The 129,179-nt window shown below is 43.6% G+C and overlaps 2 protein-coding genes across 5 annotated transcripts; both read left to right on the plus strand.

Moving 5' to 3' along the window:
- The first annotated feature begins 56,762 nt into the window (after positions 1-56,762).
- Positions 56,763-59,342, plus strand: NPVF (neuropeptide VF precursor). Its single transcript, XM_069959710.1, has 2 exons — positions 56,763-56,900; positions 58,941-59,342. The coding sequence occupies exons 1-2, from the start codon at positions 56,763-56,765 to the stop codon at positions 59,340-59,342; spliced, it is 540 nt and encodes a 179-aa protein (XP_069815811.1).
- Positions 59,343-69,343: 10,001 nt separating this feature from the next.
- Positions 69,344-120,131, plus strand: SPMIP4 (sperm microtubule inner protein 4). 4 transcript variants are annotated; one of them, XM_069958766.1, is made up of 10 exons: positions 69,382-69,472; positions 84,411-84,570; positions 91,667-91,846; positions 96,582-96,653; positions 101,021-101,050; positions 101,148-101,323; positions 104,442-104,530; positions 114,166-114,340; positions 117,046-117,137; positions 118,937-120,131. In XM_069958766.1, the coding sequence occupies exons 2-10, from the start codon at positions 84,437-84,439 to the stop codon at positions 119,654-119,656; spliced, it is 1,668 nt and encodes a 555-aa protein (XP_069814867.1). In that variant the 5' UTR covers positions 69,382-69,472; positions 84,411-84,436; the 3' UTR covers positions 119,657-120,131. The 4 variants fall into 4 exon arrangements, with proteins under 4 accessions (XP_069814870.1, XP_069814867.1, XP_069814868.1 ...); XM_069958767.1 differs by having other exon boundaries at positions 69,386-69,472; positions 84,414-84,570; XM_069958768.1 differs by lacking the exon at positions 69,382-69,472 and adding an exon at positions 77,928-77,995.
- The last annotated feature ends 9,048 nt before the right edge of the window (positions 120,132-129,179 follow it).

The raw sequence follows: 129,179 nt of genomic DNA on the forward strand, positions 1-129,179 counted from the left end.
CATGTTTCCCATGGTTACTAATGGTTTCAATGACTTATAGACAGGCAAATGCAATTCTTCTACTAATTAGCTGTTTCTGTTTTCTTTTTTTTACATGAACAGAGTATCATAGGGAACAAAGAAGGAATTTGTAGGCTGTAAATGGTTGAATGATCTGGTTGACATTTTTGTTCTTATACATTGTTGTGACTATACAGTTAATTTTGTTTCCTAACCCAGAGGTATACAATATAGCCAATTTTGTTAACCCTTAGGAAACAACGATTTTCCATTTTTGCATTCTAAAATTTAGAACTCTTTCATTTTCCATCCAAAAATTTATGAGGGTCTATTTTTTGCAATACTAAATTTACTTTGTAGTTACATTTTTTATTTTACCGTAAAATGCATGGCAAAATGGGAAAGAAAATATATTTGTGACAGCATTGTAATGTAGAAAGTTCCATAGGACTCCATTATAATTCCATTGACTGCTACTTTGGCAGTGAGACGGAGATGAAGAGGCAGAGTGTACCCTGCTGCATGCACCTGCTCCTTCATTCTAACGATTGGCGGGGGTTTCAGTACCTGGACCCCAACTGATACAATTCTCTGACATGACAATGACATGTCAGAGGTTTCTTTACATTATAGGTACCCTTTAAGTCTTTCTTAACCAGAGTTTCCCTTTAAGTAAAATAACCCATAAATATATCCTTGTATTGTTCTTCTCCCAATTTCTCTGATCACTTTATGGTTTCCTTTATGAATTTTAAACCTTGTTGCAACTTTATAGTGCAGACACTTTCCCATAACCCCCCTTGATTTTATGTGCAATGTAGATCAACCGCCTATAATAATGGGACAGATGAGGACATGGCAGTTGAACTAAGCATGAGTGACCCACCTTCAAGGGGTTTATGTGGGCAGTAAAAATTACTAATAATGCACTGCCTACATAGTATATGAGCACACTCCCTGAGTACATTCTGGCCTCATATCCTGTTGATTCAGAGATTCTTATTCTGCTGTGTTGTAGAGTAGACTGTGGGGGGCAGCAAAAGCATATTCCACATAGAGCCCAGCAGTGTGCCACCTCGGAAGAACCGAGGTTGGCAGTTCTTCCGTGCAGGTGACGGAAGAGACAATTCCATCACCTGGAACATCTGCCAGCAAAAAGTGGGTTGTGGTTTTGGTCAAAACCACGGCACCACTTCCATGCAACAACATATGGCGCACCATACCCATTTGATAAATCTATCACCCACCCCCCACCCCCATTTTTAAATGTAGTTCCCACGTCCAACATAGCCCATATTATCAACACCAGCTTAATGCCTCGCCATAGTCCAATGTGCACCCCATGCCCCAAGATCAGAATTATCCAGACCCATCCCCATGACTATGGTTCACAAAGAGAAGATTTCCTTTATTGTTACACATAGCTGTGGGGCTTCAACCCTGGCACTTATGCCGAGGAATCTTAAAATTTGTGTCTTATTTCTCAAGACACACACATGGTAACTGGACTATTCTTGGGGTTTTTAAGATATCACAATGGTCCTAGAGCTCGCACAATGGTTCCTTATAGGGTATTTGTTATGTGACGTTTTTATGGCGTTTTTATGGCTCTTGTGATTTCTAGGAAGGGTTCCTGATGGTGTAGGTATCACAGAGGATGATGTCCTCTAAACGTGATATAAGAAACTTCTAAGGCTCGAGCGGAGAGTGACGGAAGCGGAAGCGCGTGAGCCATCCCATACAGAATCTGAGGCAGGCGGGATTATAGTGCCCTTATAGTGCATTAATCCGTGAATGGTTGCTTTTTGGTTTCTGTTGCCTAAAACAGCTGTATTTCTGCCACCTTTTAGTACTATGGGGCAAGCAAATAATACACAGGTCAGTGAGTAACTACCTAGTCTACATAGTACTGATGGGCATAAAGATCCTGATGGTTCAAAATGGAGCGAAATGTGAATGCACCGTTAGGGTGAGGTGTTTTGGGAGTGACCAAAGCGAGGGTTGGATGACCACTCCCCTACCCCATCAGGGGTATCCCCCTTCCCTATTCATTTAAGCTGCAGACAGCTTATACACCCAAAGAGATGCATGCATAGGTTGCGTCTTGCACTTTGTCGAATCAATAACCGGGTGTTGATATGTATGCATGTCTTGGGAAAAGCCAGAGTCCCAAATTCAGCAGTTTTTAAACACATTATTTCTACCATCTGAAATAGACTTCAGAGGGAAAATTAAATTTTTTGGAAGTTGGATTGCCCACTCAGCCCAACTGTCGAATTACAGTAATTTTACTTGACATGTTAAAAAAAATAAAATGTAGGTGCTGGGGGTCTAAAAATTCCCACTACAGTTACCAACCTCAACTGTCTGTGCTAGACCCCTCAGGGTCTAAGAGAGTCCAAGTGCTTCTGCTGCCAGATCTGGATATCTGTCCTAGGCCCCTTAGGTCGAAGAGAGTGTTGCCCCTGCCCCGCCACCTCCTGATCCACTGATGTCCATTGCTGTCCTGGGAGAAAAATTATGTTACGCCGCTGCTCTACCGATGTCCTCTCCTGTCCTGGGAGAAAATTGATTTTACGCCGCTGGTTCACTGATGTCCACTGCTGTTCATAGCAGAAATTTAATGATTGACTGGCTGATTTGAATTTTTTTTTTTTATATTGTGATGTTCCAATTTTTGACACTTGTACAAGAACATGCATTAACAAATTTGTCCTTCTGTAATAGTCCCAGTACTGTGGCTACTATAATGAATTTAACCCAAAATGAAGCTTGCAAAACAATTTTCAGCTACTTCACTCATCTCTACTGTTGTCCCTTATTTTCAATATGTAAAGTAGTAAACCATATGCACAAAGTCGAACCACATATAAATGCTAGATAACTATACCTGTAATAATATTCCATTACTGGGGTGGGCATCCATAAAAATTGAGAGATTGAGCTGATATGGCTGCTACATGTTTATTTACACCCATCTTAGACTCCAGATCATGAAATCTGCTCTAGTCATCTATTCTGGACTAGAAAGAAGACACATGTTAAATTATTCATAAAAAAGAATGACGATGAAGAGAGGAGTCCCACAGAGAAACATGTTGGATACAAAATGCTCCCCAGATATGGCTGCTACATGTTTATTTACACCCATCTTAGACTTCAGATCATGAAATCTGTCACATGATCACCAAGACCTATAGTTGCCAAGACTTATAGTTGTAAGGTGACTAGTTACTCTGTAGGATATTTGTATTTGTGGGCTTCCCTGACAAACGGCAGTAGCATTACCAAAATGTCACATAAAAGGATCGATAAAACAAACAAAGCTGCTCTAGTCATCTATTCTGGACTAGAAAGAAGACACATGTTAAATTATTCATAAAAAAGAATGACGATGAAGAGAGGAGTCCCATAGAGAAACATGTTGGATACAAAATGCTCCCCAGAATCATATAAACAGTCATATAAATGGATCCTCTAGTTGGCCATTAGGAAAATCTGTAAGTATAAGTTGCTTACAATGGATCTCAATGGTAAAAAAGGTCATTTGTGGAACGCTACATTAAATAAGTCTGTGTTTTAGCAAATAAGTTTATGAGAACATTAAAATAAAAAAGGCATTTTGGCTTTTTAAATAATTACATCTTGTTAAATCCTTTCCCTTGTTTTACTGCCCAGTTTTTTTCTCTATGATAAATCAGCCCATTGTGACTATAATGATGACCACATTAAGGGAGCTGCTCACCAGAAATGTGCTGCAAATAGTCATCTCTGGACAATAAAGACTGTTAAAAGTCTCGTTCATTAATCCACAGTGACACAAATGATTGGATTTTTATTATACGTAGGCCGGTCGCTCTACACAGATGCAGCTAATGAGCAGGAGGATCTTCCGGCACTGTCTGGCTCATTGCGTTTCACTTGTGAGACGGTTGGTTTGGGGTTTATAGAATTGCCTCTGGCTTTGTTACATGGTTCAGTGGTTGACGGGCATCTAAGGTCTTTAGTGTCACAGTAAATGTTTTCATTTAAATACCACTGAAGGCATAAATGGCATAATGCTCTTGTGCCAGCCATATCTGGCACATGGCACTGACAATTTGTTGTGTTAAGGGCATACCTGAGTAGGTATACTACAGTTGGGATTAGCATGGCATTAAAATGAAAAACATGTCAGATCCAGCTTTTATTTAAAGGACAACTCCGGCCAAAACTATTTTTTAATATGTTATTACTTACGGAAAGTTAGACAAATTTCTAATGTACATTAATTATGGGAAATGCACATATTTGGCTATTTCCCTTAATTTAGTAGATCAGGGAGACTTCAGATTCTCTAAAAAGAGATGACTTCACGAACCAGGGGTGTAATTACAATGGATCGCCTGCAGGGGCGCACTATATATAGAAGTCAATGAGTACCATTGACTTCTATATATAGTGCGCCCCTGCTGGACACTCCATTGAAATTACAATGGATGTGTATGTACATGTAATACAGTATACAGTGTTTTTGATTGAATACATTTATGGAATACTTTGGGAAGCAAGTGTCCTTGCTCCCCAAAGTATTCCATAAATGTAATCAATCAGTACATAACAGTAAGCATGGCGCCACCGCCACCGAACGCCCGGCGCTACCGAACGCCCGCCGAACCGCCGCTCTAGACTATGCTCAACTACTACTCTCATCAGAGAGAGTAGTAGCTGGGTCCTATCGCCGATGCTGCTGCTGATGGGCGCAGGGGGAGCCGCTCATCACTCTGCAGCAGCTATCATCCCCCCTCCGCTCCCCCCCTCCTCCTCCGGCCAAACTTTACTCTATGTGATCGCTGACTCCCCGCCGGCGCCACTCTCCGATCACGCATGCCGGCCGGGGACACCAGGAAGCAAAGAGTAAAGTTTGGCCGGAGGAGGAGGGGGGAGCGTAGGGGGGATGATAGCTGCTGCAGAGTGATGAGCGGCTCCCCCTGCGCCCATCAGCAGCAGCATCGTCGATAGAACCCAGCTACTACTCTCTCTGATGAGAGTAGTAGTTGAGCGTAGTCCAGAGCGGCGGTTCGGCGGGCGTTCGGTAGCGCCGGGCATTTGGTGGCGGCGGCGGCGTGCTTACTGTTATGTACTGATTGATTACACTTGCTCCCCAAAGCATTCCATAAATGTATTCAATCAAAAACACTGTATACTGTATTACATGTGCATACACATCCATTGTAATTTCAATGGAGTGTCCAGCAGGGGCGACCTATATATAGAAGTCAATGGTACTCATTGACTTCTATATATAGTGCGCCCCTGCAGGCGATCCATTGCAATTACACCCCCGGTTCGTGACGTCATCTCTTTTTAGAGAATCTGAAGTCTCCCTGATCTACTAAATTAAGGGAAATAGCCCTATATGTGCATTTCCTATAATTAATGTACATTAAAAATTTGTCTAACTTTCCGTAAGTAATAACATATTAAAAAATTGTTTTGGCCGGACTTCTCCTTTAATGATCAGTGAGGTTCACGTTATTGTAAACGGTATAATACTAGAAAGGTCAATATAATATAGTATAAGCTCCCAAAAGATCACCTCTTTTGGAAGACCACACCTCATTGGTCAAACTGCAAGCATGCTGGGGTTCCTCCAAACTGGAGCTCGCAGCATTTGTTAGCAGTGGCTGCTGAGGTTGGATGCAGCCCTTATGAGTGCTGGAAAATATCGGTTCAGAAGATCCCAAAAGTGCTGGACAAACTCTATTGATCACACATAGTCACAGGCAGGATACATAACTATTAAAGAGGATCTGGCTGTTCTCCACACATGTCTGTTTTAGGAAATATCTCATGAATAACCATTCTGAATAATCTTTTCTTAGATTTTGTGTTAAGCCATTCCTCTGTTACCCTGCTTCTACCTCCATGTAGGTTAGGCCTTATTCATATATTTCTAGGAGAAATAACAGAGGACAACACAACACTGAGGAAATGTTCTATGGGTAATACAATGATATGCTATAACAGGCAGGTTAGGAGAGGTGAATCCATTGACCCGTTAACTTCCCTTTACTTCTTTATCCAGCCCAGACAACTTCTCCTGACTTTTTCTGGCTTTGCTGCTTAGACATATTTGGTCTACTGCTTCCATTCCTAACCTCTTTAGCAATACAAATTCAGACACGTGACCACTAAATTCAGGCCCTGGACCATAAAGAAATTTAGTGTGAACACCGATACTTTTAAAAGAGAAGTTCCAGGAAAAAAGAGTCACAGGCAGCAGAGGTTGCGGGAACATAATAAAGAAAGTATACTTACCCAACCCCATGCCCCCGCAGCACTGCCTTTCCAATTTTTGATAACTAGCGGCCTTCTGTAGCTCCTGCTCCTGCAACATCACGTACCTAGCTAATGGATTGCATGCTCAGCCAATCAGTGACTGGGATGGGACACCGCTGCAGTCACTGACTGGCAGAGTTGGCGATCCATCAGCAGGGTTGTGATGTTGCAGCAGCTGGATTGTGTTGCTCCAAAAATGATATACGGCGGCTGACCGAGATCGGTGAGAGCAGCGCTATGGGGGCACAGGTACAGGTAAGTATACTTTATTATGTATAAGATTTACTTTTGGGGGACCACCCTCTTTCTATTCATGCATTGCACACAATGCCACCCTGATAGTCTGATAGTCTGCTTCACTGAAGAGTATAATATAAATATATTATAAAAGTGTTAAAAGTGTTTTTCACACTTAGGCGGTCATTCACACGTTCCATGCATGGTCCATAAGTATATACAATGTGCTAGAGAATAGAATTCGTAACTCCTGGCATGATCATTCATAATGATGTCTAGCTCTCTGAAATAGTTTACATTTTCGTGCTACTCTACTGACACAGCTGTGCTACCAGGAGTTCCAAATTCTGTTTCATAGCACATGGTCCGCATACACTGACCTTGCATGGAACGTGTGAATGATCCCTTAAACCATACATAATAGATTCTATCTATATCGCCACATAGTCATGGCAGCTGCCCCTGGCGCAAAATTCTTAGGGGCGCAATCTATTATTAGTAGATTTTGTAAATTTTACAGTAGATGTAAACAATGGTCTATCTTCTTTGTTTTTTTCCATTAACCTCAGCTTTCTCTACTTTTCCATCGTGGCCTTATCTTTACCAGTACTTCCTATATTTTTTTTATCACTTCTTCAAATACAACAGACACATAGAAACTGTTTATGGGGAATAGAAGATTCTCTGTATCTGTTTTCATAGATGTAGTACATCTATAGGTGATTATCCTTGGATTTTTACAAAATTAGCAAAAATCTTGGTGCCTAATCGCACTGTGTGTGAATAGTCCTGTACCCGGTCGCCAACCTGGGTCAATATAGCATCAAATTCATAAAAAACCAGGACAAAAAGTTTCTTTAAGAAAGAATTCTTGTTATAAATATTTTTCTTTTTGTAATACAACTTTTCCACAAAAGAATAAACAGAAAATGATATCACCACAGTGCTTAAAAGGTAGGAGACTCAGATGTTCACGCCGTAGCGCTGGTCGACTCCATATCCTTGGATTTTCTCATTTAAAATTTTTTCGCAAAGTCCATTCCAACATTTAATGGAATTTTGTGAAAGTGTTTTTCAATATTTAGATATGGAATTCAGGGGATCTAAGGACACTCAGTTATACAAAATTAAAAAAAATAAATAAATAAATAATGAGAAGAAAACTTAAGATAAACAATACCAGAAATGCGAAACACAAACTCATTTTTATAATATAGATACATCTATGTTCCATCAGGTTACTGCAGTGGTGAGTGCACACCAACCCAATTTAGATTAATGGGATAAGTCAAATAATTGATTTTTCTCCTTCCTACTTCGATTGAAGTAATACACAAAACAACAACAGGATATAGCACTTCTGATTGCTTTCGGAAGTTGCTCACTAAGCACATAGAGTGCTAATTAGTAATTAAATATCTTATAAAGAAAAACTTTTTTTCATGAAACCTTGTAGGAATTTTCTGCAGGGTCCCACAAGACGCTCTATCGATTAACTTTAATTTATGGTATCAGGTATATTATAGTACAAATGCACATAGTGACAAAGAAGAAAAATTAAATTATTATGTGAATATTAGAGAGGAAGCTGTACAACTCAAACAACACTCTAGTACCTTGCTGGGCTGCCTCTAGCCAGAATACAAGATAACATACAGTTGGGCATGGTGGCATACAGATATAACAGTGGAACTGGCGTCAGAGCTGGTCCCATAAATGCTTGATTGTCGATAAATCTGTGTGCTGCATTTACCATTTTTTCACTAGAAAAATATAATTGAGCTGGTTTCACTTTGTGCACACTGAGGTGCTCCGGTGCACCTCTACAAAGAGCCTCAGAGCCTTGGTACTGCAGGGATATTTTTAAGTCCGGTGCAAAAAATACTGGACTTAATAAATGTCCCCCATAGTTTTTATTAACCGCATCAATGCTCACGAGTATGGATGGTCCGAACCTGCCGAGGTTTGGGTTCGTACAAACCTGAACTCTTGGCAATGATTCCCGCTGTCTTCCACCTCCATGGAGAAGGTGGATACAGCTGGAGGACCGCCTGGAAAACTGGGATACAGCCTATGGCTATGGCTGTATCTCAGTTTTCCAGGCGGTCCTCCGGCTGTATCCACCCGCTGCACGGAGGTGGAAGACAGCGGGAATCATTGCCGAGAGTTCAGGTTCGTTTGAACCCAAACCTCGGCAGGTTGGGACCATCCCTACTTACTAGTTTTTCAGAAGGTGGAGTGATTCATAGTAATTGAAATCACATATACAATAATTCAGATGGACAGTTTTCCAATTCAATATGGTTCGATTGAGAGATGTACATATAGAGGAAAAACACATTTTGTTTGAGAAATACTGATTTCTCCGATCTTATATGTCAGTTTCAAGTGGGAATATTATGGCTGCATTTACACGTCCACATTTCAGTCACAAGTTCTGACCATGGGTCTGACGACCTGAACTGAGAGAAATACAGTCAGTCCGGGACTTGCGGCTGTAATTCACACATGTATTCCCACCTATCATGCATCTATGACATATCGCTTATATTGTACAAATGTTGAAGGTGGAAATACACTTTAAATAATAACACCAGGAATTCTTGAGAGCATTGCAGTGTTAATTACCGTTAATGACATATGGAATTGTATGAAGTTTCTTAATGATAACAATTACATCTCCTTTTCCCACATCTATTGTACATTATTCTTTGAGTGGTTGTTTGGACATGTTTATTTTCAAGTGTTGCCAGTAAACTAATTGCCCATAGGTATATAGTATAATGTGCCGTACACTTACAGATCAACATTCATCTTAATGCTGTATCTATCATTCTGGTCCTGGAACATCTTTCCTTACTATTAGACTCTCCTCACTGACACGTTATTGACCACAGTGTCAAGTTACACGTTACGTAACACTGGCAGTGGGTAGAATATAAGAAATAAATCAATAGAAGGAAAAGTGGTAAACATGCTATAGGGCTGGATATGAAAATGTGATATTTTATCTGTTACATACATCGCCCTACTAGACTATATTGTCTACTGAGTCTTTAGCTAATGCCTCCTCACATTACTATAAAGAGCATTGCAGCAACTAAGATTCAGAACTTGTTGGTCTTGACACTTTCTTTATAGATTTAAGGGGTCATCATCAATTTGATGAAATCATATTAAAGCCTAAAGAAGAAAACAAATTTGTTACGAGATGTGAAGACACCAAACTGTGAGTATACGGACTGATTGATTACAAACTTGATGGACACCAGTATTTTGAGTTTCCCCTTACCCCCTCAGGGTCATTATTGATTATTTAATTGTGGAAGACATTGTGGTTACTTAAGCATCTTCATCAACTATACCTTATGGTCGAAATGTTGCTGGTTTTAATGTACACAATAAAAGCTTGAACATTTCTATTTGAACCTTAGATGATGTTCGATCTATCTACCTGCCTATTGAACTTAAATGCACTGTGCTGTTGGACAAAACTTTTGATCTGTGGGGGGGTCTCACTGCATCAGGAGAAATGGTGGGGAGCGGCAGTGCACTGTACTTCCCCATTGTCCATCATCTCTGTCCAGGCAGCCCCATAGACTTAAAATGGAGATTGCTTATTCTTCTGATCAGTGGGGATTTCAGCCCTGACCAATCAAAATCTTTTTATTTTATGACTGTGCCCATTTAAAAAGTGTAACTTGAACTGCAAGTGGTGTCTGAAAATCTTTGTTATGCAGATTTCCTTAACTTTAGGCCGAGTTCACACACTGTAAGACAGTTCACACACTGTGTGTGAAGTTCACCCTGGCCGATACTGCAGTACCGGCCAGATGAACTTCATTTCTCTTGAATTGGAAAGTGAGCACATTCAGGTGTGCCTGCGTTCCAATTAACCATTGCAGACAATGTCAAGTGCATCCAGAGCCGCACTTTACATTGTCTGCACTGTCAATTTAGTGCGGGCGTTATGCAATGAATAGCAGCCACACAAAATTGACATGTCAGTTTTGAGTGTGGCCACATGGAATCCGGGCAGGAGTTTATACACTGTGTATACACTCCTGCCGGATTCCATAGGAAACAATGTCATTTGACATTTTCAATAAATAGCTTCCAGTGTTGCAAACTGCAACAATGGCCGTTATTTATTGAAAAAATATGTTGTTTGAAGGTTATATACAGGAAGATTCAGATAGAAAAAATTGGGGCATATTGTGGCAAACCCTTCCCATTGGCAAATAACAGCCCAACAAACACCACCCATAACAAGTCACACCCCAAAAAATACTCCCTGGTAAAGCCAAAATTTCAATAGAAAAAAATTTCATGTTTGTAACTATGGGAAGAACAGAATTTTCTATAGATATTATTATTACTATTACTATTGGAATGTTGCATGTGTTTTTTTTACTTTTGTACAGTATGCTGATATTCTATTAATAGAGAAGGGAAAAAAACTCAGTAAACAGAAAGCATATTCCCGGAATATGCCCTAGAAATATATTAGAATAGACCCGTCTGGGATTTCATCCATAGATAGCCATTAATATTCAACTCTCAATGTGAACCTGATGCATTAAGAACATCTATTGCTGAAATGTGTAAAATAAGATTTGTACTTACACTGTGGTTGCATCTTGAGTGGTAGTTAAGGTATCATTTCATGCAGTTTATCCCCACACTCAAGGTCATCCTATTGAACCATTGCAATCAATTGTCTCTCCATTTATTTTCGAGTAAACAAAATGATAAACAAAGAGAATTATGAGAAATAAAAAAGAAATCAAAACCCATTTGATTGAATTTTTTTTATTAGTTAAACTCATAAACATTTGTCATTATTTTTCAGTTAGAGGCCTTAATGGGACTGCATTAGCGTCACAATAATTACAATTCCTGTAGATGGTTATGTACATTATACAAGAAAACTAAAGTCCCCTTCAGGAATGAGTTCTGGGAACATTTGATTGGTAAATAGCTATGAGGTCTAGGAATTATGTCAGAGGCCATACCGCACACTCAGCTTCCGGCACTGGGACCGGGTATCGTCTCGCGTCACGGCATCCCTAGCGACCGCCAAGTTTGCTGGTGGCGCAGATGCACTTTCCTATTATGTAGCGGCAGTTGGAGCTTCGCTGCCCCAGATGATTGGCATAAGGTGTTTTATATTTAATGAATTGACTGGCAGCAGGCACCACCAGTCAGAAGTCTATATTTGCCTTGGGGCTGGGACTCCAGGCCATATAAGTGTCCTCCCTCTACCCTTGTTCCTTGCCTGCAATAGAGCCTAGTTTACTAGTGTGTCTTGACCTAGCTTTTCCTGCATTGTTTACTGGTATCCTGCATCAGGGCTACACCTGTCCTTTTGTCATCTTGGTTAAAACATTACCTTACTTGAATGGAAGCAGTACTTACCTAACCTGATCCCACAGCTGCAGTTCCAGTCACCAGGGCTTCTTTCTGGTTCCTGTTACATGTTATCCTTTCAAGACCTGCCCACTCAGCATGTTACTCACTGAGGCTGGACACTACTGCAGCTACTGATTGACTGAGCTGAGCAATTCTTGAGGGGACAATGCATCAGAGGAAACAGGAAGAAGTGGTGACTAGCAGAACAGCAACCAAGTAGGTAAGTATATCTTCAATGTTATTTTTATACTGCCCCAGACATACGCAAATTTATTTTCTAACCTCGGATAATCCCGTCAAAAAAAGTGCAATCGAACAATGTCGAAAATGTTGTGTACTCCTGTTTGCTATCTTGACAACCAAAATATAAGAATAACCTAAAAAAAAGGATTGGGCTGAATACATAATACTTACAGCTGCATATGCCACTCCACTCTAAATACTAGTAAGAATATTTTATAATAATAGTAATATAAATATATTTTTGCCTTGTTGCTGTCTTTTGGGATGTTTTTGCACATTGACTAGATTTATGTTTCTACAGTATTTATAGATTTTTGTTGCATATAACAACCCGTCACCACTAAACCAAAGCAGAAGCTAGTGAAAACTGCTGAAATCCATTTCACAGCTATGCTATTATACAAACAGAAAAGGGAATTTCCTTAAGATGTCAAGGTATTCAGAATACATTCCCCCCAGGGTATCCCATTGTTGTATCCAAGCCACATTTTCTCTTATGACAATCCCCTTTCAGTAAAGAACTAGAGTTACATTAGGACTATTTTCAAAGCCCCTTTGTAGACAGGTTGGAAATATATAAAGTTATATTTGCTTCAACATCAGCTACTTTGTGTATCTAGTGTAATGAAAGAAATGGCGTATCAAGGCTGCATTCCAAGCCTTGAAATTCACAGCCGTGAACAAAAGCAAAAATGCTTCTATCTTGCTTGTTGGGTAGAAGTGACCCTTGTCCGTCTGATGTAAAGAATTAGCACTTTACTGCTTAGTTACTACAGAAATCCCTGAGCTGGCAGCTCCTACAGACACTGTATTGATTTTATTTGTCATTTTCTGCATATTGTCTTAAAATGCAATGCTTCACCATGGAAAATGAAAACTTCATCATGTGTACAAAATAATTAACACCAAATGGAAATCAACAACTCCTTCTTTTATACCAGAAATAGTGACAGTGGTCATTATGATGGTTGTAGCATGGCCATAGACAGGGAAAAGTAATTAAGATTGAATAAAATAGCAAAAAAAAGTATACATTATTAGGCTGTGTTCACATGGCGTAAGAGACCGGCCGTTCCGTGATCCGGACAGGTCACGGAGCGGCCGGTCTCTGCAAAGATCATCCCGGCCGGTACTGCAGTACGGGCCGGATGATCTTTCACGCTGCAGAGTTCTGATGCGGGCACATCCGTGCGCGCACGCATCAGAACTCCCCACAGCACACTATGAAGCTTGCGGCCACAGCCGCTTGCTTCATAGTGTGCACTGACATAGTTTTCTACGGCCGCTATTCACTGAATAGCGGCCGCAGAAAACTGACATGTCAGTTCTTTGCTGTGCCGGACAGAGCTTATACTATGTGTGTACGCTCCGGCCGGGATCCCACAGAAGGCTGGGCAACGTATCTATTCGTAAAAAAGGTACGGCCGTTGTTGCCAATTGCAACAACGGCCGTACTTTTGCAAAAAGATACGTTGTGTGAACATAGCCTTAATGATGATGATAATGATGAATGATGAAGCTTACCTCACTATTAAAAGTTACAGCAAACTTTAGGCTCTATTTTAGTTGATATATCATGCTATTGATTATATCAGTTATATTTAAATAATCCTCGTAAAAATTAAGTGATTTTGTAAATACATCATAGTGCTTATGCTTTACTGATTTACTAAGATACAGCTTGTAATATACTTCAGAGCTGCTTTCTCAATTCTGCTGGTTTAAAACAGACATACCTTCAACAGCTCATATAAGTTAGTTTCTCTTATTTGAGATTATTGTCCAGTGAAATAAAGACTAAGGGGGAGATTTATCAAAGGGTATAAAATGTAGACTGGTGCAAACTGCCCCCAGCAACCAATCACAGCTCAGCTCTCAGCTCTGGTGAAAGGAAAGCTGAGCTGTGATTGGTTGCTGTGGGCAGTTTGCACCAGTCTAAATTTTACACCCTTTGATAAATCTCCCCCTAAATGTAACATACTGTACTTACTGACCACGCTCCAGAGGCGATCACTTCCTCCTCCCTTCTGGGGGACTTTCTTCTCTCTTTACAGGGACCATGGCAACAAGCCTCACTTACCCTATCAGAATCTATAGATCAATAATGTCCTGCCGAGAACCATGTCAGCACAATTGTGTTGATTGGTTCCCTTTAAAAAGTATCTGTCCTTTAAAATAACCTTTCACATGTCATAGAGACATGTCAAAAGTTTTGAATAGTCCGGGTCTGAGTGTTCACACCCATACTGATTGGGAGAACAAGCGGGGAGAGAACCGTGCTGCAGCATGGTCCATTCCCCACTCTGTGTCAATAAAACAGTCAGGCTTCATAGACTTAGGAGCCGACTCATCACAGACACAGGGCTGGAAATGTTTTGATCGGTCTGGGTCTGAGTGTTCAAACCCGTACCGATCGTGAAAATGAGCCAGTAGGGGGCAGCACTAAGTGCGGTCCTCTCCCTGCTCTGTGTCATGCAATGAGTGAAGCTGCTTATGTAAGTCCACAGAGCCCGACTCCTTTACTGACATAGAGCGGAGAGTGTGTCTTCTCTCTGCTTGTTCTCACTATCAGTAAGGGTCTAAAGACTCGGACCAATCAAAACTTTTGACATGTCTCTATACCGGAGTGTTATGTTTCTCCACCTAGCCTCACCTCCCCTGTGCCATGGATTTTTAACCTTTCCTATCTGTAAGTTTAAGTTTATTTTTTTTGCTAAGAAGTAATACGTGGGCCTTCATGGCCAAAGGCCCGTGTGCACATTTTTCTGCCAGCTTTCTGCACTGAGCTACTGTATGCTTAGAAGAGGACAACATAACAAGTTGGTTTATATACCATACAACATATACAAAACATCACATACCTTCCCAATAAAACTGTTTATCCATTCATATATAAATGTTTAAACTTACAAAAGGTGGGAGAAAGGCCAGGGTCCTTTTAAGGGTCTGTGTTAGAACCATTGGGTGAAGACCCACTTTGTCACCTGATTTGACCTTAGGCCACTCCTGAGGACACTGTCTAAAGGCCTTTTATACGGACACAGTGCTGACCTTGATGATCGACACCTGTTTGCTGAGCCATCATAATTGGCAATGAGTTTTCCTAGAAAATCTCTTTTGCCCAATAATCAGCCTATGTAAAAGGGGCTTTAGTGGTCCCTGGTCTTCATTCTTTAACCCCTATGCAGGGATCTGAAACTCAGGAACGCCAGGTTGTTATGTCTAGGAGTGATCCTAGGGGACAGCAGACCATTCAAGCCAATAGAAATCCGGGTACAGGCTAAAGTCAGAATCCACAAATGAAAAAATGTTCCAGCAAAAAAAGTCCTTAAAAACACTTACTTTATTGTAGAAAAAACTTCCATAAAACACAGCATGGGAACAGGTACGTGTAAGCTAGACGTGTTTCGGCTGTTACCAGCCTTTATCACAGCTAAATGAGTAATGGACATACAACTCATATATATACAGATAAAACAACAAAAGAAACACCCTCTCAAGTCTAAAGTCGGGATCAGTGGCCTGAATCTAGGGCTACAGACAGTAAACAGCAGAGATAAGGTCTGGTAACATGCCAAGGGCCAAACACAGGAATGGATAAGCACCTAGGCACCTAAATGCACAGGTGGGGTGTGGCTAGTGAATCTGCCTGATTTACCAGGTGATTAACAGGAAGTGAATGGGGAAGGATTTTAGTAAAAGTACTGGCCCGATAAGATGCAAGAAAGGAGTGCACACGCACCCTATGTGCAGTACCACCAGCAGCAAGGGTGCATGCATGGCAGTGTGAGGGAGCATGCACTGCATGGCATGAAGCAAGTAACCCTGCAGCTGTCCCTACTAGGATGGGTAGTATGCCAGCTGGAGCAGACCATCAGCATTACAGTTTGGTTCAAAATTTAAAAGGGTTATCCAGTGAATATCGATGATGATTTTCTGCCTCCTGGTCCCCCATTTCTGTACCCCGTGCCAGCCATTTGCAGGGTCGGCAAATCTCTTTCCTGGTACTGATGAGTCTTCTGCCATCTCTCCCTGTGCATCTTATGTCCTCTTTGGCCCACCCTGCTTCTGTTTATGTCATCTCCTGATACCTGCCGAACTATTGAAAGTACCATCGTTCACACAAACCCATTTCCTGCCTCATTGGTCTCAAACACTCCCCTTGTAATGATCCGATGGAGGCGCGCATCACCAGATAGCCCCGCATCACAGAAGGGGATGGTCTAAACGCTGTGCCAAGATCTGGCTGATCCCCCTCTGCTGATGTGTGTTAATGACATATTGACACAAGATCGCAGCGGTCCTAGCGAATAGGCAGTCGGCTGTCAAAACAGAAGAAATACAGTGAAAGTGTGTGACTTCACAGGATAAAAAAAAAACTGAATTGTTGCATACCCCTGACTACACTACATTATAAAGTTATATAACTTTTAGTTTGGCAGTATTTCCGAGGTAATTTTAAAACACCAGACTACCCCTTTAACTTCTCATGTCACCTGTCCAAGCACATGATGGGAGCTAAATCCCTATATGTATGTGCCACTGTTTGGAGAATGTGGAGAAGAAGCATATTGCGGAACAAGTCTATTTCTGCTCCTCATCACTAGTCTTGATAAATCTCTTCCAACATACTGCGGTAAATACTGTAAGGGTTGTACTAACAATGCTTAGTGGCATAAGTGTTTAATGGTGAACTATTCATTCACGTGCCGCAACGCTATCAATATCAGTACTGGGAATGTAAGCTTTATCAACGCCAACATAGACTAAAGCCATAATGATCCGAGAAAAAAAAAACAAGTTTATTAACTTTATTTCTTAATTGCAGTTCCTGATGTACCACAGCTCACATCAAGCAGTGATTTAGCCTGAGACTAAATTCTAGGTTTATAGGATATCCCATATGTCAGTTCTATAATATATTTCTACTGGGGATATTATCATAAAACCACAATTTTATACTATAAAAATAACCATTAAAGTCCAGGCATGCACAAACAAGGTAATATGTAATAAATTGTGAAATGGTAAGACACTTCAAATGTAAATGTATTCAACTCCCATTGCGATGCATGTAATTTCCATTGCTTTATTAGAAATCTTGCAGTTGTCGTGCTTCGGCAATGACTTATAAATATAGCTGCAATGAGTCAGCATGCAAATCCCTTCTGTGAAAAACAATTTGAGAGGTTTTATAGCCCAAAGCTGTTCATTATTTTATTTTTGAGATCAGTAATACAAGTTCATGGGCAAAACATGCTGAGAAAAGAATTTTAAAAATCTCTGGATAAAGTGGGAAAAAAAACAATGTGAGGACAAGACAGCAGGAGCAAGTGTGGAAAATAGCAATAATCGACCTAAATTCGCACATCTTAAAATAATAAATATTAATGATTATGTATATGGCACAAGCATATACCGTATCGGTACCTAAGCAATAAGTAGTCTAAATGGTAAAATAATATGAATTTTAATATCCTTTTTTGATTTATTACCAGCTAGAATGAAGTTTATGATCATATATAATATATATGATTCCCATTATTTGGAATATGTACATCATGGTGCATACGAACAGACAGATCTAATGATGCAATAGATTCTTCTTCTTCCTCCTAAACAAATATACTCACAAATCATATTGGTCAATACAGAAAAGAACCCAGGGTTGTTCGATTATAACTGAAAATGTTTCACCCTGCAGTATAATGCCCCGTGTGTCTTTTTTTTTTTTTTTTTGCAGTGTTAAAGGGGAACTCCGGATGAGAAAAACTTGTTTTCTATTAAAAGTACATAAAATTAAATATATGTGTCTATACAATGTATTACCGTATCTGTACGGTTCTGCCACACTGATAGAAATCCAGGAAGTTAAGAAAAATGGCATCTGTGCAAATCCACATTGTCTCCTGCTCCCACTGCTCTCCCACCTTAGGAGACAAATCTTCCATGCTTCTGTCTCACATTGTGTGTGATTGATGAGATCAGGCTGATGATGCAGACAGGGGGCAGGGCGTGATGTCCCAGGAGGCGGGGCTGGATGCCCCAATCCCCTGAGTGATTCACCATCTCTGACCAGCCAGAAGTAGGTGTTGCACTGATTTCTCTAATTGTGCAGAAGTGTGCAGTGAAATTAGGGCAGTGAAATTAGGGCTGTGTTCACACATGTTGGAGTGTCATTGCAGTACTGCAACGTATTCACAAAAATTATGCAGTAACACAAGAAAATGATACTAAACAGCAGAGAGGATAAGAGTCTTATTGTGGGGCTCAACTTTAAAGATAACAGATGCTTGATCAAAATATGTGCATGGAAATGAAAAGAAAAAAAAAATCAAAAAGTACTTTATTCCAATATCAGGGTTACAGGTAGAGAATACAGCGTGCTGTGTGGTGTTACAGGTAGAGAATACAGTGTGCTGTGTGGTGTTATAGGTAGAGAATACAGCGTGCTGTGTGGTGTTACAGGTAGAGAATACAGCGTGCTGTGTGGTGTTACAAGTAGAGAATACAGCATGCTGTGTGGTGTTACAGGTAGAGAAAACAGTGTGCTGTGTGGTGTTATAGGTAGAGAATACAGCGTGCTGTGTGGTGTTACAGGTAGAGAATACAGCGTGTTGTGTGGTGTTACAAGTAGAGAATACAGCGTGCTGTGTGGTGTTACAGGTAGAGAATAGAGCGTGCTGTGTGGTGTTACAGGTAGAGAATAGAGCGTGCTGTGTGGTGTTACAGGTAGAGAATACAGTGTGCTGTGTGGTGTTATAGGTAGAGAATACAGCATGCTGTGTGGTGTTACAGGTAGAGAATACAGTGTGCAGTGTGGTGTTACAGGTAGAGAATAGAGCGTGCTGTGTGGTGTTATAGGTAGAGAATAGAGCGTGCTGTGTTGTGTTACAGGTAGAGAATACAGTGTGCTGTGTGGTGTTACAAGTAGAGAATACAGCATGCTGTGTGGTGTTACAGGTAGAGAATACAGTGTGCTGTGTGGTGTTACAGGTAGAGAATAAAGCGTGGTGTGTGGTGTTACAGGTAGAGAATAAAGCGTGGTGTGTGGTGTTACAGGTAGAGAATACAGCGTGCTGTGTGGTGTTACAGGTAGAGAATACAGCGTGCTGTGTGGTGTTACAGGTAGAGAATACAGCGTGCTGTGTGGTGTTACAGGTAGAGAATACAGTGTGCTGTATGGTGTTACAAGTAGAGAATACAGTGTGCTGTGTGGTGTTATAGGTAGAGAATACAGCGTGTTGTGTGGTGTTACAAGTAGAGAATACAGTGTGCTGTGTGGTGTTACAGGTAGAGAATAGAGCGTGCTGTGTGGTGTTACAGGTAGAGAATACAGTGTGCTGTGTGGTGTTACAGGTAGAGAATACAGCATGCTGTGTGGTGTTACAGGTAGAGAATACAGTGTGCTGTGTGGTGTTATAGGTAGAGAATACAGCGTGCTGTGTGGTGTTACAGGTAGAGAATACAGCGTGTTGTGTGGTGTTACAAGTAGAGAATACAGTGTGCTGTGTGGTGTTACAGGTAGAGAATAGAGCGTGCTGTGTGGTGTTACAGGTAGAGAATACAGTGTGCTGTGTGGTGTTACAGGTGGAGAATAGAGCGTGCTGTGTGGTGTTACAGGTAGAGAATACAGCGTGCTGTGTGGTGTTACAGGTAGAGAATAGAGCGTGTTGTGTGGTGTTACAAGTAGAGAATACAGTGTGCTGTGTGGTGTTACAGGTAGAGAATAGAGCGTGCTGTGTGGTGTTACAGGTGGAGAATACAGTGTGCTGTGTGATGTTACAGGTGGAGAATAGAGCGTGCTGTGTGGTGTTACAGGTAGAGAATAGAGCGTGCTGTGGGGACTGTGATGGAACAGCTGGGGGAAGGAATGCATTCTGGAATCTGTAGTACTGTGTACAACTGATAAACCAGGAAGTGCAGAAACACAAAACAGAACAACCCCCCCTCTCCCCCCCCCCCCCCCCCCCCCCCAAAAAAAGTGGATTTTTGGTAGTTTCAAAAATGAAATAGATAGGTAAGTAATGCTTTATGCTACTGCAGAAGTTTAATTTTTTTGTAACCTCTACCCGGAGTTCCCCTTTAATGAAATAATGCAAAAATGGTGGATGATAAACTCAAGACAGTCTCGCAATTTATACTGATGAAACCTCTTTATGCACCAGTGGAACGAAAACATAGCTCTCCTACTTTTCCCTTAGATAGCTAATGTTATGTAATGTTACCATCATCTAGTTTTGCCACCTTGATGCTATGTTCACATGTTGAAGTTATGTTGTTGCAAAGTCACATTTAGTGCCATGGTGGGGGGGGGGGGGTTAATACATAGTTTATTTTGCGTTAGTTTTTCATCCTTTTTTTTTTTTTTTTTTTTTTTTAGCCAAGGCCACTGGAGTAAAAGGAATGGGAAATAAAGTGGGAGGACGTATACTTCTCTCTCCTACTGGATCCACTTCTGGCTTCAAAAACTGCAATGGTATTTTTTTTTTATTTGCAAACATATTTTATTTTCAAAATTTTCCACAAAACATGTGAGCAGATCATACAATCATACAAAGATGGAATTGCCATTAAAACATAGTGTACTCAAACTTTTTGTCCGGGTGTTTTGTATTAACCCCTTCCCGCATCAGTCAGTACATTTACATCCTGATGTGGGAAGGGGGGTTCAGAGAGGGGTCACGCGGCGACCCCGCTCTGAACGGCTGTAATCCCGGGTGCTGTGTGTAGCCCGGCACCGCGGCTATTAGCGGGCACGGTCTGATCACCGCGCCCACTAATTCTACATTTAAATGCAGCTTTCAAAACTGTGAGCTGCATTTAAATGTATTGTCTCCCACTTTCCCTGGTGTCTAGTAGCGGGATCTCATCCGCGCAATGCGATCGCGGAGGGAAGATCCCTTCTTCTTACCAAGCCAGTACTCAGCGTCGCACTTATGCTGATCCCGGCTCGGCAATCGATGCATCTGGTCTGCTGCAGACCAGAGTAATACAGCAATGATCTGATCGATCTTTGCTGTATTAAGTATACTACAGTCATCTCTATGGGAGATCACTGCACTAATACTGAAAGTGCTCCAGGGGAACTAAAAGTTAATGTATACTGTTAATAATAAAAATATCCTCCCCTAATAATAGTTCAAATTACCCCCCTTTTTCTATTTTATAAATAAAAGTAAATAAACAAACATGTTTGGTCACATCAAATTCAGAAAAATTGTAATAAAGGGATCAAAAAGTCGCATATATGCAACTAAGGTACCAATAGAAAGTACACATCATGGCGCAAAAAATTACACCTCATACAGCCCCATAGACCAAAGGATATAAGCGTTATAAGGCTGGAAATAGAGCAATTTTAAACACACTTAGTTTTTTTTAAAGGTTTTAATTTTTTAAAAGCTGTCCGATAAAAGAAAAGTCACATAAATTAAATATCATTGTAATCATAGCGACTTGAGAAACATATACAACATGTCAGTTTTACCATAGGGCAAATGGCGTAAACATGAAACCACCCAAAATGAAAACAAATTCCTTTTTTTTTTTTTTTTTACAGCACATATAATTTTTTCTGGTTTCACAGCATATTTTATGGAAAAATTAAGTTTGTCATTGTAAAGTGCAATTAGTGGCGCAAAAAATAAGGGCTCATGGGGGTCTGTAGGTGACAAAATGCAAGAGCTATGGACTTTTAAACAGGAAAGTATAGAGTGTATACACATAGGGGGACATGTATTAAGCAGTGTGTGATGTGCACAGACCTTCATCAGATTTACTAAACAGTATAGCTCGGTGCATGTGTGAATACGACAGCTTATACTTGTTTTTTTCCTTCTTGACTTATGTGGGCGTGGTTAGTCTTAAGAATTTTCTTAGCTGTGATTTATCATGTGTGCACTTTGGAATATTCGCATATTTATTCGCATCTGTACTCCAGTCTCAGGGTAGTGGAAGTTTACTAACTAAGGTCAATTTATGAATATCTGCAGTAAAATGTGCAGCGCCAGGGAAGCTATGGCAGGTGATTTATGAACCAACATGCAAATATTCATAAATACTTGACTAGGCTGCAAACATATAAGCCAGTGCACAGTGATAAAAATATTCGCAAAAAAAGGTGCAAATGATAAATGTCCCCCATAGTATACACTCTAGCCAGGATCCCTAGTGGTTTTGAGCGACCGCTATTCACACAAGCCTGACTGGTCACACAATGGAGAGTCTGGCTCCGGCCGCACTCTCCATTGTCGGCTATGATAAATCAAGTGCAACAGCAACAAAAAGGGCCCCACAACAGGCTAAAAAATGCTGTGTGAACATTAATGTTTTTTGGTTTTGTTTTTCTTTTTTTGTTGGGGGGAGGGGAGTACAAATAATATTACAATACTACATGAAAGTTGATTGTGAAATACTAAACCCACCACAAAGTACAATGGTGCCTTGGATTACGAGCATAATTTGTTCCGGGTCCGTGCTTGTAATCCAAATCCACTCTTAAACCAAAGCAAATTTCCCCATAAGAAAGCATAGAAATCCAGACAATTGGTTCCACACACCAAAATAATGATTTATTATTTTAAACAACAAGTAAAACAAATGAAACAAACATTCAGAAACAGCTGAATATGTGATATAATAAGTTACTGTACAGTAATGGAGAGGAAGGAAAACACAAGGGTGGACAGAGACTGCAGGGAACATGAAGGAATGAGCAGGGTCGATGTGGGCACATACATGCAGCACTCTCTGTCCGGTGAGAGAGGGGTTACAGCTATGAAGAGATTATCCATAGTCCTGTCCCCTGATGTAAGCCCCAGCCTGAAGTGGATCTGCTATGATTTGAAAGGTGAGGGAGACTTCCTGGGTCAGAGTACAGGGCTGTAGACCCCGCTATGCAGACCATGCCCCTCCTCCACTCGCGCTCCCACCCAGTACAGGGAGCTTTTAAACCAAAGCAATGCTCTTAAACCAAGTCACAATTTTGAAAAACTTTGAGCTCTTAAACCAAAACGCTCTAAAACCAAGTTACTCTTAAACCAAGGTACCATTGTATTGGTTTTTTCTGTTGTTATTTTTTGATCTAGCATTGTGGTGTTTTTCAGGTCAATGACATTTTTTTTATAAAGTAATTTTTCCATAGGCTTTTCCATGGAACTTGCAAATGTGTGAAAAAAATATCTCCAAATCATGTAAAAATTAATTTTCATGGCTTCTGTGGAGATTGTTATGTGTTCTCCTAACACAGCTTACTTATTCTTTAGCAGCAGTTTGCAGTGTTACCTAGCATGTGATCTCATAGTATCTGCTAGTCAAGTAATCTCTGGTGTCATTGTCTATGATACTTTGCATGTGATCTCTGGTGATCAATCATCTTCTATGATATTAAGCATGTGATCCCTGGTGATCGATCATCTTCTATGATAGTTTGCATGTATTCCCTGGTGGCCAGTGTATCATGAAGCATCTAGTCCTTGGTGATCACTTCTACATTTAGCATCTTGTACCCTTTGTTCAGTGAACAATTACATTTGTTATCTGGAGATTAATGGTATGTATAGAAATCTCTGTCTCGTGGTAAGTGGAATATTTGTCTTTCAGGGTTTCTTCAGGGGTTAAAAGGGTTGTACAGGATTAGAAAACCTTGACTGCTTGCTTCTAAAATCAGCACTCTACCGATGGGTCAGTTGTGTCTGGTTTTGCAGTTCAGCTTCATTGGAATGAGTAGTGCTGAGCTGCAATACCAGATGTGACCTGTGGACAGGTGTGGCATTGTTTCTAGAAAACATAGTTTTCTGAAAATACACAACTCCTTTAAGTGGCAACTTTCCTCACCTTCACCACTAATAAAGTTCATACCAACTCTACATTCACTCATTTTGTTTTGTTTCTCTGATTTCTCTTTTATTTAATCTCTTAGGCTATGTTTACACTACGTATATTTGAAACATAGAAACATAGAAGATTGTCGGCAGAAAAAGACCACTGGGTCCATCTAGTCCGCCCTTTTAGTATTTGAGGCTGTATAGCAACCAAAACAAGGAGTGGATTGAAAACACAGAAAGGATCTGTTCACATAATGTTGTAATTGAGTGGATGGCCGTCATTTAATGGCAAATATTTGCTGTTATTTTAAAACAACGGCTGTTGTATTGAAATAATGGAAGTTATTTATCGTTATATGACGGCCATCCACTCAATTTCAACATTGTGTGGACAGAGCCTTTCTGTGTTTTCAATCCACTCCTGGTTTTGGTTGCTATGAGGACCTGACATGAGGACCAAATACAGCCTCAAATATACATAGGGAGGCATTTATTAAGTCCGGCGTTTTTTACGCCGGACTTCAAAATGCCCCCGCAGCTCCGGCGGTACGGGGATTTATGTAGAGGCGGACTGCCTGTAAATAAATCCTGTGCGCGCCGGTGCGCACCGCCAAAAACCTACGCCAGCTGAGGACTGGAGTAGGTTTTCGGCGTACATCCGCGCCCTCCGTTCCGCCCACTTCCCGCCTACTTTCCGCCCCCTTTCCGCCCCCTGGCGTACTTGGCGGAAAGTGCCGATTTGCGAATATTTTATTTGCAAATCGGCCATTTGCGTATAAAATAATACGCAAATCGGCACTTTCCGCCAAAAATCATCCGTTCGCCGGATGATACATGTGGCCCATAGTGTGAACCCAGCCTTAAAGGGGAACTCCACATAAGGAAAACTTGTTTTCTATTAAAAGTACATTAAAAGTTATATAAATGTGTCTTTATAATGTATTACCATATCTGTACGATTCTGCCACACTGGTAGCTGATTGAAATCCAGGAAGTGAAGAAAAATGGCCTCTGTGCCAATCCACATTGTCTCCTGCTCCCACTGCTCTCCCATCTTAAGAGACAAATATTCCATGCCTCTGTCTCCCATTGTGTGTGTTTGCTGAGCACAGGCTGATGATGCAGACAGGGGGCAGGGAGTCATGTCACAGGAGGCTTGGCTGGATCCCCCAATCCCCTGAGTGATTCACTTTCTTTGATCATCCAGAAGCAGGTGCCGCAACTTCGCTGTTTGTGCAAAACTCTGCAGTGAAATTAGGGCTATGTTCACACGTGTTGGAGTTTCATTGCAGTACTGCAGTGTCTTCACAAAAATGACAGAGAGGATCAGAGCCGGCACTACCAATCCCACCTGCACAAAAACGAGGCATAAACAGCATGTAAGATAATATGGGATAAAGTCCTTATTGTAGGGCTCAACCTCAAAGATAAAAGATACACATAATATGGGCGTGGAAATGAAAAGAAAAAGAAAATTAAAATTAACTTTAAAAAGTTCTTTACTTTATTCCAATATCTGCGTTACAGGTAGAGAATACAGTGTGCTGTGGGGGTGGGACCACGATGAAATGATAAAGTACTGCAAGTAATTCAGTAACACAATGAAACTGCAATGTGTGAACACAGCCTAGATGTTCTGCAATAGATTTGGGCGGGGAATATGCAGGGTGGAGGACTGTGATGAACAGCTGAGGGAAGCATTGCATACTGGACCCTGTAGTACTGTGTAGAACTGCTCAACCAGTAAATACAGAAACAGAATACAAATGGATTTTTGGTAGTTTTAAAACTGGTATAGCTAGGTAAGTAATGCCATATGCTTCTCCAGACGTTTCATTTTTTGCGGATTGTGGAATTGTGGAAGGGAGGGTTTGCTTTACAGGCTATCTGTATTCTGTGGGTCGATACGATTACAATAACTTTTGCTTTATTTTTCTACTTTTAAAATTATAATTTTTTCTTCAAAATTAATTTGATTAAAATTGTTTTATTCTTTTTTGCGTAGTGCTCTGTAGTTTTTGTCGGTACCACGTATGCAAAGATGTGACTTTTTGATCAGTCAGATTTACAGTCCGAAAATAGAAACAGATTAGAATAAAAGAACAAGGGGGAGAGTTATCAAACTGGTGTAAAGCAGAATTGTCTTAGTTGGCAAGAGCCCGGACATTATGGAGGGCTCTACATGGGATTTGGGGACATCTTTAATGCTGGGGCTGAGGGCGGGAAAACCTGTGTGGTAAATTACAGCTGTGGTGTTTGTACACAGCTGTGTGTTGACGGGTTCTCATAGGTCAGTTTCTGGCCTATGGGAAGTCGTCGTTGGGGTGTCAGAACAAGTCAGAGCCCCAGTGACAGGAGGATCATTGGTCAATCCTGTCCCATGATCCTCCTGGCCTAAAGTTATTTAACATCTGGATTCCAGATGTGAGGTGCTTTCTTACCTCAGCATCTGGAGCTCACATACCTGTGCTGTAGGGCAGTTGCTTCTCTTCTGAACTTGACTCTTCTCCTTGGGACTTTGCCATGTCTTCTGCTGCAATGGAGGGGCTGGTGGCTGAGCTGAGACGTCGTGCTGCTCCTGGTTCTGCCTCTGGCTGGCTTGAGACTGCCTGCGGGACCTGGGCATGGCTGCCATGGATGCTGATGAGACTGCTCTGGATGCTGCTTCTGGTCGGGAGCCAGCCGAAGATTTGGTGGACTTTCCGGATGCCCCCCCCCCCCCCCTTGATGATCCCCCGGCACAGCCTGTGGTCCGGTCTGAGAGACGGGCGTCGGAGCGGAACCGGCGTTCCCGGCAGCGCTACAGCCCGTCATCTGACTCCGCCCCTTCCGGCCGCCGCGATGGCGTCACTTCCGGCGCCCAGGCTGGAACTTCCGGGTGCAGCAGGCCTTCACTTCCAGACGCGTCTGTGGCTGCGTTGGACGCTCCGGGACCGGAGAGGAGGACTCGTCGCCGGTCAAGGTCTGCGGCCGGCCTTCCGCCTCCTAGGCGATCTGCGCCTCCTCGTCACCCCCAGCCTGGCTCGGATCTTTGCGGGGTTCCGGTCGTGGGCTTTCCTCCTGCTGGGCCTTCTGGAGCGCGGGCATCTCGGCCATTGGGGGCCGCTCGGGACCAGATTTCTTCCTCTGCCGGCAGTTCTGGAGAGAATCCTTTACAGGGTGAGTCGGTCTCCCGTCTGGCACCTGTATTGTCATCCCTGTCCGCTGTTCTTTCCTCCTTGCAGTCTGTTTTGCCCCCCCCCCCCCCTGCCTCTTCCCCACTGCCTCCCCCCCGGCCCCCTCCCTCCTGAGGCTGTTGCTGCTGCATGGAATTTTCAACCTGATGATTTTAGTGATGTTGATGATGTTGCTGTGCAGCATGTGCCTGAGAGGGTGAGTGGGGTGCCTGAGGTCTGTATGAGAGAATCCCTCCCTTGTGAGGTTTCACCCTTAGGTTTTCACTTGGCGCCTGCCGTTAAAGAAAAAATTTGGCGCAATGAGTTCGTTGACCGGTTGAGTCTGCTTCCTACTGCAAAAGAGTTTCTCAAGTCCAAGAAACGGGATGACAAACCCGAGGAACTTTCTCGTACTTTTAACAACTGGGTTCAAGCCTTCTGTATTTACAGTAGTGTGATGGGTGAACGTTATCCACAGAAGTGCTCGGGTCTTTTCCAGCACGTGGATATCGTTCTGGAAGCTTATAAAAATTTTGGAGGTATTGGTTGGTTTTTGTATGATGAGAATTTTAGACAAAAGATGTCCGTTTTTCCTTCTTTGCGTTGGGGCAGTAAGGATGTGGGCTTATGGTTGAATCTTTTGCTGCCGCAGCGCCCCCCTTTACATAATTCTGCTTCTGCGCAGTCTCGCCCTCAGTCTCCTTTGGCCCCGATGTTAAAGAAGGGAACTTGCTTTGCTTTTAATGAGTCACAATGCAAGTGGCCAGCGTCTTGTAAATATCGTCATGAATGTTCATTGTGTTCTGGTTCTCATCCTTTGTCACGGTGTTTTAAAAGGGCTAACCTGCCTGGCCAGCTGTCTTCGACTGACTTTCTTTCAAAAAGCGTGGACGCCAGTAAATCTGGAAGCAATGCTGCCCTGGCTAGGCAGGTTCCCCAATCAGTGCCTAGCGGATCTCCTCACTAGTGGTTTCAGGGATGGTTTTCCTCTGCCTGTGTTCAAAGGTTCTGGGTGTGTAATGGTTAAGAATCTGGTTTCCGTTTCACAGTTTTCCGATGTTGTGTTTGACAAGTTGGTTAAAGAATTGTCTTTAGGTCGTATCTCTGGGCCTTTCCTTTCCCCTCCTTTTCCAGATTTTCGATTGTCCCCCTTGGGTGTGGTTCCCAAGAAGGAGCCTAACTCCTATGGTTTGATTCATCACCTGTCTTATCCGGTTGGTTCCTCGTTGAATGATGAGATTGATAGGTTACTGTGTTCGGTTTCTTATTCTTCTTTCGATGATGCCGTGTGTCTGGTTCGTCGTTTTGGTTACGGTTGTCTTATGTCTAAAGCTGATGTTCAGTCTGCCTTTCGTCTCTTGCCTATCCACCCCTCTGCTTTTTCTTCCCTTGGTTTTCACTTTGACGGTTCTTTTTTCTTTGATCGCTGTCTCCCTATGGGTTGTTCGCTCTCCTGTTTTTATTTTGAAGCCTTTTCATCCTTTTTGCATTGGGTTGTAGAATCTAATTGTATGCGTGGCGGAGTCATCCACTACCTTGATGATTTTACGTTTGTCGGTCCAGCTGGTTCTTCTGTGTGCAGTGATCTGTTTGATATGTTTATGTCTGTCTGTGCTGCGTTTGGGGTGCCTGTTGCGGCCGAGAAGTCAGTCCTCCCTACGTTTTGTCTGGAATTTTTAGGTGTCGTGATAGACACTGTGGTTGGTGAGTGTCGGCTTTCGCAAGAAAAGGTTTTGGCTCTGGATGCTTGTATTGTTGCTGTTTTGAATCAGCGTAAAGTTACCGTTAAAGAGATTCAATCTCTGTTGGGAAAGTTGGCGTTTGCCTCGCGCATTTTGCCTATGGGCAGGGTGTTTTGCCGCCAGCTCTCTCAGAGGATAGCGGGCTTACGTAATCCTGCTTTGCATGTTCGTTTGGGTAAAGATGTTAAGGAAGACTTATTGATGTGGTCCACCTTCTTGCGGGAATTTAATGCTCGGGCTATTTGGCAGGCGGACTTTGTTGATCTGGATAGCTTGTGTTTGTTCACTGATGCGGCGGGTTAGTCCGGCTTTGGGGCGTATTTTGATGGCCATTGGTGTGCAGAGCGGTGGCATGACTCTTGGCTAGCTGGCAAGGTCACTTCCAATATTGTGCTTCTGGAACTCTTTCCTGTAGTGGTTTCCTTGGCTTTGTGAGGTCAGCAGTTTGCGAATGGACGTTTGTTACTGCGTTCAGATAACTTAGGTGTGATCTATGCGGTGAACTGCTTGTCATCAAAAAATGTGTTGGTTGTCCGCCTCTTGCGTCATCTGGTGCTGTTGTGTTTGAGGTTAAATATTTGGATTAAAGCTAAACATATTGCGGGGGTGTCGAATGGCATCGCTGACTCCTTGTCCCGTTTTCATTTTCAGCGGTTTCGGGACCTAGCGCCTGGTGCGGATCCGGTGGGATTGGATTGTCCTCCTCATCTCTGGCAAGTGATTTGGACTTAGGTCTGCAATTGGTCCAGCGGTCTGTCGCTGTTTCTACCTAGTCGGGTTATGTGTCCTCATGGTCTCGCTGGTATTCCTTTGCTAGGGCACGGGGTTGGTCTCCTTTCACTAGTGAGGAGTTTCATGCTGTGGCTTTTTGTACGTCCTTGTTCTCTGAGCGCCTGGCGTACGCCTCTGTGTTGAGGATTCTCGCAGGTGTTTCTTTCTTTTTTAAATTGTTACATTCCCCTCCCTTTTCTTCTTTTTTCTTTATTAGGCAAATGCTGAAGGGTTACAAGAGGGGTAAACATTTACCTGATGGGCGGTGCCCTATCTCCCCTGCTCTGTTATGTTTGTTGTGTGAGGCTGCTCGGTCAGTATGTATGTCGGGTTATGAAGCGCTATTGTTCTCCACAGCCTTCAGCTGTATGTTTTTTGGTGCCTTTCGTATTGGCGAGGTTTTCCCGAGGAGTAGAAATTTGTGTGCTGGTATGTCCTTGTCTCATGTGCGTCTATGTGAGTTTTTTGTCTTGTTTTATGTTCCTTTCTCATAGACTGATCAGGCGGGGGTGGGGGCCTGGGTTAGAGTAGGCCGGGTCACAGGTTCTCCTGCCTGTCCCGTAGCTCTGATGTCGTCTTATCTGTCTGTGCGTCCTGTTTGTGGTGGTTTATTGTTTGTTCATGCTAATCTTGTCCCTGTGTCTCAGTTTCAATTCAGAGCTGTTTTTTATCGTTGTCTGAGGCACTTGGGCTTGCAAGGTGAGTGTTTCTCCCCCCATTCCTTTCGGATTGGGGCCGCCACCACGGCGGTTCAGTGTGGGTTGCCTTCCTCGGTGGTGCAGCGGGTGGGTCGGTGGTCTTCCAACTGTTTTGAGTTATATGTTCGTCCTGAGCTGTTGTTTATTTAAGTTTTTGGTTTGTATTACTCAGTTTTTGCAGGTTTCACGGTCTGGATAGTGGGCCATTCCTTCATTCACTGGGCTCAGCAGCGTGCCAGCGGGAGGTGTTATGGACTGAATCTTTCCCTGCCTGAGGAATCGGTTCGAGTCTACTGGAATGGAGTTCGGGGCCTCCGCTGGTCGGATCTGCTGGATGTGCTTCTCGACATGGGTGACCGCTATCCGGATCCGGATGTGATCGTGCTCCACTGTGGGGGTAATGATGTGGGTAAGCTGGGCACGATTGAGCTCATTTTTAGCATGAAAAAGACTGTGGTGCGGCTTCGCCGTCTGTTTCCGGACTCTCGTCTGTTTTTTTCGGAAATGGTCCCTCGTTTGCTTTGACTGTCTTCTCGCCATCTCAAATTTATGGACCAGATCCGTATTCGGGTCAACAGGGTTTTGGCTAAGTTTTTGCCTCAGGTGGGGGGTTTTTCTTTTCGGTACCATGACTTGGAGGGGGGGCTGCCTGGCCTTTATTTTTCTGATTGGGTTCATTTATCTGAAGTGGGTTTGGATATTTTCAATCTTAATCTCCAAGCAATGGTAGAGCTAGCTCTGGGTGGGGTGGGGCCCATGCCGCTTGTTTAGTGGCATGTGCCGTGTGGGGTAATGTTGCTCGCCTCTGGCGGGTGAATAATTCTGATTTATGGTTTAAAGGTTCAGTTTATCTACCCAGGTCTTTATAGTATTTGGTAAGTGTTGGTTTTGATGGTTAAAATTGAATTAAGTACAAAGTTTATTTATTTAATATTATCTTTAATAAATGGCCGCGGCCTCATTTTTCTCCAATAAGTATGGTGTCGATACTCTTATTTTTAGAAGGTAACCTAGTATGTCCGTAAAATCCCATGGCAAGAGCCCGGACATTATGGAGGGCTCTACATGGGATTTGGGGACATCTTTAATGCTGGGGCTGAGGGCGGGAAAACCTGTGTGGTAAATTACAGCTGTGTTGTTTGTACACAGCTGTGTGTTGACGGGTTCTCATAGGTCAGTTTCTGGCCTATGGGAAGTCGTCGTTGGGGTGTCAGAACAAGTCAGAGCCCCAGTGACAGGAGGATCATTGGTCAATCCTGTCCCATGATCCTCCTGGCCTAAAGTTATTTAACATCTGGATTCCAGATGTGAGGTGCTTTCTTACCTCAGCATCTGGAGCTCACATACCTGTGCTGTAGGGCAGTTGCCCGCCCGCCCTCCCCTATTTTTGTCTTATTTGCTTTATCTGTTTTCATTTCTTGTCGCGGTCATTTATTAGAAGGAGGGGTAATGTTGCTCGCCTCTGGCGGGTGAATAATTCTGATTTATGGTTTAAAGGTTCAGTTTATCTACCCAGGTCTTTATAGTATTTGGTAAGTGTTGGTTTTGATGGTTAAAATTGAATTAAGTACAAAGTTTATTTATTTAATATTATCTTTAATAAATGGCCGCGGCCTCATTTTTCTCCAATAAGTATGGTGTCGGTCTCTTATTTTTAGAAGGTAACCTAGTATGTCCGTAAAATCCCATGCCCCTAGCAATCAGATTCCACCTTTCATTTTTCAAAGACTCACAGATTTAGTGAGAAATGAAAAGTGGAATCTGATTGGTTGCTAGGGGCAACTAAGACAATTCTGCTTTACACCAGTTTGATAAATCTCTCTAAATCTGACTCTAAAAAAAAATAAAAAAAAAAATTAGGTGACACATGTCTTTAAAATGTCCCAAAGTCTGAAGAAGGTGCTGCTGTTTGCTGGAGCTACTAAGGTGGTACTAAGGTGCAAGCAAAATAAAGAGGATAAATAAAAAGTCTTGTCATAGTTCAACAGTTGTGACTCCACTGTGTGGATGTTCAGTAAAAGTTACCTGAACTTTGAGTACCAATACCTTGCACACCAATATCTTGGTCTATATCACACACACAACATCAGGGATACTCACATAGCAACAGCCAGGACATTGTTGTTACCTGAGGTTTCCACTACAGTGTCAGGGCTGCAGCGGTGTCTTGTGCGCCGGGCCGCCGCCGCACCCCCTCCTTGTGTCCTGCAGCCGCCGGTGTCCGGGTGCAGGGACCCGGCGCTGCTGCTAGTTCGGCCCCAGGGGGCGTCTTACCTCGCCCTGCTCCTGTCTCCATCTGTCCCGGCCGGCGTGCGCATCCCCTCCTCCTAGGGTGCGCCCTGTCCCTCGTGTTGGAGCCTCTACATGCTTCCCATAGCATTTTGGCCCAGCTCCCTGTTGTTCCTGTCCGCTGCCCTTGTCCGTTGTTCCTGTCCGCTGCCCTTGTCCGTAGTTCCAGTCCATTGCCTCTGCCACCTGCGGTTACACCATAGACCACTATCTGCACGTTCTCCTGCCTACTGCTCCTGCTTCACCTTGCCCGCCATCACTAGCAAACCAAGCCAGGGGTAGCAACCTGGGGGTCACCTGCCACAGCAAGTCCATCCCGCCTTGCGGCGGGCTCTGGTGAAAACCAGCGGCCCCTTAGACTCCGCTCCCTGGTGCAGTTTATGCCATCGCTAGTGACGGTACAGAGGATCCACGACTCCAATCATGACAGCAGGCTCCAACCATGGATTCCGGCGAGGTGCCCGATATCCGTGACGTTGCCAGAGTGGTCACCCAGCAGTCCCGACAGATCCAACAGCTGACTGTCGCCTTACAGCAGCGCACTGCAGCCCAACGGTCGCCTCCAGCATCACCACCTTCTGCGCCTGGTCCGTCTACTCTTGGTCCGAACCTACGACTAGCGCTTCAAAGTAAATACGGTGGGGAGCCCAAGATGTGGAGAGAATTCATCACCCAGTGCACTATGCATATTGAGCTCCTAGGCAACCAGTTCACCACCGAGTGCTCCAAAGTGGCATTCGTCATCAGCCTCTTGGAGGGTAGGGCCCTGGCCTGGGCTACACCACTCTGGGACCAAGATGACCTGGTTGCTGCCAACCTCCAGACCTTCCTGGCCGAGTTTCGCTCTGTCTTTGAGGAGCCAGCCCGAGCTTTATCGGCAGAGTCTGCTCTCCTCAATCTGGTACAGGGGAGCTCCTCCGTTGGCGAGTACGCCATCCAATTTCGCATGCTGGCGGCGGAACTTGACTGGAATGAGGCCGCCCTGGTAGCCACCTTCAAGAAGGGCCTGTCCAGTCAGGTGAAAGACGTGCTCTCTGCCCGAGATCTTCTGACCTCCTTGATTGATCTCATCCTTCTGGCTACTTAGATTGATGTCCGGTTCTCTGAGAGAGAGGAGGAGGTTCGGCAAGAATGGCGACAAAGCCTTCCCCATCACTCCCTCCGGCTGGCACCGGTCTTCCAAAACCCGGTTACCCCTGTGTCCCAGCCGACATCTGAGGAACCCATGCAGGTGGAACGAGCTCGCCTGACTCCCGACGAGAGAACTCGTTGACGGGAGCTGAATCTCTGTCTCTACTGCGGTGGCTCTGATCACTTCCGGTTGAGCTGTCCCCAACGTCCGCAGCATCCGGGAAACGCTCACACCTAGGTCCGGTAGGAGAGTCCTCCCTAGGTGTGCCTCTCCAAGGTTGTCTATGCCAGTTTCCATCCTGGCACCCTCTGGACAGAGCCATCAGTCCACTGCTTTCCTCGACTCTGGATCTGCAGGCAGTTTTATTTCAGCAACGTTGGTCCAGAGATGGCAGCTACCCGTGATCCGGCTTGCAAGATCTCTGACTATTTCCTCGGTCACTGGCGAGTCCCTTACTGATGTTGTTCACTTCCAGACTGTGCCACTAATCCTCCAGGTGGGCGCTTTTTATCAGGAGAAGATCTTTCTCTACGTCTTGCCCCATTCCTCTTGAGCCGGGGAAATTCTACGTTGGGGTCCGGATTGCTCGAACTAGTGTCTGAAGTTTCCACAGCTCATGTGCTCTATGTCTTCGTCTGACCCCGCCAAGCCTCTATCAGGTCTACCAGCAGAATATCAAGACCTGACTGACGTGTTTTTTGCCAAAGAGGCTGACACTCTACCTCCTCACCGGCCATTTGATTGTCCCATCGACCTCCTTCCCGGGACTTCTCCCCCTCGTGGTAGAGTGTATCCTGTCTCCGTTCCAGAGACTGAGGCCATGTCCTCCTACATCAAGGAGAACTTGCTGAAGGGCTTTATTCGCAAGTCCACGTCCCCTGCCGGTGCAGGATTTTTCTTCGTGCAGAAGAAGGACAGTTCTCTCCGCCCATGTATCGACTACCGGGGCCTTAATAAGGTGACGGTGAAGAACCGATATCCCCTCCCACTAATCTCCGAATTGTTTGATCGCCTCCACGGAGCCCGGGTCTTCACTAAGCTGGATCTCAGGGGAGCCTATAATTTGATCAGAATCCATGAAGATGACGAGTGGAAGACCGCCTTCAACACCAGGGACGGACACTATGAATATCTGGTCATGCCATTTGGCCTATTTCATACGCCAGCGGTCTTCCAGGAATTCGTCAACGACATACTTCGTGACCTTCTCTATGTCTGCGTCATCGTATATCTTGATGACATTCTGGTCTTCTTCCCTGATCTGCAGACCCACGTGACTCAAGTACGCCGATGAAGACTGTCAGAGGAAGACGATTCTTTCTGGTGGACTGGAGAGGTTTTGGTCCTGAGGAGAGATCCTGGGAACCCGAGACTAACATCCTGGATCACGATCTTATCAAGAGATTCTAGCCGACAAGAAAGAGGGGGAGGCCAAAGAGGGGGTACTGTCAGGGCTGCGGCGGCGTCCCGTGCTGTGGGCCGCGGCCGCACCCCCTCTTTGTGTCCTGCAGCCGCCGGTGTCCAGGTGCAGGGACCCGGGGCTGCTGCTAGTTCGGCCCCCGGGGGCGTCTTACCTCGCCCCGCTCCTGTCTACATCTGTCCCGGCCGGCACGCGTCCCCGCCTCCTAGGGCGCATCTGCACGATACTACCAGACAGACTGCACTATAACTGTCCCTTGTGTCACAAAACCGGTTGCATGTTGAGTCCTTTACGACAAACAATACCATTTCCCTCCTGTGGGGGAGGGACAGTTGTACCATAGAAACATCTGACTAAAGTATCTAAAAACACTAATTCAGCCTTTTGAAAACAAAAAAGTCAGTCTCAAATCTTTTGGCCACAGCTATACACCATACCAAACCTAAGGCCTGCATAACACAAGCAGAACGTCCACCCTGTTAAGCATGAGTCCATACTGGTACTTAAAATCCTATGGTTGGGTCGAGGAACCCGTGGATTTTATGGGTCTTGAGTTCCCACAGTCCTAAGCTTCTAAACAGATTTTAAAAAGTAGTGGGACTGTGGTTGAAGCGCTATAATACATCTTATAGCGTATATTTATTCACAATTACTGTACATATACGTGTATACATTAAGCACAAAAAAATATGTACAAACTAGGTGATTATGATTATTTACAAGTTGTAAATAATCATAATCACCTAGTCTGTACATATTTGTTTGTTGTTTGTTTAATGTATACATGTATATGTAATTGTTAACAAATATACGCTATAAGATGTATTATAGTGCTTCAACCACAGTCCCACTACTTTTTTGATTCCATACTGGTACTTAACCAAAACTGTCCTGGTTTGTCCTTTATTTTGAAGGGGGCGATATTCAGGCCAATCTCAGATCAGATGGTATAAAATATGATCAGTTTGAACCTAAAAAAAGGAAGGAGATAAAAATTATAGTGCTAGCCCCAGCAATGTTATGTGTTTGTGCAGTGTCCCGATACATATCTACAAATTGCTGTAGTGTTAAGGTTGTTGCGTGGCTATGGAACGTATTCTGCCAAATCCTGTTTGGGTATAGTGAGTTAAATGTTAAACTTTAAAGCCAGCTCCAAATTTCAAAAGGACCATGTTTATGCTTGATACAGACTTGGACAGACCCAGTAGATCAATGACACCAATTCAACACCAAACCTTGACTGGCTTCGCACATCATAAAAAGTGTTGTGGAGATATACAGTAGAGCTGTAACCATACACATTGATCATTATAGGAGCTCCTCATCACTCTTCTCTGCAGAATGCAGCTCCTTTTGGCTCCCTTAGTAAACTATGATTGAGTGATCCCAGGAGACAGTCATAACCATTAGACAACTCCCAGCAGCCTGAAATAGTGGAGACATCTGGCAATTATGACCTCTTCTTACCACTGGCTCCACTTAAAGTAATGTCACTGGAGAGAAGGTATTGAATGGCCTCTGCTGTGCTGCGTAGCATTGCATTGCCAAAAACCAAAGCAGTGGTGAGTACAATAAAAATGCGTCGCTTGTCAAGAGATCTTTCAGAATGGATTTGAACATTGTGAATCTGTACAGAGGGAATAGAAAGACACAGCACAGATTGGAAAGAGACAATGGATTATCTTTGTGGTTGCAGTAAAGCTCAGGTTTACTATGGGACATAAATGGATGAGAACTTATATTCATTGTAACTTCTGGGATTTGTTTCTGTACTTAAAATTAGATTCAGTAAAACAACGGCCTTACTTTTTGACAGAAGCAATATCCCATGATAGACATAATTGTAGATATTCACATACAGTACATAAGTGTAGCATGGTTATCACTAGAGATGAGCGAAGCAGGCGGAAATTCGTTTTGTGAGCTTCGAGAATTTTGGGTTGCGAATTGACTAATTTCAACACAACAGCCAAAATATAGTAGGTAAAGTACTGAAGGATGGATTTGTTAACACATGTTCTTGTAAAAGTGTCAAAAATAGGAAAATCACATTTTATAAAAAAAAAAAAAAAAAATCAGTCAGTCAATCATCCAATCTAATGAAACCCAACTTGTATAACTACTGTGTGCAACCACTGATTATGTAAGGTGTGCGCTCCTTTCACTAATTCCAGTAAATCGGTATAACTCAATAGGAGTTCACAGTGCCCAGTGAGTAAATAATATGGACTGTGTCTTCACTGGTCCCAATGAATTCCTATAGGCCCCCAGTTGCTTGGTAAACTGGACACTTAGTTGGCAGCTACAACAAACAATCGCCCACAATCAGCCCTCCACTCCTCTTCTCTCTTTCCCTATATTACTCTGTTAGGATCCTGCTAGATCGGCGCTCGTTTACTGGGCCAATTCCACGGCCCCGATGATCGTGAAACAAGGGCTGCAGGGACATCGTTACCGATGTCCTTGCAGCGCTTGTTTCATACATTACCTGTCCGGGCTGCAGGTCTTCTTCTCCCAGTCCCGCGCTGCAGCATCAGCTTCGGAGCGGAGCTGTGTGAACTGACAGACCGCTCAGCCAATCACTGGCCGCAGCGGTTCCGGCCAGTGATTGGCTTAGCGGTCTGTCAGTTCAGACAGCCCGCTCCAAAGCCGATGCTGCAGTGCGGGACCGGGAGAAGAAGACCTGCGGCCTGGACTGGTAATGTATGGTTCTGCTGAAATCGTCGGTCGCCGCCACGCACAGCTATTCAACCGTAGCGATGCACTGGTGGCGAATGACGATTTTAGGTCTGAACCTAAATGAACGATCAGCCGATGACACGATCTGCTCTGCTCTAACTGCCTGCCATCCTGCTCTCTCCTTCACACACAGCCGACCGGCCGCCTTATATAGAGGGTGAAGGGAGGTGCTGACATCACAGCTGATTGGACGGGTGCAGAGATTATTGTTAATCCCCTTCTCCCACCCAGTGATGCTCCAGACAGCATGTGTGGCCACTATTTTGTTTTTTTTTGCGAATTTCCTTAACAAATTGGCAGGAATTCACTTCGCATTACAAAGTGAATTGACAGCGTGATCCGCAGCGAATTTTGATTTGCTGGATTCGCCTTGCTCATCTCTAGTTATGAGAGTAACCCACCTCAGCCAGTAATTCAATGTCTGTACAAATGAAACATCACAGGAAGCAGGGAGGGGAGCAGTATTGGGTAAAAGGGACCCGATTGAAAAAGGCAGCTGCATGGGATCAGAACAGGTGAGTATGTTTTGTTTTTCTTTTTACAGCACCTGTGATCCAATAAAAAAGATTTTGGCATGCGCTTAAGAGTCCATTCACATGTACAGGATCTGATATCAATGTAACTAAATGATGGAACGCAGCATCAAATCTACCACATGAAATCTGTTGCAGATCCTGTGCGTGTTAATGGACCCTTAAAGGGAATTTGTCAACTTTATATAATGCACAGAGCTGAAGTGTAAAGGACGTGTTCCTGAGTCACAAGCCCTCGTTGCCTTGATTGATTGACATACAGGCCTCAATGCTAAAAGCCACTCAATTATGTAGAACAGGAAGGGGTGGGGGAGGGAGGAGGCATGCATGCTGTGACTTAGGGACACCTTTGTGACACTTAAGCTCTGGGCATAAAATAGAGCTGACAGATTCACTTTAAATAAGCCATTTCATTTAACCTAGTATTAAATTAATAAAAATGAATGGAAAATAAGTTTAATTACTGTTCCTTCAGCGGCACCTGCTTAGTCTGTTATATAAAAGGCGCATGTGGTACCATCAGCCTATTCTTATTCTAGCATTATTCACATCTGCAAAAATGCCATATGCTCTGTGCCATCTATGGGCTTTATACATCAACACATATGAGCCGCATCTAATATGAAAGAAACTCTGAGTAAATGCAGCTGCAGTGCCTACTCCCTGTAAGCTGGGCATAATAGAAAACTTGCTATAACTGTTCTGCACAGAATTACTAAGGTGCATTTATATGTGCTCATTATTAAATTAAGCGAACACAACCATGTAAAGCTTTAGCATAATTAGATCCTATGTAGCGGCATATTACGCATTCAGGATTCAGTTACATAGTATGCACTTTGTTAATTCTGGTTCAGTAAATATATTAATATACTTTGTACTCTGCCAATTACACGTAATAATATTTTACTGCTTAAAGAATGGAGTAAGCATTTCTGGCAATTATGGCTTATTTTCCTTATATTTCAAAGAAATTGTAATTTCTCAGCAGATATGCAGATAAGTACCACTATACACAGTATTACCAATCTGACCATCCAGATTGGATTTAGAATATGCAAGTTAGAGAATATAATTATATCTTTGCTATACACATACTGTATGCTGGTAATATAATTTTATATAGAATAAGCTAAGAAATCATATACCACCATGTTTACAGTCTCTGTATGTTCTTTGCTTCCTACTCTGTCAGGATAGACTTCCGGCCTATGTGCACTGATAGACGACAGAGAGGATTACCAGAGACCCCCTGGAGCAGCCAAATGCTGCATTAAGAGATGAGGGCTAGTGACTGGTCAGAGTACCATTCCTCTGCTATATATTATTATTAGTCTGACTGCTGGAGTATGTGATGGACAGGAAGAAGCAGGATCATTTTGGTCAGTATTACAAATTGTACAGCTAGTGATTCTCCCTCTTTCCCTGTCTAACCCACTTACAGGTACATTACTTCGCTGTCACTTTCTCTGCAGTACATGACACACAAGAGCCACAAGTGATGAATTTATAGGCTTGTCTGCATTATAATTGCATTGATAAAAAGCATGTCTACCTCTATGCTTCTATAAAAGCCTTTCTGTTGGCTCCATTACAGTGCATACAAGTATATGCTCTTATTACCTGTTGCTCCTAAGGTCGTATTACACAGTATGATTTTCCAGGGGAAGCAAGCGCTGACATGTTAGGTCAGCACTTGCTTTCTCCGTACTATTACACACACAGACAGCAAGCGGGGAGGAGCGACAGGGACTGACTAAACAATCCTTGATTGTTCGGGCTGCCCATTGAAGTCAGCAGCGGTCACACACACATGCACTGCCCAGCCGCAGAGATGACAGGAGAGCATGATGTGCTCTCCTGTCATTTCATCTACTTCTCACCCACTCCCTGCGCTGACCGGCTTCATGTTCACCAGAAGTGGCCTGGACTACGATGCCTTCTCCTGGGAGCGCAGTCCAGGGCACTTCCAGTGAGCGCATGTAGCCGGTCAGCGTGGGGAGTAGGTGAGTAGTAGATGATCCTCATCCGGATCGCAGCATGGATCATGTGAATGAGCCTTTACCTTCCTTCTCGACGCCGGTCCCGCGCTGTTAGTCAGAAACTCGACTCCGGAGCTCTGCTAGGAGAACTGCCACGTCATTCAACCCACCACTTCTAAAGGTAATCAATGGAGCGGACGGGCCGGATGCCGCTGCAGTGCTCCTAACGGTGCTCCAGAGCGGAGTTTACCCCCGACTAACAGTGCGAGATCAGTGCTGAGGAGAAAGGTAACACATATACCAAGGGTACTCAACAATTTTTAGTGAAGGTCCACTTAATCGGGTCTATTGTAAGGTGAAGGTCCGAGCTGAACATCAGTAGGAAACATGTTTTGTTACTTTTCACAAACGCTGTTGAACTATTTACATACAGAATTGATGCTCCTGTGCGCTCTCCCCCTGTAGTCTATAGCCCCCCTGTGCTCTCTCCTCCTGTAGTATATAGCCCCCCTGTGCTCTCTCCCCCTGTATTATATAGGCCCCCTATGCGCTCTTTCCCCTGTAGTATATAGCCCCCTGTGCACTCTCCCCCAGTATATAGCCACTTTGTGCTCTCTCCCCCAATAGTATATAGGCCCCTGTGCGCTGTACCCCTCACATATAACGTTAAAAAAAAAAACAGTTATACTCACCCTGGTCCGGCGTCTCCTCTTCTTTTTCCCTCTTGTGGCCACACTGCAGTCACTTGAGTGCCGACACCAGCGGCAGAGTGCGGCCTCTTGTGACCGCTGGTGTCTGACAGAGAGGGAGCCGATGGCTCCCCCTCTATCAGTGCTGCCGCCGCACGGTAACTTTGTGCGCTCGTTACGAGCGCTCAATACTGTGCAGAGCGCAGCTAGCAGCAGGGGTCCGGACAGCTGGCCTCCGTGGGCCGGGTTTGGACCGCGGTCCGCCAGTTGAAGACCCCTGACATAAACTTTTCTCTTCAGCATCCACAGCGCTATAGGGGGATGTATCTCATCTGCTGATTCATCCCCTGATGCTGATGCATTAAGCCTCAGTCAGAAGGACTGCATCCAGCAGTTCTCCAAGTTGTGTTATGTGCTAAGGGAGAGTGATTGTATAAAGGCAGATAAACTGGGGGAGTTTCCTACCTGTACTGTATGTTTAGATGTGTAGATTTTATTTCCTTATTGGACTTAACACATTCGCAGCAAATCAGTACATGTGAACATACGTGGAGTGGACTGGTAAGTATGTGCAGCCAGCTTTCTCCTGCTCTTTATCTTCCTTGTAGATGGATATATTAGGTTCCCTGATCTCCTAGCAAAAGGAGGGCTCCTACCTCCTATCAGAAATAAGGGAAACCACCTACAAACTTCCCTCTCTGATTGTGGCAATCTAAATAACACCTTAAATACTGTAGTAGCTAGCAGCATGCTATAAAGCACCAACCACACTACTTCACAGCAATTACACATGTCCTAAATTACTTTTCTTGTGTTTCCTATTTACGATCAATGCTTTTTCTCAAAGAATCGAGTCGTATAATAAGACGTCCACGCTTCGTTAATATAAACGTCTGAATATTTATAACACGTCCCAGTACAATTCCCGGACCTGTCTGTAGAAAACTCACATTGTCAGATATGCATTAACAAAATGCCAAGCTCCCAAAGAGAACGTCTTACACCGATTGTGAGGCAAGAATGATTTCAACAAGATTCATTTATTTGCCCATATTCTTCTAATTGTTCATTATTCCAAAGGATATTACCGGGCCTTGTTGTTTTACTGATTCCATAGGGAGTAAAAATCATTTAAGAAATTTAATACAAGAATATAATTGACTTTATCCTGTTTTATTGCACTTTATGAAATAGTGGTTCCCAGACGTGCTGTTTTATGTAAATAATGTCTATTTCCTCCAATTCTCAACTTTGGTGTTTTACCTAGGTAGCAATGTGCAGTCCCTGAACGCCTAATGACAACTACATTCTTTAACACAACTCCGATTAGTGTCAAGGGAATATATACCAACAAAAAAGTTTATAGTTTTGATGCCACTAAAATGCATAAACAAGTAAAGAGCATAGAAAAATAATACCTTACTTTTTATGTTTTGCCTCTTTACCTCTTTATTTACTGCATTTTTGAATGCAGAAAGAGAAAAAAAAGGAGAATGAAGGGGAGTGCGGGAACATGATAAGCAAAGTATACTTACCTATCCTCATGCCCTGTATCACCGCTCCCAGGTCCAGCTAATAGCTGTCGGCCTCTTGCAGCTCTTCCAGCTGCAACATCCCCTACCTGGGCCGTGATGTTGCAGCTGGAAGAGCCGGATATGTGATGTACCCTGTTTCCAGCCCAAAATGATAGCCCGCGGCCAACAGCAAAACACACCTGAGGGTAGATTCTCTTTAAGAAGTAGAGCACATATAGTGCACATACACTACATTCAATGTTTCAAAGAAATCTTTGTAAAATCTCAGGGAGAACTATGTTGCTTTTTTGTGATTTTGCTTTAATTTCTGTTCCTGCACGATGAGAGGATTGGACACTGACGTCTAGGAACATACGCTATCTAAGCAGTTTCTCACTGACATGTTAGGAACGATACACCATACAGTAATAGTTTCCAAGAATCCCTATCAGACTCTGCTTTATATACAAACTCAGTTTAAAGTGCATGCTCACCTTTGCACACCATGTCACAGATATGATGTAGTTATGCAGTAATCTACTGAAACAGCTGACTTTTTAAAATACATTGCCTTTTTTCCTTACAGTGGTTCTGAATTACAACCTGGCCAGTGAAAAAAATTCCCTCCTATAAACAGACATTACAGGATTCAATGCTGCGTAGTAATTGAAGGCAGCAGAGGATACTGGAAGGCTTCAGGTCATAATGCTGCAGAATTGTGGAGTTGGATTACAGTCATAGCCCCTTTAAGGGCTACTTCCATCAGAAGTAGTCATGCCCATTCCACAATATGCACAGGATAGAACATAACCAAGAGATGATAGTGGGGCTCCAACTCCTGAGGCATACTGTGATTAGAGCATAACTAACCCAGTTGGGAATACCCCATTATCAGTAAATTTCATGATATCTCGAAAATCTAAAATATCTCCTCTAAGATTAACAGAGTGTTGAGTAAGCATGATCAATCTAGATTGATGCTTCACTGAGCACCTTGTGGTACACCTTTCATACACCTTCAATAACTGACAGCCTACAATCATTCGGCCATCAGTTATACTGCTTTTTTTCTGCGTGTTCTAATTTTTGTATATTTTGTCCCTTGAAGGGATGTTTAGACAAGATATTAAAAAATTAGACTGAAAAGAATGTAGTAGGTAAAGATAAGCGAATCCCCCTCTAAACTTCTCCCAGTTTACCAGGACTGGATCCAGCTTTTCCCAACACCCAGGGGAGAGTGGCAGAGTTGAAACAGAGATGAAAGGCAGGCTGCTTGCAGATCAAACAGTACTTTTCCGCTCATCTCTAGTAATAGGTTTCTGCAAGACACGTTAGAACTCCAGTGGAATACCTTCAAAGGATGAAATACACAAAAATTAGAAAGAAAAAAGTAATAGGATAACCAGGCACCCCACTCTGCCGCGCATGGGCCACCTGGTTAAATTCCCACGTCCCGTAAAGTCGTCCATAATTGCTCATCCGTAATCACAGTTCAGCTTAGAGCGCATTGATTTATATTGGACTATTCACACAGTCCAAGTTCATGTTGATCTGTAATGCTTTCTGTAAAAAAAGGACATGTCCTAGTGTGGATTGTGATTGCGGTACGGATTACCAATAGAAGTCTATGGGATCCATATTTTTTATGGACATCACGGATGTCTCATCTGTGACGTCCGTAATAAACATGGATCAAATCTGTGCAAACTAGTACTATTCCCATTTTACGGAAACGGATGCAATTACAGATGCAAAATTTCTATGGATCACAGAGATAAAATAGCAGGAGGTTTTGCGGCCCAGAAAAATCACTGAATGTGTGAATGAGGCCTTAAATGACTTAATTGAGTACTTAAGTATTGAAAGTTTTGAAAAATGCTCGACCTGAAAAAAAAAATGCTCACTCAACACTACTCCTGATTATTAAGGTTGAATGTGGCCCCCAAGGTATAAAAGTTTGGGGACCTCTGCTTTATGGGTGCAGAAGAATCTCTAGTGAAAACCTGATCTTGATCATTCAGCACTGAACAGATCCAAAAGCAATTAAAAAAACATACTGGCACTTGGGAAACTTTTAGACTTGACAGTTTTCCACTATTTTGCTCGTAATACGAACTGAAGCCATTTATTAAAAATACTTGGCAGCCATTGGCATATACTAATTCACCTTCTACCTGCCAAAGGCGCAGTAATAGTAATAAAAGTTCTCTAATAGCTGGGTAAAGAGTCTCTTCCGTGTATATTGGTCTTGGCCAGATTTACATCTGATAAAACTTATAAGGAAGTCTGCATTTTCAATTATTTAAATCTTTTATGGTCAATCAGCATGTGTAGACTACAGGTATTGCAATATAGACATCTCTACTTCTACTATTACCAAAATCCCATGTCACCTCATCCTTTGAACGGTTTAGTTAGAAAATGTTTTGCCACTTTCCATTCAGAAATAGTCTGGTCAAAACTTTTTTCATCTGAAATCTGATCCCCTTAGAATAGAAAATGACGGAAAAAAATCTGGTTTTCGTAATAACACACCCTGTAGGGGCATAGTTCTGAGCCAAGGGGAAAAAATACCTCTAATATTAAATGGCAGACATCAGTGTCTATTACTCTTTGGGCTACACAATGGCCGATGACAATCCCTGTATGAGAGGAATTAAGGACACATGAAAACATATTATTTTTATCGCCTGCCGGGTACATTGCTGACTTTTCAAACCGCTTCTTTGCAGAGTGCAGATCAATGAGCAACATTGACCAATAGTAAATGATGTGTGGAGACATTTACTTTATGATCTGAGCTTGGCTTTCAACACCTACCAATGATGTCCATTTTCACATTGCAGTCATGATCATTATCAAAACACCACTCTGTAGAAAATGCAATATATATGGCTCTCTGGGACCTACAGAATGCTTCTAAATTAACATGTCATCCTGTGGTATGGTCAACAGAACTAGCCTGACAGTGTATGAAAATCTTTTGCATTAGGATATTGATAGAATCAGCAGACAATCCACAAATGTGAAAATGCTAATCCATAGAAGAGACCAGTGTTGTCTGGCAGTTCTGGGATCCTGGGTTCAAAGCTTATCCTGGACTTGATTTGCATGTATGGTCTTATTGCATTTGCAGCAGATACTTAAAGGAGAAGTACGGTTAAAATTTTTATTAAAGTATTGTATTGTCCCCCAAAAGTTATACAACTTACCAGTATACACTTATTACGGGAAATGCACATAAAGTGCTTTTTTCCCTGCACTTACTACTGCATCAAGGCTTCACTTCCTGGATAAAATGGTGATGTCACGACCCGACTCCCGATGCTGTGCGGGCTGTGGCTGATGGAGAGGATGATGCCCTGTGTCCCTCAGTGTTCCCCTGCCATCATCCTCTCCAGCAGCCACAGCCCGCAAAAAAACATTTATGTACATTTCCCGTAATAAGTGTATATTGGTAATTTGTATAACTTTTGGGGGGGCAATACAATAAATTTTTCGCCGAACTTCTCCTTTAAGTTACGTTCTTGAGTTGGGTTCTTGAAATAGTCTTTTAGATTATGAACCCCAGCAGATCCTCCTGTATGATGAACCTACATGGACTGTTCCACACAAGCTCTTTTCAGGGGGAAACAGAAGCTCCCATCACAGTTACTGATTATAATGATTATTACAGCTCCTGTACACAGTTAGGTTATGTTCACACAACGTAAGTATAGTATTATTCACGGCCGTTGTTGCCAATTTGCAACCTGGACATGATTAATACTTTACCTACATTGTCCTCCAGCTGACAGAATCCCGGCCAGAGTATATACACATATTCCTAGCGGTGCTGCACACGGATGCGCCCACATCCAAATTCAGCAGAAACGAAGATCATCCGGCCAGTACTGCAGTACTGGCTGGATGATCTTCTCTGACACTGGCCGTTCCATGACCCGGCCAGGGTAACAGAACGGTCGGTGTCTTTGTATAATTATGGTCTCTTTTATTTTATTTTTCTTTTAATTTATTTAGGCGATTATAGAGAATAGGATTGTTACACTGTTCCCTCAGCAAGGGAGGCTCTAGCTGTCCATCCAATGCTGAAAGGTCTTAGAGGGAGAGAATGCAGTAAAGTCAATACAGGAAATTCAAGTTGGTGTCTGGTCAGATGTCACATGACTTTGCTGCAGTAATAAAAGGTGTGGTTACAGCTGAGCTAGGATAAAACAGATGGTTCTGCAGGGCTAGTGGTGGAGAGTGTGCAATATATGGGGGAAAGGGGGGGGGAATGTTTCTTTAAATACTTTTGCTACTACATGAGGGGTACATACACTAGTATAATCTAATCGAACTTTAGAAGACCAGAAAAATGTAGTACAAAAAATAATTGGTACGAATATGAATGATCAAAAAAATCATAGTTGGTGCGAATATGAATGGTCATGTAGGTTTAAAAAAAAAAAAATCAAAGCACATGTATGCCTTAATGCTTGCCTTTGAGCTTCAGTCAATAGACATTACATTAGAAGATTGCATATAATTTTTCAGTATATGAGCCTATATCTCCTCAAACCAAAGGTACATGTTAGTATGCTTACAGATCTATTAGCCCGTCAGGTTGATCTCTCTATATAATTTAAGTAGAGCCAAAAGAAGTAGACTGGTCATGAATGAATTCCAGACAAGAATTTTTATAAAGACTAGATATAATAATAATAATTTTTATTTATATAGCACCAACAGATTCCGCAGAACTTTACAATTCTGGGGGTACATACATAGACAAAAAACAGACATTAAAGAGACACATATTATTATCCATACATGAGGAGTGAGGGCCCTGCTCACATGCATGAGCTTACAGACTATTAGATATGAGCGCAACTCGAGCATGTTCAAGTCTGTTCACTTGGCATTTCAATGCTGATGGCTGAAGACCTTGGATGCAGCCCTAGAGAGTCCGGGAAAACATGGATACAGCTTATGGCCATTGGTATTCAATTGCCAGACGATCAGACTTGAGCATGCTCGAGTTGCACTCATCTCTAGTAAAGACATATCCCTTTGACCCACATACATAGGCCGCTTACTAGCCAACCAACAACCTGTTCTGAGGAGGGGCAAAAACCCCAAAACAGCTGTCTGCAGATAGGCAGTCTTTCCTTTTGGAGAGATTGTTTGGCTTTGCATACATGCCCAGTCAATGTTCTAAAACTCCTAGTGAAACACTGACTTAAAGGGACACCACTTTTCCTTAGTCTTATGAGAGCTATTTTGCATATCCTTTCTTCCCAGAATTCCCAGTGGAGCAGCAATGGCCTATAAGTCTCCACATGTCTTTATGACAGACTCTCCATATGAGACCCACTATAAAGGCATAAAAAGGCAAATAAAGTTGTCTTTTAGGGGGTGGACAATAGGATTCAAGTAGACATTGGTGAAAAACAAACCTTCCTGTCCTGTTCAGAATTTACATATATTGCAGTTAGTACCAGGAAATGAAAATCAGAATTTAGATTAACGTTCATTACTCATCACCCATACATCAAACAAGCCCCATCATCTCAACCCTGAGGATATTTCAGATCATCCAACCCTATGTTATACAAACAACAGTTCAATCGCACAAGGTAATAATAAAATTAAAAGGACTTGAAATGATAAATTGTTGGATGTGCTGTTTTCTCAGCAGGTTAATACAAAACGAAACATTGTTGACCTTCTGGACACCACTGGCTTTTAAAGGTCAATCTCATCCATTTCACATCAGTATCAGACCTTTATTATACTTTGATCAATAATGGCTACGGGATAATTACAACAAGTCTTATGTTTAGTGTTACTAGCTCACTCTATACGTTGCCAGTATCCTTTGCAATTATCGAACAAAGAAGAAAAAAAAATCAATTTAATGTCATAATGTTGACCTTGCCAAGCATGAATTAATAGACAGAGCTTTATAGGTGTAATTGTGGCAGTGATTACTTTAATAACAATATTTCCTGCTTAACCCATGGAAATGATGGTCATCAGCAGAATGGCGGCATCTGTATAATAATAGCACAATAGGCCAGTGAATGGTACGAGAGTTGCCGTACTATGCTGAGATGACAGGACACACCGGCAGATTTATTATGAGCTTATTTGTGTGCAGAGAAGAACAGTCTTGTCCTAACCCTCTTAACCTCTCTGAATATTTAAATCTGTTACTGGTATGTGAAATATTTGTTGTATATGTAGCAGCGAAGCTTCATCCATCCTCTAGGGAAAAGGCTACCACATGTTTTGCTAACCTCTCCAATTATACTGTAATATATAGCCATATGTTAGCCGGTTGACTTTAAGCAAAAGTAGGCGATGTATCTGACAGCACTTTAACTGCCTGCAGTATAAATTATAAATGTTTTAGGATATCTCTGTTAGAGAAGATTCTAAGACCCAAATGTCAAATAAGTACAAATGCCATGTAAAGCTTTATAGGGATATAGATGTGCAAAAGAAAGAGGCATTGTGTATCAAAAGAAAGGTGCTAGCCCAGGAACCAAGAGAGGTAATGTATAAACAGACAGCGGGGGAGCCGAAGGGGTTAAGGGGCGGCTGCATTACATACTCGCAGCAGTCTTTCAGACCGCTGCGAGTATGTTTTGGCAGAGAGCTGTCAGGACCTTGACTCGTAGCCGATTTCGGTGCAAAACTCGCAGCGAGATTTCCGCTGTGAGTCGGTATGGGTGAATGTAGTTATTTCCTTTCTTTATACCTTATTCTGTGGTTAGGATCCCATCTGTAGCTGTTCCCCCTCTTAGTGTGCATATCTGTAGTTAGGCCTCCTTTCTGTCGCTCATCTGTAGTTGATCCCCTTTGGGCTTCAATCTGTAGTAAGGCCCTCTCTTCGTGCAAAAAGAACTTTGCCCTTATGAACTGTGCCACTGCTCCCCCTCCAATAAACTGTGCCACTGCCCCCCAATAAACTGCCCCCCAACAAATTGTGCCACTGGGCCCCAATAAATTGTGCCACTGCCCCCTGGATAAATTGTGCCATTGTCCCCATAAATCAGTGTTTCCCAACCAGTGGCTCAACAGTTGTTGCGAAACTAAAACTCCCGTCATTTCCAGAGCAGAGAATGATGGAAGTTGTAGTTTTGCAGCAACTGAAGCGTCACATGTTGGAGAACACTGCACAGTCACATGTTGGAGAACACTGCACTAAATAAACTCTCCTCCTAAATCTTTGTTTTCCAATCAGTGGCTTTGCAGCTGTTGCCAAACTACAACTCCCATTATGCCCAGCCAGCAATGCATGGTGGGAACACTGCACAAGTCACTGTTTTCCAACAAGTGACTCTTCAGTTGTCAAACTAGAACTCCCATCATGTCCTGCTAGCAGTACATGGTGGGAGTTGTAATTTTTCTGCAATTGGAAAGTTACATGTTAGGGAACACCACACTAAATATACAGTCCCACTAATCACTGTTTTCCAGCAAGTGAGTCTGCAGTTGTTGTCAAACTACAACTCCCATCATGTCATGCTAGCAGTGCATGATTGGAGTTGGGGTTTTGCAGCAATTGGAGAGTCACATGGTCTCTAAAACCCCCACAAAGCACTGCCCCACTCCCCTTTGTACACTCACCATCTCCTGGCCTGGAGCTGAGCTGCTCTGGCCTCCTCTAATCAGGTCTGGGCCAGGACCAAAAGGTGCAGGGAGTGCAGATCCCACTGATCAGCAGCACGGAGGAGACGCTGGCTGGCCAGGCAGGGAGGTGAATGCTCCCTACTTACAGCCAGTCTTAGTGAAGAAAGACAGCAGCCCTGGTGGGACTGGGCCCCTAGGGATGTTGTGGGCACTGGCACTTGCCCAGGTAAGCCTGGTGCTGACGCCGGCCCTGCAGGTAGTCGACAGTCCACATGATCTTATGAGGGTTTAAAGAGATATTCCCACATTAACTAAAATAGTTAAACTTGTAAGGCTCATTAGGTAAAATATTTTGGCAAACCAGTGTGAAACCAGGAACTAGATTGAAGCAGCACACTAGAGAACAAAGTACAAACTGCACCCGAAAGTAGAGATAAAGCAAGAGGTCATGATAATTACTGGATAATTATCGGATACCGGATAATTGGTGAAGGAAAAGCAGCTAAAGGTTAACAGCGAACCAAAGACTCTCAGGCAGAGAGGAAAGGACCAGACAAGATGCCCATATAAAGTAGCCAGTCATGGGTTTCTACTGTGCTGAATGTTGAACACTACTTGTCACCATCAGCAGCAAATTGAAGCATTACACTCTATTTAATTAAATGTAATGGCTGTCCATGTAATGTATGTTCATGCTGGATCCTCCGAAGAAAGATCCTCTTTGTAGCCATATTATACTTTGGATAATGGATGCTGAATAGGAGATCCTTTACCCCAAAATAATCTCTACTTAATCAGACAGCTTTGGGTTTGTCTAATTCAGTTACTTGCCTGTTCGTTGTTTATGTCAATGTCTTCTTCTAACTATACATATGTCAATCACATGAATGCACATGAATAAATGTACTTAAAGGGGTAGTCTAGAGTTTTTTAAGCAGTTACGTAGGCTGACCAGGTCCCCACTAATCCACCACTTCCAGGTCACTTAACACAGAATATGCCCATCACTGGTTGCACCAGTAACCTTCATGAGACAATGATTAGCTAAATAAGCATGTTCTGTCCTTTCCTGTGTGAAGAGACAAGATCGGGAAGTAGTGATGAGTGTCGACCCAGTGAGAATTATAATGGCAGCACTGGGGAATTAAGCCGGTGACCTGGTGTGCTGGACCTCTTCGTGCACCCTCTTACCTACTTCTTTTGCATTAAATATCCCATTCCTTATGGCAAATAAGTTTTTACTTATAAGAACTTTCACAAAATAAGACCTGGGGACTATAAATGGTTAATGTTTATCAGATCTTATCATATAGTATAAAAAACTCAGACTATTTTGAGTGGTGTGGCTGTAAAATGTGTATTCAGATGGCATATCAGGAACAGGAGGCAGATCTAACAGATAATCCCATGGAGATAGATAGGATTACAGGAGTAATAGTGCATGAAATATCTTGTTTGTTTTTCTTCCACACATAGCGATTGTCTATCTTCTCCTTGGATAAAAGAAGTTAAATATCAGGATATTTTACATATTTTTATGCTAGCAAAAGAATAACTTTATAAGGTTTTAGATTGATAGGTTATCAACAGATCCCATCATTCATTATGGAGCTTATTTACCTACTCTTCTATTTTTTACATAATTTATTCAGTAATATTTGCCATCCAGTAATAGACACCATCCACTTATTAGTATGAATCTTGCTCCCTCTAGTGGACCTAATGGATATTGCAGCTGAACTGTCAGTCAATGACTTACTTGAAACAGGGATATGAATGTTATTTTTAAATAGTCTTAAGTAAAAGAGGCGCCAGTTAACACATCCCAGCAAAGCAGACCCTGCAGGGGGGAATTCCTCACTCTTCAGGCATGTCAGCAAGGCCAGAATAATACTGTGAAGTCATTGGAGGGGTAAACAACTAGCGGATTTATGGGGACACCCCACTAGTGTTCACCAAACGAGAAAGGCCATAAATCCTAGGAATAACCCCAAATCATTAACAGCATTTTGTGAGCTGCTTTGACAATAAGAATGGGGTTTTACTTCTAATAAAGTTGTCAAAACTCTGTATGCCGTCTGGTTGTTCACAATGCTGATTTGCATGTATTTAACAAGTTAGTCTTTAGGCAGTTAAAATAATACACTAGAGACTGCATCACATAGATACAGAGAAAGATGAACATGGAAATCTTCCATTTACAGTTCGGATCTGTGGTCCTAGTTCTCCTCACAGTTCCCAGATAATGTAGAGATTCACCAACTAAGACCAAACATCATAAAAAATCTCATTTATAGAAAGGAAGATATACATTGGATTATTTTTTAACACGTTTAAAGACTGCGATCAGCCGTGTAACGGCCCTCATCCCAGTAATAGGGCTTTTACACACCTTGGCATGCTATCAGTAAATAACTACAAGAAGGATACGCTTAAAAGAATGTACTTTATTTCTAATCATTTAAAATATATATCAAAAAGTAGGAATATACAAATGTACAAAAGGTCTCCAAAACAAGGTCCGTAGTGAGTAGGAGGGGGGTAATGCTGTCCTGTCCTCACTGGTGTGGAGGGAGCTCTGCCTGTATCCACAGACAGCCAAGTCCAGTCGCAATCACAGACAGTACCATCAGTACCTCCTGACTATTTAGTTGAACCAATAGTGAAACAATAAGCTATCTCCTGACAGTCAATAAACCATAATCTTCTAGTTTAGACCCGTCCAAGGAGAACAGACCGACCAACATGCCCAACGCGTTTCAGTATCAAATGTCGGATACGTCATTAGTGGCTAAACGGTCAAAGCGTCATATACGTCATAAATTTATCATAATAGATAGAACATCCCAATTACACATGATTTATGGTAAATTTTGCACGCCAGTAGTTAATATGTGTGTGATGATAATGTGGAGTCTCTCTGCTGAAACAGGAGGACGGGAGAATGTCTCCTCAAGGAGCGCTCGCTGTTGACTGATCCTAGATGTAAGTCTGTACCCAGGTAGACCCCTGAGCATGACAGATATCCGCAACCAGTATCGTATGGTGGGATAAATATCTGTTGGTCACCTGGATGTTGGTACAGTGAGTACGGGATACAGCAGCGCTCCACATTATCATCACACACATATTAACTACTGGCGTGCAAAATTAGCCATAAATCATGTGTAAATTGTGATGTTTTATCTATTATGATAAATTTATGACGTATATGACGCTTTGACCGTTTAGCCCCTGATGACGTATCCAACATTTGATACTGAAACGCGTTGGGCATGTTGGTCGGTCTGTTCTCCTTGGACGGGTCTAAACTAGAAGATTATGGTTTATTGACTGTCATGAGATAGCTTATTGTTTCACTATTGGTTCAACTAAATAGTCAGGAGGTACTGATGGTACTGTCTGTGATTGCGACTGGACTTAGCTATCTGTGGATACAGGCAGAGCTCCCTCCACACCAGTGAGGACAGGACAGCATTACCCCCCTCCTACTGACTACGGACCTTGTTTAGGAGACCTTTTGTATATTTGTATATTCCTACTTTTTGATATATATTTTAAACAATTAGAAATAAAGTACATTCTTTTAAGCGTATCCTTCTTGTAGCTATTTGTAGTGTACGTGAGGATAAACCATTGTGGGATTGGTGTACCCTGGATCACACTATTGTTTGCATGCTATTAGTAAGCATATTAATGATATACTTATTTATACTTATTATAAGTAAGGACTAAATAAGGTTTAAGAGGGAAGTGGTTTTAATTAAAAAAAAAATGAACTGAAGAACAATGGGACACAGTCTGAGGTTAGTTAGGGGAAAGGTCAGAAACAATATGAGGAAATATTACTTTTCACCACTAGATGTCGCTGTATTATATATGTATGTTCAGATGCTGCACAGCTGAAATGTGTAAAGGGTTATTGTTTGTTTGTGTGTCACATGGGTCTGCGAACCAACAGGAATCTGTTCTTCTTCTCTCCTATCACCTCTCTTCTTCTACTGCACTCTTCACCCACTCACAGCACACGTTAGTTACACTGAGGAAGGAAGTCACGTGGGAGACAGGAAGAGCAGTTCAGTCTTAGCTAGAACCTCATATGGGCAGATGCAAGAAAAGTACACAGCTAACAGTTTTCTTATCAGTAATGCTACACAACCCTATGCAGTGTTAAACCCTTTTTAGGAGAGGACAAGTCAGAGACAACCTCAACCCACGCCGTGGACTTGGAGAATAACAGAGCAGAACAGTATCCGCAAAAGCCACAGAAGCTAGGAACTGATCCAGATAGAGCAAAGTTGCGCAAAGCCTAAGAACTCTATCTCGCAGCGCGTTTGTCAGCAGGGAACCCTCAGAATTCCGCTCATCCCAGGTAACAAGGTCTGGGGCTTGTGTCACCTTCTAGGCCAGTTCAGCCAAATCTAGTGGGCATAAGGTGGTGTAAAGATTAACAAAAGGTCAATACACGGGCACAAGTGTCTTCTTCTTCTAAGCACTATTCTACCTCATCCTCCAACATCCCAGCAGAGCACAGTACTACTTGGGTTGAGACTCTCACAAAATTCTCCTCTCTGCTACTCTGTTTCTTTGTATCACTCAGTACGCTACTCAGTCAGCAGGACTGTATTCTACACTACATTCCTCTCGCAGATTCAGCTGCTGTTTTGTCAAGTATCAAGTGTTATCAATTGTATTATTCAGTGCTTTACCAAGAGAAACACCATAATAGTGTATCCTGCTCCAGCAAGACCTCTTTCAGAAAAAAAAAAAACTTATTTATGGTAAAAAGACTCTGTGATCTTTCGCCTTACACCCACACAGCACACACCGCAACCTTGGGACACTTCCCCTTTCTGTGGGTGGCAGATCTAATAGTCTGGCAGGGTCACTTTACCACTCAGGTCGTGACCCCCCCATCCATGATTACACTAACCCAAGGGACCCCGTACCAGCCCGGCAGGACACTGACCACAGGGGAAAAAAGTACAACCGGCCTTGTAAAATAAAAGCAGGCGTGCCCTCACACCTGCGTGCCCCACCAGAACTGGCGACACGAAGTAACACCTCAAGGTCCGGCTGTATCTCGGCCAACCACCACCAGGTGGAGTCACACTTCACCATCTATATATCGATATAGCTGGAGATAGAGTGCGGCAGCAGCATGATCCATTCCCTAATTAATTCTTTTAAATGTGCAGCATTTGATTACCGGTGGTTGCAAAAGTTGGATGCGGTCCTAGGGTGTCCTTTCCCATACAGCCTTTGGGCTGCATGCAACTTCTGCCACTGGCAATTAAATGCTGCACGCTTGGGCTCGGATGAACTAGAGCGTGCTTGAGGTTTGCTCATCTCTAGCCACTAATGTTAATTGTTACAGCTGGCTGGCCGTTAATACTTGGAAACTGGCAGTGAAACACAATAATAACCAAGAACCTGAGTGATTCACAATGTTTAATAGGGAAAAGATAAGTAAGACCTAACTTTTATTGGATAAAATAAACTTCACAATTTACCACCCATGGTGCAAAACATAAAGACATACCCACATACCACTCCTAGTTTCCCAGCAACTCATGTACTAGTGCTGAATGATGGGGAGTTAATGGAAATATAGGACCTACTCTAGGGTGATATCTGTCCCTGGTGTTCCCTAATCTAATCCCCTATGCCTAGGCGGGGTTGCCATCCTAAGAAGGGCAATCCCACACAGGAACCTAGACCTATAGGGCCTATCAAGTGCCTGATATATGGTGAGGCCTAGCTGGTAGGCCCACTAGAGTGTCCACTAACTACTGTACCTAACCACCTATGGTCACTTCCGCAGATATTATTCTGGTACTCACCAGGATTAATTAAAGACCAATAAAAGTTAAGTCTTACTTATCTTTCCCCTATTGACTTCGTGTTGGACCGTAATTACACATATATGTTATTCGGTGAGCTGATTCACAGTGTTACCTAGGTGCCCAAACACAGCTTCCTTTGCAAACCCTTCAGTGATTTCGATAGTATTATTCCTGTGGCTTCTATTCTGTATTCTTCTTACCCATAAAAACAAATATGTGAGTAGAATAGTTTAGCGCAGACAATGTACTGGTAATTAACCTGATATTTATGCTAATTAAATATATTAGGTACAAAAAAAAAGAATTAAAATGTGGAATATGCGCTAATTGATTCCAGCTCATGGTTATGTCCTTCAAGATCTAATTAATTAAGATACAACAGATCGGGTACATATACTCTTAAAGTCTATGTGTTGGTAAATAAATTCTTCTAATTCTTCACGGCCTAATTTAAGGATCCTGTATTAATTAACACAGAAGAAATAGATGGGTATGTCCTTGTCTAAGGTGGCTTTTTGTTCCAAAAACTATATATATAATGAGGACCATCCACCTATAAGGATTCTCTGAATGAGCTGCAGAAGAAGGGAAATGGGCAGGTTGTCATCCTGTAACATCATGCTCTTTTCTGTGTGTACTTTCTCCATTCTCTTTGCCTTTTCTCTTTGTTCCGAAGAAACAACAGCAACGAATCTAGACATTGAAGACAAATATGATGACTTGTTTGAGGTAAGGTTCTTCATTATCCAGAATAGTTTTTCTTTTAGATAAATTATAACATGTTACCTTTTTATTTTTTGTATAATTGTTTTATGGATACCAAAGTATATGGTGGTCTTTAGCATGTCAGTACAGTAGCACAAAGATTTAAACTGTTTGGAGCAGAATGATTTATTATGATGGCGGAAGTTCCGCATCTTCCGTGCATGGACAATAATCATGCAATATGTGAATGCCCTCTTGGATAACTGTGTTGGTTGATTGAATGTATGTGAAATATATTTCGTATACATAAAAAAAAATTAAAAAAATGATCTTGTTGGAAGAATACATAGACTTAAATGGGTCTGTGGGTTTATAAAAAAAGGATATGCTTTTTGCTATAGTCTATGGACTGTGCCCAGTACTGCAGCTTTGGAAAATAATTTTGGAAGTATAGACAGATATATGAAAGGTACCTTGTGTCTCCTTGCCCTAACCAACATTATAAATTTCTCCTGCTGAGAATTATTGTACACCTCCCTAAAGCGTACCTGTCACTATGAAAAAACCTTTTCACATGTCACAGAGAAATGTCAAAAGTTTTGATTGGTCAAGGTTTGAATTTTCAGACTGCGACCGATCAGGAGAATGCGCCAGGAGATGTCAGTTTACTCCTGGAACTGTGTGATGCGACCGTGACGCTTAAAGGAGTGTGGAATATATCCAAGAGTTCTAGGAGACAGGCTATAAAAGTTTTTTTTAGCGCTGGATAACCCCTTTAAGCATGCACTATCCTTCTTGCGCAGGAAGGCCCCGTTCCCACTGAGCAAAGGTAGCGGAATTCCGCGACGGAATTGTCCGCCGCGGAATGCCGTTAGCCTCCCGCTCATAATGGGAGTCTATGGGAGGCGCGCGCTGCTGCTCTATACGCGCTGAAGAATGAACATGTTCATTCTTCAGCGCGGACAGGGCAGGAGCGCGCGCCTCCCATAGAGTCCCATTATGAGCGGGAGGCTAACGGCATTCCGCGGCGGACAATTCCGTCGCGGAATTCCGCTACCTTTGCTCAGTGGGAACGGAGCCGAAGACATACCAATTCAATGAATCCTTCTCCCCAGTGAAATAAAACAGAGCACTACCAAGCACTGTGTGCATACATATCTACAGGGAAACTAAAGGATAGGGGAAAAAAATACGTGGAAAGATGCCTCTATATAATGTATTACCAATCTGCAAAGTTCTGTCGCACTGGTAGTTGATTGAAATGGCAATCCACTCTGTCTCCTGCTCCCTCTGCCCCCCCCCCCCAGGAGACAAAGCCCATGTGACCACTGTCTCACATTGTGTTGCACAGAGTGAGGATGCAGATGTGACAGGGGATGGAGAGGGGGCGGTGGTGCTGACGGGAGGCCCAGAAAGGGCTATGGTCTAGATGGTAGGGGCAAGATTATGTGGAAACAGGATGTTCTGATTTTGCATCGCAAAGACTACTGGGAAATGTAAACTGATATCAGTGCATAAGCAGAGAAACAGCAAAAGAGACAGAGCAGGCAGAAAAGTGCATTAGAGGAGCAGGAGCACTGTAAAATTATATGAAGAGCGTCATGGGGGAACATGGGTAAGAATGTTGCAGTGTTTGTAAGTTGTTGTTTTAACAAGGTTTTTTTTAAAATAAATTTTCTCAATAAGGCAACGCCATGTTAGTGAGGTAAAGTTGAACTGTCAGTGGAAGAGGAGACAGGGGCAGATTTATTAAAGGGGAACTATCAGCAGGTTAGACAAATCCAACCTGCTGATATCTCCCTATTGCGCGGAAGATGAATGTATGTCTTCCACCTATGTCTCTTACCTTCATCCTCTGCACCATTCCTGTGCTGATTGTAGTGTAGTCCTGTGCCGTTTGGAGCACTGGGGGCGGGGCTACTGCTCCCAGAGCACTGATCTGTCCCACCCCTGGCTGGCCCACTCCACTGATATTCATTAGAAGAAGCGGGCTAAACTAAAATAAGTTAATCTGGTCTATTTATTTATATATTTCAAATATCTTTTCTATCTTTTTTGTGACAGTCCAGAGAAGATTTCCAACCTCAGAGGAATATTAATTCTAATGAATATCGACATTTGGTACCAAAAAGCTTAAGTGACATGACACCTCCACTCAAGTACAGTAGCTTTCCAAATCTTGGGAGGGAGTTCCTTGAGGAAAGAGGTCTCAAGCCCGCTGCAAACCTTCCACTGAGATTTGGAAGAGCATCAGATGACAAAGTGGGAAAGAGCATCCCAAACCTGCCTCTTAGGTTTGGCCGATACATACCTGGAAAGGCAAGTATACAGTCAGCAGCCAATTTACCCCAGAGGTTTGGACGATCCCAATCTGTTGGCCATTTTCTGCAGTCTTTTGCTACATTACCTCTCCATTTTGGAAGAACAAATAAAGTGAAAAATTCTGATGAAGACAATCAAAGGTAAAATAAATAGTAACTTCCTATGCAAAGACAAAAATGGTTTTCCTTTAATGGTTTTGCATGAAATTAATGTAAAGGCTTTGCTTTTTAACCAGCAACAATGTCACTTGCCACTCGTATGCATGGGCAGTGCCTAGAATTGGAGCTCAGTCCCATTTATTTTAAAGGCAATGTGTCATCAGTAAATGACTTATTGTTTAAATAATGTTTCTATGTTAAATTATTATTTTATTTTTAAAAAATTTTTGTGACTGTTTTCTAATTTTCCAATTTTCTTTCTATATTATAAAATAATCCTGAAATCTTGCAGTTTTTATTCTCACCACTGGGGCTAAAACTAAGCTGAGACTTTCTGTTGTGTCCGTGGTGATAAGAGGAGGCTGCTGTAAAGTGATCTGTACAGCATTGCAGCAACATGTGACACCAGTAGATAGATAACATCAATAAATCAAGATAGAATCAAGACAATAGGAGCTCGCTGTGGAATGACCTTTCCAAAGGTCACAAAGCATGGTCAATGATGTTAGATATTCATCTCAAGGGGACAGAATCTGTCTGTTGTCATCTATGTCCATGAGTCTCACTAAATGCTCTTAAAAACAGCCCAGGAATATGGAAGCCCCCATAACAATGTACAAAAAGTAACATAAAAAGAATTTAGAAAACAGGAAAAGGTTAGAATAAAAGAGCAATTTTTAGTATCTGACTCTAATCAGTAAAAGAAAAGTCTGGGGACCAGAATACGGCTGAAGCTTCATGTGATACTACATCCTGGAAGTAAGCCTTCTGGGGATGGGGAGAGTGTATATCCCAATCATCAAGATGTCCAATAACATCAGTGACATTGTGCAGCTATTGGACATTACATGCAGGTAGTACCATGTTATATATCTGTCCCCTCCACTTATTACTTTTGAGACAAGGAATCGCAGGAATTGAGCACCAGGGAGCAGAAGGCTTCATCCATCTTCTGCTCCCCAGGCAATCACTTTAATTCTCTTTAATGCCTATGGACAAAAATAGTGCTGTTTTTTGGAATTAAAAAGTCAACATTTTTCTAATCTCGGTCATATTAGAGAAATATGTACAAACAAATTGTCTTGTAAGAAATGTGAATCTTTATTTTAGGATGCCATGTGTGCTGCAGTTTTACAATTGCTAGAGAGTCACAGGTTGAAAACTATTGTCCTAAACTAACAATTCCATAACAAAGCCTTTTCTTTTATTTCAGAAGCCAGGCAATGACATATGACTAAGAGCAGAACCTTCATATGTAGCATCAGGAACCTGTGGCTTGTTCACATAAACAGTTGCAGTTTTTTCCCCAGACCAGCGATGAGCACTGAAGATCTCTATGGCAATCTCAATGTATTTTCTGATGGCTTGAATCCCACTCTTTGTACACAGTTGTAAAATCAGGTTCCTGTTGGTCACGGCCTTCAACCCTGAAGAACAGCAATGACTGTACAAAGTAACATTGAAAATGGCTAAGCTTATTTCATTTAAAGTATAGCTTCAAATTGTATTATTACTATATTGTATCTAAAATAAAAAGACAAAAAATGATGAGAAGCACCAGGTTTTATCTTTACTTATAAAGGAGTTCAAAAAGTAAAACTTATTTATAAGATATATTTCCACCTACATGTCCATCTGCAGTTTAGTTCTTGGATTAAAGATCTAAAAAAAAAAAAGCTTGAGTGGTCTTAGAGGTTGGACCCCCCACTGAACAGCATGCCATGGAATATTCTAGCAATATTCTATAATGCTATATCATTCTAAGAATGCCCCTTTAAAGGAAACAATTTTCAGCACAAAGCAAGGCCATGTTTGACAATCCTGAGAGGGTCTAATGCCATCCTCTGCCTTTCTCAAAATCTTGCGTATGTTTGGGAGCCTCCTTATTCCTGGATATGTGTAGTGGTTTGAGGAGTATTTACAAGTAGCACTACCAGGGCCGGGACAAAGAGTAGGCAGGGGTAGGCGATGGCCTAGGGCGCCAAACAGCAGGGGGCGCCACCAGGCCGAACCCGGAAGCCGCATACGGGAGTTGATTACATCAGCCCCATGTCGGGAGATTCACAGCCTGTGAGTCTTCAGCTGCTGCTGCTGTACATAGGAGGGGGGAGGGGCGGCCTCCTGCTGAGGACACTGCTGTGGCTGAGCTCCCACTCCCAGGAGGCGTCTGACCTGGTGCAGGAGGGCAGCATGGGGGAATGTGCAGCATTACTCATCCCCTGCTGCACATCCGCCTGCCTGTGGGAGCTGCTAAGCTGTCGGGCCAGAGAGGAGGAGGTGAAGAATGGCAGCCTGCAGACACCACACAGCACATGGGGACAGGGCCGCTTTAACCAGAGGGCACATGGTGCACGTGCACCGGGCCCACTGGTTAAAGGGGCCCCCCCGAGCAGGCCGGCCGTTGCTATGTGCGACCAGTGCGGTCGCACAGGGCTCCGGCCACCAGCCTGTCAGGGGGGAGCGCCATGGATGGGTAATCTACTTACCCCTCCATGGCGCCCCCTGCAGGGCCCCCCCGTCCGCCGCTGCCCCCGTCCGCTGCTGCTGCGGCGCTTCAGCGCTGCAGCAGCAGCGACACTGACAGAGAGAGAGCCATTGGCTCCCTCCCTGTCAGTCACTCACTCTTGTGGCCGCACTTCCTGCGGTCACAAGAGGCCGCGCTCTCCCTCTAGCGCCCGACGTCACTGGAGCGTCGGCGCGAGGGTAAGGGGAGTGCAGCCTCTTGTGACCGCAGGAAGTGCGGCCACAAGAGGGAAGAGAAGAGGAACGCGTGGACCTAGGTGAGTAAGAGTGTTTGTTTTTTTCAATGTTATATGGGAGGGGGAGCTATATACTATTGGGGAGCACAGGGGGCTATATACTATGGGGGAGAACGGGGGGCTATATACTATGGGGGAGCACAGGGGGCTATATACTATGGGGGGGGGCACAGGGGGCTATATACTATGGGGGGGCTATATACTATGGGGGGCACAGGGGGCTATATACTATGGGGGGGGCACAGGGGGCTATATACTATGGGGGGCACAGGGGGCTATATACTATGGGGGAGCACAGGGGGCTATATACTATTGGGGAGCACAGGGGGCTATATACTATGGGGGAGCACAGGGAGCTACATACTATTGGGGAGCACAGGGGGGCTATATACTATGGGGGAGAACGGGGGCTATATACTATTGGGGAGCACAGGGGGGCTATATACTATGGGGGAGAACGGGGGCTATATACTATTGGGGAGCACAGGGGGGCTATATACTATGGGGGAGAACGGGGGCTATATACTATTGGGGAGCACAGGGGGGCTATATACTATGGGGGAGAACGGGGGCTATATACTATTGGGGAGCACAGGGGGCTATATACTATGGGGGAGAACGGGGGCTATATACTATTGGGGAGCACAGGGGGCTATATACTATGGGGGAGCACAGGGGGCTATATACTATGGGGGAGCACAGGGGGCTATATACTATGGGGGAGCACAGGGGAGCTATATACTATGGGGGAGCACAGGGGGCTATACACTATGGGGGAGCACAGGGGAGCTATATACTATTGGGGAGCACAGGGGGCTATATACTATTGGGGAGCACAGGGGAGCTATATACTATGGGGGAGCATAGGGGAGCTATATACTTTGGGGGAGCACAGGGGGCTATATACTATGGGGGAGCACAGGGGGCTATATACTATGGGGGAGCACAGGGGGCTATATACTATGGGGGAGCACAGGGGGCTATATACTATGGGGGAGCACAGGCGGCTATATACTATTGGGGAGCACAGGGGAGCTATATACTATGGGGGAGCATAGGGGAGCTATATACTTTGGGGGAGCACAGGGGGCTATATACTATGGGGGAGCACAGGGGGCTATATACTATGGGGGAGCACAGGGGGCTATATACTATGGGGGAGCACAGGGGGCTATATACTATGGGGGAGCACAGGGGGCTATACACTATGGGGGAGAACGGGGGCTATACACTATTGGGGAGCACAGGGGGCTATATACTATGGGGGAGCACAGGGGGCTATATACTATGGGGGAGCACAGGGGAGCTATATACTATGGGGGAGCACAGGGGAGCTATATACTTTGGGGGAGCACAGGGGGCTATATACTATGGGGGAGCACAGGGGGCTATATACTATGGGGGAGCACAGGGGGCTATATACTATGGGGGAGCACAGGGGAGCTATATACTATTGGGGAGCACAGGGGAGCTATATACTATTGGGAAGCACAGGGGAGCTATATACTATGGGGGAGCACAGGGGGCTATACACTATGGGGGAGAACGGGGGCTATACACTATTGGGGAGCACAGGGGGCTATATACTATGGGGGAGCACAGGGGGCTATATACTATGGGGGAGCACAGGGGAGCTATATACTATGGGGGAGCACAGGGGAGCTATATACTTTGGGGGAGCACAGGGGGCTATATACTATGGGGGAGCACAGGGGGCTATATACTATGGGGGAGCACAGGGGGCTATATACTATGGGGGAGCACAGGGGAGCTATATACTATTGGGGAGCACAGGGGAGCTATATACTATTGGGAAGCACAGGGGGCTATATACTATTGGGGAGCACAGGGGAGCTATATACTATGGGGGAGCACAGGGGAGCTATATACTTTGGGGGAGCACAGGGGGCTATATACTATGGGGGAGCACAGGGGAGCTATATACTATGGGGGAGCACAGGGGAGCTATATACTATGGGGGAGCACAGGGGGCTATATACTATGGGGGAGCACAGGGGGCTATATACTATGGGGGAGCACAGGGGGCTATATACTATGGGGGAGCACAGGGGGTTATATACTATTGGGGAGCACAGGTTAGCTATATACTATTGGGGAGCACAGGGGCTATATACTATTGGGGAGCACAGGGGAGCTATATACTATTGGGGAGCACAGGGGTCTATATACTATGGGGGAGAGCACAGGGGGCTATATATTATGGAGAGCACAGGGGGGCTATATACTATTGAGGGGGAGCACAGGGGGGGCTATATACTATTGTAGGAGAGCACAGGGGGGCTATATACTATTGTGGGAGAGCACAGGGGGGCTATATACTATTGGGGGAGAGCACAGGGGCTATATACTATTGTGGGAGAGCACAGGGGGGCTATATACTATTGTGGGAGAGCACAGGGGGGCTATATACTATTGTGGGAGAGCATAGGGGGGCTATATACTATTGTGGGAGAGCACAGGGGGGCTATATACTATTGTGGGTGAGCACAGGGGGCTATATACTACTGGGGAGAGTGCACAGGGGGGCTATATACTAATGGGGGAGCGCACAGGAGGGCTGTATATAACTGGAGGAGCACATGAGGGTCTATATACTACAGGGACACCTTAAAACTATGGAGGCACAGAGGGGTGTAACTATGTAGGAGTACAGAGGGGTGTAACTACTGTATAGGGGTACAAGGGACCTAACTACTGTATGTGTTGGAGCCTTAAATATTTGTCTGGCAGATTCTGGAGAGAAGATTCACAGCCAGGAGAAGACTTCAAGGTGGCCCAGGCTGGATGGAGAGAAAAAGAAAAGGTGACAGACTCTGATCAGAGAAGACGCCCCCGGTGAGTCACTGGATGTAACTTCACTCTGTTATAGGCTTGTACTGATAGGGGTCATGGTATGGCGGTATTATGTAATGGTATCAATGGTGATATCTTTCTGTTTTGTTTAGTGCAGTTTTTATGTAATATGTAATCACTGAATGGTGGAAATAGTGTTATAAGGTAACTACTGTATGTATTGGGGCTCTTGATACAGTGTGGGGGCAAATTCAGTACATTATACAATGTGCAGAAAGGTAAGGGGGGGCCCACTCTTGAGGGCTGTGCACTGGGCCCACCAATGTATTAAAACGGCTCTGCATGGGGACCAGGAAGTGTCTGCAGCTCTGTCTGTCCTGGGCCTCTCATCTGCATTGTTGTCTTCATCACCAGCAGACCCCTCCATGACAGTCCCAGAATGGGAAGAAGGTGCAAGCGCCACACACCTAGATGAGAGGTAGCTGATTTGTGTGTGTGTGTGTGTGTGTGTGTGTGTATATATATATATATATATATATATCTATATATATATATATATATATATATATATATATATATATATATATAGTACATAAATGTGTGTGTGTGTGTGTGTGTATACATAAGTGTGTGCCTGTATACATGTATATATACTGCCTGTCTGTATACATAAATGTGTGTGTCTGTGTGTATATACATAAACATGTCTGTATACAGTATGTAGTTTTTTCTCTGTATATTACTGGAAGGTATGTATAAGCTCAGGTTCACACTGCTTTTTGTGTTCATGTTTCACAGTTTGAATAGAAAAGCGTAGGTGACTATGCTAGTGTATATACAGTAATATAGGTGACTATGCTAGTGTATATACAGTAATATAGGTGACTGCTATTGTATATACAGTAATATAGGTGACTATGCTATTGTATATACAGTAATATAGGTGACTATGCTAGTGTATGTACAGTAATATAGGTGACTATGCTAGTGTATATACAGTAACATAGGTGACTATGCTAGTGTATATACAGTAATATAGGTGACTATGCTAGTGTATATACAGTAATATAGGTGACTATGCTATTGTATATACAGTAATAAGTGACTATGCTAGTGTATATACAGTAATATAGGTGACTATGCTAGTGTATATACAGTAACATAGGTGACTATGCTAGTGTATATACAGTAATATAGGTGACTGCTAGTGTATATACAGTAATATAGGTGACTATGCTAGTGTATATACAGTAATATAGGTGACTGCTATTGTATATACAGTAATATAGGTGACTATGCTAGTGTATATACAGTAATATAGGTGACTATGCTAGTGTATATACAGTAATATAGGTGACTGCTATTGTATATACAGTAATATAGGTGACTATGCTATTGTATATACAGTAATATAGGTGACTATGCTAGTGTATGTACAGTAATATAGGTGACTATGCTAGTGTATATACAGTAACATAGGTGACTATGCTAGTGTATATACAGTAATATAGGTGACTATGCTAGTGTATATACAGTAATATAGGTGACTATGCTATTGTATATACAGTAATAAGTGACTATGCTAGTGTATATACAGTAATATAGGTGACTATGCTAGTGTATATACAGTAATATAGGTGACTGCTAGTGTATATACAGTAATATAGGTGACTATGCTAGTGTATGTACAGTAATATAGGTGACTATGCTAGTGTATGTACAGTAATATAGGTGACTATGCTAGTGTATATACAGTAACATAGGTGACTATGCTAGTGTATATACAGTAATATAGGTGACTATGCTAGTGTATATACAGTAATATAGGTGACTATGCTATTGTATATACAGTAATAAGTGACTATGCTAGTGTATATACAGTAATATAGGTGACTATGCTAGTGTATATACAGTAACATAGGTGACTATGCTAGTTTATATACAGTAACATAGGTGACTATGCTATTGTATATACAGTAATATAGGTGACTATGCTATTGTATATACAGTAATATAGGTGACTATGCTAGTGTATATACAGTAATATAGGTGACTATGCTCTTGTATATAGAGTAACACCTTGGTGTACTGGAGCATTGCTTTCAGAAAATCAGGGGGGAGAACTGTCAGATTGTATTAAGGTGTTCAGACACCAAGGTTACAGGTTTTGGATACCCACTGCAAATACTACTGTATGTATTGGGGCTCATAATACAGTGTGGGGGCACTTTCAGGGCATTATACTGTCTGTGGGGCACCAGTTCTTATAACACTGGGATCGGGGGGGGGGGGGGGGCGCCATGGGCGCCATTGGCGCCATTTGCCTTCTCTGCCTAGGGCACCAAAACTTCTTGTCCTGGCCCTGAGCACTACTCTGGCCAGGCCGGAGACCAGAGCAGTGCAGCATTGAGGCAGGAGTGTGTATTTTCAGGGCACATTTTGTTAAAACCAGTTGCAAAATTTATTAGAGAAAAAGGCCACAGTTCATAGGGAATGATGGTACAATTTTTCTCTTTGAGCAGTGGCAAAGACCATTGGGCAGTATTGGCATAGTTTATCAGACGGCAGTGGCACTATTGTTAAGGTGAGAAGCGGCATCATTATTTAAGGGCACAGTTCATATAGAGTGCACATTGACATCCTTAAAAGGAGTCTCATCAGAAAATTACCTATTGTTTTTATGGTAACCATATTTTTTTTACGAATTACAGTGAAAGATGACATCAATAAATACAGAAGTAAAAAAATGATGTGCACAGTCAGCCTCTCCCTCCCTGTGGAATGATCACTCCAAAGATAACAGAGCATGTCCTGACATCCTTCACATTCATGTTGATGGAACAGCTCCATTTTGTCTATGTCCATGAGGCTTGCTGTAAAGGATGGCTGTTGCCATAATGTATTCAAAAAATGTTTTAAAAATATCAGAACTATCAGAAAATAGAAACTGGAAGAGAACATTTTTCAGTATATGGTTAATACACTATATACAGTGATATATAGTCTCCAGTCCACTCACTGCCCTCAACAAGTGTTGATTGAACCGTTCGAGAAAAGTTAAGTTCGAGTCGACCATCGCAATTTTCTCTAACTCGAACCGAAAATTTTACTGTTTGTTCGAGTTAGCGGTGAGGTTCAAGTTCGAGTACCTTACTGCCAGCCAATCAGTGCAGAGCACATAGAAGAGTCAAAAATGTTGCTGAGGTGTAGGGGTCTCATTGGCTGCTAAAATCACATGACCATCTCATATATATATCACTGTGATGTGTTCTGAATGCCATTTTCTGCTCACTGTGCTGTACAGACTGCTCTCTGTGTGCTTGTATGGAGAGAGAGTGGAGATAGAGGTGTCCGCCAATGTTACTGCCGTCTAATCTACTCCAGCCTGCAGAGGTGCAACTTGAAGTTCTTGGGCCATGGTGTACAAAGTGGAATAGGACCCCTGCCAGTTAACATGTCCCATTTCCAATAACAGTGTCCTATGTGTCAAAGGCGCTTCATAGCGGCTGCTACCGCTGCACCTCCTATAGCTGCATTCCAGCCAGCTGAACCTCCATGTTGCCCTTTGGCATCATCTTGCTGCCACCAATGGTACTGCCGTATAATCTACTCCAGCCTGCAGAGTCTGCCACCGCTGCTCAGCCAATTACTGACTAAGACGGGACAGTGCTGCAGCCAGTGATTGGCTGAGCGGTCTTGTCAATGCCCAGACGAGTCCACCTCAGAAGTGGAGGACTCTTCAGCCAAGGACCCAAAGATGACGTAGGAGGACAGAGGGGGAGGACTGAAAGGTAAGAATGGCCTGTTTGTTATGTTCTCTGCTGGGGCCGTGTTATTAAAAGTTTAAAATGAGCCCTTTAATCTCTGAATGACCACTGATACACCTTTTTACGGCAGCCCAGCAGTCATTGCATATAGCGTGGCTCAGGAGCCAGACACCCGTAAGTAGGGGAATACGAGAGGCTGCCAGTCTGCAGAGGTAGGAGAAGAGAGTATGATATACAGTCAGGGCTGCCATCAGGAACATACTGAGCATCCATTTCCCCCCTATAGGTATGTAAAAAAAAAAACTCACCACACTCCTCGTTGTCAAAGCCGACGTGTCCCGGTGAAAAATTCAAATCCTGGAAACTATATAACATGTGGTACCGTATAATGTATAGTGCAGAGACACCTGTATTGTACTCTCATGCTTTGTATGGCATTTGTAGGGCTAGATTCACATGTAACGTGTCCGCACCGGATTTCTTGCTTTGAATGTGCAGTGTGAATTCCCACTGCGAGTATGTCAAACTCAGCGCCATTAAATGGCCCGGGAACATACTGTACCGGGCCCGGCTCCGACTTGCTTCGGGGGCTCCCGGGGGCTCCCGGCATCTCCCGGCGGTCAGCCAATCAGTGCACATTATGATTTGAACTGTCTGGTAAGGCTGGTGACCAACTGCCAAGATCACTGGAGCTGTATACGAGTCGGGTGGATGCTTGCAGTTTCTGAGGGGCAATTTTCTGCACAGCACCCCTGTACATCCCAGAACATCTACATGTAAGTGTTACTGGTACACACTGCACACAGGAGACGGACACTGATCATGTGGGGAGACTGGTCATGTTAGGGGGGCATGTAAGTAGCTAACATTTATAAGACTGATCTGTACAGACCCCAGAGGACATAGCGGCCATAGACATCTGTAAGGAAAAAATAATTTGTAAATTTTTTCAGCTTTTGGTTCACATATTTACTATAATGAGTGTGTCAGTTTTTATGGAGATCCACACATCGTCCATTCATTACTAGACTCCTCCACATCACAGCACAATGTGTCTCCAGGTAATAAAAATACATTCATGAAACTGTTCGAAAGCAAAACTCTCCTAGTTGTCCATAGCAACCAATCACAGCTCTCATTTCTGAAGAACCAAATACAACAAGAAAGCTGCACAGTGATTGGTTGCTAAGGGTAACATGCTGCCCCAATATATTTATTGTAGGTGAAAAATGTGAAACTTTTTATGTTGCCAAAAGAAATTTTTGTATTGAGCTCTTAAAAAAGTGAAGGCTGCACTCTGATTGGTTGCTTAAGACAAAGGGAGTTTTATGAATTTCCCCCATTATATTTAGTGAGTTGCTGGGACAAGGTGAGGGCAAAGAGAGGGTGCGCGTTGGTGGGAAGGGGTTAGGGCGCCGGTAGTGTGCACGTTAGTGGGGAGGGGTGAGGGTGCTGAGGGTGCGCGTTTGTGGGGAGGGGTGAGAGTGCCTGGAGGATGTGCGTTGGTGGGGAGGTGTGTGGGCAAAAGCAGGGTTTGCGTTGGTGGGAGGGGTGTGGGCGCCGAGAGGGTGTACATTAGTGGGGACGGTTGTGGGTGCCAGGAGGGTGCTCGTTGGTAGGGAGGGGTGAGGGCGCCAGGAGGTTGCATGTTTTTAGGGCAGGGTCAGGGCGCCGAGAGGGTGCACGTTTGTGGGGAGGGGTGAGAACGGTGGGAAGATGTGCATTGGTGGGGAGGGGTGTGGGCAACAGGAGGGTGCGCATTGGTGGGGAGGGGTGTTGGTGTCAAAAAGATGCACGTTAGTTGGGAGGGGTATGGGCCCCAGGAGTGTGCACGTTAGTAGGGAGGGGTATGGGAGCCAGGAGTGTGCACGTTGGTGGGGTGGGGTGAGGGCACAGGAGGGTGTGCATTGGTGGGGTGTGGGCGCCAGGAGTATACGCATTGGTGGGGCGGGTGAGGTTGCTGGAAGGGTGCGCGTATGTGCGTCAGGGTGTGGGCGCCGGGAGGGTGCGCATTGGTGGGGTGAGGTGTGGGCACCGGGAGGGTGCGAGTTTGTGGGGTGGGGTGTGGGAGCTGAGAGGGTGCACGTATGTGTGGCGCGGTGTGGACACCGGGAGGGTTCGCATTGGTGGTGAGGTGTGTGGGTGCCGAGAGGGTGCATGTTGCTGGGGCAGGGTGTGGGGCGGGATGTGGGCTCCGAGAGGGTGCGTGTTGGTGGGGCGTGGTGTGGGTACTAAGAGGGTGAAAGAAGGAGAAAGAAGCCAGAGAAGGTTGTGAGCTGACTTTGGAGGGGTCCGGGGGAGTCAGGAGGGGGCTCTGCTTCTGTCGACACCTGGGACCCTGCTTTTCACAGTGAGCAGGCTGACAGGCAGGAAAGAGCAGTGTGTGTGTGTGTGTGTGTGTGTGTGTGTGTACAGCTGCCCCCCCCCCCCCCCCCGATTCTGGTTTGGCCCTGAGCCCCTGACAGCTGTACTGCCAATACTGCCCTAATGGTGGCCCTGTATACAGTCTTCAGTCCTCCTTCTGTTTCTGTATGACTGTAAATCACCCCAGGGAAAGGGCGACATGAACTGAGGTGTCTAATAAGTTGCACTAAACACTTTCACCATACACAAATATCAATAATCATAAAGCGCTGGTGGCATTTTCAATATCTTTTCACAGTTACAGGATCTGTCACAGATTTGATGCTGCAGATATCGTATGCTGGGCGCTGATTCGGGCGCCTGGCCGTCCAGATTCACTAAGATACGTGCGCATCTTAGTGAATCCTGCTGGGGAAAAGGGGCGGGGCCTAATATAAGATCGGCGTACTTGTACACCAGTCTTCGTAAATTCCCCCAAACTGTTTTTTTTTCCCTGCACTTACTACTGCATCAAGGCTTCACTTCCTGAATAACATGGTGATGTCACGACCCAACTCCAAGAGCTGTGCGGGCTGTGGCTGTTGGAGAGGATGATGGCAGAGGGATGCTTAGTGTCCCTCCAGTGCCCTGTGTCCCTTAGTGTCCTCCTGCCATCACCCTCTCCAGCGGCCACAGCCCGCACAGCTCTGGGAGTCGGATCCTGACATCTCCATTTTATCCAGGAAGTGAAGCCTTGATGCAGTAGTAAGTGCAGGGGAAAAAGCACTTTATGTGCATTTCCCATAATAAGTGTATATTGGTGATTTGTATAACTTTTCTCCTTTAATAAACTTTCAAAATCGAAATCAACAGTAAATCAATATCCATTCATTTTTTGTTGTTATCATACTGTAAAACAAAGTTGAATTTACCAGAAACCCAGGTCCAGTCTTGTGTGGATTGAAAAAAAAAAAAAAAGGCGGTCATCTGAGTGCTCACAGAGAGAAGGCAGTCATGTGACTGATGGACGCATTGAGCCATGACTCTCTGTACTGGCCAGGACTTCCTGCTTTTAGTCTTGATTAGAGATGAGCGAATAGCTCATCTAAACAAAGTTAATTGCTTCGTTTGATCTGCGCTCCGCTCATCAAGCCGTCGACCTTTCAGCACTGGAGGCTGGGAAAAATTGGATCCAATCCTGGGAAACTTCTCCCATTTTCCCAGAATTGTATCCAGCTTTTCCCTGGAACCCAGGGTGGAGCAGCAGGGAGTGCAGCAGCACTGAAAGATCAAACAAAGTGATTCACTTTGTTTAGATGAGCAATTCGCTCATCTCTACTCTCAATAATTTTTTTCAAACAGCATACGACTTAAAATCTGACTTGGAAACTGGACCTGGATTTCTTGTAAGTTCAGCTTTTGTTTTAAAGCATGATAACTATATAATGAATGTAAATTGCAAACTTGCTTTATATCACATCTACTGCCTGGAAAACTGGGATACAGCCTATGGCTATGGCTGTATCCCAGTTTTCCAGGCGGTCCTCCGGCGGTATCCACCCTCTCCACGGAGCGGGCAGACAGTGGGAATCATTGCAGAGAGTTCAGGTTCGTACGAACCCAAACTTCGGTAGGTTCGGACCATCCCTAGTTATAATGAGAGCGAGAATGTGGTAATTTACATCTTGATCACTAGAATGTCTGAGATTATAGTTTAAAATAAAAAGTATCAAATACATTTATATAATAATAATAATGTAGCAAAAAAGTCAATAAACACAACACATCCAATAACATATGAAATGCTTATGTGAGTTATATATGGCCTATTATGACTTATTTTCTATCCCCTACTAGCTCTCTTATATTATCATGGGGATCCAGGATAATCCTCTAAAAAAGGGATTCTTGTAATATATGCTGTACTATATGTAATGCCCACTAGAGGGCAGGATATTCCCTACATCAGCTTTAATAACCAGTTCATTGCAGTTCACATAAGATGTATTTACAAGCACACACATTTATACGGTATTTACATATGGAATAGAGTCTAGATCAGTGGTGAACAACCTTTACTGGTAACACAGACTGCACCACTCCTAAGTGCAGCAATAAAACATGAAGAGGTATTATAAACAGAGGCATGTATACATGGTACATGTCTGTGCCAGATGTGGCCGCACTTTGCCAGACAAGCATGGGGGGTAGTCACTGTATCAGGGCTGAATGTGGCCACTAGATGACATGTAGTCCCCTGGTTGAAAATTCTTTGCATTATTGCCAGAAACTTTTCGGCTCTCCTAACCATGATCTGTCACCAGCTGTGACACTACAAGGCTCAGCCAGTCTGCAGGCTCTGGTCTTTAAACAGTGCTCCCCCTGAGCTGTGCGCTGCTGCTCCTACCTCCATGTGACCTATAACTACTCTCAGCAGCCATGGGAAAATGTATTTTTTAGGAGGCAACCTGTTTATAAAATTTTAGTTACAAAGGGGGCAATGTTTTTTGGTTTTGGTTTTCATTTCCCATATGTTACATGTTGTGTGTGATCATCTCTGAATATTTTGATTGCTGCGAAGGATGAAACATATTAAAATAATGTCATATTCAGAAAAATTTTATTTTAGTTAAACCAGACCACGACAATGACCAAAAAAATTAAAGAATACAGCAGAAACATAAAGGATTGATTGTTGGGTACACAGAGAGTCATGCCACTGTAGACTTGTGTCCTTAAAGGAATGTGTCACAAAGTTAAAAAAAATTTAAAATAAATAAAAGTGTTAAATTTGCATTTGTTATTTTTTTGTAAATTTTTGTGGTTTTTACCTATTTAATTTTTACATGTAAGAAAATAAGAAAAATTATTTTATATTTCCCAGTGATGGCCACCAAGGGAGCTTCAGCAGCAAAACTGCTGGTAAAAAGCAACCTGAAATACGGCTGCTGAAAAAAGAGGCTGTCCCAGCTCAACTATTGTGACATCATCACCTCCCTCCTCAATTCACAGGGGAACAAAGAGTGAAAAGGAGCAGCGCCATTTTGTTGTTGTCTGCAGAGCAGTACACATACAAGGATGTCTCCAGTCAACTTCATAATACACCTTAGCTGCTGCAGAACATTACAATACACTTCAGCTGCTGTAGAACTTTATACAGCTCACCTGTCCACACTCATCTCCCACACTTCTCACATCCCATTCCCACACACTCATACAGACAGCTCAGACTTGTACACTTAGGATGATAACATTTACAGCAGTAGTGAAGTGCTTCACTATGCTCGGCTGTTGCCTTGTCAGCTGGCTGCATTTCAGCTCTGCTCTGGATGTCTGGAAAATCTGGATACAGTCCTACAAAACTTCACCCAAGACTGTGTCCCACTTTTCCAGACACCCGAAGTTAAAATGCAGCCAGCTGATAAGCCGACGGCCGAGAGCAGCAAAGCACTTTGCTACTACCATAAATTTGCTCATCCCTGAGTCAGACAACTCCTACATGCACACTGGTACAGACAGCTCATACATGCACACAGCTCATACATGCATACTTGTGCATGTACACTCATAAAGACAGCTAATACATACACACTCATACACAGCTCATACATGCACACTCATACAGACAGCTCATAAATGCACACCCATACAGACAGCTCATACACTCATACAGGCAGCTCATACATGCACACTCATACAGGCAGCTAATACAGGCAGCTCATACATGCACACACATACAGGCAGCTCATACATGCACACTCATATATACAGCTCATACAGACAGGCAGGTTTTCTGACAGCTGCTTCAGGTGCTCCACCGATACCCTTGGATGTCCGTTGTCATGTAGCCTCCTGCTCAGACTCTGGTAGCCACTGATCATACCACACATATTAGCTGCTGAAGAACCCCATACTACACCTACTGCTGCAGAACCCCATACCAGGCCTCACCTGCCGCAGAACTCGATACTACACCTGCTGCTGCAGAACCCCATACCAGGCCTCACCTGCCGCAGAACTCCATACTGCACCTCAGCTGCTGCAGAACCCCATACTAGGGCTCACCTGCCACAGAATTCCATACTACACTTCATCTGAAGCAGAATATCATCATACGCCTCAACTGCTGCAGAACCTTACTAATACATGTCAGCTGCTACAGAACCTCATAATATACCTCTGCTGCTGCAGAACCCCATATTAGACCTCAGCTGCTGTAGAACCTCATCATACACCTCATCTGCTGCAGAACCCCCATACTAGACCTCAGCTGCTGCAGAACCTCATCATATACCTCAGCTGCTGCAGAAACCCATACTAAACCTCAGCTGCTGCAGAACTTCATAATACACCTAATCTGCTGCAGAACCCCCATACTAGACCTCAGCTGCTGCAGAACCTCATCATATGCCTCATCTCCTGCAGAACCCCATAATCGACCTCAGCTGCTGCACAACCTCATACACCTTTACTGCTTCTAATTGTCTGTAGTTAGAATGAAAATCTGGGCTAGGTCACATGTAAAACACATTTATATCTTGTTATCCTTGCATTATATTTATACAGTAGATGCAGTGTAGTAGCCATAGGAAGTGTCCTGACATTTAGAAAGAAGGGGTTAAAGGGGTTGTCCAGCGAAAATCTTTTCCTTTTATATCAACTGGTGTCAGAAAGTTATATAGATTTGTAATTTACTTAAAAAAATCTCAAGTCTTCCCATACTTATGAGCTGCTGTATGTCATACAGGAAGTTTTGTTTTATTTTCAGTATGTCACAGTGCTCTCTGCTGACATCTCTGGCCGAGACAGGAACTGTCCAGAGCAGGAGAAGTTTTCTATGGAGATTCATAGAAAACCGAGACAGAGTTCCTGTCTCGGCCAGAGATGTCAGCAGAGAGCACTGTGTCTGACTGAAAATAAAACAACATTTTCTGCATGACATACAGCAGCTGATAAGTATGAAAAGATTTTTTCATAGTAGTAAATTAGAAATCTGTCTTACTTTATAATATCAGTTCATTTAAAAGAAAAAGATTTTGGCTGGATAACCCCTTTAACACACTGACTGCTTTTATCACTGCTGTCAGTGTAAGAGTTTTTTGCCTCCTCTATCCACTATCTCCCCATGCCCCAGCATGAACTACTGTACCTCTCTGAGCCTCCCCTCCCCCTCCTCCTGCACGGAACTGAGGGCTGCTGGGACTCCTTATCAGATCAGTCACAGCCCAGCAGGAGCAGGAGAAGGGGAAGAAGGAGAGCACGGCTACCTGCTAAGGTCACTGCAGGGCACAGTGTACCTTCTCTGGGGGCTCCAGAAGTATGGCATCTGGCTCCCTCTTCAACTCCATGTGTGCTGTGAGCTGCGCATGTCAGCTCAACTACATTATAGCAGATGGGACGGGAGACGCCTATTGAGGGGTGCCATAAAGCAACTGTGTATGCATTGTGCAGGGAGATGCTAGTGCAAATGGCAGCCCCCAGTGCAGCACAATATTGTTAATTTTACAAAACACAAAACAGAAATCAAAGTCTAACTATTTTTAAAGATATTAAAGGGGTTATCCAGCGCTACAAAAACATGGCCACTTTCCCCCTAGTGTTGTCTCCAGTTTGGGTGCAGGTTTTGAAACTCAGTTCCATTGAAGTAAATGGAGCTTAATTGCAAACCACACCTGAACTGGAGACAACAGTAGGAGGAAAAGTGGCCATGTTTTTGTAGCGCTGGATAACCCCTTTAATTAAATGAAACAAAAATAATAATTTTTTTTTTTTTTAAAAGGTGACACTTTTCCTTTAAGGATGAAGGCACAGCTGACTGGAGGCAGAGAACAGTGAGCGATCAGCTATCTGATCTGGGTCTCTAATTTCTAGATCACAGGCTGCTTTAGGACCCTATTACAAAAAGTGATTATTGGCCATACATGGCCAATTATCGGGCGTTCCAGTCGATAATCGCTTCGTCTAATAGCTCACATTGAAAGGCAACGATCAGAAAATAGGGCCATATTACACCAACAGATTGTCTGACAGATTTTTTAAAGCCAAAGCCGGAAGTGGATTTGAAAAGAGGGGAAATCTCAGTCTTTGCTTTATTACATGTTCTGTTTATAGTCCATTCCTGGCTTTGGCTCAAAAAAATCTGTCAGATAATCTGTTGGTGCAATAGGGCCCTTATGCACAATGATTGTTTTCCAAAATCACGATAATGATTGCGACGGTCTGCTGGCCCTTGCTCCGTGGAGCAGGAGTTGCGGCAGCACACTATCTTCTATGGGCCACCTGGACAATCTAAAGATCGTCTGGGCAGCCCCTCCCACAGCTCCTTGCGCCACCCAACCCCCACACACACAGGTCAGCGCTTGCTTGCTCCTCATATTGGCCCATCTAATAGTACTCTTAGGCCTATGATCTAGAAGGGGATGTCTGGGGATGTCTACCTTGCACAGGCTGCTCCATGAGATCAGCGTGCAATGTGCACCAGGCAGCATCTGGGGAGCTTGTTTTATGCAGACAGGACAGGACTACTTGGCATAGACAACTTAGATAGATCTTTGCTGTCTATGCCAAGCAATCATTTCCTGTCTTCACAACTCATCAGTAAGGACCAGACATCTCCTCTAAAGAAACTGTCAGTAGGTTTAGCATCTCCTAGCTATGGGTAGCATGAACTTGTGACAGAGAAGCTGAACAGAACAATGTATCACTTACATAGGTCTGTGCAGCTGATTCAGAGATATTCTCCTAAATAACATAGTCCCCTCCATTATTTGCATGAGCCCAGTTGTCCTCGATATTCATAAGAAGAAGAAAACCCCACCCACACCTGCTGATTGGCAGTTATCTATCCATGCTGTGTATAGGCAGTCAACTGTCAATCAGCAGCTGGAGGGTGTAGGGAGCTGTGTGGCAAGAATCATATTCTCCTGCATATTAGGTGAACGGCTGAACAGAATGATGTAAGTAATACACTGATCTGTTCAGCATTTCTGTCACTAGTTTATGCTATCCTCATTTAAGGTAGCATATACCCAGTGACAGATTCCCTTTGAGTTCGAAGAAAATCAGATTCCTCAAGGTGAACCTGATCTTAATTGATATTTGAAGCAACCCACATAGATAGTTATGATGGGGGAAAAATGGCCTTCATATATAAATCGGCTAAATATAGAAGATAATGGGTGGATTGATAGTAGACGTATAAAAGATGAGGGGTGGAGTAATAGTAGAGATATAGAAAATGAGGGGTGGAGACGGATAAAGGGAGTAGCACTAGTGGGAATAGTAGTATGAGGAGTGGGAGTAATAGTAGCTATAGTAGTGAAAGTAGTAGCCATAATGGTGGGAGCAGTGGTATCATGAATAAAGAGTAGTAGTAGAAATAGTAGTGGGAGTAGTAGTATCAGGAATAAGAGTAGTAGTAATAGTAGTGAGAGTAGTAGTAGCAATAGTAATGGAAGTAGTAATACCAGGAGTAGGGGGTAGTAGTAACAATAGTAATGGGAATAGTAGTATCTGGACAGGGGGTAGTAGTAGCCATAGTAGTGGGAGAAGTAGCTGGGGGTAGTAGTAGCCGTGGTAAAGGGAGTAGTAGTATCCGCAGTGGGGGGCAGTGATTGTGTGGGTGCGGGTGGCTGTAATCACATGGGTGCGAGTTGCTGCGGGCTGGCATCCGGATGGTGATCACATGGGTGCGGGGGTGCGGTCCCACTCTGACCTACAGGAGGAGCAGCTTGCCCAGAGGACCACTGCTCCTCCTGCAGGTCAGAGTACACATTATTATTGTTTTTGTAATCAAATTAACGAAAAATTTAAATCTAGGAGAATTAATCAAATTAATTCAATTATTCGCCCCAGGTCTTCCTGCATTAATCCTCAGTATTTTAGGTACCAGTAGGATAACCCGTTTTAGTAAAACTAAATAGTGTTGAGGAAATATTGAAACATCCATATCAGGCCCCTGCTGCCTAGATAAGTATAGTTGGTGGCGCCATATTGTGTTATTAATTATTGGGGTGTTGTAAACCCATTGTAAACCTGAGTAATTCAACATAATAATTCTGTCATCCAGAAAGGGTATACATGAAGTTATGCGGTGCACTAGGAAGCTCTGTAGTATAATTTACCCCTGAGACATGACCTGGGACCTGAGAGCAGTGATCTATTGAACTCATATAACACCATTATGAATCACATAGGTACAGGAGTATTGGATTATATAACATATAACATAGCAGGGATGTTACCAGGAAATCACACTCCCCGCAGCTTCCCTCTTTATCATCTGACACAAGCAGTTTATGAGAGTCTTAGCCTGCAGCTCTATAAGGGTTTATTCACATTGTGTGTTAATTGTTTTCTTATCATTATTCACTATTGTTCTACTCTATTATATTGTTTGTACAAAAATATATATATATGTTGGGGGATTTTTTTTTTTGCTTTTTTTATGTCAATGATACTATAATACATAAATGTTGCTCAGAGTAATGGAACAAACGCTGTCTGCTACTGAAATACAGCAAGAAACAGGTATTGATTTCAAAGCAATGTACAATAAGTTCATACACTGTAAAAACTTAATGAAAACATAAAAGCAACGTGTTAATCCGGCTACAGAACCCTATTGACTTGCGGTGTCTTTAATCTTATGATACAATACAGGCTGCTCCTACAGCTCACTGAGCGGACACCTTTATAATTGGAACATAATGGTAGGCTTGAAAAGGCTTTACTACACACCTTTGGTTAACTCTATGTCCTGGGTAACAGTATCTATGCCTATGTGTATTAGGCTTCAGAACCCTAAGGAAACAGTTTCCTAGACTACACACTCTGAATGAATATGTCAGAGGGACAATGTCTCTTCCTTACATGTGAGATTCCAGATTACTACTGAGCTTCTATAGAACAATGAAAGTGCTCTCTAAGCAGCATTTATGTATGGCCATACACAGCTCCACATACAGCACTCACATAGTATATGCCTCTAATTATATATTAAAGGAATATTCTAAACTAACATATTTAAAGGAGAAGTCCGGCCAGGAAGTAAACTGTCATTACGGACAGGGGGTGGGGAGGAAATAAAATAACATGGTTCAGGGAAGAAAAAGAGTGCTGCACCTCACACCTATGGCTGATACTAGTACCTCTCGGCTGCATAAAAAACATCAGAATTCTGTATGTGAATTGATCAAGCCACACTGCCCCATGTACCTCGTGCAGGTATCTGATACACATGGGTCCCTACACTAAGTCCACACTGTGCCAGTCAGCGACCACCACCCCCGCTGGCGTGCACAGTCAGGGAAGGGAGGCCATGGAACGGCCCTGCAACCCCCATGCCACAGGACCAGACCCAAAAATGCCACACCAAAACCCAGCCAGCACCACCGGCGGAGGAAGCTGCCCCCAAACAGCACAAGTCTGGATAAGGTATTGCACTCACCATAGCTATCAAAGATAGAATGGGACAGACAGGAGGGATTAAAACCATGAGCACTCAGGTGTCTCCTGCTAATTGCGGTCATGTGGGTCTCACCAGGAGGAGTGCAAAACACGGAGAAAAGAGAGAAACAAAATACGGTTCAGGGAAGAAAAAGAGTGCTGCACCTCACACCTATGGCTGATACTAGTACCTCTCGGCTGCATAAAAAACATCAGAATTCTGTAGGTATTAGATACCTGCACGAGGTACATGGGGCAGTGTGGCTTGATCAATTCACATACAGAATTCTGATGTTTTTTATGCAGCCGAGAGGTACTAGTATCAGCCATAAGTGTGAGGTGCAGCACTCTTTTTCTTCCCTGAACTGTATTTTGTTTCTCTGTATGTTTTTCTGTATGTGAATTGATCAAGCCACACTGCCCCATGTACCTCGTGCAGGTATCTGATACCTACAGAATTCTGATGTTTTTTATGCAGCCGAGAGGTACTAGTATCAGCCATAGGTGTGAGGTGCAGCACTCTTTTTCTTCCCTGAACCGTATTTTGTTTCTCTCTTTTCTCTGTGTTTTGCACTCCTCCTGGTGAGACCCACATGACCGCAATTAGCAGGAGACACCTGAGTGGTCATGGTTTTAATCCCTCCAGTTTGTCCCATTCTATCTTTGATAGCTATGGTGAGTGCAATACCTTATTCAGACTTGTGCTGTTTGGGGGCAGCTTCCTCCACCGGTGGTGCTGGCTGGGTTTTGGTGTGGCATTTTTGGGTCTGGTCCTGTGGCATGGGGGTTGCAGGGCCGTTCCATGGCCTCCCTTCCCTGACTGTGCACGCCTGCGGGGGTGGTGGTCGCTGACTGGCATAGTGTGGACTTAGTGTAGGGACCCATGTGTATCAGATACCTGCACGAGGTACATGGGGCAGTGTGGCTTGATCAATTCACATACAGAATTCTGATCTTTTTTATGCAGCCGAGAGGTACTAGTATCAGCCATAGGTGTGAGGTGCAGCACTCTTTTTCTTCCTTGAACCGTAAATAAAAAAACATGTCACAGTCACCTGTCCCAGTGTCTGCGCAGAGCCGCGTCCCGCTCCTGGACCCTGTCGGCTGTCTTCGGAGCTTCCCGACTGATGGATGCCCCACTTAGCCAGTCAGTGACGGGCGTGGGACACCACTGCAGTCACTGATTGGCTGAGCAGGCTAAATCCCACCAGTCTTTGACGTGGATCCCGGGTCGTGACATACTGTACCCAGAACTAGGGAGAAGATGACAGCCGTCAGGGTCTGGGAGCTCACCTCCGTGATGCGGCGCAGAGTGGACTTGAGGACTGGTAAGCATATTGCCTTTTTCAATTCCCCCCCACCCCCTGCCCATAGTGTTTTTTCTCCTGCAACCTCCCTGTCTTGACTGATTGATGTACAGGATGCAGCCTACAGCCCTGTGTGTCAAGTATCAAGACAGGGAGGTTGTGGAAAAGAAGAGGCCTACATGCTGTGGTTCATTATCGCTTATGTGGCACTTCAGCTTCCAAGGAGAAATGCAATTCTATAACTCTGCAAATGGGCATCAGCAAATGTTATTATTCGTTTTAACTCCCTATGGTCTATCTGTCTGTGTCTGCAGCTCTATACATGCTATGGACCTGACAGACTCCCTTCAAACTTGAAGGACTTGTCAAAATAAATATTTTAGCAAATACAGTCATTTAGAAAACTTGTCCCCTTCTGATACGCTGCTCTTTCCTTCCCATTGTTGACAGCTTGTTGTCTAGGTTACAGACCACCACTCTGCTCTAAAAGCAGTGGCTGGCTGGTTTATACATTGATATAATGTAGATGTATAGAGCTCTATTGTGTATATATACTGTATGATGTGCAGATATTCTTTATGTGCTAGTGTACATGCAAATAACATCACAATTTGTAGAGTTTGAAAATTCATTAACACTTCTGTCCCTGATGCTTCTTTCACAATATGGACAATTCTGTTCCCCTTAAGGGTAGCTTCACACGTACCGACTCGCAGCGTTAATAACGCTGTGAGTCTGCTAGGTCCTGGCAGATCCCTTTCACTACATACTGAACGACCGCTGCGTGTATGTAATTCTGCCGGCCGCTTAACCCCTTCAGCTGCTTCCCGGCTCCCACTCTGTATTCATTACCTGTCCTTGCTGCACAGGGTCCCGGCGTACTGCTCTCCAGCCCGGCCAATCAGTGGCTGCAGCAGGGCAACACACTGATTGGCCGAGCAAGAGCAGTACGACGGGACCCCGTGCAGTGAGGACAGGTAATGTATGCGGGGCGGGAGCCGGGCGGCAGCTGAAGGGGTTAAGCGGACGGCAGAAATAAATACTGAACGACCGCTGCGTGTATGTAGTGAAAGTGATCTGCCAGGACCTAGCCGACTCGCAGCGTTATTAACGCTGCAAGTCGGTACGTGTGAAGCTACCCTTATTGTGGATTAAAGGGAAAAAAATTAGACATGTATTTGAGTGGCATTTTGGGCTCAGAGAAGTAGCTGTCACTTTTTGGGAACACCATTGCTCATTCTTGTGGCTCAGATCATAAAAGCAAAGGAGCACTATTTAAATATATAGGATGCAATAACACATGCAGCTTTTTATGTACCCACAGTTAGAAGTGGATGCAAAATAGTCCTTAGACACATTGGGGAAGCATTATCAAACTGGTGTAAAGTAGAATTGCCTTAGTTGCCCCTAGCAACCAGATTCCACCTTTCATTTTTCAAAGAATCTGTGAGGAATGAAAAGTGGAATCTTATTGGTTGCTAGGGGCAACTAAGCAAGTTTCACTTTACACCAGCTTGATTAATCTCCCCCATTATGTTGCATCCCTACATTTAGTGCACATGATACACATGCTAAAGTTTCCCCAGGGCCCATTGTAAAAATAACAAGCTATACTCCACTGTCCTGTACCCCCACCACTGCCATGCCAACTTTCTCAGTTCCCCAGTCCTCTTGCTACCTCCTGGTTCCTGTGGTGTCTCGATCAGGCAAGAACTGCCCCTCTAAGCCAAGCAGAGGCTAAGCAGGGACAGTTCCTGCATGGTCTTGACATCAGAAAGCAGAAGAATGAGAGGACAGTGGAAGCGGGAGAGTTGGGGGGAGCAGGACAGGTGAGTATAGCTTGTTTGTTATTTTTACAAGAACCCCAGCTTTTTTTGCTTGGACAACCCCTTTAAACTTATGATATTCCCCTAAAATCCCCTAATAGGGTTGTATTTATAAATTGTTTCTTTTTTTAAGGCACAGCTACAGTGCCATTACTTATTTGACACATTTTTGCAATGTATGAACGAAATTATGCACTTGTGAAATTTGTACAAATCATGCAATCCTGTCATTTGTGTAATGGCGGTAAAATTGCACCATTTTTCTAGCAATTTTGGAAAATCATGGTAAAATCGTGACAATGCCGCAATAATTACAAATGAGGGATAGTAGATCTGCTCCTGTTAGGGTGTTCCTAATCCCAGTGTCCTGAACTGCAATTGCAGTGTCCCTGACATCCCTTGAGCACTTGGCACTGTGATATTATGCAGATGCTTCATGTGCTGCTATATACAGCAGTGCCTGCATACAACACTATATTATGAAGCTTTTGATAAAAGACTGAACATTTTTTTTCATGACTGTGCGCATGAACCTTAAATACACTTTAATGCATTGCTTCTACTTCTTGTCTTCTCACTGCTGAATATACTCGCTGAGTGGTCACCTTCCAGCTTTCCGTGCTAGTGACTGAATGGCATGTAATGCTATCTGGCATTGTCAAAGTTTCAGCAAGTGACAAATCAGAATAGTGTAGGCGGACCGTGCTGTAACCTGGTTGCCTGTACTGTTGGTGTATGTTTTAGTAGGTGTTACCAGCCTGGTAACATATCTGATTACAATGTCCTTCTAGAAGAGGATCCAGCTGAAACATGAAGGATGGCCGTGCAGCATGACCTGTCTTACTACTACAGGCAGAATGAGGGGACACAGGAGCTTTCTCCAACCCTACAGTCATCTGAACTGTGGACCCCTCAACAGGTTCCTCAGCGTCCCACCACATCTCCAGGAAGGTAAGACTTGTGGGTGTCTTAATTTACTTACATTTTAGTTTACAACTTTTTGTTTGATTCTGATAACCTTTGTATTATGTCATTGGAGAAAGATGTCAGAACAACCTCCCAAAAGCCCCTCTCTATTGATGGATGCTGTAAATGGGGCACATATTCTATGTATGTAGAAGGGGGTACTAGTGTATTAAAAGGATATTTCAGCAAATAAAAACGTATCCCGTATACACAGAGTAAGAATAAGTTACTGCTGGTCACGGTGGGTCTGACCTTGGAACCCCCTCCAGTCTTCTGAACGAGAACCAGATTCTCCCAGCAGAGGTGGCGGGTTTTCACAAGCCCCATTTTGTGTCAATGGAGCTGCTGGTGACAGTCAAGTAAAGGGCTCGTCTATCCCCAGAGGCTCCATTGAGAATGACTGGTACAGATACCACCATGCCACTACATTCAGCCAGAAGAGTTGGGTCTTTGATTTTAAGATTGAGCAGGGTTCTAGAAGTCAGTCACCCATACTTACGCACTTATCCTTCATTCTGTGGATAGGTCTTATGTTTTTAGTCATTGCAATACCACTTTAAAGTGCAAGTTTATGGCCCTTGTTTATCACTAGTCTGAAATAATAATATTACTGTACCGCATAGTTGACATCACCCAGAATGGAAATCATCAGAGTAAGCCCTGTACAGACTGAACAAGTAAGAAATGTCCCAGGATTGCAACTGCAGCTCTGGATAATAATGGGCTATGAGACACTGTAATTCAGGGTTAAAAAAAAAAGAAAGAGAATCACAATTTTCACAACTCTACCATATGTGGCACTGTATGGAGCCCCCTTAAATGCATAAGTGCCCACCTTTCCAAGTCTCGGAAGACTTACTTCTAAGATCTGGAAAAGCCGGAAGTAAATACCTGAAAGCAGAAGGCTTCAGGCGTCTTCTGCCCCCCGGACAACCCTTTTAAAGGCACCTCATTCTTCTCCAAAGCAATGCTTCTTTGAAATGCTATCCCTGAAGTATAGCCTGTCCTTTTTCCCTCAAATTCTGACTGTAGAAATTGCTAGAATTTAGGGAAAATAAAACCAAACTATCACCATTTTCCAAGTAAAGATGGTGCAGTAAGAACAAGAAGAACCCCAACATCAATCATCCCAGAAAAGTGATCACAGAGCTGGAAACATGTTGGTTTTATTCTTCATATTGGCTGTGCAGACCAGGTGGTTTTATTATTTTTCAATTAAATATGTACTGATTTTATTAATGATACTTTTCTTGGATACCTGATGTTGGGATTCTTGTGCTTTTCACACCACCATTACATCAGATGCCCAAGACCAGATCGGTGTCTCCCTGTATCATCCGCCAGGTTTCTCCTGCTAAAGTCACATCTATGGTGAGCCAATACCCTGGACTATGTTGGGATACATGGCTATATCTGCTGAATACAGATAACAGTAAAAAGACAAATCTCCAGAAAAGTGTGGAAGCAGCCTGGAATCTGCAACATGGCGTTCTCCTTTTGTTTGCTTTGTCCTGTACCTATTTCTGTGTATTAGGCAAAAGTTTACAACACAGGTGAAAATCTCTAATCTGGAGATTACTGTGTCTCAATATTTCCAGCTAATTAATCTGATGTAACCAAATGAATTATTATACCAGAGATTGTGGGTTTAATGGCAGAGGTATGGGAGGGATTTATCAGCTTTGAACCTAAGCATTGAAACACTGGCTATTTAGCTAAGGGATTACTGGGTACTTGAGCACAATGCAGGTGCCTGTCACTGTGAATGATTTATAAGTAAAGGCTGAAGGCTCAGTTGTCGCCCAACAAACTTGTGATTTGATACGACTGGAAAACTTATTAGCATTAGATGAGGCATAAAGGCCAGAAACCACACCACTGTGTACAGTAGTCATTTATACCATGGTTTTGTGCAAAACAATATTGCTGAGTGTTGTAGTTCATCATTAATATGTATACATTTATTTTTCTAGGCACTTGTGAAAAAAAAGAGGTCTGCCTGGACTTCTACATTTAAGCGACTCTGTACCCACAATCTGTCCTCCCCAAACCACTTGTACCTTCGGATAGCTGCTTTTAATTCAAGATCTGTCCTGGGGTCCGTTTGGCAGGGGATGCAGTTATTGTCCTAAAAAATAACTTTTAAACTGGCAGCCCTGTGTCAAACAGCAATGACTTGGAAAATCTGTGCCCTAACTTTGCACCACCCCTCAGTCCCTCCTCCCCACCCTCTTCATTATAAGAAATGCTCCTAGAACATTTTCTCCTGTCTGAACATTGCACAGGTGCCTTAACGATCCAGCCCATGTGCCGTGCTGACACAGCTGATGAATAGGAGACAATCTGCCTGGGGCATTCCTAATGATGAGGGGGGCAGGGAGGAGGGATGGAGAGGGTGTGCCAGCCTAATGTGTGGGTATTAAGAGGTAAATAGCATCCGGTCCATCTGAGACTGCTGGTAGGTAAAAGTTGTTGTGAACATCCAGATTAGATACAGTGTGGCGACAAGCTGTGTAGCACAGGGGTCTCCACTAGTTGTATTGTTGTGAGGGTTTGAGGGTTATTGGTACCTGTGGTACTAGTATTGGTGCATTTCAGTAAAATTATATTTGGGTTAACTTGGTGTTGGAGTCGTCTCTCTCGCTCTTGACTTCGCTGTATCCTTGGGAGCCCACCCCGGTACACGGCTTACACATACAAAATCTAGGCCATGCCCTTTTGGGCACGGGGCTGCAAGTTTAAAAAATTTTTTTAAGACAATAGCTGCATCACCTGCCGAACGGACCCCAGGACAGATCTTGAATTAAAAGCAACTATCCGAAGGTACAGGCGGTTTGGTGGGGTCAGATTGTGGGTACAGAGTCGCTTTAAAGCTGTTGTCAAGGGGTTAAAAAAAAATTAACCCTTTCATTTAGCTGATTGGTGAGAATATTAACCTCGCCTAAATACCTCACCAGTGTTATGTTACAGATATAAAACTGTAGGTTATGTTAAATAGGACATAATAAAATTCCAATTACAAAAGAAAACACAACATTGTGCATCTTCAGCTTCTGCTGTTTGGGTGTGTGGCAATAATTATATGCAAAGTGGTTCTTTCCTAGAAGGAGGTAGCACCCCTTGGAGACTCCTTAAAGACAACAAGAACAGGATTGGGAATTTAATAGCCAAGCCAGAATCTCTTGGTTAGCCATTGTAGACAGCTTTTTCAGGGATGATGCCATTTGTCACCAACAAAACTTGATGCTAGCTGGCTAATAGAAAGGCTTTTATTGTAGAACTGCGGGGGTCCTGTTTCTAGCACCACGTTTTGTACCAATGTGTCTCAACTACCCTAAAACAGCTGTCTACAGATGGTAAATCTTCTCCTTTGTGAGTGAGTCTTTGACTATTAAATCCCCAGTCATGTTCTAAGTCTCTTTATGGAGTCAGTCATTGACTGACGGGGAGGTTACCTCTAATAGGTGACATCAGAGAGGAAGCTCTTTGGGCCAGAAGGTGGTGTACTCTGGAGAATAAAAACTGTTTTCAAATCAGCTGGTGCCAGCATGCTAAACAGATTTGTAATTTAATTCTTTTAGAAAAAAAAAACCACTAACTTTTAAAAGTAAAAAAAAAAAAAACTCAATTAGCTGCTGTATGCCCTGTAGGAAGTGGTGTAGTCTGACACTATGCTCTCTGCTGCCATCTCTGTCTGTGACAGGAGCTTTCCAGAGCAGTAGCAAATCCCTATAGAAAACCTCTCCTGCTCTGGACAGTTCCCATCACAGACAAATATGACAGTAGAGAGCACTGTGTCAGATTTTAAAGAATACAGCACTTCCTGAAGGACATACAGCAGCTGATAAGTACTGGAAGGCTTACGTTTTTTTATGTAATAGAAGTGATGTACAATTCTGCTTAACTTTCTGCCACCAGCTGATTGAAGAAAAAGAAAAAAACAACCTCTCTGGAGTACGCCTTTAATGAACTCTCCTTAATGAGAACCATGGCCACCTCATGCTCTCCTTCTGGCATTTTTCTTCTTATAGAAATGCTGTTTTATGTTCAGCTCCTTAAAAAGGAAACACATGGGGGATATTTATTAAGTCCGGCGTTTTCTGCACCGGACTTAAAAATGTTCCCGAAGCTCCGACAGTACAGAGATTTATGTAGAGGCGGAGTGCCTCTACATAAATCCCGTGTACGCCGGTGCGCGCGGCAGAAAACTACGCCAGCTCAGAGCTGGAGTAGGTTTTCTGCTTATTTTTTTTTCTAATCTAATGATGAATGGCGCGGACTCTGAGTTCCACCCGTTCCACCCCCTCCCCGTCCTCCTGGCATACCTGGTAGAAAGTGGCCAGATGCAAATATTTTATTCGCAAAACGGCCATTTGCGAATAAATTTATCAGCCTCTGGCCCATATACGCCCACAAATACGCTTTTCTCGGCTTTATACATGTCCCCTATACTGTTTTTCTTTCTTTTTTTTCAACCACTTTCTATGATAGGATTTTTTTTTTCTTTTATTTTGTTTTTGCTTGTTTTTTGTTCTCAGGTGTAGATTGTGCTTTAGAATGGTCAAGCCAGAGACAGAAGATGTGTCCATGTCTCTAAACTATTATTCTATGTATTTTGATGTAGTTTTTGTATTGCATATAATTGGATGGTTGATTTCTAATGAAAGATCTGACTTGTATGAACTGGAGAAATGAGACACAGGATGGATGGTTGATTTATGAGTCAGAATTGTAATTACATGGTAGGTGCTAAGTACATACATTTCCAAAGGAAAATAAAATATCTTGTTCATTCGTGTTCACAAATTACATTAGAATTTCTAATGTCCGTGCCGGCTTCCCAAAGGAAATGTCGGAACTGTAAAAAATAATTATTTCTACAGAAACTTCTCATCAGCCTAATAATCCAGGAATATAAGCCTGATTCACACTGATCATTGTGAATATGATAGATCTTTCTTTGTATATTCAGAACAAATTATCACAGCACAGCATAGCCAACACGACAATTTACAGGCGGAGTCACAGCATTTAAAGGGAACCTATTGGGTGTTTCATTCTACCTGACCATGGCAGAGGGAAGCTGGCATGGGGGCCCGCTGTGTATAATTTACTCAAAAATTCTGTTTTTTTTTTGTTTTTTTTAAACATAGTTCAATGACATGCTGAGAAAGAGGCATAAAGTTAGAGAGGCCGCTTGATTGACAGGTCTCCTCCAATACATAAATAGGTGGACACCTGTCAGTCAAGCCCAGCAGAGTGGGATGAGGCTGGTAGACAATCAGCTTCCATGATTTTATGCCTCCTTTTCTGGCTGGGCTTGAAAATGGCAATTTCTTGGAAATGCTGCAATGTCTCATAGTTTCTGTAGGTTGAACTTCATGGACTCTTGTCTTTTTTCAACCTTATTACCAAGTTACTATTTTAGGCTATGTTCCCACAGTGTATCTTTTCGTTAAAGTACAGCCATTGTTGCAATCGGCAACAACGGCCGTACTTTGTACGAAAGGACACGCTGCCTTATCTTCTATAGTATCCTGGCCGGAGCGCATACACATAGTATATGCTCCAGGCCGGGATGTCTCATGATGCCGTAAAAAACTGACATGTCAGTGAATAGTGGCCGCAGAAAACCATGTCAGTGAACACTATGAAGCGAGCGGCTGCGGCCGCACGCTTCATGGTATGTTGTGGCGAGTTCTGATGCGGGCGCGCTCAGATGCGCCCGCATGAGAACTCTGCGGCGTGAAAGATCATCCAGTCGGTACTGCAGTACCGGCCGGGATAATCTTTTCAGAGACCGGCCAATCCGTGACCCGGCCGGGTCACGGAACGGCCAGTCTAAAACTACGTGGGAACATAGCCTAACCATGTAAACACCTGACAGGTTCTCCTTAAAGGGGTTATTCAGAGCGCTGAAATGTAGCCTGTTCTGCTCTCCACTTCCTTCTTCTAGCCCTTTCAACAGTATACCTTCCAGGGTAAGAAGAGGGGAGTGGCTGCATGTTGCGAGTATTGATTACTGGCAAACTTGCTCGTAATGTCCAATAGGTGCACGATTTCGCAGTAACATTAAGCAGCTATTGAACATTACCCATATACTGTCCCCTCTGGTCTTAGAAGATACCTCCTGAGATGGTTAAAGGGAAGAAGTAGAGTGCTGGAGAGCAGAACAGGTAGGGCTTTTTCCAGATAGCCCTTTAAGTCAGGTGTTAGTGGGATTTTTAGTAGATTTTACCATCCATCCTCAACATACTAGGGGAAATAAATAAAAAGTGTGGACATCTTTGTGTCCAGTCAGAAACAAACACGCACATGGGCGCCCCTGGGCTTCTACTGCACAAGTTCCTGGCTAAATATTCATTGGGGCGGCACTGACATTACATAATAGAGAAGGGAGGGGATGCATATTTAAAAGGGGGCTGTTCCTTCTTGAGCTGCCAGACATGGTAAACAGTGCTTGGTACCCAGTAACAATACAAAGATAATATTAATTGTGCAAGAAAAGCCAACCTGTCCACTGTCCATTTATTTACAACATATTAAGTTATTAAACTGGTTGCTCTTTGTGGTGAGTTGTTGTATATAGTGCACACCATAGTGCATAGCTGTACATAGTGCACACCAAATGGTAACGTCTTTACCAGGAAAATGTACATAACTTTATAATATTCCCTGAGAAATCTCTAATAGCTCTGGTATTTCTTCTTTAGTGAATATTCCTGACAACCCCCTTCATTGGTACATTCTTCCATGCTTTTCTGCATGCTGTGATACTATTCCCTAAATGCCTAGAGGTATGTTTGCATGTCTGTTGCTAGAGCTATAGTGACTCATAGGAATGGCTAATGTAATGGTTGACTTATCACTGCTCTGCAAGTATAAGAAAACTGCATGCTGATAGTATGGGCCACTTAAGGAACCATATGACGACTAGTATTGTTTCAGACAAACATATTTTGTACTACTCTTAAAAGGGATTTTCTAAATAACAGGAACATGTGCAGCGCAATATAAATGCTGGAAATAAGTAAAACCATTTCCAATGTGAACCTAATCCATTATTCTTTCTGTCCTGCAGATATCATGAGTTTCTCTCATCCACACCTGTTATACTGAGGCTTCCATGGGGCAGGGAAAGAGAATATGGAGGAATAGGAGCTGTATCTCTTCCTGATGACCATCGACCAAAGACAGAACCTCCCCCACAAGAGGCAAAAGGGCATAAGCACTATGGGTATGGAGGAGACCCCTGGCCCAGGTATGTTGTCAAGGCTGAACTTATATTTTCTTTGCTTATAATTCTGGTTTAGGCTATGTTCACACAATGTCTTTTTAGCTCCGTGCAAAATTACATCCGTTATTTTGAGCCTAAATTAACGGACGTTATTTAGCTGCCTGGCCTCCCCTCAGTACAATGACGGCTGTTGGCACATTATTCTAGTTTGGGGTTACTTATTGGACTTTGGGTGAGGCTTAATTGAAAAGTCCATTGAATTTAATAGTAAAAAGGAGAAAGAACAATGACAAAAGAAAAACTGTGTGTGACCAACTAATAAAAAACGTAAAGCCTTAGTCTGTATTAATACATTTTATAAAATTGCTGGCTACTCCCATGTTAAGGGATCAAAGTGTATAATTAAAATAATAATAATGCATACCTATAATAATGTATAAAGGATCCCTGCTACCGCTTATTGGTGATATGCTGAGATGCAGGAAATGCCACAGCCATCAACACCAGGTAGATGAGTACACATTATTTTTTACTTTTAAAATATTTAACCCCTTTTCCAAATGTTTTCTTTCCCATAAAACCCCTTTAAAACATTTTTCAACAGTGCTAATCTATCTACTTTCTTTACTGGCTTCAATCTTCCTTGTTTTATAAGTTTCTTTGCATCCTATTAAATTAAAAATCCAAGTAACTTTATTGATATAAAGTTTATGGTGTAGTGCACATGTAGAAATGAGCTCTAAGAAGCATGTCTTTAGTTCTTTAGTTAGGATTACACTCATTTAAATAGAATAGTCTGCTGCACTTTTCTAGTTACTAGTAAATACTGTAACATGCCAGTTTCTTTACCGCACAATGCCTGAGGCAACATCTTAATCTGCCTCAAACATGTGTGCCTCAGCGGTGATATAAAAAAAAAGGTATCGAATAACAGTAGAGTAGATTTCCAAGTCTGTATATGACAATTTCCAATGTGACCACCAGAGGTTAGTATATCTCATTTAAATTCACTTCAATTACAGTAGAATTTAAAAATAGTTGCCATTTATATATTCTACCACTAGATGTCACTAGAGAACATGCAGTGATTATCAGCCAGGAATAATGTTTTGAAACAGGAATTTTACTAATAAACGTATTACAGTGCATGTGCTGTTTATGACCACTAAATATCCAATAATCAGGGGGAAAATAATCTGGGTGGTTTATCATAATCATGTAGGAATTGTTTTGTTCTGAATTCTGAAACATACATCACTGCACCCAAACCAATCCGATCTAGTCACAACTACACAGTCTACATAGGTTTATTGAATCTTTATAAAAATGAAACATATAACATATGGGTCTCCCATGTGACTTTGATCTCTTTAGAAAAGATAGATAGATAGATAGATAGATAGATAGATAGATAGATAGATTGCTGTATACAGCAATGGAAGGTATGCTATGTGTCATAAAGGAGAAGAACAGTATAAGAAGGCTTTATATTGCTCCCAGCTAGAGTCTGATCATACTTTGTACAGAACATATTCTAAAGTAGAAGATTGGTTGTAAATACAAGTAGTGCTCACACACCCAGAGACTTTGGCTCTTCTGTATAAATAAAGTGACAGGGTTGGCCAGTCTGCATACGTACTAGTTGAAGTCATTAAAAGTTATGAGCTTTACCTGTAATGGTGCGTTTACACGTAACGATTATCGCGCGAATTTGAGCGATAACGATCGAATTCGAACAATAATCGTACATGTAAACGCAGCGAACGATCAAACGACGAACGAGAAATCGTTCATTTGGATCTTTCAACATGTTCTCAAATCGTCGTTCGTCGTTCACAAAAAATTTGCAGATTGTTCCGTGTAAACAGTCGTTCGCCGATTTAACCAATGTGTGAGATAGGCTTAAGCGATCGCAAAACGATTTTCTGTACGATATAATGTACCGTCTAAATGCTGATCGTTATGAAAAAAAAAATCATTACTCCGACATCGTTAATCGTACGATCGGGCCAATTATCGTTTCGTGTAAACGGACCTTAAGTTGTGTTCATAAGTTTTGCTTCCCTGCTTGATCTGTAACATGTACCACAGGACAGGGGAGCAAGTAAACAGCTGCAGGTAGGTGGTAGGTGGAGAAGGTAGGGGGTGTCCCCATTCCTGTATGTCTGTGCAGGCAAGGGATGCTATGATGCTATGGATGTAGTTGTCACATCATGTGATTGCAGCCTACATCACTGCTGCCACAATGTTTTACATGCACTCCCTGTCCTTCAACAGATGGGCGAAGAATAGGGCGAAAACTTTATCACTACTACATCACCACTTACTTACAATAAGTACAGGCTTTTGCGAAGGGTGTAACCAATAGCATCCACCGTGGTGGGACACCACACTGACAGGTTCCTAGAACGCAGAACTTTGGCTTAGCTTTAAATAGGGTCCTAACATTAGTTCCCTGTCCTCAAATGCCTCCAGGACTTAGTGGTAAGGCAGAATAGGGAGACTCACCAGCAATCACACAAGAAATGAATACAAGGTCATATTAATGTCAGCAGTAATGCACCATGGATGGTGGCATCTGATGGATGTAGTATTTACAGGGTGACTGCATAACTACTCACCAGAGATGACTGCATCAGATTGGGGCTGTAATACTTGCAGGATAAGTCACACAAGCATGGACCACATACGAGGACAAAACAATCCAAAACAATTCAAAGTGAAGTAGCCCAGGAGCTAAAAGCTAACAACCAATTTAATTTGGCAGCCAAACCTTAATGCAATCTTTACCACTAAGGCTGGGTTCACAAATATACAGGACATCATTTATGCAAAAACTGACCACAACTGGAGCAACAATCATGCAGCCTTTTCACCCCTTTTTTAATGAAAATTATAGAGCTGAATACGACACGTTATTCCATCCGACATCTGGCCCAGTCCAGAGTTTGGTGCCTGACATGCTGGATGCCAGAAATGACCCCATTGACAACAATGGGATCATTTCTGGAATCAGTTTCCCTATAACTTCTATCAAACTGAAGGGAAACTTAGTCATATTCCCTGATATATGGGAACAAGCTCTAATAGGCGGCACAGGACAGAGTCCAGACACTCATAGATCTATTAAATATTCTAGGATCAGGAGTCACACAACAACCAAAATGCGCCATGGATCCATTCCTCTGCCAAAGACCATAGCTGCTGTCAACAACTAAGCAATGACAAGATGACCTACCATGTGTTATACACATTATTATATAAAGATATTCTCCACTTCAAGCAATGCTTCTGAAAATATCTCGCTTCTGGGACTACACAGAGTCCGTCAAAGCCTATAATGCACTCTAAGGAGACTGTATAACCCAGTACTGTAGATATGTTCAGCCTCCATGCTCTGGTGCAACTTTTTAAGGGCTTATCCAGGCTTAGACATGTAAACATGGCTGCTTTACTCCAGAAACAGCTCCTCTCTTGTCCTCAGTTGAGCTCAAAAGTGAATGGAGCTTGTAGTGCAGATAGTGGGGGGTACTGGGGACCACATACCATGCCTCTTAGACCTTACCCATTTGCCCCTCCCCCCCCTTACATCCTATCCTCCATCAAGTAGGACACCGGACACTCATTTAACGATATAGAAATGGCCACAGCAGCATCTTTATTGAATAAATACCAAACAGGTAAAACACATAAATATTCACCAATACAATTCCATATGTATAACATATGGCAACCTTGTAACTTAACCGTAACCTACCCAGGGTTTTAATGGATGGCCCGTCTAGCAGTATCAGAAAAAACATTCCCCAGTGGCACCGCGCAGACTCGGGGTTGGCAAATATGCCATATACTGCTTCCCTCCTGGTTCCTAAGGAACCATTAACCAAATTCCACCCAAGCGGTAACCAACACGGCTGCCGTATAAAAGCCTACCACCCACCGGCTGGATTCTACAGGGCGGGCAGGTGGGCTGTTCTCAGGTCTGGATCACAGGAGCATGTGCCGGTAACTCCTCCCCACCTTTATAAACCCCCTCAGCTATAGCCCTCCCTGTTCCATCCCACCAGCACCCTGATTAACCCCTGGCCCACTGCCTCATCCCTCCAGCAAAAGCTCCCTCCCCTTGCCCGTTACCCGTCCCTAGTCCACCCTGCAGCCACGCGCATTAACCCCTCACTGCCCACCCCTTCATGTCCAGGCTGCCACTAGGCTGTGCCCCGTTATCGCCCTCCCTGACCTGTAATACCACACATAACCTGGGGACAGGGGTGGTGCTGGTTTTGCAAAAAAAAGAAAAGAAAAGCAGCTGTGTTCCTCCTAATTCTATATAACCCCTTTAATGCACGTTTATTATGATACTCTACGTGTAATGTAATGAAGAAAAAAATAACATGCAATGTTTAGTCATTCGTATGTTTAGAATAATAGATACATGAAGGTTCAATAGCTATTTAGAGGAGCAGCACTGCACTCTTCATGTAGGATAACCCTCGCTGTGACAGTCCTGACCTTGCAGAGTGTAATTATTACCTGCACGTTTACACGCCTCTTGTTCCCAGCACGGCCGGATAACCTAGATTTTCTAAGATTCAAGGCAGAGGCTCAGCAGAGAAAACATAATACATTATGTCACACTTATTGTTAGAATTGCATGCTAATTCTTAGTGGCTACATTTATTCTAAGAAACATTACAAAATAAAATAAATAAAATAAAACATTACCATAATGTCTACCTTTTTATTTTTCTTTGCTGTCCAGAGGGTTACCAATAGAGCAATACTATGAGCTGACTAAGCTGAAAAAAAGTGCTGTCCGTGTCAGTGATGACCTGTAAGTAAATATTTCTTTTACAAATAAAACCAGATACTGCAATATATTTATTTTCTGTTCTTTCTGCTCCACTGATTATTATTGGAACAGGGCAGGCTGTGGGGGGTGGGGGCGAGGTAGTGCCTATAACGGTGCCCCAGTGCTCCTAAGGGTCTTACCGTACAGTGGAGCCAACTAACTGTACCGGAACCATGCCGAAGATACATACCTTCATCCTCGGCGTCTCCTGCACAAGAGGGGGTTATCAGCAGGTTACATTTGTTTTCTTTTAGAAAATACTTCAGCAATATCCCTATGTACTCTCTGCAGAGCATTAAAGGTATACAGTGATATAGGTATACAGTAATAAGCTCCATCAGACACCATATTTACTGGAGCTGACTATGTAAAGAATTCTATGTATGTGTGTTTTCATGTCCATACTTCTGTTTCCAATTCCTCACATACATACATGTTTCCAATTCCTCACGTACATAATATTATTGTATTCATTCAGTGCTCTCATATTGGCCAATGTTATATACACTATTACAGTGAAAAGGCTCTCTGCATATGAGGACAGCTGTACTATAAAAGGCAAATACAGTACCATCATAGAGATACAATGTACACCTCTGATTATATGGATCATTATTTAAAGGGAAACTATCAGCAACTTAGTATCATCTAAAGTGCTGATCTGTCCCTATAGTGCACAAAGCACTGGGGATGAAGGTAAGTTTTTTTACCATGATCCTCAGTGCAGTTTTCAGAATATTCATAGTTTATTTCATATGCTAATAAGGGGAGTTTTTTTGCACTTGGACAAGGCTAGTCCTGCCCCAGTACACCAAAACCTATCATTAGCACATGAAATAAACTACGAATATTCAGAAAACTCCACCGAGGATCACAGTAAGAAACTTTTTTTTTTTTTTTTTTTTACTTCAATCTTTATTTATAATTTTTTAAATAGAAAGGAAGATTCATGTTTAAAATCATATAGGATCAAGAACAGTACTTTTGAATTATTCCAAACAGAGGGGTGTATCCAGGAACATTACATCTATACCAAATTTCAAGAGGGGGTATCCCCGAGAATGCTTCTAGGTCATCTAATGCTTCTTACACTGGACCCGCTAAAATTTAGCCCCTTGCAAAAGATACTGCTTCTCCCTTGTCCATAATTATTTTTCGCGTCTTATGCATCCAAAACTTACCACTACAAAACAAATTTGTTCTCAACAATCTTTGATATTACCTACTAACACTCCTCAAGAGGAATGATTTAGGCCATTTATCTATTGTACTAGCTGGAGCAATGCACCCAGCGGCCCCCAACACCTTACAATCCCTAACCACATTCATCCAACAAATTAAGCGGTCATGGTCTTATTTTTGTGGGTGTCCCTTCCACCCATCCACTGAAGTCCGACTTGGTACAGCGAATGTCCCTATATTAGGGACCTTATCCACTCGACCTGCCGAGTCTTCAAACTACCAGGCATTCCAACTCCCATACCCTCATGTGTCACAAGGGCTGAGAGTCAGATGCCCCGATTCTTGCACCCTTTTGCGGCAGCTGAGGACCCCTGCCAAGAGTCCCCACCACCAACCAGATTATACGACTCATTCTGTGGGGCGCCCCCCTCTATTTTCATTTTATTTCAATTGACCTGCTTAGCCACAATTACTTTACCCATTCACCCTAAGAGGCCACTGACCACAATGCCCCAACCAGCACCCTGCTGTCCATTATCTATTACTATATCTCCACCTAACCTACTTTTACTACTTAATCTTCATTTCGCCATAAAATTCTCTTTACCATAATTAATATTCATTACTTCTATGCATGGACAGGGATTGGCAGTCTCTCAGCCCCAATTTTACAATCTTGGGCACCCTCCAGCAATCCCGGAGTATACCCCCCCATACACATCTCAATTTATGTACAATTTTACCCTTCTTCATCCCCCATGTCCTCCTTTTCCACCTTCGCTGATCCTATCATAATAACCAATTCTAACCTTATTACCCACCCATCCCCTCCACAGCCCCCAACCCCCAGTTGCCCCTGGCGAGAAGAGAGAACTGACACACAAAAAAAAAGCAAAAATACACCTAGGTGCCTATGTTGCTCCAATATTGTACCCACCTATGATTATACTCCTTCAACCTGACGTAGTCTTTTTTATTCTTGTTTTTCCTTTCCTCCCATCTCATTATATTTCTAACCACTTCTTTCCACTCTGCTATAGACGGAGCTTTTATAAATATTTTATATATCACCCCCCCCTTTGCAATCTTGTTAGCTGCAACAATTCCATTTCCCCTAATAGTGCACACGTGTACTTATTTACTACTATTACTCCATATATTATATCCATGATGGCAAAAACCCTAATCCAAAACTCCTGAAGTACCTTACAGTCCCACCAATAATGCTCCAAATCTGCTCCTTGTGCTAAACACCTACCACCATCATAGAGATACAATGTACACCTCTGATTATATAGATCATTATTTAAAGGGAAACTATCAGCAACTTAGTATCATCTAAAGTGCTGATCTGTCCCTATAGTGCACTGAGGATGAAGGTAAGTTTTCTAAATATTCGTAGTTTATTTCATATGCTAATAAGGGAAGTTTTTTTGCACTTGGACAAGGCTAGTCCTGCCCCAGTACACCAAAACCTCTCATTAGCACAAGAAATAAACTACGAATATTCAGAAAACTGCACCGAGGATCACGGTAAGAAACTTACCTTCACCGTCAGTGCTTTGTGCACTATAGGGACAGATCAGCAGGTTAGATGCTTCAGCAAATGACTGTGACTGATGGCACTGGGCTCTGGGGGCATCGGAAAAGTATAACATTATTATATTCCCTTTACCCCCTGCCCCATCCTGCCAGGCCCCCAGGACTCAAAATCTTCAGAATCTGTCAAGAAAGTCTAAGGTTTAGCAGCTTTATCTCCAATTTTCCCCTTTCCAAATGATGCCACAACTGCACAAAAACCAAGAAGATGCCAAAACTTAATCACTCCTCATTTACATTGCCTACTTCCCTCTTCTGTATATACTAATCCATGTACATCTGTAAACCCAAATATAATGCTTATTAGGGAGACATGAAATCCATTGATATTCATGATCAGGAAACCAGTGATTAGGAACAGATGTGGAATTCTTTAGGGCGGCCTTTCCTCCAGTCTCTTCTTACATCATTGAGGATGTAGCATAGTGTATTTATAGGGCCTATACCCTGAATGTAAATGCTAACATATTTCCTAAGACTCAGATGAGACTATTTTCAAAGCACTTATTGTAGGCCAAGCAGTATATAAATATATCCGAAATGGACGCATGTTGTTTCTATGCTTAAAATGTCAGAGTATATAACAAGTAACCTTCCACGTAATATGAACACCTATTGTAATATTTTACTAGTATTAAGAATAGGTATAAACGGATAAAAAAAAAGAGAAAGAGGGGCGCTTATGGTACAGTATTGTATGAAAGGAAATGTGGGAATGGGAGTTGGAAAACAACTCACCTTATAGTGTTGTGCGAGCTGTAGGCACAACACTAGATAGACTTTAGTTATAGAGAGTCCGCAGCCAGGCTTACAAGTTGCGGTCAGGGGCTTCCGTCACAGCGCCCTCGGCCACATGAAACATGTAGAAAAGACTCGGTAATACTGGATTCGCCACGGCGCTGGACTCAAAGTATATGATTTTCCGATGCCAGAAAAAATTATTATTCTGAAAAGCTGGTTTATTTGAGCGACGTGTTTCAGCGACGTACTGCCGCCTTTATCAAGGAGCTTGATAAAGGTGGCAGTACGTCGCCGAAACGCGTCGCTCAAATAAACCAGCTTTTAAGAATAATAATTCTTTCTGGCATCGGAAAATCATATACTTTGAGTCCAGCGCCGTGGCGAATCCAGTATTACCGAGTCTTTTCTACTAGTATTAAGAAATAAGGGATTTCGTATCTGTCTGACAACTATGTGTCATTTCATGCCTTTTATGCCAAGATTTAAATGCATTATAATTAAAGAGTATGAATTATCGCTGCAGTGGTACGTTATGTAATACAATATATATATAATTGTAGTAACATTTGACAGTTCATGTGTAGCTCTTGGGGGTTCTGGTTTTCCTTGTGGAGATCAGCTGTTATAAAGAGTCTGACAGGCAATGCTCCCTGGGAAAAAGTATGCAAATTAGCTTTCCTCCAGAAGAAGGAAAACTGTCTCTCTAGTGCCACCTATGGGTAGCTAGCCAATGTCTGACCTATTAAACAACCTTGAACATTACTAGAGACATCAGTTTTCTTTGCACCAAAAAAATCCTATAATATAAACCTATTTTATTTCTCTAGGTATCCTAAACCACCAGCTGCCTCTATAAGGTAAGCCAAAAAACATCATATAAACCTAAAAAAAAAAAAGCTGGAAAAAAAAATAAAATAAGAGCAAGAACTGAGTTTATTTTGTCTTATAAAATAGTGGCAAACAAATCTGTGAGTACTTCCCTGCAGAGCATCCATATCATTCCCATATCTCCAAGTATGCAGTGTTCCCCAGCTTTGCCCCATCTGAAGGACCTTCACGTTGTTCCACTCCACTGCCTCCAAAAACACCGGCAATCGCTTACCCCACCACCATTTTACGTAAAACTAAAGGTATGTATAACCAGTTCTGGATACAGGGACGGTATTAAAAAGCTATGCCTCACACCTTTGACTGACAATAATGTCTCTCGGCTACTTTACAAAAACAACGCCAGGATGTTGGCATATAATTTGATTAAACCATTTTGCCTCATGTACCACATGCAGATCCCCTGGCCCACATGAGTCCCTACACTAAACCAACACTGTGTCGGTCAGCGACCGCCAACCCCCCAAAGCAGGGAAGGGAGGGCACGTAATGGCCCTGCAACCCCAATGTCACAGGATCAAACCCCAAGGCCCCCCCCCCCCCCCCCGTACCCAGCAGACGGCGTCGGCGGAGAAAGCTGCCACCAAGCAACACAAGTGTGAGCAAGGTCTTACCACTCACCACTGCACTGGAGGTAGAATGGGAGAAATAGGAGGTACTTAGGAGGTGGTACATGAGGCAATATGGTTTGATCAAATTATATACCAACATCCTGGCGTTGGTTTTTATATGTAGCCAAGAGGCATTGGTGTCAGCCACAGGTGTGAGGTGCAGCAGCTCTTTCTCTCGTTGTCCATATAAATATGTAAACTGTAACTATATATACACCAGCAAGATCATTGCTTTTAGAGCAGAGTGGTGGTCATTAACCTCGACAATGAACTGTGAACAATGGGAGGAAAAGAGTAGCATATCAGAAGGAGGCAAGATTGCTAAATGATAGGAGGCAAGATTGCTTTTTTTATTTGAAAATGACTTTTATTTATAAAAAAAAAAAAAAAAAAGTAAGCCTTCCAGTACTTATCAGCTGCTGTATGTCTTGCTGGAAGCATATTCTTTCTCTGTTGCTCCTATGTGAAAAAATCCCATATAGAAAACTTCTTCTGCTCTGGACAGTTCCTGACACAGACAGAGGTGGCAGCAGAGAGCACTGAGAGAGTGTCAGACTGAAAAGAATACACCACTTCTTGCTGAACATACAGTAGCTGATATGCACCAGAAGGCTAAAGTTTTTTTTTTTTTTTTTTTATCAATGTCATTTACAAATCTGCATAATCTTCTGGCGCCAGTTGATTTAAAAACTATTTTTTTCTCCAGAGTTCCCCTTTTTCAGAAAAAAACTGAAAATTTCTGTGAATGTAAAATCTAGTGGTGTTGTGTCTGCAGCATGTACATTTCTTTTTGCAATTCTAGTCACTTTAACAGAAAGAATTGAAAAATCTCTGCAAAGATCTGTTTCATGTAAATGTAACCATAGTGTAGTGCAGTGTAGTGTAGATATGCAAATAGCAGATTATCAGGACCAATAAGTAAATGTTATAACTCCTCTCAGCAAATGACTGGTTGGTGCATGTTTGGTGCAAATTACTGACCCATCTTAAAAGTTGTCACTAGAGACCCAGGAAATCCCCCCAATGTGTTAGGTCCTCTTCAACCCTTTTTTTTTTCGTTTTTGCACTTCAGTTCTTAGGTCCTTGTGTTTAAAAGGCCATTTTTTTCACCCAAATACCCATATGAGCTCTTCCTTTTTGTGACACCAATTGTACTTTGCAATGACATATAATGTTTTAGTGTTTACGATGTTCACCCTGTGGTAAAACTAACATGTTATATATGTTCCTTAAGTCAGTACGATTACAACGATAGGCAACTTATATAACTTTTTTTTATTTGACGTCTTTTAATAAATGAAAATGTAAAAAAAAAAAAAACACTAAATGTGTTTAAAATTGCTCTATTACCATCCTTTCATTATTAACGCTTTTATTATTTGTTCTGTGGGGCTGAGGTATCATTTTTTGCCCCATGATCTGTACTTTCTAAATGTAGCTTGCTTCTGTATATGCAACTTTTGCTTATGCTGTTTACCATGAGCAATCCTAGGGAACTCCTACGAGCAATACACTGATTGCTCATAGAGATCAATGCAGTATATATGTACTACATTGATCAATGCAATCGGTGCTCGATTACTAAGGGTTGATGAAATCCATAGTAAACAATTGCCGAGTTGGGATCAGCATCTTAGCATCGTTGGGGCCCAGCAAGTATTAAAGATCTTCCCCCCCCCCCCTTGCGATCGCATCGCAGGAAGGGTGATCCTGCTACTGGACGACCACAATTAGTGTTTTTTACGATAATTAAATGCAGCTGTCAGTTTTGACAGTGACGTTTAAATGGTTTAAAAGACGTCATGGTAGGGGCATAGTACAGAGCAGGCTTGAGTCCCAAGCCCCCTCTGTACCCTCTTAACAGCATATTGGCAACAATGTTGCAAGCAGACTTTTGTAAGTATTTTGCAAGGAGACTTAGGAAATAAGTGTCAGATCACGAGGCCGACTGACAGATAGGTATTCACAGGAAATAAGGCAAAAAGAAAGGTTTTAATATGTGACGTGAGCAGCAAAAGTCAGAATGGGTATGGGATGATCCGTGTATCAAATCTCATCCTGGACAGAGTCCCTAAGACTGTAGACTTACAGCTAAAAAAATTATAATAGGGTGAGACCGAGACAGTGACCTAGATGAGCAGTGTGTTTTGTGCTTATCACTAGTTCATCAAGTTTAGTCAGGTCAATAGAACGGCAAGTTCATCAGTCTAATACCTGTGGCCAGGGTATTACTAGTTGGTACACCGACTGGATACAACCTGACATGATGTTTTTTCCAGCCCCCGGCAACACTTGAAAAAATATGTAGATGTTGAAATCCCCCCTTTAAACCATGCCCACTTCTGGGAAAGCCATTCTCTTTTGTCAAACTAGCAGCGATGAGTTACGGTGTCACTGAGCACCCCAGGGACATTCATGGTATGTTATAACAGCACATGCTGAATATAGAGAAATAATCATATAAAAATAACTGCATGCATGTGTCATAGGGCTGGAATTACACACAATCCACAGGTCAGCCATACAGACAGTGTTATAGTGGTCTGTGGTTTTAGCCAAATAGGATGCCATAAAATGTTGGGCACTGTCTATAGCTGGCCGAGGGAAAGTAACAAAGGTATATGAAAATTCTTCAGCAGGTCTATTCTTGCTTAGCATTTATATACAGGTATTTCCTATATGTGACTAAGCTTAGTTATACTGAGATAAACAAGGTGTGGAATATGTCTCCTATTTATATATTTATCAGGTTACCCATACAGGCATGAGATAGTCACCATTACATCTGATACTCAAAAGCTGCCACTTGCATGGCCAGGACAGCAAGGATACTATCATGTAAGTAGTAATGCCCATCAAATACTACTATTATGTATGACTTCATGTGTGCTCAAATCAACTACAGTGGTCCATGAACATACGATATCAATTGGTTCTAGGATGACCATTGTATGTTGAGACCAAAACTCTATGGAAAACTGGTAATTGGTTCTAAAGGGGGAAAAAAGGAAAATTTAAGGAAAATGAGCAACTGATATGGATACAGCAAGTCCTTAAAACATTCAGAAAGAGCTACAAGAGACTCTAAATTTATTTGTATGTAGAGGACTGGAGCATTTTCAGGGTTTTGTATAGATCACACAGGGTTCCAGAAAAATAAAATGAAGCTGCCCTCACCTGGTGTCCAAAGGCGCAACTCATCCTGGTGCTGATAAAGAGCAGCACAGGACACGTAGTATCACACTATACCGTAGAGCAGAGCCTCTCAATTCCAGTCCTCAGGCCTCACCAACAGGTCATGATTTGAGGATATCCCATACAAAAGGACACCTGTGATAATACCTGATGCACTGAGTATAATTATCTCCCAAGTGACATACTAAGGAAATCCTCAAGACATGACCTGTTGGTGAGGCCTGAGGACTGCAATTGAGAAGCACTGCTGTAGAAAGAAGATACCAGACAGCCAACCAGTGCATGCACTTCACTAATACTGGGATTTTACCAGTAAAATGGTCACTTTCGTTGGTCGCTCAAGTAGTTGTTTTTACATGTTCCGCAGATCTGGACTGTCTGTAGCATTGTTTGTTGAGTCTGGTTTCAAGTTACGATGGTCCAGAAAGGAACATTGTATGTTGAAAACCTTGTATCTTGAGGCCATTGTAAGTTGAGGGATGACTGTATATGTAAACTGTCATTTTTTAGTGTACTATTATAACATCAATCAGAGATCTGACCGGCCAACTTTGCTATTTGTCTGCATAGATGAAGCCCTTATGCTTTCCATTATATCAGAGAAGTCCATTTATTTGAAGAGACAGTTCAGACTGCCCCAGGTCAAAATTATATTATTGAGACGGCTGATGTGACAGATGAGACCTTTTGGATTCTTGACAGGATGTAGCTTGTAGTTATAACTGTGCAATAAATATTCAGCCTAGAAACACAAACTTGTGTCTTAGGCTAGATTCACACTACATTTTTGCAATCCTTTTTTTTTTCCCATCCGTTTTTTGCAAAAAAAAACGGACGAAAAACAGATGAAAAAAACGGATGCAACTGTGTGCTTCCGTTTTTCCATTGTCCTTCATTATAAAAAAACGGATCAAAACGGGTCTGTTTTTTTTTATGGACACAAAAACGTGGTCGACCACGTCTTTGTGTCCGTCAAAAAAACGGGATTCGTTTTTCTTTATAATGGAAGTCAATGGAGAAACGGATGCACACAGTTGCATCCGTTTTTTTTATCCGTTTTTCATCCATTTTTTGCAAAAAAAGGGATTGCAAAAACGTAGTGTGAACCCAGCCTTAAAAAAAGTGGAACAAATGTACATTTCAGCCTAAATTGTATTAAAGGGGTATTATAGAGAAAAAAAATCCAAATCAACTGGTTCTAGAGACTATCTCTATGTCTTCCATCACTTATAAACTGCTATACGCTCCACATAAACCTCTGCAGAAGAGGTTTGCTATGGAGATTTGCTTCTGCTCTGGACAATTCCTGACACGGACAGAGGTGGCAGCAGAGACTGGAGAAAACTACATGACTTCCTCCAGGGCACAAAGCAGATGATAAGAACTGGAGGAATCTTACAAACTTTCTTGTAGCAGTTGATTTATTAAAAAAAAAAAAAAAAAAATTCTGGAAGGTCCCTAAAATCAGGGTTATACCGAATCCTTTCAGGCCTGGTACCTAGTAGATAATGGTGTTCAGTAGAATATGATGCAATGTTTCATATTATATCCAACTTTAAAAAAAACAGTGGGGTCCCTATATAATCCTAATATGCATGAGACCAAAAGGCTAGACTCACATGGTATGTTTTATTGCATTTTAATGGTCATGAAAAACAAAAACTTTGCCAAAGTTGCAAGAGTTTTACCATAATTTACTAGGGTTTTGTGACAGCACAGATTTAACCTTTTTAATGACCATCGATACCCTTTTTTACATGCTGCAATCAGATTGTCACCATGACATGTAAAGAGTCTGCTGCACTATAATTACCCATTGTCCTCTAAGTAACGCAATCGCCAGTGCCGATGGGTGTGTATGGCAGCTGGGGGGTCTTGTGAAACCCCTAGGCCTGCCATGGATGCCTGAGTACCTGACTGTGCCTGCAAAATGGCATGGTACAATGTGTGTCAACAGTAAGCTGACAGGCTCAATACACAGCAATACTGTAACGCCCGGAGTAGTGGATCCACTGGACCGGCACCAGCGATGGCACAAACCTCACCAGGGAGCGGAGTCTAAGGGGCCGCTGGTTTTCACCAGAGCCCGCCGCAAGGCGGGATGGACTTGCTGCGGCAGGCGACCCCCAGGTCGCTACCCCTGGCTTGGTTGCTGGTGACGGCAGGCGAGGCGTGACAGGAGCAGGTACTGACAATGGCGTGTAAGCGTACCGCAGGTGACAGGCTGAACACAGGAACAGCAGAGAGACGGGAAGCAGGAACCAGGGACTAGGAGTAGGGACTGGGTAGCGGACAGGAATCAGGAACAAGGACTAGGGACCAGGTAGCGGACAGGTATCAGGAACAAGGACTAGGGACCAGGTAGCGGACAGGTATCAGGAACAACAGGGAGCTGGGCCAACGCTATGGGAAGCATGTAGAGGCTCCAACACAGGGGACAGGGCATGCTGGGATTTATAGGGAGTGATTGGGTGCAACTATCAATTAGGGACGGACTGGCCCTTTAAATCTGAGACAGCCGGCGCGCGCGCGCCCGAGGAGGCGGGGACGCGCGCGCCGGCCGGCACAGACGGAAGGCGGAGCGGGACGAGGTGAGGCGCCCCCCGGGTCCGAACAGACCGCAGCGCCGGGTCCCTGCACCAGGACCCCGGCAGCTGCCTGGGCAGGATGGCGGTCGCGGCGGCGGCCCGGAGCACGGGACGCCGCCGCGGCCATGACAGTACCCCCCCCCTTTGGCATCCCCCTCTTTCTTGCCTGCAGGAACCCCTTGATGAGATCTTTATCCAGGATGTTAGCCTCGGGTTCCCAGGACCTCTCCTCAGGACCAAATCCTCTCCAGTCCACCAGGAAGAAACGTCTCCCTCTGACAGTTTTCATGGCCAGAATATCTTTAACAACGTAGACGTCGTCTGAGACGGCTTGTGGTACAGAGAACGGAGACTGATCGGAGAACCGGTTGAGGACCACAGGTTTCAAGAGGGAGACATGGAAGGCGTTCGGAATCCGCATAGTAGGAGGCAGGCGGAGTTTGTAGGTGACAGGGTTGATGCGTTTTAGCACCGAAAAAGGACCAAGGAATCGAGGACCCAACTTGTAGCTGGGAATCTTGAGTCGAACATATTTGGCCGAGAGCCAGACCTTGTCACCTGGACGAAAATTCGTGGCAGGTCTCCTCTTCTTATCCGCCTGGTCCTTCATGCGTTCAGAGGCTTTGAGTAAGGACTGTCGAGTTTGTTCCCAGATCGACTGCAGGTCAGATAACAGCTCCTCCACGGCTGGGACCCCAGAGGATGGAGAGAGAGGCAGAGGAGGACGAGGATGATGCCCGTAGACCACATAGAAAGGAGACTTGCCTGTGGAACTCGAGTCCAGATGGTTATAGGAGAATTCCGCCCATGGAAGGAGATCGGACCAGTTGTCTTGGCGGCTGGACACAAAATGCCGTAGGTAGTTACCCAGGATCTGATTGACTCTCTCCACCTGCCCGTTAGACTGGGGATGGTAGGCTGATGAGAAGTCCAGCTTTACTTGGAGCTGCGAGCAGAGGGAACGCCAAAACTTAGAGACAAATTGAGAGCCTCGGTCGGACACAATGTGAAGAGGAAGTCCATGCAGGCGGAAGATGTGTCGGAAGAACAACTGAGCCAGATGAGGAGCAGAGGGTAGGCCAGGAAGAGCCACGAAGTGAGCCATTTTAGAGAAGCGGTCCGTCACCACCCAAATAACTGTATTGCCCGCAGATGGAGGTAGGTCTGTGATGAAATCCATCCCAATGTGGTGCCAGGGATGGTCCGGGACTGGCAAGGGCAAAAGTAGGCCGGCAGGTCTTTGACGAGGAGAAAAATCCTTGACATCCTGGAGGAGATTGGGCCACCAGTAGTGACGGGAGATCAATTGCCCAGTTTTTTTAGTTCCTGGATGCCCGGCCACCAAAGAGGAATGCCCCCACTTCAAGATGCGTTTACGGAGCGCGGGGCGCACATAAGTCTTCCCGGGGGGCAGTCTCTGCAGAGCAGAAGTAGCTACTGGTACTAGGCGGTCGGGAGGTATAATGTGACGAGGAGATTCCTCTTGCCCCATGACATCGGATGCTCGGGATAATGCATCGGCCTTTAGATTCCTCTCGGCTGGACGGAAATGGATGGTAAAGTTGAACCGAGAGAAGAAGAGAGACCACCTGGCCTGCCGGGGATTGAGGCGTTGAGCCGACTGGAGGTAGAGGAGGTTCTTGTGGTCCGTATAGATGTTAACGGGGTGTTTAGCCCCCTCTAGTAGATGACGCCACTCCTCCAGTGCCAACTTAATGGCCAGGAGTTCACGGTCCCCAATAGTATAGTTCCTCTCGGCAGGGGAGAAAGTCTTAGAAAAGAACCCGCAGGTTCTGGTCTTGCCTGATGAGTCCCTTTGCGAGAGAACGGCTCCTGCGCCCACAGAAGAAGCATCGACCTCGAGAGAAAACGGCCTGGAGACATCCGGGCGGACTAGGGCAGGAGCAGAGGCAAAGGCAGACTTGAGGCTATTGAAGGCTTGTTCGGCCTCTGGAGGCCAACGTCTGGGGTCCGCCTTCTTTTTAGTGAGAGCCACGATGGGTGCGACCAGGGTGGAGAAGTGAGGGATGAATTGCCGATAATAGTTGGCGAATCCAAGGAAGCGCTGGATAGCTCTAAGTCCCACAGGGCGTGGCCATTGGAGGACAGCTGAGAGCTTGGCCGGATCCATTTGTAGACCCTGGTCGGAGACGATATAGCCAAGAAATGGAAGACTGCGCTGATGGAAAACACACTTCTCAAGCTTGGCGTATAAATGATTGGCCCGTAGTCTTCGGAGGACCTGACGCACTTGTGCCACATGAGTCTGCTGATCTGGGGAGAAGACCAAAATGTCATCCAAATAGACAATGACGCAGACATAGAGGAGGTCTCGGAAGATGTCGTTCACGAATTCCTGGAAGACCGCTGGGGCATTGCATAGGCCGAATGGCATGACCAGGTATTCGTAGTGCCCATCTCTGGTGTTGAAAGCGGTCTTCCATTCGTCTCCTTTGCGAATACGGATCAAGTTATACGCTCCCCTGAGATCCAGTTTGGAGAAGATCCTAGCTCCACGAAGACGGTCGAATAGTTCAGGAATAAGTGGCAGAGGATAGCGATTTTTAACAGTCACCTTATTCAAGCCCCGGTAGTCTATGCATGGGCGAAGGGAACCGTCCTTCTTCTGGACAAAGAAGAATCCTGCGCCAGCGGGAGACGTGGATTTACGGATGAAGCCCTTTTGTAAGTTCTCCCGGATGTAGGAGGACATGGCTTCAGTCTCGGGCACAGAGAGAGGGTATACCCGACCACGTGGAGGAGATGCCCCGGGAAGAAGGTCAATAGGGCAATCATAGGCCCGATGAGGTGGTAGAGAGTCCGCCTCCTTGGCCGAGAAAACATCACCAAAATCTTGATAGTCCTCCGGTAGACCGGCTAGAGGCTTGACATCAGCAGGTGACCTCGTAGAGCACTTGGGTTGAGGAGATCTCAGACACCGGTTATGACAGTCCTGGCCCCAGCTGAGAACCTCCCCAGTTCTCCAGTCCAGCTTAGGGGTATGAAATTGCAGCCAAGGAAGGCCCAGCAGGATGTTGGAAGAGGAATGGCACAAGACATAGAAGGAGATCCTCTCCTGATGTAAGGCGCCCACCTGGAGGGCTAGGGGTGCCGTCTGGCAGTGCACAGTTTCGGTAAGAACCTCCCCCGTAACCGAAGAGATAGACCGGGGTTGGGCTAGCTGGATCACGGGTAGCCGCCATCTTTGGACCAAAGAAGCAGAGATGAAACTGCCAGCAGAGCCAGAGTCGATGAGGGCAGTAGTCTGGAAAACTTGCCCTGAAGGCGTCTGGATGGAGACGGGTATAGTCAACCTTGGAGAGGTGGCATTCACACCTAGGGAGGCCTCTCCCACCGGACCTAGGTGCGAGCGTTTCCCGGATGCTGAGGACGCTGGGGACATCTCTGCCGGTAGTGATCTGCACCACCGCAATAGAGACAGAGATTCAGCTCCATCCGACGGGCTCTCTCATCAGTCGTCAGACGAGCTCGTTCCACCTGCATTGGGACCTCTGGAGACGACTGGGGTATAGGAGCAACGGGACTCTGGAACACCGGTGCCAGCCGAGGATGGCGACGGGGCAGGCTCAGTCGTCGTTCCTGCCGGACCTCCTCCTCTCTCTCGGAAAACCGGTTGTCGACTCTGGTAGCCAGTAAGATAAGATCGTTTAGAGAAGAAGGGAGGTCGCGGGCGGAGAGTACGTCTTTCACTCGGCTGGATAGGCCCTTCTTGAAGGTGGCTACAAGGGCGGCCTCGTTCCAGTCCAATTCAGCTGCCAGGGTGCGGAACTGGATGGCGTAGTCACCGACAGAGGAGCTCCCTTGAGAGAGGTTGAGAAGAGCAGTCTCAGCAGAGGTGGCACGGGCAGGTTCCTCAAAGACGGAGCGAAACTCGGCCAGGAAGGCCCGGAGATTGGCAGCAACAGGATCATCACGGTCCCACAGTGGCGTGGCCCAGGCCAGAGCTCTACCCTCCAATAGGCTGATGATAAAGGCCACTTTAGAGCGTTCGGTGGGAAACTGACTACTTAACAGTTCAATATGCATTGTGCATTGAGTCAGGAACCCCCTGCACAGCTTGGGATCGCCTCCATATTTATTCGGGAGGGCCAATCGAAGTCCCGAGGTGGCTGCAGGTGGTGGTGGGCGCTGGCCTGTAGTATGCCGCTGTAGGGCGGCAGTCAATTGCTGGATTTGCTGCGACTGCTGCTGGATCTGTTGAGCCTGTTGAGCGACCACTCTGGCGACGTCACGGAGATCAGGCACCTCGCCGGGATCCATGGTTGGAGCCTACTGTAACGCCCGGAGTAGTGGATCCACTGGACCGGCACCAGCGATGGCACAAACCTCACCAGGGAGCGGAGTCTAAGGGGCCGCTGGTTTTCACCAGAGCCCGCCGCAAGGCGGGATGGACTTGCTGCGGCAGGCGACCCCCAGGTCGCTACCCCTGGCTTGGTTGCTGGTGACGGCAGGCGAGGCGTGACAGGAGCAGGTACTGACAATGGCGTGTAAGCGTACCGCAGGTGACAGGCTGAACACAGGAACAGCAGAGAGACGGGAAGCAGGAACCAGGGACTAGGAGTAGGGACTGGGTAGCGGACAGGAATCAGGAACAAGGACTAGGGACCAGGTAGCGGACAGGTATCAGGAACAAGGACTAGGGACCAGGTAGCGGACAGGTATCAGGAACAACAGGGAGCTGGGCCAACGCTATGGGAAGCATGTAGAGGCTCCAACACAGGGGACAGGGCATGCTGGGATTTATAGGGAGTGATTGGGTGCAACTATCAATTAGGGACGGACTGGCCCTTTAAATCTGAGACAGCCGGCGCGCGCGCGCCCTAGGAGGCGGGGACGCGCGCGCCGGCCGGCACAGACGGAAGGCGGAGCGGGACGAGGTGAGGCGCCCCCCGGGGCCGAACAGACCGCAGCGCCGGGTCCCTGCACCAGGACCCCGGCAGCTGCCTGGGCAGGATGGCGGTCGCGGCGGCGGCCCGGAGCACGGGACGCCGCCGCGGCCATGACAAATACTAGTGCAGTGGATTATAGTAGTGAGCTTTGATCAGTGGAAAAATACACTTGTGGGACAAAATGAAGTTAAAAAAAAAAGGAAAATAAAATGTAATGTTAATTTAAAAAAATTACACCGCTTAGAGATGACCATGAAAAAAATAAATAAATAACTTACAGAATGTAGGGCAGGGGAAGGGGTTGAACATTTCAAAAATGTGTTTTACCTGTTAAAACCCCAATACCAATAACCACATTGCAAGGGTTATTTTCTATACTTGTATCAAGAGTATTCGGTGGCCAAAATCTGTGACTTTTTACTCCCGAATTACTGGTGGAAAACCTTTATCCAATCCCCTCAAGTGTTTTGTACAGACAAGGTATTGCATACAATATCAATGTCAATATCTTGACAGCTATAAGGCAGCTTGTAAGGGGCAGTGTGTTGTCTCTAGTGTCTTTTATACATCAAGCCTAAGGTTCTCCTGTAACCAGAAGCCATTTGACCTTTCTCTACATATTTTAGTATTCGGGGTAGAAGATGTCTCGCTGTGTCCTTTAGGATTATTGTCTTTAGCTACAAAGTACATCCAGCTGATAATAAGGCCCGAGAGCAGTAATAATTATGAGTGCAGAACGTGTTCTCTTCCTTCCTGTCACTATGGAGATCACACGTCAGCTCAAGATTTTATGGTGCTGGCGTCATGTTTCTTAGCCCAAACCTGTACTGTGGATCCTACAGCAACATTCTTTAGTCTCCTCGATTCCCTGCAATGCACAGTCACAAGATCAAGGGGCCTTGCAGATCATAAACTCTAGGTCTGCTTCAGGAGGTTTTTTTTTATAAGGGGAAAAAGAAGTTTTAGGTCCTAAGTTATAATATAAGAGATCAGGGATGAGCCAGCTTAAAGAGGACCTGTCACCCCCCGGGTGACAGGCTCTCGACCCCCCCGTTGCCCCCTATACTCACCTGATCCCGCCGGGTCCCGCTTCCTGAGTCGGTCGGGTCACGGAGATATCAGCGCCCGAAGCCCGGCGTGCGCGCTCAGAGGAGAGTCCGATGCCCATAGAGAATGACGGAGCATCGGAACTCCTCATTAATTCTCTATGAGCGTCGGAATCTCCTGTGAGCGCGCGCGCCGGGCTTCGGGCGCTGATATCTCCGTGACCCGACCGGATCAGGAAGCGGGACCCGGCGGGATCAGGTGAGTATAGGGGGCTGTAAAGGGGGGTCGGGAGCCTGTCACCCCGGCACGGGGGGGTGACAGGTCTCCTTTAAAGCAAATTCGATGCAAATCTGCCAACATCTTTACTTGAGTATGCTTGAGTCCGATTGTTTGGCATTTTAATACCAGTGGCTGAAGTAGTTGGGTGCAGCCCTAGGGAGTCCTGGAAAACCTGGATACCAGTTATTCAATTCAGTGAAAAGCAATAGAAAGCTACTGATAATGCACACATTGTATTATTTAACAGCCATTATTAGGGGAAAAACATGGCTGCAAAAAAGATGGACCCCAAAAAACTGTGTGAACATGGCCTAAAGGTGTCTGGGCAACAGTCAAATAGGATGGCGACCAAATGAACAAGCTACAGCCTATAACAGTTTATTCATATGATAAAGGTGCCACACAACCTCCGTGCACTGTGTTACACACTAATCCCGTACCTATTCTGTTTTAGCTTCCTAAATTCGGCAATGAAAGTGCCCAGATCTACTATCCGATTCCTCCCAAGACTGTAGCGCCCAATCCACTGCATAAAGAATATGAAGAAACCCTCTCTGAAAGGACTCTGAATTTACAAAGAAATCTGATCAAATCCCAATGGTTAACATCCTATAATCGTAGCTTTACAGGTACATTTTATATTCATACGATGAAGACTTGGTTTCCATAGTTGTTAAATTAAATTGGTTATTTGCTCTAGGAAATCCCTTTTTAATTATAATCTACCACAGGAAGTAACACAGCTGGGACCAGAGGCAATAAGCTCTAGTCTTTAAAGGAAATTTTCAGAACATACTAGTATTTACTTGAACTCTCGTGTGATGTGTTGATCATTTATTTGCTTTCTTTTAGTTAGTGTTCAGTTTTTCAATACATCTTTCAGCAGGTAGTCATCTGTAATACCTAGTAGACCATAGAATGTGATGCTTTCCTAAATTTAAAGTCAATTATTATTACAATGGGGAGCAGGAGGTCCAAGATGGCGCCAGCCTCCCGGCAGGCACAGCGGCGGGTGGGCAGGGAGAAGGCCCAAGATGGCACTGGCCCTCCCGGCCAGGCACAGCAGGTGGGGAGCAGGAGGCCCAAGATGGCACCAGCCCTCCCAGCAGGCACAGCAAGCGGTGCGGATGGGGAGCAGGAGGCCCAATAGGGCAAGCAATGTTAATTTCATCATTTCCCTGAAATGGTTAAGGGATTTGATCAAATCCTTGAGTTTCTTCCAGGAAATGATGTAACGGCGTGGTCATTTCATCATTTCCCGTAATTTGATCAAATCCCTGATTTTATAATTTCCCTTTAACATATACATTGAACCTATGTTGGTAGCACAAGTATGTTTGACAATAGTTGTTCAGGCCTACTGATTGAGGCAGGTTCAGCAGAAGTCTTCTAGATTTGGTGCCCTATTACATGCAGTGATAATCGGCCGAATCAGGCTCTGTGTAATAGAGGGAATGATCATCAGCTGATCGTTTCTTTAGGTCAGTCCTAAAATCATTGGACATGCATCGCTACATGTAATAGCAATGTACGGCTGATGATTGTAGTATAAAATAATAGAGTATTAACTCACCTTACCATGTTCCCTGGTGTCCTCGGGCCTTCCCCGGTATCCGCGGAGGCTTTCACCGATGTCTGCAGCTCTGTCTTCTGTTCCAGTCTCTAAACTGACAGGCCACAGCCGCTTAGCCAATCACTGGCCGCGACCTATCTCTGGTAGTGATTGGCTGCGAGGCCAAGGCAGAACTGCAGACACCGGGAAGGCCTCCCAGGACACCAGGGAACGTGGTAAGGCGAGTTAATACTTTATTATTTTACACTAAAGGCAAGGGCTGCATGGACATCGCTAATGATAGTCCTGATAGTTGGACCGTGTAATTGCTCAGTAAACAAGCGCCAATCTAGCAGATTGGCACTCATTTACAGTTTATGATCGGGCCGTGTAATAGGACCCTTACTGATTGAGGCATGTCCAGTAGCAGTCTTATACACTGGGACTGGCTCTTGCTCTAGACCTACTGATTAAGGCAGGCCCAGCAGCAGTTCTCTACAGTGGTATTGGCTCTTGCTCTAAATGTAACAGCACAGACAGGATTGGGTTGCCCTCCTGGAACAACACCCTTAATACAGATTCTGATCTGGTAGTTTTCCATAGAAGCAGCATTATTCTACAGCTATTTGAAGAAAAAAAACAACCACATTTGATACAAGTTACAATATTAATTGGTTCCAGGATGAACATTGTATGTATTGTTTCATGAGACTACAATTGTATGGAAAACTGGTAATTGGTTCTGAAGTCCCCTTAGTGTTACCCCAAAATGAGAAAAAATTAAGCACCTACCTAATATGGATAAAGCAAGCCCATACAACAGTCAGAAAGAGGTACTGGAAACTGTAAATTATTGTCTATGTAGAGGACCGAAGGGTTTTAAAGGGGTTGTCCAGAGAAAATCATTTTCTTTCCCATACTTATAAGCTGCTGTATGTCCTGCAGGAAATGTTGTTTTATTTTCAGTCTGACAAAGTGCTCTCTGCTGACATCTGTGGCCAAGACAGGAACTGTCCAAAGAAGGAGAGGTTTTCTATGGGAATTACCATAGAAAGCCTCTCTCTCCTTCTCTAGTGAGTTCCTGTCTCGCCCAGAGATGTCAGCAGAGAGCACTGTGTCAGACTGAAAATAAAACAACTTTTTCTGCATGACATACAGCAGCTAATAAGTATGGGAACACTTGAGATTTTTAAATAAAAGTAAATTACAAATCTTTATTTGAAAGATTTGAAAGAAAAACATTTTTCACTGGATAACCCCATTTAAGAGTCCTGTACAGATCACACAGGGTCACAGAAAAATAACATAAAGCTGCCATCATCTTGTGCCCAAAGGAGCAACTCACCCTGCTACAGGTAAAGAGCAGTAGAGGACATGTAGTATCACACTGTAATGTAAAGAGGAGATACTAGACAGCCAGTCACTGCATGCACTTCATTAACGATGGGATTTTACCAATAACATGGCCACTGGTCGATCATCTACTTATTCACATGTTCCACAGACCTGGACTGTCTGTAGCATTGTATGTTGAGTCTGGTCTACAAAGGACCATTGTATGTTGAAAACATTGTAACCTGAGGCCATTGTAAGTTGAGCGATCACTGTATTTCAAAGTTTTCCTCCCCTAAAGTTTTCTTTTGTAGTAATGGTGGTTTCTGACTCCTAGTACCATTATTTATTAACATTTCCAAATACATTTATGTTTTTGTATATATGTTAATTGCCCATTACTGTATATGTTTGATCATATACTTTATATGGATATTTCTCAATCATTAGGTAATGGTGAAATGAACCCGCTGCAACTTGATGATTATCATGATAAGGTCATTGGCAACATCACTGGTCGAACAGATGAAAATACAGAAATGGTAAGCTTTATTCACACAACATACTTCTAGGAGCAAAGGATTTCAATAATAAAGTCACCTAAGCACAGCCCCAACAAGGGACACCAACCACCTCTGGGCTATAAAATCCAAAACGAAACAATGGAATTGCTTTAAGGCCTCTACAGGCTTAAACAGTCAGAGCTACTTAATGTGTTGATGGCAGTGTACACACTACAAATATGAGCTCTGTCCTCTGATAATGGTACCTAAGGGCAAGTTCACATGGAGTAAAATTGGCGGAATCCTGCCAACCTCCGCGTCATACTGACAGTCTATGGGAGGGCTCGTGCCACCTCTCTCTGCATGGAAGAATTGACATGTCAATTCTTCAGAGTGGAGAGGTGAGGAGAGAGAAGGTACTTGAGCCCTCCCATAGACTGCCAGTATGATGCGGAGGCTGGCGGGATTCTGCCGCGGAATTCCGCCAGTTTTACTCTGTGTGAACTGGCCCCTAAGTCTTATATAGGAAACCATTTCTTGTAGGTGGTGAAAAACACAAATGTGGTAAACAGAGATTCCCATTAGTGAAATTCTAAGAGGTCCATGATAGCTTATGAACCCCTGACCAACTAGATGTATATCAGTGGATATTGATTCATTGCCTGGCGCATCAAAATACTGTAGTAGCCTTTTTTGTTAAGTGTGCCGGTCACCCTGGTAAGTTGCTAGTTTTGGCTGCCACTGAAGAGCTTAGGACCATCACATTTCCTCCTCCAAGTTTGATAGTTCACGCCGAGAAAACATCCTTTAACTTACTTAACAATGTACAAAAACACCGCGTGATGTGGGCAGGCCACTTCCTGTCAGAGTTTCCTGCAGTTTCCAAGTGTCTTTTGATAGTATAGGGAACTGAACTGACTGCCACCTTCATGTTCTTGGCAATTTCCCTGTAGGACACACACTTTTTTTTTTGTATGAGACACCTGTGGGAATAATTTGCATTCAAACCAAAGGGCTGAAAAACCCTTCTGTTAGAATTAGAACCTTTTGGGGGAGATTTATCAAAGGGTGTAAAATTTAAACTGGTGCAAACTACCCACAGCAACCAATCACAGCTCCTCTTTCCTTTCAGCACTGCCTAAAGCTGAGCTGTGATTGGTTGCTGTGGGTAGTTTGCACCAGTCTAAATTTTACACCCTTTTATAAATCTCCCCCTTTGAGATAAAAAATTCTAATTTATACATTGAATCATTTCATATATTTTGCTTAAAGGGTTACTCCGGCCCGGGGGTATTTTTTACCAATGGCTGGGGAGGGGGTGATTATAAACGGCGCAGGTGACTTACCTCCCCGGTTCCAGCGCCGGGTCTCGGATCGTGGCGCCCCGTACCCTGTCCCGTGGCGTCTCAAGGCAGCTCAGCCATTCGGTCGCCGTAGCGGAGTCCCGCCTCGGCCGCTGAATGGCTGAGCTGCCTTGAGACGTGGCGTCTCATGAGGCAGCTCACACCAGGAAGCGGGGTACAGGGCGTCGCGATCCGGGACCCGGCGGTGGAATCGGGGAGGTAAGACACCTGTGCCATTTATAACCACCCCCTCCCCAACCATTGGTAAAAAATACCTCCGGACCGGAGTACCCCTTTAAGCAAGATAGCTGCCCCAATAATAAAGCACTAAAAATTACAGTATTTGTCTTTAATCAGTTAAAAATCTAGGAGATACTTAGGGGAGGTCTACCAAGCAAGAAAGAAAACATGGTCTAGAGATCTTTCCTATGAAACACAATTCTAAAAAAGAAACCTCAAATGTAGTAATGTCTTATTTGTTTGATTTTGTTTCAGAAGCCAACATTTTTATCTACTGTTCTTCATGCCCGGCCACTAGAAAATGGCATTTCACGATTAAAAGATGGTAGACACCCCTTTATGAAGGAAGATGGATGTTCTGATCTAGAAAGAGAAATTGCGGACTGTGCAGAGCATTCAGATGAACAATGTGCGACACCATATCTACATGATATACATACTAACAACCTGGATACCTGCAATCCCTCCGAAAAGGAAATTCCTCAGCAATTGCAGGCAAAGAAGCAGCATAAAGAACCAGATATGCACAAAATTACTGATACCGAAAAGTCAGAAGCTTTATACAGAAGGCAGCTGACACCGATGCCCGGTGTTCTAGAGCCAGTCTACAACAACAAATTCCAACCAAGTAGACAAGATCAATATATGGACTTTGAAACTCCATATAGTCCTAGTACACATGTACAACCAAAATGTACTAGTCATACAAGTGGTTCTGGGAAAATACTAAATAATCAAAGTTTAAGCCACGGTAACAACCTCAACACCCAACAAACACAGGGTACAACATATTACCATGGAAGGACATTATCACGCCCATCTCTCCAAGAACTTCAGGATTCATTCTCTAAGTCTCAAGCACATGAGGCTCTACACAAACACTTTCCAGAGAAACCAAAGGATTTGAGAGAAAATTATAATTTTGGGAAAAGACACAGGTTTTATGGTTTCCACTCTTTCTATTTCCACAACTGAAGCACAAAACTAGTGAAAGGCATTTTCCAGGACACTTATAGCTGCTGCTATGTAACAGGATCTCCGAGGCCCCTCCCGGCATGTTTTTTTTTGGCTAATTAAAGCCACCAAACACGCAGGGAGGAGACTATCAATTTTATTAAGAGCATCAGGCAGTATTTGTTCGAGTATCGAGTACTTTCGAGTACCCCAATACTTGAACGAATAGTGACCTCGAATATGCATGTTCACTCATCTCTAATTTTTATAACTACAAGCTGTAACCATCTTGTATTTTCCACATGTTAATTCCTTACCTAGGTTTGAAGTGACCTGATGATGCAAAAGTTTGTAATGTTCTACCAACTTCGGCTGTATTTCAGGTTTTTACAGAAAGCATATGACTTGTTGTAGCGGGCTGACTCACCATGAATTTACTTTCTTGCACACAATATAGCTGTAATACAGTATTTATACCATTAAATTCTACAACTATTGACCAAAATAATTCTAATTCTTTTTCATAATGTACTTTTTTCTTAAAGGGTATCTTTGATGCTGAATGAACCATGAGTCTTTGGGGTGGTACACGTTAACATCTTCCTGCCCTGGTGGCCTTAATTCATAGCTCTCTCCCTATATCCAAGCTATTGGGAGCCATCACAATGACTCATGGTTTGAGCAGCCCAAAAGTGATGACCGATTCTTGTGCCAAACCAGGAAGTGAGAGGTGAGATGAATTCTCGGCAGAGAATATTCCTTTAACTTACATGTAGAAGCACAGTTTTTATAATGTTACGGGGCATATGGCGGGCAATTTTCCTGAACGTTTAAAGGCTTCCAATGCCCTTATACTCTGATGTGAATGTGCTCCTTATTTCAGAAAATGTCAACCAATATGCACCTAAATTATTATATACTATACACAGGTTAAAGTGACTCTGTACCCACAATCTGCTCACCCCAAACCGCTTGTACCTTCAGATAGTTGCTTTATCCATTATCTGTCCTGGGGTCCATTCGGCAGGTGATGCAGTCATTGTCCTAAAAAACTACTTTTAAACTTGCAGCCCCGTGCCCAACGGGAGTATCTGTGCCCTAACTTTGCACCACCCCTCCGTCCCTCCTCCCCACCCTCTTCATCATTAGGAATGCCACTGAAACATTTTCTCCTGTCTGAACATTGCACAGGTGCCTTAAAGAGAACGCAAGAGACTAAATCAAGATGGCGGCGCCCGGCCTTGCTGCAGCGGACAAGAGGATTTGGTAAAGTATAAGATACAGACTGCAAAGGCAGTCTGTATTTTTATAAAAAGACAAAGCCTTTGCAGTCTGTATCTTATACTTTACCCAATCCCCTTGTTGGGTGCGGCAAGGCCGGGCGCCGCCATCTTGATTACGTCACTTGCGTTCCAGCGGTGGAACGCAAGTAACGTAATCAAGATGGCGGCACCGGCCTTGCTGCAGCCATCAAGAGGAGTAGGTAAAGTATAAGATACAGACTGCCTTTGCAGTCTGTATCTTCATAAATAGATAAAATGAAGATACAGACTGCCTTTGCAGTCTGTATCTTATACTTTACCTGCTCCTTTGTTCCGATGCAGTAATGCCGGCCGCCGCCATATTGGTCACGCTGGAACGCACCGCTGGAACGCACGTGACGTCATCAAGATGGCGGTGGCCGGCATTACTGCACTGGAACAAAGGAGCAGGTAAAGTATAAGATACAGACTACAAAGGCAGTCTGTATCTTCACAACTGAAGACAAGTAGAGGTACAATGGCAACTCACCAAATTGGAGTGAAAAATCAGATGCTTTATTTCAGGGACAGAGCAGTGTACAAACAAGCGGTGCGTTCCACAGATAAGAGCAACGACGTTTCGCGCTTGCGCGCTTCAACTGGCTCACATAATCTACGTCATACGGCAGGCGCAGCTTTATGCGTGTGCTCAAGCCGTTGCTATAGTTACCATATTAACTCCATATGTAACGATACAAAAGACCGCGGAAACACATAACAAAGTGTATACATAAAAGAAACATATAGTTAAAACCATAACATACAACACATCCACAGTGAATTTGCAATTATATGAAAACACTCATGTCATTTTTATCATTTAAGCCCAGAGCCCCTAGGGCTCCTGTTTTCATGATCCACCAGGATTCTCGTTTCAGCAGCCGCTGATGGCGATCTCCTCCATTTCTAAATGGTTTTACTACCTCCAGACCTAGGAATTTGAGGACATTTTTATCACCATTATGTTTACTGTTAATATGATCAATTAGGCGAGTACAACCTACTCCTGTCCTTATAGAGTTACAATGTTCCCTAAATCTAACAAACAATTGTCTGATGGTCTTACCTATATAGAAGTGACCACAGGGGCACATGATGGCATAGACAACAAAATTGGACCTACAAGTCACCAGCTGTCTAACCTCCCACCTTGTGCCACCTATGGTCACCTCACTACCCTCCCGCATATGGCTACAAAAAGAGCAAAAACCACATTTATGATTACCTCTAGGACCACGATTTTCTAACCAGTTATTTGTTCTCATATTGGTAACATTATTGGCTTTTGGTGTATTAAGTGAGTCCCTGATAGTACGTGTACGTCTATATGAAAATATAGGCTGTCTAGTAGCGATATCCCTGACCTCTTCATCACTTTCTATTAAATGCCAATGTTTCCTGATCGCATTCTGAATAACCTGGTTCATTTCTGTGTATCTAAAAGAAAAAACAAATCTCCTATCTCCTCTTTTTCTCTTTCTATATTTCAATACCTGTTCTCTAGGCTGACTCCACGCTCTATATTTTGCTTCACTAATGGTTCGGTGGGGGTAACCTCTTTCTTCTAACCTAATGGACAGTTCCTGGGCCTGTGCCAGAAAACCTTCATCAGTACTATTAAGGCGTCGAAGTCGCAGGAACTGCCCATAAGGAATAGCCCTCTTAACATGGAAAGGGTGGAAGCTATCATAATGTAATAAAGCATTGGAGGCAGTAGGTTTACGAAAACCAGACGTCGTAATGTGGCCATCCAATACTTCCACTTTCACATCCAAGAAATCCAAGGTGTCACCTCCATATACTGATGTAAACGCCATATTCATTTTTGCATCTTTGTTTAGGTATTCTACAAAGCTTGAGAATTGTTCCTTAGTCCCTGACCAAATGATAAATATGTCGTCCATAAAGCGTTTATATGTGACGACATATTTAATAAATTCATTGGTCAGTGAGAAAATGAACCTCTTCTCAAACACGGCCAAAAAAATATTGGCTAAGGAACATGCAACTGGGGTCCCCATGGCCACGCCTGACGTTTGCCTAAACCAGCTCTCCTGAAATCTGAAAGCGTTGTGAGAAAGGATAAAATCCAAAGCCTCACCTACAAAATTGACATATGAGGCAGGTTTCCCAATGTCAACGAGGACCTCGCAGACCGCCTGCACACCCGCATCCTGAGGGATGCGGGTGTACAGGCTCTCGACGTCCACGGAGACAAGGCTATAACCCTCTTGCCAAGTAATGTCTTGTAAAGTCTGCAAAAAATCGCCTGTGTCTTTCAGGTAGGCAGGGATATCAGACAATTGTTTGTTAGATTTAGGGAACATTGTAACTCTATAAGGACAGGAGTAGGTTGTACTCGCCTAATTGATCATATTAACAGTAAACATAATGGTGATAAAAATGTCCTTAAATTCCTAGGTCTGGAGGTAGTAAAACCATTTAGAAATGGAGGAGATCGCCATCAGCGGCTGCTGAAACGAGAATCCTGGTGGATCATGAAAACAGGAGCCCTAGGGGCTCTGGGCTTAAATGATAAAAATGACATGAGTGTTTTCATATAATTGCAAATTCACTGTGGATGTGTTGTATGTTATGGTTTTAACTATATGTTTCTTTTATGTATACACTTTGTTATGTGTTTCCGCGGTCTTTTGTATCGTTACATATGGAGTTAATATGGTAACTATAGCAACGGCTTAAGCACACGCATAAAGCTGCGCCTGCCGTATGACGTAGATTATGTGAGCCAGTTGAAGCGCGCAAGCGCGAAACGTCGTTGCTCTTATCTGTGGAACGCACCGCTTGTTTGTACACTGCTCTGTCCCTGAAATAAAGCATCTGATTTTTCACTCCAATTTGGTGAGTTGCCATTGTACCTCTACTTGTCTTCAGTTGTTCAGTGGACTCTGGTCTCTTACAATCGGCACCACCGGAGCGGCTATGTGGTATATGGATCGCTGGACTGTTGGAGTGTATTGAGTGTCGTAGTGCCTGCCTTTCTCCCTCTTCTTGTGTATTTGCTGCTGGACTACTATTGCTTATCGGCACGAGCACACGACTTATCACTATGGATCCTAACAATATGGATACCAGCTCCGGGTTACAGACCGCTACAGCGAACCGCTTGGACACCACGTTGGATGCGGGAAGAGCTCAAGCAGGTGCGTTCTTTTTGTCTTGCAACACTAAAGATGAACTGCAATTATTGAGTGTTAAAGCACTAGAATTGAGAGTGATCTCACTAGCGGATAAGGAAGTCCGTTTGTTTTGGACTATAAAGTCTTTATGCTCTTATATTGAGTGCCAAAGAGTCCCAAGGGGACTGCGCTTTTACAAAGAGCCGGCCCAGTTCCTGGATGATGATTGCTTCCTACAGGAATGGAAAGAGGCACATCTACTACACTCACAGAGACTATTACAGCTGGTCTATACCCGCAATCAAGTGGAGTATGAAAAGATCACCACTGAGTTGTGCAAAGCCAAACTGGAACTACGCACTAGGCATTCAGAAGAGCAAGCCACCGCCTTCTTAATTAAGCTGGAGAAAAAAACTATCGCCACACAAATGGAAGTAAAAGAAAAGAAAATGGACAAATTTCTACGTGATAAAATTGATTTTGATGTGGGGAGGGTTTTTGATTGGAATAATAAGAAGCAAAAGCGGAAAAATGTAAAACCTAAAAAACGCAGTGGTGACTATTGGACTACCGATTCTGATTCAAGTGTCCCTGATGAGTCCTCCGGGAGTCACATGCAACAAGGTGCACGTCCAAAATCAGGTCAATCTGTCCCTTTGGGAAGCGCACCAGAAGGAGTCGCAGGAAAAAGACCCCAACGCTGGCACCAAGGCCAGAAACGGAAACAAGTCACTTGGACTCATTAAAAGTTACGGGTACGAACTGTCATTGTAATGTGATTAACCTGACTAACACCGTTCTGTCTGCAGATTGTTTATCTGTTTTGGCTAAAGGCCTGAATTTCTGTGTGGCGGAAAACTTTAATGTGCACCAGTTTGAAATAGATTTATTTAAGGGAATTAGGAAAATTAATCTCTGTAAATTCTTCTCTAAGAAATCTAACATCCATGTCAATAGACACCTGGGTGAGATTCCTGCAGCAATTGGGCCCCTCGGTTTTAGTGCCACTATGGACATCACGGATGATGTTGCTAGAGGTGCCCAGTTGCTCATGGAGCTCACTGACGAGTCTATTGCTGATTCCGACTCTCCTGTTGAGGTGGGTGACTTCACAGGAGGGAATAAGTCTCAATTCTGTCCTCCCATTACACCAGGTGGTCCGTTGGACCTTTTTGCCACTTTGGTCCGGAATGATGTTAAGGCGTTACTTTACCCGCCTTGTACTGACAATCTTTCTTCGGGTGAGAGGCGAGCCCTTTCCTGGCTCTCCTCTCACCCGGAATTGATTGTGAGAAAGGCGGATAAAGGTGGGAATACTGTGGTCCTTAGCCGTCTGTATTACCAAGAGGAGGCGATGCGCCTGTTAGGTGACAGATCGGTGTATTTACCACTAAAAGAAGATCCCACCCTAAAATACTCTAACCAACTTCAGTCCTTTCTTAGAAGATCGGTAGAATCAGGAGTCATTTCTAAAAAATGTGCTGAAAGATTGTTTTATACCCATCCTCGTAAGCCATCTTGGTATTTCCTGCCCAAAATCCATAAGTCACCGAGCCGACCCCCTGGTCGCCCTATTGTGGCGGGGATCGGCTCGGTGACTGAGGGATTGTCTAAATATGTTGACTGGTTATTGCGCCCCATGTTACAAGATATCCCTGCCTACCTGAAAGACACAGGCGATTTTTTGCAGACTTTACAAGACATTACTTGGCAAGAGGGTTATAGCCTTGTCTCCGTGGACGTCGAGAGCCTGTACACCCGCATCCCTCAGGATGCGGGTGTGCAGGCGGTCTGCGAGGTCCTCGTTGACATTGGGAAACCTGCCTCATATGTCAATTTTGTAGGTGAGGCTTTGGATTTTATCCTTTCTCACAACGCTTTCAGATTTCAGGAGAGCTGGTTTAGGCAAACGTCAGGCGTGGCCATGGGGACCCCAGTTGCATGTTCCTTAGCCAATATTTTTTTGGCCGTGTTTGAGAAGAGGTTCATTTTCTCACTGACCAATGAATTTATTAAATATGTCGTCACATATAAACGCTTTATGGACGACATATTTATCATTTGGTCAGGGACTAAGGAACAATTCTCAAGCTTTGTAGAATACCTAAACAAAGATGCAAAAATGAATATGGCGTTTACATCAGTATATGGAGGTGACACCTTGGATTTCTTGGATGTGAAAGTGGAAGTATTGGATGGCCACATTACGACGTCTGGTTTTCGTAAACCTACTGCCTCCAATGCTTTATTACATTATGATAGCTTCCACCCTTTCCATGTTAAGAGGGCTATTCCTTATGGGCAGTTCCTGCGACTTCGACGCCTTAATAGTACTGATGAGGGTTTTCTGGCACAGGCCCAGGAACTGTCCATTAGGTTAGAAGAAAGAGGTTACCCCCACCGAACCATTAGTGAAGCAAAATATAGAGCGTGGAGTCAGCCTAGAGAACAGGTATTGAAATATAGAAAGAGAAAAAGAGGAGATAGGAGATTTGTTTTTTCTTTTAGATACACAGAAATGAACCAGGTTATTCAGAATGCGATCAGGAAACATTGGCATTTAATAGAAAGTGATGAAGAGGTCAGGGATATCGCTACTAGACAGCCTATATTTTCATATAGACGTACACGTACTATCAGGGACTCACTTAATACACCAAAAGCCAATAATGTTACCAATATGAGAACAAATAACTGGTTAGAAAATCGTGGTCCTAGAGGTAATCATAAATGTGGTTTTTGCTCTTTTTGTAGCCATATGCGGGAGGGTAGTGAGGTGACCATAGGTGGCACAAGGTGGGAGGTTAGACAGCTGGTGACTTGTAGGTCCAATTTTGTTGTCTATGCCATCATGTGCCCCTGTGGTCACTTCTATATAGGTAAGACCATCAGACAATTGTTTGTTAGATTTAGGGAACATTGTAACTCTATAAGGACAGGAGTAGGTTGTACTCGCCTAATTGATCATATTAACAGTAAACATAATGGTGATAAAAATGTCCTTAAATTCCTAGGTCTGGAGGTAGTAAAACCATTTAGAAATGGAGGAGATCGCCATCAGCGGCTGCTGAAACGAGAATCCTGGTGGATCATGAAAACAGGAGCCCTAGGGGCTCTGGGCTTAAATGATAAAAATGACATGAGTGTTTTCATATAATTGCAAATTCACTGTGGATGTGTTGTATGTTATGGTTTTAACTATATGTTTCTTTTATGTATACACTTTGTTATGTGTTTCCGCGGTCTTTTGTATCGTTACATATGGAGTTAATATGGTAACTATAGCAACGGCTTGAGCACACGCATAAAGCTGCGCCTGCCGTATGACGTAGATTATGTGAGCCAGTTGAAGCGCGCAAGCGCGAAACGTCGTTGCTCTTATCTGTGGAACGCACCGCTTGTTTGTACACTGCTCTGTCCCTGAAATAAAGCATCTGATTTTTCACTCCAATTTGGTGAGTTGCCATTGTACCTCTACTTGTCTTCAGTTGTTCAGTGGACTCTGGTCTCTTACAATCGGCACCACCGGAGCGGCTATGTGGTATATGGATCGCTGGACTGTTGGAGTGTATTGAGTGTCGTAGTGCCTGCCTTTCTCCCTCTTCTTGTGTATTTGCAGTCTGTATCTTCATTTTGTCTATTTATGAAGATACAGACTGCAAAGGCAGTCTGTATCTTATACTTTACCTACTCTTCTTGATGGCTGCAGCAAGGCCGGTGGCCCCCCTTCTCTGCTTGCGCACATTTTGCGGAGATTGTGGTCGCTGACCGGCACAGTGATGTTTTTTGGTTAGGGACTCATGTGTATCAGAAGACCTGCACGTGGTACATGAGGCAATATGGTTTGGCCAAATTATATACAGTGGTACCTTGGTTTAAGAGTAACTTGTTTTAAGAGCGTTTTGGTTTAAGAGCTCACAGTTCTTCAAAATTATGACTTGGTTTAAAAGCATTGCTTTGGTTTAAGAGCGCTCTGTACTGGGTGGGAGCACGAGTTGGGGAGGGACATGATCTGTATAGCGAGGTCTACAGCACTGTACTCTGACCCAGGAAGTCTCCTTCACCTTCCAAATCATAGCAGATCCACTTCAGGCTGGGGCTTGCATCAGGGGACAGGACTGTGGGGGTAATCTCTTCATAGCTGTAACCCCTCTCTCCCCAGAGAGTGCTGCATGTATGTGCCCACATCTGCCCTGCTCATTCCTTCATGCCCCCTGCAGTCTCTGTCAGTCCGTGTGTTTCCCATTCTCTCCAATACTGTACAGTAACTTATAATATCACATATTCAGCTGTTTATGAATGTTTGTTTCATTAGTTTTACATGTTATTCAGAATAATAAATCATTATTTTGGGGGGGTGGAACCAATTGTCTGCATTTCTATAATTTCTTATGGGAAAATTTGCTTTGGTTTAAGAGTGGATTTGGATTACAAGCTCGGTCCCGGAACGAATTATGCTCGTAATCCAAGGCACCACTGTACTAACTTCTGATTTTGGTTTTAAATGTAGCTGAATAAGCTTTCGTGTCAGCCATGGGTGCGATGTTCAGCCATTTCTGTCTTTTTGGCTTGTGCATATTTTATGTGATCTGTCCCTTTTTTCATTGTGGCTAGCACTCGTGCTTTGTAAGACCCATGTGATCCAAATTAGCAGGAAGCACCTGTGTACATAAGGGGAGGATCTCCTAGTATTCTCCCATTCTACCTGCAGAGGAATGGAGAGAGGTAAGAGCTTGTTCACACTTGTGTTGCTTGGTGTCCACTTTTTCCGCCGGTGGCGCCTGCAGGGATCGGGGGGGCCCTTTAGGGTCTGGTCCTGTGACAATGGGGTTGCAGGGCCATTCCGTGCCCCCCTTCTCTGCTTGCGCACGTTTTGCAGAGATTGTGGTCGCTGACCGGCACAGTGATGTTTTTTGGTTAGGGACTCATGTGTATCAGAAGACCTGCACGTGGTACATGAGGCAATATGGTTTGGCCAAATTATATACTAACTTCTGATGTTGGTTTTAAATGTAGCTGAATAAGCTTTCGTGTCAGCCATGGGTGCGATGTGCAGCCATTTCTGCAAATGCAGTCTGTATCTTCATAAATACACTTCATAAA

Source organism: Dendropsophus ebraccatus, chromosome 2 (assembly GCF_027789765.1).
Source record: "Dendropsophus ebraccatus isolate aDenEbr1 chromosome 2, aDenEbr1.pat, whole genome shotgun sequence".
Lineage (NCBI taxonomy): Eukaryota > Metazoa > Chordata > Amphibia > Anura > Hylidae > Dendropsophus > Dendropsophus ebraccatus.

What these genes read in the sequence shown, in the direction of transcription:
- SPMIP4 (XM_069958766.1), top strand. Translation starts at nt 84,437, where the DNA reads ATGGCCGTGCAGCATGACCTGTCTTACTACTACAGGCAGAATGAGGGG. An exon ending in GGAGGAGACCCCTGGCCCAG is followed by an intron (nt 91,847 to 96,581) that starts GTATGTTGTCAA and finishes TTTGCTGTCCAG; the next exon opens with AGGGTTACCAATAGAGCAAT. An exon ending in GTCCGTGTCAGTGATGACCT is followed by an intron (nt 96,654 to 101,020) that starts GTAAGTAAATAT and finishes TTATTTCTCTAG; the next exon opens with GTATCCTAAACCACCAGCTG.
- NPVF (XM_069959710.1), top strand. Translation starts at nt 56,763, where the DNA reads ATGGGCAGGTTGTCATCCTGTAACATCATGCTCTTTTCTGTGTGTACT. An exon ending in AATATGATGACTTGTTTGAG is followed by an intron (nt 56,901 to 58,940) that starts GTAAGGTTCTTC and finishes TTTTTGTGACAG; the next exon opens with TCCAGAGAAGATTTCCAACC.